At 35.5% G+C, this 144,179-nt stretch overlaps 1 protein-coding gene and 1 non-coding gene across 2 annotated transcripts; both read left to right on the plus strand.

Annotated features, from left to right (window-relative positions):
- Positions 1-22,346: 22,346 nt before the first annotated feature.
- Positions 22,347-108,954, plus strand: LOC131161865 (sugar transport protein 6-like). Its single transcript, XM_058117857.1, has 13 exons — positions 22,347-22,899; positions 24,463-24,552; positions 26,278-26,327; positions 28,332-28,357; positions 30,278-30,337; positions 45,087-45,134; positions 58,611-58,661; positions 60,565-60,612; positions 85,556-85,599; positions 85,720-85,790; positions 106,191-106,510; positions 107,851-108,384; positions 108,568-108,954. The coding sequence occupies exons 1-13, from the start codon at positions 22,874-22,876 to the stop codon at positions 108,901-108,903; spliced, it is 1,704 nt and encodes a 567-aa protein (XP_057973840.1). The 5' UTR covers positions 22,347-22,873; the 3' UTR covers positions 108,904-108,954.
- Positions 39,973-40,079, plus strand: LOC131163271 (small nucleolar RNA R71). Its single transcript, XR_009139042.1, has one exon. It is a non-coding gene; the product is annotated as a small nucleolar RNA R71 (small nucleolar RNA).
- Positions 108,955-144,179: the final 35,225 nt, after the last annotated feature.

The raw sequence follows: 144,179 nt of genomic DNA on the forward strand, positions 1-144,179 counted from the left end.
AGAATATACAGATATGGATATATATATATATATATATATATATATTCACAGAGATTATACAGAGAAATGTACATGCATATACAGTTTTTATACTAATAGTTTCATGAAATAGATATATATATATATATACATATATACATATACATGTATACGATGTTATTCATATCAGTATTTATTTCACAGCTTTATACATGTCATGTTTCCTATTACCATGACATACAGAGTATACAGACAGAGCATATAGATAGAATATACAGACAGAGATATAAAGGTAGCATCAAGATGCTATAGATACAGTATACAGAGATTACAGTATATACAATACAAAAAAATAGAGTTATGGTAATTTTGGAAACATGAAGAAAACAGTAAAAGAGTATATATGTATATAGTATCATATCCCTGTGGAAAGATTACAGACAGATACAGTACAGTTATAAATTATAGAGCACGGTACCGTTGCTATATACAAATAGAGTGCAACCACATATCTTAGATAGTATGTGGGTACCGTTAGCCGTGCTCGGAGAGGTTGCAGCTCCCCAGTTCACAAGGTAGAGGGGGCCGGTTTGACGAGGTAGTAGCCAGTCCCGAGCTTAGGAGAGGATGCAATTTGGCTGGGCTGGGGTAGTGTAAAGTATATTGACTTATTTAGAGGGCCGACCAGATGAAGTCCTGCCTACGGGCCGCACAACCCTGTCATGAGGGGTCAAATCATGACATACAGAGTCCTACAGATAAAGCACAGTTATGTATATGTATACAGTATTTACAGTATATTATGAGTATAGTATGATATTATTAGTATGAAAAGTAGAAAATACAGACTACACAGTATGTTTAAAATTGAGAAAAAGAGATATGCTTTACAAATTATTTATTACATTACAGTTCAGTTGCTCTTTTTAAGTATTCTTAACTTAGTACACACTAGTAATAGCATATTTCCACTTATTGAGCGTCGTCTCACCCTATTATTTATTAACATTTTTCAGGTGAGCTAGTTAGGCGAGCAGATTAGGCTTGCGATTAGAGAGAGTGTTGATTACCCTAGTGATAGGGTGAGTTTTTGGACAAAATTGCATATATTTTTGGGTAAATGATGTTGGAGGGGTATTTTTGTATGGCTATAGTCTGTATACACTTAATTTTGGTATTGTATATACATGTACATGTGGTTATGTGATTTATGTTTTTCCGCTGCGTAGGGATGCCCATTTCATGCAAGTATTGGAGGCTGTTACAACTATGATTCGGAAGCTCTAATAGAACCACTAACGAGAAAGGTAGTGATTAATTTTGTTAGAATCTCCACCTTTTAGGAAACAATCAAGAATTAAAGAATCTCAATGTTTAAATATTCATCATAGGGATAGTGCACACATGCACTCAGGTATACAAACACACACACACACACACACTCATTAAAGAAAAAAAAACCATGCATTCATGCGGCAGACAAGATACACAATAAGTAAACCATCCAAGAAAAATCACTGAAAACTTATCAAAATTAACCAAAAAAAAGAAATCATCTTAGAATTTTTCCAGAATTTTCTTCAATTTTTAGAATATTTTTGCAAGTTTTAAACATTTTAAATATTTTTCTCAATTTTTCATTTTTGTGATTTTTTAATTTTTATTTTGTTGGTCCTCGTCAGTCAAAAAAGGCTCAGACAATTTAACCTAATTTTTTTTAATGCAATTTTTATCATTTTTGATTATTTATGAAAATTTTAAAATAAATTTTTTTATTAAAAAAAATAAGAGAGAAGTGGTCATTTTGGATTGGACTTTTCAAAGGGCATGGACTATAATCTAACTCGTTGATTTCTCTTGATATCAATGGTTAAGATCTTAACAAGTGGCTACATATTTCAAGGAAGCACAACGCACATTTATTATACTAATTCATTAACTAAGAAATAAAAAAAAGCAAGTCAACCTTCTCACCGAATATTCACAAAAGCACGGCCCCACTATCCCTTTTTGTCCCCTAATACATCAATGTTTATTTATTATATTATATTTTCACTATACTTCTTATTTACAACGTGGCATGTTTCTTGCAACCGCGCCACCATCACGCTACTCCACCTTCAGCCATCATCATCACCATTGGCGATTGTCACACCGCTTTCGCCACTAGAAGATCATCCTTTCGATTTCAATATATTTACTTTTGCTTATAAAAAAAAAAAAGAAAGAGTAAAGAATTTTTTTATTTTATTTTTTTATATTTTCTTAAAAATTGTTATCATGATGACGCATAAAAATTACATGTCGCCAGTCTAATTTATGTCCCAAAGAAAATTAAATCCCTTTCGCATTTATTATGATATTTATCTAGTAAATATTGTTCAAGAAGTCATCTCAATTGTTGGTAGGGATACAAACAGATTTAGGTAAGCCAGTAACTTGCTCTGGTCCACTTCTTAGGGCCGAATTTCATTTTCTAAACGGATTGAATGCAGTAGCTAGAATGAATTTTATGGCTCAAGGCAAATTCACGATAATAAGTGGAAAATGTATTTTCTTGCCCCAAATCTGACATGCTCTTAATACCGCTATGCTTAATCAAAATATTGAATTAATCACTCGGTTGACATATAATTTTTTAGACTTGTAAATTTTTAAAATTTTAAGGCAACATCATGTGTTTTTATGAAGTATCATCAATTAAACATCATAAAATATTAAGATTTTAAAAAAAATCGATCTTTTTTTTTTTCCCTCAAAATAAGAATATGTACAAAGACTCCGATTTTTGAAGGACAATAATCATATGCAACTCTAGCTTTCAATTTAATTATGACACATGTGAAGGCAAAAGAAAAAAAGAAAAGAAAACAAACAAGATAGCCAAAAATTCCATTTCATATATATGGCGATGCAAATTGGGTGTACCAATCTAGAGCATCTTTCTCTTTGTTGCTAAAAACAAAATAAACTACATCATGATCCTACCCTATCCCCACCTCTGTATTCATACCATGCACAGACCTAAAATCAAAAAATAAAAGAGAAAGACATAAAACTATATATATATATATATAAAAAGGGAAGACAATGCAAATTCACTAATTGTGTATAATTATATATAATACAAACAACCATCATAATTAATTTTTATTAGTGTAACCTGCAGGGATGGGGAGCTGGGTAGGGTTATTTTTCTCTTTCTTTTTGAACCGTTCCATCGGCATCAGCTGAGTAAATGGCGGCTTTTCTTGGGAAGGAAAGAAAGGCAGAGGCAGAGGCAGAGGCAGAGGCAGAGGCGGAGGGCAGGTTACACTTGGGAGCGATGCATGCCAATTGCCGGTACAGCCACAGCCAGGTTTCCAAAAGTGGAATGATATATTGGGCAAAATGGGATGTGCACGCTATGTGTCACGGTCCGCCTTTTTCACACCGTTGTGAAGGGCCGTGCGGCGCTAGCTAAAGCACTCTTGCTTAACTAGCCAGCCTTTTGTTTACCAACATTCATCCACGAAGCACTTTCATTAACATTCAATCAGATAGCAGCGGAAATTATAATCAATTCATGAAAGCCGTGGCAACCAAGCAGTAAATATTGAAGCAAACGTAATTCATTAACAAATCCTCCGTTGACATGTTGTACTTAGCGAGGGAGGCAAGTAGGCTAAACACGTTGACAATTGCTAGTGAGTTTTACAATGATTGATGAACACTCACCCTCCCCTAAAGAGCTTTCTAGGCCATTCTCACTCTAGCACTAGGAAACATCAAAGTGACCGAGGAGTCATACTGCCTTATTTGGCTTACAATGAAAGAAATACTAGAAAATAACCCTACACTAGTATTTACATGATGGAAACCCATCCCAAACACACGAGATAAGCGGTCCTAGGCAAGCATAATGCCCTGAACAAGCTTAGCCCGTGACATTCTCCCCCACTTATGCGGTCGACGTCCTCGTAGACTTTTGGCGATAGGTACACTTCAACTTTGTCCACGAATGGCTTCAAATCTTCCGCTGAAATCCAGCTGATTTCTTTGTCATCAAGGCGCTTCCACTTCACTAGGAACTTCTGCCGCTTCTTCCTTGAGGATATGAACTTTCTGCCTGCAAGGATCTCTTCAACATCATGTCTGTCAGGTTGCACTGTCTTCAACTCTGCGCTGTTTGACTGACTTCTGCTCAGGTCATTGGTGTTGGCGTTGAATGGCTGGAGGCAATTGACATGAAATTGCGGTTTTCTCTGTTGATCTGCCCACTTCTTCATCTGCTTAGAAGCTTTCTCCAGATAGGCTTGGGCAAAGTCTGCATTCTGTCTCCCTTCACTGGTGAAGATGTATGCCTTAGGACTCTTTCGTCTGTACGGCTCGCCCACTGTGTGAGGTAACAGCGGCAGCTGGTCTATAACAAGCTCAAAAGGGCTCTTTTTGGTTGTTGAGCACCTTTGGGCGTTGCCACAGAATGGAGCCACATCAAGTAGTTGCACGCCATTCTTCTGGTTGTCGTTGACAAAATGGCACAAGTACTCATCTAGTAGCTCTCTGAATCTCTTCATCTGTTCGTCTGTCTGTCGATGATAACTTGAAGAGATGTCAAGGTGTGACCTGAATATCCTGAAAAACTCTATCAAGAAGTTGTCAGTGAACATTAAATCTTGGTCACAAATAATAACTTGGGGAAAACCCCAATGTCTCACAATAGTCACAAGGAACAATTGTGTCGTCCCCTCTGCCGAACAGTACTTTGGTGCGGCCATGAAAGTACCATACTTCTTCCGCTCCCCCTTGTCTTGTTGGCAAGTGAGACAAGTTTTGGTATAATTAACCACATCATCCCGCGTGAGCGGCCAATAATACCTCCCCAGTAGTCCTGTCATTGGAGTCATTCTCCGCGAATACCCCTTAACGAACTTCCTGCAGTAATTAGTAAGGCCAAGAAAGGAACGCAACTCCTTCACTGTTGTGGGGATCTTTCGTTCTTGAATCATCCTTACTTTCTCCATACCCCTCCGGATACGACCTTGTTCAACGACTTGACCAAGGAATTTGTTGCTCCACCGAGCGAAAGAGAAATTCTCCTTCTTCATATTCAGACTGTTTCCCTTCAGCCTGTCGAACACCTTCCGTAGATGCTCTTCATGTTTCCTCTGAAACGACACCGATGCTCCCAACGGTGTTTTGGAAGGGCGAACACATCCCGCTTCCACTTCATCAAGCTGTTTCCCCAACTCTACTATCTCTCTAGGCGCAATCCAACATGGCCTTTTAGCAGGTGGTTTCACTCCTGATAACAACTTGATCTCTTGCTCCACAGTCCGTCGTGAAAGCAAATTTTGAGGCAGCTTATCCGGCAACACCTCCTTATCCTCATCCAACACCGCTTGGATGGTCGTAGGCTCCAGCACTTGGCCTACTTCTTTGTCTACCACCACCGTGGCTAGACGTGTCTGCTCACCCTGACCCAATCCTTCATTGAGTTGTATGGCTGAAAGGGACTTCCTTTCGTCTCCTTTCGTTGCAACGACTTGCACCATGCACGAGTGATCTCCCATCAGACACAGGGAACCAGCCGAAGGCATCAGCACTGCCCTCGTCCCCATTAGGAACTCCGTTCCTAGAATGACTGGATAGTCATCCAATGGCACCGCTGTGAAATTCGCATGACCTTCCCACTGTCCAAGCTTCACAGTAACTTGCTTGGCTACTCCCAGAGTAGGCTGGGCTACAGAATTAACTGCTTTCATGCGTCCTGTATCCTTCTCTAAGGATAAGTTGAGTCTTCCTGCTTCCAACTGCGAAACAAAATTATGAGTAGCTCCCGTATCCACCATAGCGCGAGTACTCTTCCCATTTATCCTCAAGTCCACAAACATTAACCCTTTTGCTCGTGTAACTTTCGGTGTTTTTGCCTGCTTTTCCAATGCGTTCACTAACCGCACTGAACCCACCCTCGGGGCTTCGTCCTCATCCCCATCGTCTTCCACTGCCTGTTCTACAATGGAAGCCTGTAAGGCATTAAGTGATGCTTTGTGAGGGCACTCAAAAACTCTATGAGGACCTCGACACAAGAAACACTCAATTTTACTCTTCCCCTTTCCATTGGGTGTGTTGAACCCTCGAGACGACGAAGCTTCCTGTAAGGTTGATGAATTAGGGTCGGCTCCCCCACTCTTGGGTTTGCCATTCTTGAAAGACTTTCCACCGTTTGCCTCTCCGCCAAACCGTTTGGACGAAGTGGTCTCATCACCAGCGTAGTCTGTCAAGCGTTCTGCAGCCGCTTGTGCAGTTGACAAGTCTTGAACCCTTTGTCTATGAAGTTCAGTTCTTGCCCACGGTTTCATCCCCTCTAGAAAATAGAACAACTTGTCCTTCTCCGACATATCCCGAATATCCAACATTAAAGCAGAAAATTGTTTCACATTCACTGATTGACCCCGTATGCTTGAGATCTCTCAGTTTTCTCCTTGCATTATACTCAACGTTCTCAGGAAAGAATTGGGCCTTGAGCTCTCTCCTCAAGTCTGCCCAACTATCAATCACACAGTTTCCATTTTCAATTTCTCTGTACTTGGTACGCCACCACAGTTTGGCATCACCAACCAAGTACATTGTTGCAGTATCCACCTTTGCCTGTTCTGAGGCCATCCTCACAACACGAAAGTACTGCTCCACATCAAACAAGAAGTTCTCTAACTCCTTGGCATCTCGGGCACCCCCATACGTCCTGGGTTCTGGCACCTTGGTCTTGCTAACTCCCGGAGTGTTGGAGTTCCCCATAGCAAGAACCATCACATTTACCTTTGCATCCAGATCTGCCATCCGGGCTTGCAAAGTTTCCACAGTGTGGCGAAAGTCCTCTGACATGTCGCCTATCAAACCTGCTTGATGTTTTTGTGATCCCCTCACTTCATCAACAAGTTCTCTCATCTGGGCCACCTCCGCGGCCATAGTGTTGGTTGACTCTTCAACCTGTGCTTCCAGCACGCTGATCCTCTCAGCATTGTTTGGTGCCATGGTCACTTACCAAAGCTTTCCAAACCCAACAACGAAGGCAATCGAATTCACGTAGCAACTCAACCTTGGGCTCTCACCAAGTGTCACCGACTTGGGCTCTGATACCAATGTCACGGTCCGCCTTTTTCACACCGTTGTGAAGGGCCGTGCGGCGCTAGCTAAAGCACTCTTGCTTAACTAGCCAGCCTTTTGTTTACCAACATTCATCCACGAAGCACTTTCATTAACATTCAATCAGATAGCAGCGGAAATTATAATCAATTCATGAAAGCCGTGGCAACCAAGCAGTAAATATTGAAGCAAACGTAATTCATTAACAAATCCTCCGTTGACATGTTGTACTTAGCGAGGGAGGCAAGTAGGCTAAGCACGTTGACAATTGCTAGTGAGTTTTACAATGATTGATGAACACTCACCCTCCCCTAAAGAGCTTTCTAGGCCATTCTCACTCTAGCACTAGGAAACATCAAAGTGACCGAGGAGTCATACTGCCTTATTTGGCTTACAATGAAAGAAATACTAGAAAATAACCCTACACTAGTATTTACATGATGGAAACCCATCCCAAACACACGAGATAAGCGGTCATAGGCAAGCATAATGCCCTGAACAAGCTTAGCCCGTGACACTATGCTATGTTCAGGGTGTAGCCAAAGTGGAGACGTGTTTGGAAATCGCGCCTCACATTATGAATCAACGTCTTCCGAGTCCTGGAAGCAAGGCATTGACAGCTGTCACGTTGCCTTCTTTTCTTTCGAATTTTCACCCTAAGTGCACAAACATGCATACAACTTCACGTCAACAGAAAGATGGTGTTCTGTGGTGTTCTGTGGCTTTCGATATTCATAGGTAATTATTAGAAAAAAATATGAAGAAATTCACTTTTTATATTGATGTATGAAGAGAAGTGACAAATAAATAAATAAATAAAATATATAACAAATCAATGGACAAAAATTCAATTTGACACATGATTAATATTTGTTTTTTTTAATTACATTAGAAAAAAAATTCTTTTTAGGTAGCATTTTAATTAAGAATTTATGAAAATATTTAAAGCTATATTAAAATTTTACATAAATTTAAATCTAAATTTCATAAATTGCACTCCTAAACATTATCTTAAAATATCTTATGAAACTTTAAATCTAAGAACTGTTAAAGATTAAACTTGAGAACAGTGGGACGGTGGCAGCAAAAATTTGACTGCAGAAGCTTCATCAACCGGCAGCCCATCTCCATTGAAGTTAAACAAGATTTGACCACCAACCTTACCAAACTAGCCACCATTATTGATTATCTATTTTTTGTAATTGTTATAAATAGGTGAGTGTGTGTGCATTGTAAATGTGTGGTGTGTTGAGAGTTGAAAGCCAGTGAGTGAGCGAGAGATTTTGTTGTTTGAATTCCTCTGTATTATTTTTCAGATTGAAATATACTTGTTTCGTATTTATCCTCACTGAGTTTCAGTCACATCCAGTGATTGAGTGTTCCTCTCCACCCATCAAGAACCAATTTTAGCTTAAAGTTGGAAGTCTTCAAGTCTTACCTCAATGACCCCTAAATCCTTAATAAACAAATTATACTAGTAAACCATAATTGTCCTCGACCTTATGCGGTTTTGCTTTTCAAAGCGGATGGCATGTGTTGAATTAAAATGCTCACCCTTACGGCATTTCCATTTTTGAAAACCATAATATCATATTTTATTAAATCCATATAAATCTAATTTAAAGTGTAAAAAGCATTTATTACTATTATTATTTTTTTCCATAGTTTCAGCTTTTCCCAAGACTAGTGGGTAATGACGGTTGGGATGGGCGGTAGCAAGCAAGCAAGTTATCCAACTTCCCATCAAATTTGCAGTGCACAAAGTAGAAGAAAAAGGTTATTATTATTAAACCTGGAGGGACCCTGCGTTGTATATATATACTAAATCATTTAGAAGAGACAAGTGCATCTATACGTACGTCAATCGTATCAATAGGATGACACAACTTTATATATATATATAAAAAGATTAGTATATAGATAAAAATATTATTAAATTACAAAAATAAATATATAATTAAAATTTCAAAACTCGCATTTTAAAAATAAAATTATAAAATTAATTTTTATTTTTTTATAGCCTAAAATTTTCCTTAAAAATTATATATATATATATATATATATATATGTATGTTTATATGTCATTATTCAGTCCATTAATTAAAATATTTTGAAAACTAGTTAAATTAATTAGTGTGAACATCATATATTTATGTCAACCGTATCAATATGATGACACGATTTTATATGGAAAAAGATTAGTATATGGATAAAAGTACTATTAAATTACAAGAAAATATATAATTAAAATTTCAAAACTCACATCTTAAAAATAAAATTATAAAATTGAATGATAGCGCTCTTGTGCTTAAAATGTAAATCCTAAATTAGAAAAAAATAACTTTGTAGAATGATTAAATAACATAGTTAAAACATCATAATCTAGGTGAAATAAGAAAAAGCAAGTAACTAAACAAATTCAAATTGTATTTAATTAATAAATATAAATTTGAACTGACTAATCAAACTGGTTAGGCCTATTCTGCTATGTAAGTTGAATCAAATTTAATTCAAATTTATTAAACTAAACAACAAGAACGTCAAATTGTTGCTAATCTAATTTAGAATGATGAATTAAATTCTCCTTTTGTATTTTCATGGTTTTCATCTAATAAAAATTAATGTTCAAGAAGCCATCACATGATATAAATTTCGTAAAAAGTATTACAAAAAAATAAAAATGTATGATTATTTTTAAAAATTTATAAAATACTGAGTGGTTGATAATATTAATTCTATGACAATATTTTCATATATATTTGAATGGAAAAAATGAACATATCTTGATTTTTTGTAGAAAAATTTTAATATATAAAATTGAGAAATTTATTTGACCAATTTCTAAAATTAGCCATGCACATGCATGTGTGCATACGCATGCCCCCTGTAGTAAATTTCTTGGAGTTTTTTCTCAGTTAACTTTTTTTTACAAAAATATATATTAAATAATACCATATTTTGGGAAGTATTTCCCATAATGACTATGATGTAATCTCGCTACTCCAAGTAGCGAGATTTACTTTTGATAAATGATGCTGTGGACGTGTGACAAATCTCGCTACTCTAAGTAGCGAGATTTACTTTTGATAAAGGATGCTAGCATGAACCAGCGAGATTTGCTTTGAAAACTTAATGCCCATCCAGTCGGCATTTGATACGTGGCAAATCTCACTGGTTCGTCCCGCGAGATTTGTTTTGAATACTTAATGCTCATCCAGCTGGCATTCAACGCATGGCAAATCTCGCTAGTTTGCCCAGCGAGATTTGCTTTGGCCCTTGTAGAGCCCTTCCTCCTTCCATTGTCTTCGTGAACAGAGAGTACTCCTACACAGGCTTTGTAGAGGGACGGGGAGGAGCAGAGCAGAACAGGTTACGGTTGCTAAGGCAGAGGCCGAACGTGTTGCACAGTGTTGACACCCTAATTTTAACCAGGATTTCCTGAAAGAACCCAGTGCAATAAAAAGTTCACTGCAAATTCCGAAAATTGGAAGACCCTTTTTGAAAAGCCTGATCTCCTAAATTGAGTCCTTGTGTTTCTGTCGAGTCCCAATTTGTTTCCAATGAGTTCCGATTGTTTTTAACAGAATTTCGGTGTTTTAATCGAGTACCGGTGTTTTTTAATTGAGTCCTGATGTCTTTAATTGAGTCTCAGTATTCTTAATTGGAGTCCTATTTTAAGATCGAGTCCCGGTATTTTCAAAAAAATAAGTCTCTTTTTGTTTTAAAATCGAATCTTTCGATTTTAGCATTTTCATTTTTTAAATTGAATTTTTTGAAAATTTTCAAATTTTTAGGAGTTGAGTCGTTTAATTTTTAAAATAAATTTTTACCGAGTCATCTTTCCGAGTCCGGGTTCTTCCAATTTTCGGGAACCAAGTTTTAATTTTCAAATCCGAGTCTTTCTTTTTAGGAAAACCAAAATTTGGCCAACCAAAAATAATGAATACATAATAATAATAATAATAATAATAATAATAATAATAATAATAATAATAATAATAATAATAAGTGGAAAGAGAAAGCACGTGAGAGAGAGAGATTCTCTCAAAAAACCGCCTAACAGTGCGCCGGGGGAAATATTCCCTATAACAAATTCTTGGCGCCAAATAGAGAGAGTCTCGAGGCCTATAAAAGGCTACTCACACAGGCAAACAAAGAGGGGTTCATTTTTTATTTTTATTTTTCTGTTCATGGGCAGGGGGAATCTTCATTTTTCATCATCATCGTCACCCTCACCCTCGATTCTCCCTCGTCTCTTCCCCTCATCCCCATCCTTCTTTCTTCCACACAGCCATAACCACCCACATCGCCAACCACCACCCTTCTTTGCCTCACCATCACTCCACGATAGCTAGGCCAGTCGAACCAGAAGATCACTCCACGGCAACACAGGCAAGCACTAGTGACATCCACACCAGAACTTCCGGCCATAATAATCGTGATTCGAACTACAGTGATGATGTAGTAATGATGTTTTTGATGTCATTAGACATGTAGTGATACTGTGATGATGATGACTAAACTCCCGATGACACATTTATTTTGATTTTTCTAAGGCAAATTGTTGTACATTAATCATGGGTGAACTTATAAAAATATATATATGATTAAAACACAATAATAATAAAATAATAAAAATGGTCATTAAGTTAATATCAATACAGAAGTGTTTTTTTGTAAAATCCTTGATTCCATATTTGATATTTAAGAAAGACCTTATCTTAGCGAGTGCTCAGAGACCATTGTGGTTCAGTCGCTTTCTAGAGGTCGGCCTAGTCAAAATGGAATTTCATAGGATAAACAGGGTAGACACTGTTTATATACGTAAATAAGTACATAAAAAAATATTTTGACTGACATAATTTGTAGAAATATACGATAAAATAATAATAATATAGGTATCCTATGCGGGGCCAATAAGACTGTGTGGGGTCTACATGAGTCTTGAAACTGTGTGGAGGTTTACACGAGTCTTGAAACTGTGTAGGGCTCATAAAATCGTATAAGGATTATTAGAGTTACGTAAGATCCATTTTGGTCTCGAAGTTGTGCGGGGCCCACATAAGTTTTCAAATTTAATTCTTGTTCAAAAATAAATAATAAAATAGATAAATACTAAAAATAGTTTAAAAGTAATAACAATGATAATAATGATTAAGAAAAATAATAAAATAAAAAATAATTAATTAACTAATTAATTAATTAATTAGGTAAGTAATTAATTAAAAATTTATTTAATGGGAGTGGTGGCAAACACTCCCACATGGCCTCCATTCTCATCACATACTCAACTCATACCTTACCCATCCCTTGCCCATTCTTTAATTTTTAAAAAATTATAATTTCACCAATCTCCCCACACTTTTGTAAATTCCATTTCTTTCCCAAAATTTTCCTATAAATAAAAAGCTCTCAACTTTCATTTTTCACAACAATTTTTCCAAGGAAGAGAAGGATTAGTGAGTGAAAGAATTTATTGTGGAGAGAGAATTTTTGAGTAAGTTCTCACTCACCCACTCTTTTTAATCTCATTTTAAAAAAATAATTATTGTATTCGTGGCACAAGATAAAAGAAAAAGGTAAGTAAATTTGATTATATTAGTTTTTTTATTTAAAATTCATATCCGAGTTTATTTTATAAGTAAATTTTAATTATGTTAACTTGTAGAGACTGAAACCTGCACTAGCAGGATTCGTCGACGAAGGTACACATTCGTCGACGAATTCCTTGAAAGCCTCATCGACGATAAAATGCCGAGAGGTTTTGGGGGTTCTCAGGAAATCCTTGTCAACAAAATTCAGGGCCCCGTCAACGAATTTTGTGGTGTTTTCGTCGACGAAGTGGACCGAGTCAAATGTCATATAAATATCCCATGTGAGTTGCCTAAGGGCTAAGTTTCATTCAAAAAGCTCTCTCTCTCTCTCTATCTATCTCTCTCTCTCTATCTCTCTCTCTCTCTCTCTCTCTCTCTCTCTAAGCTTTGAATCTCTCTCTCTCTCTAGGATTCTTTGCCGTTCATCGTCCGTTTTCAAAAACGGAGAGTGCTGCGTGGATCAAAAGAGAAAAATCTACACTTTTAGTGGATTGGATCGTCGTTTCGGAGAGTTTCGGGTTTTCCCAAAAATCGAGGTTGGAATCTGATCCTAGTTTTGATTGGATATTTGGATAGCAATATAAAAGATAGTAAGATTATGTTCTGTGGTTTTAGGTTTTCAAGATCTCGGGTTATAAATTTGGACTGTTTTCATACGAAATTTCATTTCGAGTATAAGGTAAGGGGAACTTGATTACAACAGTTATTTTGGAAAATTAAATTGCTAAAAAGTTAATTTACGTTATTATATATGATCTAACTGCTTATTTGTGAAATTCTACCGAGTAAAAATACCGGTTTGACAATTTTACGATTTTTGGTAAAAACGAGGATTTCGACGTGTAATCTCCAAATTTTACAAACATTGTTTATTTGTGCTTATACTATAGTAGGAGAGGATCGAATCCTTTATTTATTTAGTTAAACTATGTATATTGAATTTCTATCATTTAGCGGGTTTTTGTATCAAACTTATGTGATATATGTTGATATGGGAATGAATGGATTTTCTATACTATTGATATATAATATGGGAACGAAGTTCTAAATTTGTTATATTGATAATGTGATTAAACAGAGGCTGGTGATACACCGAGCCGCATCAGTAAACAAAGAGGGGTAAACTGAGTGGAAAGACACCGGTTTGAACCAAATGCTATTATGTGAATTTGTGAAAAATACTAGAATTGCGCAGGTTATCATATTTGTATAAATTGAATTTATGATACATGGAACCACAGCTTGAGAGTCCCGGGAGGGTTGAAAAATACTTTCTTTGCAGGGTGAAATAAAACCATTGTTATATGATATGGCATGATATTGTAGCTAGATGTACACGTGCAACCACACGTATTAAAAGATGTGGGTACCAAGATGGTCGGCTAGCAGGGTGAAACCATTGATTGATATTAGGCCAATGGAGGCAGTCGGATCGTATGTAGGTACTCTGCAGTGTCTGCATGAACAAGACATTGGACGAGTACCAATGCACAACCCGAGTCACGGGGTAAAACTGGTTATAGGGATATTTTACTGTTGGTTATCTGATAAATCATTAAATGGTCGAAAGACAGATGTGGGAATTTTATAATATGAATAATGATATACCTTATGCATTAGTGTATTGGAAATATTTGATTTATACTTTAAATGTTGAATTAAAATATGCATGTATGCAGTCACACACTGTTGTAACTCCTTCTTCCTTACTGAGAGGTGTCTCACCCTATCTTACAACCTTTGTTTTCAGGTCCGTCCATACGTCGGTCCTAGTAGATAAAGGGACTGGGGAGGTTATTTTGGTTAGCTTACGTAAGCATCTAAATCTTGTATTAAACTTGATGAAAGTCCTTTTTGGAGGGTTGTAATATGACGATTATTCTAAGTCCGAATGTATGTAAATTATGGATGTATTAGTGAACTCTAGTATAAGGCTAGTAGGAATCCCAATGGATGTTTATGTTTTTCCGCGACATTTACATTATGATTATGTATGTTTTACACCCGTATGTCCCTGTTAAGGGCGGGTTGTTACCATATCTTGAACAGGTATAGGTATTATGCACAATAAGTGACATCTGGATCCGTATAAAGGGCAGGATCGTTACATAGTTAGTTCCACAAAATTTCCATGAGTTTATTTTTACACATATTTAATTATACCAATTCTGTCTTTAATATACTTGCATCTATTTTTGGGTTAAGAAATGTTTTAATCTCCTAGGGTAAAATTTCAGCATTTATTTCTATTAAAAAAAATTATATATATTTTTAACACCAAAATTGTGTGGCATGAGTTTATTTTTACGTTACATTTTTCATGAAAATATGAGATGAAAATATGAGTAAAGATGAGATTTTCACGATATTATTTTAAATTGCATAAATTATAATAAGATGATTTTAAAACCCCTTATGGCAACGAAAGTTCAAAATTACAGATGTTTGGTACTGCAACTTAAAATTTATACGGATTAGAGTGCACTTACACTATTTTTATAGTGGTTATTTATGTTAGTGGATTTCTCTTGAGTGCACACCTAGTTTCGGATCAGGATTTAATAAGGAAAATCTCACTTAATGTTTACATACGTTGATTTAGTTTGGTCGGCCAACCAGCTAAGTTTAGTCTTCGGACTGCACAACCTAGTCATGGGGGTAAATATGACTTACGGCTAACAGGCCTAAGGATGATTTTTACAATACATGTTTATACGTATTTAATTACGTGTACAAATTTATTAATGATTTGAAGGAAAAGTGTAAGTTTACATGAAAATGATCATTCTTGTGCTTAAATGACGATCTAAAGAAAACGTATAAGGAAAAGTATATGTATGTCTATCATTAAATATTTTTACGGTTTTAAAGTTAAAAGTTTAATTTAACAGTTATAATATATGATTATAAAATTTTACTGTTATAATTGATGACAAAAGTTTTATGCAGAAATGTTTAAATTTATATTTATTCTAGAAGCAGTTTTGAAGTTATAGTATTAAATATTGTTTTACAAAATTTTTAAAAAACTCATTTTGACCACAGACTAATAATAATCTTATTTACTTACTAAGCGTCGTCTTACTCCAATTATATTTTTATTTCAGATAACTCTGAAGGGCATGTCGGAAATCAAGCTTAGTAAGCATGCGAGTGGGGATAGAAAAAAAAAAGATTGATTAGAAATATTAGTATGATGCCAGATATTTATGCTTGTGTAATTTTTTTTTTTTTGAAATAAATGATTATAATATGGATAATTAGTGCTCTGGTTTATTAATAATTGAGTTTATTTACTTCCGCTGTAAATCAATGGTAAAAAGTAAATATCCCAGACCCTTCGGGGTTGGGGTATTATATGCAAAGTATTGAAATGCTTGTGATGAATATGCTTGTGTGAAATACTGAAATGCTTGTGATGAATATGCTTGTGTGGAATACTGAGATGCTTATATACTGAACTGCCAAGTATAGGATATTAAATTCATGCAGGTTTAAAAACACGAAAAATGTTTTATTTACAGACAGCATGCTGTCGAAAATTCAATTGAGTTTCTTTTCAAAAACTAAAAATGATTATCACGAAGGGCATACATTAAAGGAGAGGAATTGTTAAAATTCAAGCATTTACATATAATGAGGCAACCATGGCGTGTAAGTGTTGGAGTATTAGTGACGAATTTGATCTGAGCTGATGTAGAATTTATAGTGACGGTATTAGAGTTTCAGTGACGGTTATAATTCGTTACTAATACTCCATTACTAGTGATGAATTTTAAATTCATCACTAATAGTTAGTAGAAACGGTAGATATAACAACTATTTTAAAATTGTCATTAATACTTATAAATTCGTCACTAATACTATTAATGACGAATTAAGTATTAGTGACAGATTTGATCCTTCACTAATGCGTTGATTTTTTGTAGTGGCTGAGAGAGAGATAGAAGGAACAAAATGAGAGAAGCACAAAATTTTGGCCTTAAGTATCTTGAGCCCTGGAACCACAGGATTCAACCATGTGGCCTTCCCTTGCCCGTTCGATCAAAAGGGTTATGTGGCCCTCTCACTGTAGTCCGTTTTTGTTACCCGCCAACGGTCTAAATCCCTCTGTGTCAACAATCTAGTTGCTCCTCACCCCAACCGTTTGATCTTCGCAGGCCAGCAACAGTCATGATGTACCTGTTTCAGAAGCCATCATCAAATGCCTGCATGCATCCCTGCTTGGCATTGACACGTGGCATCTTGTCCCTTGGCCATTAATGCTTGAAACGACGTCATCTCATTCGTTGGATCTCCGTCCTCCATGGATGCTCGGGATGGTGCCACCTCAGCAATCTTCACCCACATGAGTTTCCCCACCCGATCGATGACATGCGGCGCCCCTCTTCCGCACGCATAAATGCTTCACATGGCTCATTCCTATCCATTCAATCTTCTTTTACCTACAATGAGCGAGATGTGGCCACATCAGCTATCCTCACTCACCCTGTCCATCCACTTGCATCATGTCATGTGGCACTCTGGTCTTGACCAAGACCTTAAATTGGTTCTCTCTTGAACGGGTTGTGGTTTAACCAGTTTAAACCCCTCCTAAACCGGTTTTTCACCGATTCTTCTTCTTATTTCTCTTATTTATCTGTTTTAAATCCATAAAATTCATTAAAAAAAATCATAAAATTTAGAAAAATACCAGAAAAAGGAGAGAAATTTCTGAAAAAATATTTTAAGATAGTTAAAAATAATTCTATTTGTTTTGTGCACACACTCACATACATGTTCATTCACAAACATTCTCACACATACATTTACACTCACATGTGTGCACATTCATACGCATACACTTTGACACTCACATGCATACATGCACGTACATACCCACACATGGTCAGTTTCATTCATACATGTCCACATCCATGCATTCTAACACTTACACACCCATATATATGCCTGCACATGTACGTACACACCCACACACGTACACTTTCATTTATGCATGACCACACTCATGCATTCTAACGCTCATGCACATACGTGCACACTTGCACATGTACATGTGCACGCATACGCATCCTCCTTCAGGCATACACACTCACACCTATGCATTCCAACAGTACTCACACCACCACCTTTGCACATGCATGCACACTTGCACACGTACACGTGCACGCATAGGCATCCTCCTTTATGCATACTGTAACAACCTGCTTAATTTTCATGTTTTTTTTTTTTACAATAACATTCTACATGCTCTGATACCATGCTGGGAGGTAAACCCAAACATTATCCTAAGCAGCGAGAAGCATAAATCACATAGACATAACCATATGAAAATATATACACAATACAAAACCAATACCAGAGTACTATATGTTTCCCATAATATACACATATATCTGTTCCTCAAATTTCCCTCAACTATGCTGGGATATACAAAAACACTCCCAAAATCTACTCACTCTCTAATGACAGGGCAGTACCATGGCCCCTCTATCTGCGAGCCTGGTCTGCTCATCTACCTGGATCACCTGAAAAATGATTCAGCACTGAAAAAAGTCAACGCTCAGTAAGAAGAAATATGCTATTACTAGTATGTGGCAAATGAGCTACTATACCATGAAAATTTGTTTTCATATAATCATGTATAACTGAATAAGTAAATACAATACAAGTAATAAAATACACCACCCCTTTCCATGTTGCTTAATATAACAGTGTTGTAGGTTACTATTCAAAATAGTTCTAATGTACATAAGTTATTCCCTGTTTTTGTAAATCTGTACATACGTAATAGTAACTGAAAATTTTCCCTGTGGATAACTGTGTGTCATGATTTAACCCCTCATGAAGGGTTGTGCGGTCCGTAGGTGGGATTTACCCTGACTAGCCAACTAGGAATAAATCACTATACTCCATTGGTCTGATCTGCCCACCTTAACTCATATCTGATGGGGAGCCTGTCCACGTCAAGGGCCGAGGTGATCGACCTACTACCACATATTATCTAAATAGGTGGTTGCACTCATAACGTAACACAATATCTGTAGTAATGGTACCGTACTCTGTAACTACATAGTCCAACAAGGTTTGATACTATATAATATATCTCTATATACAATTATCTAGTTTACCATGATTCTGAAATAATCATAATAACCATGATGCTACATAAACTGTATTGTAATTGATACGTCGTAATATTGAGAACTGTATAATCATAACACTGAAACTGCATAATCATAATACTGATATTCGTATAATCATGGTACTAAGATTCATAAAATCATGGTACTGAAATATCGTAAAATCAGGATACTGAAATATCGTAAAACATATCTCCGTACTATATTCATATTCACAAGCCACACGATACTTTAATACATAATTTTCATCATTTAATAAATTATATAATATTTTAAAAATACCTAGCATAACATATTTCTCTTACCTGACTACTGGAAAGCCCCTAAAATATTCTGGCCTAACACCCGTTGGATTTCCTGATCAATACCCCGAAATTGAAAACTCACAGTACTAAACTTGAGTATTTCTACGTGTACATCATTTCTTACAACTACCATAAGATCAAATTTGGCTTAAAAAGTCTTACTTCAACTTAGGGATGATTTCCAACTTCGTTTCACCAACGATCCGCTCCGGCAGACTTGCAGAAAATTTCACCAGGAGCATCGTGGTGGCTTCAGATCATCTATCCGGAGACTGTCGGGGCCAGAATCGAAGAGAAAAAGGAGAGGATCCGTGGGAGAGAGAGAGGAGCGTTAAAATGTGATAAAAATTGGATTTTTAGCTATTTATAAGACCAAATTCGTCGAAGAGACACGCCACTTCATCGATGAATCCTTCATTAAATTCGTCGACGGAATCCTGTATTCGTAGACGAAATTCAGAGCAGCCCATTACTCGCTCAATAGTTTCTCGTCGACGAAATCTTGCCTTCGTCGACGAGGTCCTAAAGGCCTTCGTCGACGAAACCCTGTATTCGTCGACGAAATTCATTATGCACTTGTCAACGAACCCCTGTATTCGTCGACGAAGTCTACGACCTCATTTTGTTCCTGTTTTCATTTCTCTCTCTCATTATTATTTAAATAATATTATTTTTCGGGTCACTACACATACACACTCACACCCATGCATTCCAACATTACTCACACCACCACCTTTGCACATGCATGCACACTTGCACACGTACATGTGCACGCATAGACATCCTCCTTCTAATATGCACACTCACACACGTAAACAGGTTTGCATGCGACACATTCATATGCTCAAGCATGTACTCACATACACAACATTCATGCATTTCATGCATGCACGTACGTGCCCATTCATACAAACTCACACACGGGCTCATGATACATGCATGCATGCATGCTTTCATGCAAAGCTCACACATTCACACTCTTAAAACATGCATGCATGCATTAATGCAAAGTTCACACATTCACACTCTTAATACATGCATGCATGCATTAATGCAAAGTTCACACATTCATACTCATGATACATGCATGCATGCAATCATGCATATGCACACACACCCTCAATGCACTTGCACATTCATGCACACACATCCATGCATGTACCCATTCATGCATGCACTCACATTCATGCACATGTTCACGTATATACTCTAAACCTTATGGTCTCGACCAAGACCTTAAACTAGTTTTTCCCTCGAATCGATCAGTGCTCAACCGACTCCTTCCCTAAACCAGTTCATGTCGATTTTTCTCCATTTCACTTGTTTATTACTATTTAGATACCTAGAAAATTCTCTGAAAATCCTTAAAAATTCAAAAAACTTAGAAAATTTCTAAAAAGATTTTTTGACTTACCTTCATGGTTTTTGTCTTAATTTTATTATGTTATTTTGAGGTTTGGGAAAAATATTAAAAAAATTATAAAAAATATTTTCATACTTAGAAAAATCACGAAAATATTTTTAGGCCCAAAAAATTGTTTTCATCTCGAATAAATTTCAAAAACCTCTCGAAATATTACTTTTCACTTAAAAACTTTTATAAAGATTTCAAAACCCTGAGAGTGTATTTTCGTAAACTATGTTCTCGATTTTCCATCTCGATGATTATGAGAAAGGGTATGGACTCTTCGGAATATTGGATTGCCCCGATTATGAGGGAATACTTATATAATATTTTATTTTGTCCATTTTCTTGGATTTTTGGAAAGGAGTAGTTTTAAAGGCTTATATACACTTAATCAATATTATTATTGTTTGTGTTATCATCGGGTGGTGGCACAATTAAGAAATGGGTGGCTATTTTTTTTTTTTATAATTTACTAATTAGCATTACAATTGTCTTTTTCAAAAAAACAAAAAAAAAGTCGAGAGTGGGAAGTATAATTCAACAGCTAAGAAGCAGAATCCGTTCATCTAAAAAAGATATAAAAATTTAAATATAAATTTTATTTTCATTCCATGCTTTGTTCCGCAAACCAACCCAAATAATTCTTATGATATCGAGAATTACTCCGCAATAATGTTATGATTAGACTTGTCGGCTATGCAGGGGGCAACAGATTAAATGCATCGATGGAAACTGATGAAGAATAAGAAGAAGAATGCTGACAAAAACCAATTTCGGTATCCTCAAAGCACAGACAAACGATCCTAAGAACCATCAATTAATTTCTCTCATTACTTAAAATGAAGAAGAAAGTAATAATGTAATGGGCACGCAATAGTGTTCAGAGGAATGTAATGAATGGGGACTTCCGTTAACCAGAAAATTTCTGAAACCTGTACCATCTGAATTCTATAGGGCCTAGGGATAGGATGTTGTAACCTGCCCCGGCCTTTCTTTCCTTCCATTTACTCCAGCCTTGGAATAAAAGTTCATAAAGTAAGCAAGTTCAAAAAGAATGATAGATAAAGCAACGGTACCCTCATCTCCCCATTCCCGCAGTTAAATAAAAAAATATTTTGTTTTTTCTGAATTTCTCGTGCTTTCGCTATTACTTACAGTCTTTCTCCTCTCCTCCAAAATTACAATGACAGCCATGTCGTTTCGTTTTCATGGCACACCCTTTCTGGGTTCTTCCCATAATTTAGAAATAGTTATCTTAAAATTTTAATTTGTTGAAAAAATAATTATTAATAACTACACACAAATTCAATTATGAGGTTTAAATTAATAATTTTAAATATTTAGTGAGATTTTTTATACCAAGTAAAAGTTAATGGACTGAGTCATACATGTATAAAATTAACTGCTGTTTTCTTTTTAATGTTGAATCAAATTTAGCAGAATGAATTTTTTTGTACCCTGTGGACTTGTTCGAATATATATGGATAAAACACTAACTTATTATTTTTGGTTTTACTTATTTTGTGAAAGTTTATAGTCATTTTAATTTTACATTTGAAATTGAGTGAATTTAACAAAAATTACACCAACTTGGGATCACGGTATATATTTAGTAAATTTTGTATTGATAAATAGTAAATAAATTGGTATTTGCCTAGCTAAATATATATATATCATTATTTACCCCATCTTTTTAAAATAAAATGTGACAAAAATTGCACGGAACTTCACCGTCTTCCATTCCCACTCTCTGATCCCTCACCGTCTCCACGCTCAACCAGCTCCTTTTCACCATAACCGCCTGCAAGTACCTGTGAACTCGATCCTATCTGCAACTCCAGCCGATCCATTGCCATAGTCGCATCAGTTTCCAGGGAGAACCATCTCTCTCCATCCTCTTCCTCAACTTCACCAGCCATCTCCTCGGGATTTCACTCTCTCTCTCAGCTCACTCCTCCACGGCCGAACCATTCTTTTCACCCAGCCACCATCAGCACCACACAACCGCCGAACCTTGGCAGCCCTCACCATCTTTTCACTCTTCCATCATCCTCACTCTCATTCTCTCCCTGTTCTCCCCCTCATCCTCTCTCGTTCTCCCATCGCACCACCGCCCCTCGCCATAACAGCAGCCGCCGTCAACCATCCTCATGCTAACCCAGACCACCCTCGCCTCTCCTTCTCTGGTCTCACGCACCGAACCGCCAGCAGCTGCAACATCCCGCGAGCACGACCAGCAGATCCAGCCACCGCCGCAGTCGGCGTCAAATCGCCATCATCCTCACGACAACCACCAGACCACCTCCCTCGCTCACGGCCATGGTCCTCTTGTCCCCCCCCCCGCGGTGAGCTTCCCGGCCATCCACACACACACACAGAGAGTATAACATTACAAAGTTCAAATTATTTTCAAGATTGAAGATGCAACTCAATTATTTTAGGAAGGTTGATGTTCAAGTGTTTTAAAGATTACTTATACCATGACATTCCTTTCATAAAAACATATATTTAAAATTTTCTAGCCAATTATAACTTGAGATTTAGACACTCAAAATGCATAATCCTCAACTATGAAGGTGCACAAGCTGTGCCTTTTGTGCCAATGTGCGAGTCATAGTTTGTAATGTGTTGGTCTTTTAGGATTTGGAATTTAAGACTGAGCCTTAAGGCATATAAGCATGCCTTAAAGAGCAGGAAACACACATAAAAGGCCAGAAAGATAATTTTTTTAAACTCTTATTTGCTAGAAGACTGAAGTATTAATCCTGAAGTTAACTCTTCAATTGAATTTTTAAACTTTTGACTGTATGTAGTTCACCTTCTTTTGCATGGGTGGCACCCCCTGGTACCCTTTAGTACAATTTTACACTTGCTCTCTGTGCGCGTAGGTCTGATTGTCAATTGTATACGTGTACAGGTTTGAATGTTAATGCACATATATTTACAAACCTCTTTCCTCGATACAGGTATTTTGGGTTGAGTTTGACGGTGTTTTGATGCCATATTTTACTTCTCTTTTTCCCGTTCAACTGTACGAGGCATTTTAGACAACTAAGACTTACAAGATTTTCACATCAGAAGGCGACGTTTATACTAATTTGTTTAATGACATAAAAAAGCTAGTCTCCATTCCTCCTTACTTATTGTGCTAACTTGTTCAGCTGGTGAGGGTTTTCAATTATCCGTGTTTGGGAGCACGAACTTAAGCCTTAAGATTTAGAGTTCAACAAATTTCAACATAAATTTGTGTTGTGTTTTGTCCAAATGAATACAATTTCAAACCTGAGCCTCGAAGTCCATGCCCCCCAAACGAATTTGTTAGATGTAAAGTAACAAGCCATATGGTCTCCCACTTGTACAAAAATGATACTTCTTCAAACACATTAATTAATTGGATCTGCAAATGACTTAATTAGTTGAGCATATTCCCTTCTTATGTGAAAGTCCTTAGCCTCTCACTTTTCCACTCCGCAAGGAGGTTTAGTTTAAAAAGGAAGCCACATTTTTTTGGATATTAATATTCCACGAGTTGTAGGCCATCGTGTTCTTGTTCACCAAGTTTCTGCAATAATAAGTAATGCTTTTATTTGCTCAAGTATTTCCATTTTTAAAGATGGAAATGTTAATTTGCCTTGGAATTCTTTTGTTATCCTTTTCCAGAGTTTTTCCCACACGGGTGTCTTTGCTTTTTGCGTTCTGGGTCCTTTTCTGAAGCTTTTTATATTTGTTCATATTCGCGATTTTGCATTTCTTCTTCTTCTTCTTTTGGTTCTATGGTATTTCCTGCGATTGAAAGGTTGGATACATAATTGTTCACTTGTGATCAGCTCTTTCTTCCTCAACCGTCCATCCTTATTCTTCCACTCTCTCTCTCTCTGATCTCTCTGTTCTCTCTCTCTCTCTCTCAGTTGCCATCTCCTGCAGCCATCTTCATCGCCATTACAGAATATGGAGCGCTTCATCCAAAGATCTCGCGCAGTTCATGATCAACGCAGTGGGTAAGTGTTTCTCATAGATCAAAACCAAGCTAACACATTTTTTTTTATTATAATACGGCAATAAGCACCAATAGTTGATCTCCAGAATAGCCTGTGTGGTGCTTTAGTGTTTCACTCCAGGAGGGGTGCTTTAATAGCAGCAACTCCGGCGAAAATACCAATAATAGCGTATTTTAGGAAGCTCCACTACTTGCTTGGTGCGGCGTCCGGAGGAGGAAGAGGAGGTGAAGAAGGTGGAGGAGGATCAGTGACGAGCGACGATGTAGATGCGATTGGTTCCTTGGAGCAGAAGCGCCGTCGAGTGTTCTTCGCGGCGAAGGAGAGGAGACGAGATCGAGCTATGGATGCAGACATGTTTTTTTTTTTTTTTTTTGGATTTTCCTCTCAGTTTTGATTATGTATGGATTCAAGAAGGGTTTTAAAGAGGAGTTTAGTACAGTGGAGGAGAGAGAGAGAGAGCGTCTGCAGAAGGAGGAGAGAAGCATTTGATAATTTTGATGGGCGAGCCCATTAACATAAGGAAAAACAGATCCTCGTCGAAGCCCATGGGCCATTTGCAATCACTCTGGGTCTTCTTTTTTCTAATTTTGCCCAATGAGCTCCTTCAAAGCTTCTGAATTATGCTCTTAGGACATCTGCGCTGCTACTCTTCTTCAATTTATTCTCTCTGAGTTCTCCTTCTTCTATAAATTTTTATTAAGAATTCTAGAAAATCTCCTAATTTCTCTCTTTTTAACCCTATGTGTGCCCAATTTCCCCTTTCCGAGTTCTTCAACCTCTATTTCTCTCTTTGAATTTTTCCAACATTTTCCCCTATTTTCAATTCCCTTCCCCCCTCTCCTCCAAATCTCAATCCCCTTCAAGGCAAGCTGGTCATGGAGACCAGCTCATAGGAAATGGGAGTAGGTGGCTAGCCATCGGAACCAACCACCTTGAAAAATGATTCATGGGAAATAGGAGAAGGCATGCATGCCTTGTTTGCCATGGGAGCAGTCGTGTGAGGCTGCTGGGGTTGGTCTTAATTGCTACCTCCAGTCGAAGTGGGCTGACTTTGAAAAGTAAAGGCCCAAAATTGGCCTTTTAAACAAAAAAAAAAAAAAAAAGCCCAACCGTTCCCAATTAAAAAAAACTAGCCTAAGGTGGGCCCATATTGAGTTTCGAGTACAAATTTGGCGCAAAATGCACCCAATTGGTTTCATCACGTGAACTAACATTGATAATTGTGTGTGTATGAGATGAAGAAAGCCCATGTGAGCTTTATAGTTCCAAATATGAGAATCCTAATGAATCTCTAATTGTCTTTGTCTTAATTGAACATACTATGATGTTATTAATGAATCCTATAATCAATTTAATCTAACATTTTCAAAGGGAATTTGAACAATTTTTAATGTTATGAACAAAATAGAAATAAAAGATAACACAAAAGCTATGTCAACCCTATTTAATTACAGGTGTATTGCGAGGAAATATTATTTCAGATCATCCAAAATAATACCCACTCTAAAAGCAATATTATTTGATTATGTGAATATTTTTGGACTCTAAATTATTCAAAATGAAAATGATTCTTGAGGGTTGCTAAAAGCTAATTGAATTTATTATTTTCAACCTTTTTTTTTGTAGCATAGTGATCATAAAGTTAGAATCTTGCAAGTATTTTTTCTATTTAATAATTATTTTTAATATTTTTATTTTAATAACTTTTTATTTTGCCAAATGCAGGACTCACCGTAGATCCTACAGTCTTCCTGTTACTCGAGATGAACTACGGAGTATGTTCTTAATTCTTTTCATTTTTTTTTTTTCAAAAAAAAAAGTAGGACTCTAATTCTTAAATATGTTTTAGTTACATCCATCATATTAAAACTTATGAAATATGAAATTTTTTGACAAGAAAAATAAATATGGAAGTAATGTTCAATGAATATATAAACTCTTTGATTTAACTTTTTAGTTCAATAGTACTTCCTCGAGGATTTTGTAATTAATTAAAGAAATTATTGAAAATGTATTAATTAAGATGTACTAAACAATTGGTTTGGTGTTATATATATTAAAGTGACCTGCACAGCTAACCTCATGAGTGAATCCAATGTTTTTCAATTTAAGATATGATTGTGCCTTTTACCTTTTGCCATTGCATTTGTACTATTTAACTTTTTACTTTACCACATGTTAATTCAGTCGTGACATGGCTCAAAAAATAAAACATAACACATTATTACCTTAAGCTAGCCATTCCTTTTAAGCACTTAGTTAATCTCATATCTTTTTGGTCTTAAGAACAGTATAAATTATATAATTATCAAATGACTCAATCTATTTTAAGTTATGATTTTTTTTCCTAATAAAACTTATGATTGTTCATATGCATGTTTGCAATTAATTAATCATAAAACTGGTGATTGAAATTCTTGGGATAGGCTTATTCTAAGAATTATATGTGCTTATTGTGAGATACGATATAAGTTTTACCCTTGAAAAATTGGTTCTGGGCTTATTATGGCAATTTTAAGATCAAGTTGTGCTTTAATTTTGCTTGCAAGGATATGCATTTGGCATTTGCTGGATTAAAAATTTAATTGTATTTTATTGGGACTCACTTTTAAGCTTTTTTTGTGTTTTTTTTTTTGGGGGGGGGGGGGGGAGTGAGGGAGGACGGAGTTTTTGTTTTTGGTCTCATATCATTTTAAATTGTGGCTATGTGTAATAAAATCACGAACTTTGTTTTTAATTAATTATCTTGTATTCATTACAGTTTAAAAATTTTTACAACTTCTTATTAAGACATGAATATTTTTTTTTATACTCATTCGGTGGCCTATAGTGCTTCCGCACAACAAGAGGTAACTCGCATCCCTCTCCATATCTATTCCTATCCCTCTCAATGCAAACTTGACATTTCCAACAATGAAGTTAAGTTCAAGCTCTATCCATTGAGGCCTCTCTTTTAAGAATCATTTAATTTGAAGTAACCTACTTGTTATGTAACAAGGCAATATACAAAATATACAAAATACTTAAAAGAATTTTAATTTTGGAGTAGGCATGCATACAACTTTGACAACAAACAAGTTGATGTTGAAAAATTTTAAAGTTAAGATAAATGAAGCCTTACATTACTACCTTAGGCTAATTTAGTGGTGGCATGACCTCAAGAAATGAAGTCTAATATTGATACCTTAAGCTAGTCGTAATCTTAAAGGTAACTTGCATCTTCCTCTCTATATCCCCTTCTAACTTGTCAATATTAACTTAAATCTTCAACAATGAAGTTAAATTTAAGCTCTATCCATTAAGGTGTCTCTCTTAAGGATTATTCAATTTGAAGTATCCTATTTGTGTAATAAGGCAATATACAAAATTCTTAGGAGATTTAGTTTGGTGTAGGCATGCATATAACTTGGACATCTAAAAATTTGACATTGTAAAATTTTATGGCTAAGAGAAAGATTCAATATATCATAACATTGAAGAGCTGCCTTTGGTTTGTAACTATAATATATATTTCTAAAATTCTAATCTTTTAACATGGTTTTATATTTTCCATGGACCAATATATGACTCTATTGATATGCTTTATCACATTTTTTGCATTCCAATAAAGGCGTAAAATGTCAAATGAAGCCTAGTAAAATACTGATTAATTTCATTTATGACTAACAAAGAGGTTTACAAGTTTCTTGTGAAGTTACTGCTGCGGTCTTCACTTAATTGTTGTTGTTATTGCTATTGCTGCTATTGTTAATTTTTAATTACTCACTTCTTAATTACAGGTGTTATAACAACCTATCGGGATGAGGTATCTCTCTCTCTTTCTCTCTCTCTCGCGTAGAAATACACAGAAATATACGAATTCTTAATTACATGTGTTATTTATGCCTTCTTATAAAGTATTTCTTGTTAATTATATTGGCACTATTTTGGATACATACTACTAGTGCCTAAACTTGAAAACACTTATTTCAGACCTTAGTTTTTTGGGCAAAGACAATTATTTATGTTACATGTTGTATTTTTAAAATTTGGTCACACTGCATTAAATAAATAGGGATGATAAATCATTTACTTGCATTGCTAATTTCATTTATAGTTGTCAACTTTTATTAGTAAACTAGTGAAAACACATTAATATCAAAATGCAACTTTTGTGATGATTAAATATTAATGCATACAAATTAAACAAGATTAAATCTTAAAGTGCACAATTTCCTAATGTATTTTTTTAAAATGATTTGAATAAAAAATAAGGTTAACAAAAACTATCCTTTATATACGTTTATATACCATATGATAATTTAAAAAATAAGGTTAACAAAAACTATCCTTTATATACGTTTATATACCATATGATAATTTTTTAGCAAAAAAAAAAAAAAAAAAGAATTAAAAAAGACAATAATCAAACAAGTTAATTAAAATTAATTTCTATATTGTATTATAATTTCTTTTATTTGTATACACTCCTCATACCCATAATTTAGAGTCGGGTTGGGGGGGGGGGGGGGGTTAACTATCTTATCTTAATATCTTTAGATTTTTATGATTTTTTTGGCGATATTGCACAACTTCTATTAATGTTTTCATATTTTTCACAATTTTAAACCTTTATATACCATAGGATATTCCATGAAACAAAAGTAGTGAATTAAAAGTTTAATAATTAAATAGGTTAATTATAATTACTTTCTATGCACTACTATGATATCTTCTAATATGCATTTACTTGCGTTGTTCTTCAAACTATGAATGCTCTCTTAATTATCACTGCTTGTTATGATTATGTTGGTTTACTTATTTTGTTCAAAATGGTTGGATTACATATTGACATTGTTCCACCACGCTTTCTCCATGCTTTGGATGAGGGAGCAATTATCCTGTTTTACTTCATTTTCATTTTCTTTACGATTTTAGTAATGTGTTGAAAAATTTGTGTAGGTGAGATAGAGAGAAAGACATAGAAGGAGAAAACATTTAAACTGGGATTATAAATTAGGAGAATTTTCTTATTTTCAACCATTATAGTGATAGTCTAATGTCTTGTAGCTTTAAATTTAATTTTTTTAATTATATTTACTAAAAAAAAATTTCAAATAGCTCTTTGAAAAAAATAAATTAGAATATTGTATTTAGATCATGCAAGACTTAAATACCAAAATCAGCTAAAGCGGAGAAAAATTGAACAGTTGCATCGTATTAAGCAGTGCAAGAACTTATTAGTAGCAACTTTTGTTGACATGTTTGTTGTATTTTCCTTTATTTTTAAGTCTCTATTATTAGCTTTCATTTGATACAGAAATTATTAAAAAACCCAAGTAATCTTGTACCGGAGGGCTACTATTGCAAATTAAATCTTAAGATATATAATAATGTTTAGTGGAGAATAAAAAAATTCTTATATATGTATATATGAATTAAAAATAAATTTAATGGAAAATCATGTTTGAATTTTTAAAAAATAAAAATAGAAAAAAAAATCGCCAAAAAATTAATTTACTAGTTTAACCATGAATATACAATTGGATATTTTAATTTGAGTACAAAAAAGGAATAAAAAAATATAATAATTAAACACCATAACTACAATTAATTTCTATTCATAGAATGTATTTACTTTGTATTCACTTGCAAATTTTTTTTTTTTTCCAAACTATGACTCCTTATCATTATTTGATAAAATTATGTTATTTTACTTATTTTTTGTACAACTATTGGATCATAGATTGAATATGGACCTGAGCTTGGACTCGACTCTCCCTCGACACATTCTCCAAATATTGAGGTGATTCTCTTATTCTCCGTTCCTCTTTCAACACTTTGTTGCACAAAATTCTACTAATGTGTCGAAGAATTTGCATGAGAAATAAGGACATACCACAAAGAAAAAATAATATGAACATATATCTTAAGAAATTTTTAGCGGTTTCAATTGTGTGGTGGTCGTCCAATATCTTAGTATATATAATTAGTATGTTAGTTGTAAGAAAATTTAGAGCAATTATTTGATAAAAAAAATTAGAATATTAAATTGGGATAATTAATTCCAATATGTCTTATTTAGATTTTGAATTGCATTAAGGAAATGATCTGTATTAAATTTTTTTAGCCTTACGAATGATTTTTACAATCCTGGTGACACAACTCTCTCAAGAGTCAAGGTTTTAACCTCTGATTTGGTGTATCAATTCGAAGGCTGAAAATTATTTTCTAGATTAAAATATTTCTTTTCCTTTAAAATTAAGAAAAAAACTATTTCTAAAAGAAGATAAATTTGAACAAAATGGAACAAAATTATGTTTAGGTTGACAATGTTTGAGCCTTATGGAAAAAAACTCTATTTGGTTGAAAAAATGAAATAAATTAGAAGTGTGTTGTGCGAGTACATATCATATATGTAAACCTTATTATTTTGCAAGTTACCCAGAACGCCCTTTTGAGAGAGCTAGCCAGCTAGCCAGCTAGGCAGTGGCGCACATGTAGTCACGTGAGAGAGAGAGAGAGTAAAAGAGAAAAGACGGGTAACCTTCACGACGTAAAGAGAAATAAAAGGGTAACTTTTTAAAACAAAAATTTTTTGACGGGACTTGGAAAAGAAGAGGGGTTAGGGTAGATGCTTGGGCAGTGTCAGAGACCATACGAAGGGGAGGGTTCGCAAGGTGGCGTCGTCGAGCAAGGATGGCCGTGACTGGAGGTGGCGGTGCAATGGCGGCGGCGGCTAGGTCCTCATGGCCGTGCGTGAGAGTGAAGAATGGAGAGTGAGGGATGGGAAATAGAGTGACGAGACAGTGAGAAAGGAAGAGAGCGTGTGAGAGAGAAAGAAATGAAGAACGAGGGGCGGCTGCAGACTGGAGAATAATTAATGCATGGTAGCTTATTGATTTTTTTTTTTTATCATGAACCAAGTAAGAGGGTGCAGTTAGGGGTGAGCAAGGTTTGGTTAAATTCGGTTAATTAACCAAATTAACCGAAAATTTCGGTTAAAGAATCATATTAACCGAACCGACCGAACCGTTTGGTCTCACCGAACCGAACCCGACTGAATTTATTTTCGGGTAATTTGGTTAACCGATTTTAACCGTGAAACGAGGAATGGAAGGGGGAAAGGTGTATTGGACTGGTGTATGTGTATGTGTATCTGTCTGAAACAAGGAAAGGTGGGGGAAGGTTGAAGCTTTGAAGTCCCGAGTCACCGAGTGTAGATCCATCGCCATGCCCACGCGAGGGAAGAGCCGATCGAAGAGGGATTCGGGATCGGGACGGGCACGAACTGGGAAGACTGGAAGAGGGGCTCAGGCGAAGCCAGGAAGAGGCGATTCGCGAAGAGGGAGAACCGGAGAACTAAGAAGTGGAGATTGATGTGGAGGAAAGGTGGTTGGTTAGGGTGACGATTGGGCTCGGGTGAGCTTGATGCCAGTGAGGAGGAGCCACCGAGTCGGGGTGGTTCTCAGTGAACTGCTCTGTGCGCGAGACTGTGAGAGAATAAAAATGAGAATGAGAGGGAGCTTGTGTGCTGGTAACGATGGCCAGCGACGACGATGGCAATGGTCGCTGGCGATAACGTCGCGTGAAGATGGTGGTGCGAATTGTGGTGGATTGAGCTTGGGCGAGCGAGAGAGAGGCGGCCTTCTGACTTCTGAGTTTCTGAGAGCACTTCGAGTGAGACGGAGAGTGAGAGCCGAGAGGGAATGGAAATATAGAAGGTAACATGAATTTTTCTAATTTAAATTTAAAATTTAATTAATTTTTAATTCAGTTAATCGGTTAACCGAACTAATGTTTTCTATTCACTGAACTGAAACCCGATTCCTCGAAATATTGGAATTTATAACCGAACCGACCGAACTAGTTTTTTTAACCGAATCGAACCAACCAATTTCGATCGATTAATTCGATTTTTCCCGAATTATGCTCACCCCTATGTGCAGTTGCTTGTGCCCCATTTGAGTGATTGCATTGGCAGTAATGTCCAAGGCAAAGCCAGCTTTAATTGCGTCCCATCACTACTAGTGTTGCGCCCAGCTGCAACTCAAAATATTGGTTTTACATATATAGTTTCTGCACAACTGGGTGGGTGAAATACTGACGACATTGCCACCTGCCAACACAAATGAATGGAGAGCAAAGTATATATATATATATATAAAGGCTTCTGTATATGGGTGGCAAAACGGGTTATTTGTGGGGTGATCTTATCCAAATCCGTCTAACCTGTTTAATAAATGAATCGGGTCCATTTGACTTGTTTATAAATAGGTCAGTTTGTATTAAATTCAAACCTAATATAAATGGACGAATCATGAGTCACCCATCGGATTTCGATCCATTTTGCCACCCCTAATCATTCTTTTGTCATTACATATAGGGGTGGCAAGATGGGTTAGCGGGTCAAGTTCTGACGGATTGTAAATGGGTATGGGCTAAATGGGTTTAAGTTTGAATTAACTAGTTTACTAATGAATGACTAACATAAATTCAAACACACTTGTTTAATAAATGGGTACTCCATAAGAATTTGTTAAAAAATATAATTTATTTACTTTTTTAATTTTTTAAAAATATTTGTATAAGGTAACATTTTTTTTTAAAAAAAAACACTTTTTATTTTATTTATTAATATCTTAACAAAAAAACATAAAATATAAAAAATAGTACATCTCTTTAATTAATATTTGTAATGTAATATATATATATATATATATATATATATATATATATATATATATATACCAAATTAAATGGGTCATTCGGTGGATATCCAACTCAAATTTGCCTAACCTATTTATTAAACGGGTCATCTTCTACTAAACCCGAACCTAGTATATCTGATTATTTGACTGCATCTTACGTCTTTTATAAATTCCTTTAGTGTATTTTAAAATTGTTGTGAGTTGGAACTTCGAAGCATCACTTAAATACATAATAACCTAAGTTTAAAAGATAAATTTTAGAATAAAATTATAAACTTCAAAGTACCCATCTAATAATAATTATTTGAAAAAAAAGAAAAACACATTAGTTGATTATTGTGTAAAAAAATATCAAATACAAATACTTTTATTAGCATATCACAATTTGGATATTAAAGTAAACATTGATGGGTGGAGGGGACACTCAGTCACTGGTTGTGACTGAAACTCAGTGAATCAATTGCACAATAAACACTATCAATTTATTTCAAACTGAATTATAGAGAAGAATTAAAATCACTCTCGCTCACTGGTTATTCACCTTCTCTACACCATATTATACATTATACACACACACATCTATTTATAGTAGAAGAAGTGAAGATTAAAATAAAAAATTGTGGGCTGGTTGGTAAGGTTGGTAGCCAAATCTTGCCCAATTTTAAAAGAGGTGGGCTGCCAATTGATGAAGCAGCTGCCGTCAAATTTTGCTGCCACTGTCCCACTGTTCAAGTTTAATCTTCAACAGACATATTAATATTTTCATTAAAAGAAGTCATATATTAAGAATTTCAAGAAAAAAAAAATGAAAAAATGTGTATGTACGTACTAAATTTTAATATATAGTGTTGTATGAATTATTGAGGTTATTTAATTGAAGAAAATAGTTTTAATTTCTTTTTTAAAAAAAGCTAAATTTTTAAATTTTACAGCATTTGTATGGCATAAATGTACAATAATAGCAATTTTGTCACGATTTGTTTGGGGGAATAGTTCACTTTTTATTTCTAATTTTTCAAATAATTATGAAAATGATACCTTGTTTCAAAATTGTTATAGAAAAACTGGATAACATATTTTTATTATTTTTTTCGTTTCTAACTTCTTACTCTGTGTATTAGACTAAGGAACTTGAATCGGGACTTTAATTTATGTGTATTAGTTTTTACAGTTCTAACTTCCTACTTGTGTTTTAGAGTAAGGAATTGGAATCTTGAAATTTAATTTATGTGTATTATGTATTGAATATCATCTAAATGAACATAAATTCGTACCCTAGCCTCAAAATTCATGACAAAAAAATAATGATTTGGATAATTTTTGAAGTTGTCTTGTTTTATAATTATTTTGAAATCTAGGAATAAAAAAAAGAAAAAATGTCTTGTACAAGTAAACAAACTCTTTATTTTCTATTTTCAGCGCTGTAATATTGAAAAAAATAAATTAAATTTTTTATTGGATTATTCATGTCATATCATATCATATTATATATTTCTTATAATAAAATATGACTACGAAATGGAAGCACCCAAGGACATAAATTTGCTTTGTATCACATCATTCCATCTTATTTCGCCATTTAGACTTCATTAGCTAGTCCGAATAGAGTGCAGTACTACTCATGTGTGTTGATGATGTTAAACAATAATACTAAAAAATATTAATGTCAAACTGTGATGGGTCAAACACTTCACATCCAATAAAGAGACATGCGATAAAAATAAGTTGAAATTTTTACTAGATTATTCATGTCATATCATATCATATTATATATTTCTCACACCAAAATGTGACTATGAGCAAAATGCAAGTACCCAAGCTTTGTATTTTCGCTTTGTATCTCATCATCCTATCTTCTTTCACTCTTGAGGCTATATTAACTAGCCCAAGTAGAGTGCGTTACTATTCATGTATGTTGATGAAGTTAAATAATAACCAGCTATGGGCACGCACTATGTGCGTGCTCCATTGTTCTCTATTTTTTTTTAAAAAAAAAATTTGAAGTCTTTAAAAAATAACAAAGAATTAAATAGTGTAAAAGGACATTTTGGAAACTGTATGAAGAGGTTAAAGGGAGAGGAAAACTATTTTCCAATTTTTTAGGAATAGTTAAATGCAAATTGCAATGTATTCTTTTACATTTATATCCTTCAGTGTTCATTTTTTAGCAAATAAAAAAAATATTTGGCATGATGTTTATTTTGGGTTTTAGAAAGACAACACTAGATGGGTGAATCGCCTTTATAGTAGTATAGATACTAAAAATATTCATGCCAAACTGTCATATGCCAAACACCTCTCATCTTGTAAAGGGATATGCAACACTAGTTATGCACACTAATTGAACTAGTCAGCCTAAAGAATAATGCACTTTCACCACATGAACAAATTCACAACCATCAAATACAAATGAAGTGCAAGCAATAAGAAAGAGTCACATGGTAAATTGCAAAGCAAATAAAATTCATTTTTCACACCTTCATACGAAACATGTGTTTAATGATGTGTTTAATGTGGGAGGAAAATAAACTAAACACGATTACGATAGATGGTGAGCTTTATAATGTTTAATGAACATTTATCCTCCCTCAAACAACTTTCTACACTATTCTATCTCTAGCATTAGGAAATATCAAAATGACCAAGGAGTCATACTCTCATTTTTTACTAAGTCATTATCCTACTAAAAGAATAGAACTTACTTTACTATTTACTTGATGATTACTCATCCCATGCTCGCCAAACAAGATAGTCATAGGAAAGTATAAACCCTGAACAAGCTTGGCTTATGACATTCTCACTTATGTGATCGACGTCCTTGTAGACTTTGACACTAAGCACTCTTCAACTTTTCCCATGAATTAGTCGATGTCTTCCGATGATATCCAATATATTTCTTCATCTCCAAGACCCCTCAACTTCATGAAGACTTATTTCTCTTCTCCCTTGATGTTGTGAATTCTTTGTTAGTAAGAATATCTTTAATTTTTCAATAGTTGTGTTCCAATGTCTTTAGTGGTGCTCTAGTTGAATCATAGACTTGATTCAGTTGAAATGAAACCAAGATGCACCTTTATCCAATATGGAGGATCGGATCAACCTTTTGAGAGGCCTTCAGACCTTTGCCAAAATGGGGTTTGTCCTTTATAACTGAAGTAGCCTCCCACATGATCAACCCAATTCACGCAACTCCGAAGTAAGTCATTCATGCAAATCTCATCATTATATAGCCATTAAGAACAGTAAACTCACGTAAAATTAACTAGCGAGCACAATTCAGAGTTAATGTAGCCATATAAATTCAAGTATAAATAGGTGAAATCTTGAAGCATGTGTAATGTGTGTGACTCGTTACATCCAGGATTTCCGTGGACACTTAAAGAACTGTCGCTTTGACTCGGCCTAACTGGTATACTCTCAAAAACACTCAAAAAGGATGGGTTCACTCATTGTATGTGAGGAGGAGTATCATGATCAAACATCCCACATACTGCAAGGAACAAACGCTAAATGTATGGAGTGGACTAGTCTGAAAAGGATCAAGCCTATTTAGGAGGTGTCAGGTCCTTCACCCTAGCATCTTCTCACCTACTCGCCATGTCCAACCGAGACCACCCTAGATCAACTTATTCACAAACTAGGCGTGAATACATCTGAGGCATTAGGCGGGTGAAGAGTCTTCCAAAGTGGATAACATGCGTCTTGTCCTTGGCTTTTGTTGTAGTTGTGTGGAGCAGGTATTAATCTTTCACCTCTTGTAGGGTATTTCTATTTCTCTTTCTTTCTTCTGCTCATTTTTCAATTTCTTTCTTTTCATGGTCAATTAGGACAATCATAACACTTCTTTTATTGTTTTCATACCACCCATGTGCATTAAGCTTGAACAAGAGTCCATGAAATAAGTCTATTTCTAGGGGTGGTTCGGCCTTCACATCTTGAGTAGGCTACAAGACCTAAGTTTTTATCTCCCCACTAGATGTCACCTCTAGGCTAGCAATTCAAAAACCAAGACTAGTGTACAAAGAGTATCCAGAAAAAAAATAGGGAAAGTTGAGTTTCATGAACTCTGAGTTGACGTCAAAACTCAAAAGAGCGATAAATGGCTCAACAGTATCTCACAAGGTGTCAAAGTCTCCACGGGCGCTCTCTCAGTGTTTACAAGGAACCCTAAGTGTTACAAGTCACGTGAACGTGTATTTTTCTTTTTTTTTTAGCCTCAAGAGATACCATGTAGATACAAGAGTTTATATAGCCAGATTAACACAATTGCACTACCAATCAACTTTCAATGTGTTATGATTCCTAGTTTAGCCATATAAATAAAAACTACACATAAATGACCCAATGTGTACTTCTAGGTTATATGCAAGTATATGAAGGGCATAAGTAGTGTCACGCATGGCCTAATCATCCATATTCACACATTTTTTTTTCAATTTTATTCAAAAATGAGAAAGATTGAAGAAAAGAAAGAAACTTCCCTGACTTATTGGTGAATCCATCGAGGAGTTTAATTTTCAGCTCTGTACTCATGCCAAATAAACCTGCATCGAAAATCTAAATTATTCAAAAGTGCATAGATAAATAAATAAATGATAAAGATAAAGGAAATAAACAAAAGAAAAACTCTTTGGGTTGCCTCCCATAAGCGCTTGTTTTAACGTCTCCAGCCAGACGTTTCAATCTTCATCAACCAGGATCACCAAAAGGAATAAATGCACGGTTCCTCTCCATTTGTTCACCATAATAGTGCTTCAATCTCTGACCATTAACTCTTAATATATTCCCTGGGAAGAGTTTTAATCGTGAGTTGAAGAGTAGAACCTGTTGTCTTGGAGCAAACTCACACCTAAGAATCTGTTTTTCATTCCACTTCTTCGTCTGCTCTTTGTAGATTTGTGCATTTTCATACGCATCACCCGAGAATGCATAGCGAAGATGCTCAAGGAATTCTTTCAAATCTAGAGATATAGGTTGTTGCATCTTTCCTTTAGAGATTACAGAGTCCGTCCTTGCTACCATAGGTTCTAGCCTCCCCACACGCTGCTGTGTTGTAATCTGCTGCAAGGATCGTTCTAGGTGATCAACTTGTACATCTTTTTGAAAGACTTTTTCTACACCTTGCTGAATGACATCTACCCAAAAGCAAGTGCTTGGATCTTCTAGGAATCTCATGTCTTGGTAGATGTTGAACATAACCTCTTCCTTATCCACTCTCAATGTTAACTCACCCTTTTGAACATCAATTAAAGCCCTTCCAGTGGCCAAGAATGGTCGGCCAAGAATTAACGGGACTTCTTGGTCTTCCTCCATATCTAACACCACAAAATCAGCAGGAAAAATAAATTTATCCACTTTTACCAATACATCTTCTATAATTCCACGTGGATACTTGATGGATCGGTCTGCTAGTTGCAACGAAATGGTTGTTTGTTTCATCTCTCCAAGTCCTAATTTCCTGCAAATAGAAAGTGGCATAAGATTAATACTAGCACCAAGATCACATAAAACTTTATCAAAAAATAAATTTCCAATAGTGCAAGGCAAAGTAAAGCTCCCTGGATCTTTTAATTTTTGAGGCAATTTCTTTTGAAGAATAGCACTACACTCCTCGGTAAGCTTCACTGTTTCGAACTCCTCCAACCTTCTTTTCTTTGAAATGATGTCCTTCAGGAATTTGACATAGTTTGGCATTTGTTCCAAGGCATCTGTAAGAGGAATATTTATGTGAATTTTCTTAAAAATATCCAAAAACTTAGAAAATTGCTTATCTAGTTTTTGTTTTTGAAAACGTTGAGGATAAGGAAGTGGAGTAGAGAGAATAGGAGGATTGTCAGGAAATGAAATTGATGGAAGCATGTCCGTCTCTCTTGGTGTATCATCCACAATCTCCTCTTCTTCCCCTTTATTCTTGCTTCGGCCATTCTTTTTAGGTGTAGGTGTGGACATGGTTTCCTTTGCTGGTGATTTATCAATTTCTCTTCCACTCCTAAGTGTGATGACATTGCATTGTTCCTTAGGATTCACTTCTGTGTTGCTAGGAAAAGTTCCTCTCTGTTGGGTATTTATAGTCGTGGCCAGTTGCCCAATTTGTATTTCAAGGTTCTTCATAGTGGCTCCCATATTGTTGCAATGAGTCTCAATGTTGTCTAGCCGTGCATCTGTCTTTTTAAACCTTGCTTTTGTCTCCTCAACAAAAGATATCATGGCATCCTCAAGTGACATCTTCTTCTCACCTTGATGACTTTCAAACCCTGCAGGAGGTTGCAGCACATTCCTTGTATTTCCATAAGACAAATTATCATGATTTCGAAGCCCTAAATGGTAATATTGTGGCAAAGGATCACCACGATAATTGTAGTTCCGATTATTGATGTATTGAACCTGCTCTTGACTCGCTCCAATACTCGAATCTGTCCTACTTGTAGCTGCCACATATTCTGCACCTTGTGGTATCCTTTGGGTTGTCAAAGATGAAATCTGATGAGACAAAGAAGCAACTTGAGCTGAAAGTGCAGCAAACGGCTCCAATTCATGAATTCTAGCAACTTTCTTAGCCATAGTTCTTTCAGTTGGCCATTGATAGTTATTTGAGGCCATTTCTTCCAAAAGAGCACTAGCACCCTCAGGTGTCTTTGACATCAAAGTTCCCCCAGATGCAGCATCAACTAAAGTTCGCGTTTGCCCATTTAATCCATTATAAAACATTTGAATTTGCAACCAATCTGGCAATCCATGTTGTGGGCAGCGTCGAATCAAATCTTTATACCTTTCCCATGCTTCATAAAGTGATTCAAAATCATGCTGCTTGAATTGACCAATCTCACTCCTGAGTTGAGCTGTTTTTACAGGTGGAAAGAATTTAGCTAGAAATTTTTCTGCCATGTCCTACCAACTAGTAATACTCCCAGGTTGTAGCGACTGTAGCCAACCTCTTACTTTGTCCCTCAAAGAGAAAGGGAATAATCTCAGTTTAATGGTGTCTTCAGTAACACCATTGATCTTCACAGTATCACAAATCTCCAAAAACATCGCCAGATGGATATTGGGATCATCAAGTGGCGATCCACTGAATTTGGCCTGCTGCACCATGTTGATTAATGCGGGTTTGAGCTCAAAATTGTTGGCATTAATGGGCTGGCGTCTGATACCCGAATAATTGTCATTCACAACTGGTCGCACATAATCCTTCAAGGCGCGGGGCTGCGCATTATCTTGTCCATTCTCCATGGCTAATACCCTCTTTTTCCTTAGTGCTCTAAGCGTTCTTTCAATCTCTGGATCAAAAGGAATAATGGCACGTATTCTAGCACTGCGCATCCAACATAAAAAAAAAAACACACCAGAAATACAAAAAAAAAAAAAATAATAAAATAAAATAAAATAAAGAAAATAAATAAATAAAAATATAAAAATAAAATTCTAAATTAAAACCAAGATTACTTTGTATCGATATTGGCAAAAATAAGAAAAACTCAATCCCCGGCAATGGCGCCAAAAACTTGATCGGTGCAAACTGCAAGTGCATAGTATCGTAGTTTTATAATATAATGATGTGTAGAGTATCGTCCTCAGGGATTGATGTCTTAATTTTACCAAGTACCGAAATTTTACTAACCTTGATTTTATTTAGAAAAATTAACAATTTTAGACTGCAAAATTTAAACAAAGCTACTTTAAATAAACTATTCAGGAGAATTTAAAACTGGATACCGCGTGTCAAATTGATGATGGTGAAAACTTCTAGGAAACCGATTTCACCTAGTTTCTCACTATGCTTTACTCATTTAGCTAATTTAACTTCGTTTTCTCTGTTTGTTAGCAAATCGCCAATTTTTTCAAAAGCCTCTTTCGATAGTCAATCAGAACCTATTCTTGTTTATTATTTAAGATAAGAGTATGCAAATTAATAACGCAAGAACGCAGTAAGACCCTCGATTTTTTATGCTACGTAGGTTCATACAAGTCTTTCGATCTCTATATTTACCTACGCTGAATTATCCAAGATCTATCCTATAATCCCCCCTTTCGGTAGCAAATCACAAGACTAAAATCATTTAATTAATGGCCAGTTAATTAAAAGCATTAGGCACAGAATAACTCAAACAAACATTAATTAGCATCAAAGAGCAAGCATAGTTCGAAACTGGCTACATCGTTTTCCTAGAATTCAAAAAATTTAGTTCATTCCGAAAATAAAATCCAACATAACAGATTTCACCATATTTTCTTCAATCTGGAGCGTACGGGAAAGATCAACACTCGCCGCACCGCCGTCGCGCGTCACGAACACCGCCGTTGTTCGCCGCCTTCCGATTCTGAAAAGATAGTATTTTTGCGCGCTTCCAACTCTCCTTTGCTGGCTGTGTGTGTATCTCCGCAGCACCACCAAAAGAAAACCACCAGAAAGCTCCCCAAAAAATAATTTTTCCAAGAAACCCTTTGTGGTTTGGCCTCCCTTATGTTTCTCCCCAAGAAAATCCTTTTTTTTCTTTCCTATGGTGCGGCCTCTCTTATGTCTTTCACCAAGAAAAATCTTTTCTTCTCTTTTCTATGGTTCGGCCTCTCCCTTCTTTCCAGCCCTACTGCATGCTGCTCTCCCATGCTGCTCTCCCCAAATCTCTTCTTGCACACAAGGAAACCTCCTTTGACTTTTCCAATTCCTTTCCTTTTTGTCCTTTCTTTCTTTGTTTTTCTTTCCTTTCTTTTTTTCTTTCCATTCTTTTGTCTTTCCTTTGTATGTACCCAGCTTACACTGCCCTTATGAGATGACTCGGCTGCATGGCTGGGTCACATCTCATTTTTTGATTTTTTGATTTTCTTTTTTTTTTCAAAGGTACATGAACTGACCTCCTCTTTCAAGCTCACTTTCGACCCTCTTACAGCTAGTAACTCTCAAAACTTAAAACACAAAAGATGCAGAGCACTTTTTTAGCTTTTCCCAGAATTTTGAATCATCTCGATCGGAGCTTGTATGAGAAAGTTACGCCAAGATTACGAAGAATTGTCAAAAAAATCTATAAAACGGCATATGCTAAATTCACGTCTGATTTCGGCCTTGATGCTGCCAGTATTTTGCAAAACACAAAACACAAAAATTGTAGATTGTTTTCTTATCTTTCTACGGCATCTTGAATCATCTGAATCAAAGGTTGGATGAGAGAGTTACGCACAGATTGCAAAGTACTGTCGGTTTTTTTTAGCTTCCAACAGTTGCTCTGCAATAAAAAACACCAAAATTTCATACATTACTCAATAAAACCCAAATTTTATAAATAGAATACAATGTTAGAATATTGAGAGTAATTAGGCATTTAAATACAAAATATTATTTGCAATGCATGAATTAAAGCACCTAATTACGCAATTTAAGCGCGTAATCAATAACTGAAGTAGCCTCCCACATGATCAATCTTGTAATGATGATATATTTTAAATAAAGCTTAACAAGCACCAAGCTAGTCATCCATGTTGAATTGAAATGATCTTCTCCCTTGATCTTCCCAAATGTTTATCCTATTAGAGGTTTTTTTTTTTTGAGAAAAATCTTAGGTGATCTATGGACGTTGTCCTTATTATTTGGTGAAGATATATGTTCTTAGAATTTTTCCTCTATATAGGCTATCACTATTTGAAGTAATTGCAGTTGTTGGTGTTTTGTAAGCTCAAAAGGACTCTTGTTGGTTGTCCAGCTCTTTTAGGCATTGAAGCCTAATTAAGCTGCGTCAAGTAGTTGGACCCAATTGTTTTAGTTTCCAGTGACAAAATGGAACAAGTACCCCTTTAGTATCCTATTAAATCTCTTTATTTGTCCATTTGTCTAAGGGTGGTTACTGGAAGAAATTTCAAGCTATTAACCAAGGATTTTGAACAGTTTCGTCAGTTTCTTGTGAATCTTGCGTCATGGTCATTGACGATATCTTGGGGGACGTCCCAATACTTAACAATATGCTTATAAAACAAATGTTCTATCTCCTCTTCCAAATAGTACTTCGATGCCGATATGGAAGTACCATACCTTGAAACCCTATCTATAACCATAAGTATAAGTCATGTGTCCCCAACTTTTGGCAAATTGGTGATGAAGTCAAGTGAGACATTCTCCCATGATCTCATTAATACTTGAAAGTAAATTTGCAAATGAGTTGAGCCGAGCACTAGGGAGCTTAAGCTTGGCTTTTTCATTTATAAGTGAGTTCGAGGACTTGAGTTTAAAATTTTCTTTTTCAGCCCCGCTCATTTAGCACATATGTAAATCAAGCTCGGCTCAAGCTTCACTCGATTAAAGCTCATTTCACGTATAAACGAGCCAAGCTTGAGCTCAAACTTGGTTCGATTGAAACTTGTTTCAAACTATTAAATGAACCAAGCAACTAAATGATTAAATTAATTGATAAATAATATATATAATTTGAGAAAAATATATTTTAAAGTAAAAATAAAATAAAATCATGTATTTAATGTGATCGATATTGAGTTTGTTCATGAGCCTAACATTAAGCTAATTCACAAGCTCAATATTGAGTTAGTTTATGAGCTACTACACAAACTGATAAACAAGCTGGATCGCGATTGTTAAACGAGTTGGCTGGCGAGCTATTAAATAAACCAACTCGCGAGCTTAACAAGAAAAGTATGAACCAACTCGAGCTTGGCTCGTTTAACTTAATAAATGAGTTTGAGTAAGATATTATAGAGTGGAGCATTGAGCGACTAACAAGCAGCTCGGCTCATTTGTAGCCCTACGGATCCAACAACCTTACAATCTTCTTCCACTGAACCTTGTCTTGTTAGTAGGAAAGACAAGTTTGGTTATACTTAATCACCTCATCACAGAAGTGTGGCTACTAATACATTCACTTCGAAAATGCAAAAGTCTGGATTCATCGTGGGTGGCTTGCCTGCATGGTGATATGACACTCTCTCAATAGTATTTTCCTCAGTTCATTAGCTCAAGGCATATAGTGATGTTTAACCATGCTTCAGTAGCAACCTATTGTTTATTTAGGGTTGCTTTACTATGCACTCATCTAGTATGTTCTATAATGACTAATGAACACTCCCTCTCGTAAAGAGCTTTTTATGTTATTCTAACTCTATCACTAAGAAAATCAAGTTGATCAATGAGTCATAATCCTATTTTGTCTAAGATATGATTGTACTCAAGGACACGACCATTTACATGATGGTTATCCATCTAATGTGTACAAGAAAGCAATCACAGGTAAGCATAACACCTTGAATGAGCTTAACTCATGACATAAAGACGTATTATTATTTGAAGATGAAGTTAAATAATAATACTGAAAAACATGATGTCAAAGACACATATTATAGTTCAAATTATATTAATTATGAAAATATTAAGGGGTTTATTGGGATAACATATTTATTTATTTATTTTATTTGTTATGATTTAGAGGAAAGATATAGGTGACAATAGCATGTTTTTCTGCATTGTCATTTTTTAGTTTCTATTATTAGTTTCCATTTCTTATGGGAAATTTTGAAATCAAGGTAATTTAACATCAAAATGTTAACATTACATATTAATTTAGTGTATACAATTCTTTAGCAGAGATTTAAAATTGTTTTCATGTGAATATGAATTTTAAATAAAATCTACAAAAAATATCTATGGCTTTTTCAAATCTAAGAAAATTAAAAATTTCCAAAAAAAGAATAAAAATAAAATAACTAAAAAATAATTATAATCATTTTCTTCTTATTGAGTTTTAATTTGTATTGATTTGCATTTAATATTAAATGATCAATGCTTTCCTTATCAATATTTTATAAAACAATATTTTTTTACTTATTTGTTATGTAATGGTGTGATTGTAGATTGTGGTTGTAGAGGACTCTTCGCAGCCCCATGCATTACACGAGGAGGTAAATCTCATATTGTCTCTCTATTAATGCCAAAAGTAGTGAATTAAAATTTTGATAATTAAATGGATAATTATAATTACTTTCTATATACTACAATAGTATCCTCTAACTTGTATTTACTTGCATTGTGTTTCAAACTATGACTGCTCTTTTAATTATCATTGCTTGTTATGATTATGTTAGTTATACTTATTTCATACACAAAAGTTGGATGACTGGTTCACATTGTACCAACACACTCTCCTCAAGCTCGTGCTTTGGATGAGGGAGTAATTATCCTATTTTAATTCATTTCCATTTTCTTAATAATTTTAGTAATGTGCAAAAGAATTTGCATAAGAGAGATATAGTGAAACACATAAAAGGAGAGAACAATTAAAATGGGATTATATATTAGAAGGATTTTCCTATTATCAACCATTATGGTGATAGTCTAATGTTTTGTAGATTTTAATTTATTTATTTTAATCATATAAATGAAATTTTCAAATAACTCTTTGAAAAAATAAATTAGAATATTGTATTTAGATAATTCCGAATTGCATTAAGCAAAGTTGATTTTTTCAATCATACACAAGATATCTGCTATATTGTTAACAAAATACATTCATCGTTCAACTATAAATACGTGCGCACATTCACGCATATACATACATAGATAATTGTGAGGCCTACACCACATATTACATTGCACACACACATCTATTGGTTAGTGAGATTTTGGTGAGGTCGCTGCCAACTCCAACCCAAATTCAACAGAGGCGGGCTGCTAGCCATCTCCAATCAAGTTTAATTTTCAATAACCCCCCTTAAACTTGACTCTCTTGGTTTTGTCGTTCCGAACATTGTCTTCAGTTTTGCAAAAATATCTTGCTTGAGTGGTTTCGTGAAAATGTCAGCAATCTGATCATATGTTCTGCAAGATATCAACTCCACTCCTTTCTTCTTTACATGCTCCTTGATAAAATGATACCGAGTATCAATATATTTGCTTCTTTCATGGTAAACTCGATTTTTCGTAAGTGCAATCACTGATTGGTTGTCGATGTAGACTTATGTAGGGTTATCTTGAAGAAATCCCAAATACTTCAGTACATTCCTAATCCATATACCATGACAAACGGTTGAGCTGGCAGCAACATACTCAACTTCACATGCTGACAACGTTACGATGGGTTGCTTCTTTAATGGCCATGTAAACACTGTATCTCCCACGAAGAATGTGAATCCAGTTGTAATTTTTCTTTCATTCAAATGGGATTGGTTAGGAGTCTCCATGTACCTACTAACAAGTCCAACTCCATAGAGTATGTTTGGTCTAGTGCATGTTAAATACCTCAAGCTTCCAACTAGACTCTTGAAATATATGGGGTCAACATCTCCTTGTTCATTCTTTCTCGACTCCAATCTCGTTTCAACTGGAGTTTTCAAAGGATTGCATTTGTTCATTCCAAATTTCTTCAGTATTTCTTGTGCACGGTGGCTCTGAGAGATGAAGACTCCCTTCTCGTTTTGCATGACTTCTATGCCAAGAAAATGAGTCATCTGGCTAATATGATAGTTTCAAGCTTGGCAACTGGGGCAAAGATTTCTCCATAATCAATCTCTTCTTTCTGCTTGTAGCCCTTGGCGACAAGTTTTGCTTTGTATCTCTAAACTTCTCCTTGAGCGTTCTTCTTGGTCTTGTAAACCCATTTCACACCAATAGTTTTGTAGCCCTTCGGGAGATTTGTTAACTCCCAAGTCTTGTTCTTCTTGATGGATTGAATCTCCTCATCCATCACTTTTCTCTATTTGTCTTCTTCGTTAGCCTTCTCAAAGTTAACCAGATCGCTGATCAACAATAGACAATATAGTGTAATATTCCCTTCTATTGGTTCTTTAGTTTCATACAGTTAAGCTAGATTACAACCTCCTCTAGGCCTCATGTCTGAGATTTCATGCTCAGTTGGTGATGAAGATTCATTCCTCTATGGTGAACTGTGTGGAGGTGTCTGCAGCTTGGGAACTTGTGACTCGATAGCCACTTTTCTTGTTTGTGTGGGTTTTTCTCCTTCAAGCGTCAATTCCGCATCTTTGGAAGATTCAGCCTGGTCCCACTTTCAGGACTCATTTTCTTCAAAAATGAAATCATTGTTGTGAATAACTTTCATGTTGATGGGATTGTATTGTCGATATCCCATGGTGCTGTCGCCGTATCTAATTAGGATACACTTCTCTCCTTTATCTTCCAACTTTGTCCTTGTTGCCTCTGGGATCTTGGCATAAGCTATGGAGCCAAACACTCTAAGATGACTTACACTGTGCTTGTGAACACTTCAAGCTTCATGTGGTGTTTTTGTATCAAGACTCTTCCTAGGAAACTTGTTAAGCATATAAAGTGCACATGACACTGTTTCTGTCCAAAAACTCTTGGGCATATTCTTATCCTTTAACATCCTCCTGGCCATGTTGAGGATCGTGCGGTTCTTCCTCTCAGCTATATCGTTTAACTGGGAGTGTAGGTGTGAACTATTTTTGAATCCCTTGTTGCCTAAGGACTTCCAGGAAAGTTTCGTCCTTGTACTCTCCTCCTTGGTTTGATCGGAGTGACTTGATATGATAGCCACTCAGTTTCTCAACAATAGCTTTGAACTCTTTGAACTTGTCGAACACCTTTGAATTCCTTTTCAAGAAGTAGACCCAAGTATTCCTACTATAATCGTTAATGAAGGTGAGGAAGTATTGATTTTGTCCTTTTGAAAACGGCCTTAATGCACCACACACGTTTGTTTGCACTAGTTGGAGTAGCATGGTAGATCTTCAGTCGGCTTGCTTTCCAAAGCTATTTCTTTGTTGCTTGCTCAGAACACAACTTTCACGTATCATATTTGGGTGGTGGATGTTGGGTAAACCTTTCACCATCTTTTTGCTTCCTAACTGTTTCAAACTTTCAAAGTTCAGATGTCCGAACCTTAGATGCCATAGCCAGTCTTTGTCTTTGATGATAGCGCTCAAACACCTTGGCGTATTATATTGAATGGCGAGTAGAAACATTCAATTTTTTTCCATTTATACTCGAGTAACGAGCTTACCTCGAGCGTCTATTATCACTATCTGCTTATCTTTAAGGCTAATTCAGTAGTCTTTCTCCACAAGTTCTCCGAGACTCAAGATGTTAGCCTTCATGTCTGGCATATAATAGACGTTGGAGATAAAAGCATGTTCTCCATCCTTCCTCTTGATTAGGACATTTCCCCTTCCTCGAATTGGGACTTTAGAGAGATCACCAAATGATATCTCTCCTTGAACTTTCTCATCAAGTTCATTATATAGGTTCTTTCACCAGTCATGTGATTGCTAGCTCTAGAGTCAAGGTTGCATACACTTTGGTCCTAGTGGGTTGAATTGTGTGTCATTGGCATCAACGATTCTATTTCGGCTTTGTCCTTTTCTACAAAGTTAGCATTTTCCTTTACTTTGTGATTTTTGAGATTGCCTCTGCACTCATTACTGTAGTGTGCGTACTTGTGGCAGTTATAATACTGAACGTTTCTCTTGTCTACGTTCGGACGGTTATTGTATGCCCCTCTTCTTCCTTGTCCTTTGTCTCGTGGGACATAGTTCTGTTGATTGTGTCCATCTCCAGTGGAACCTCTTTTGCCGCTGCCGCCTTCTCTAGATTCAAAATTTTCAGAATTTCTTCTTTGAGATCCTTAGCTTCGTTCTCTTCCTCGCTGTGACGTCCCCCCTTTGTCGTATCTATCTGTAGTAAGGGACAACTTCATTTGGAGGGTTTGCTCTAGCGCTTTATCTTCATTCCTTTTGTTGACTTTTTGCTCATGGGCTTGGAGTGAGCCCACAAGTTCTTCTACAGACATGGTTTCTAGATCTTTTGTTTCTTTGATGGTCACAACTATATAATCAAATTTTGGATCTAAAGATAACAAAATTTTCTCACAAATTCTCTCGTCATTAAGAGTCTCCATTTCTTTTCAATTGATTTGATACTACCATAACTCATGTATTGTAATCATAAATAGATTTAGTAGATTTCATTTTTATAGATTCGAAATCACCTCGCAATGTTTAAAGACAAATCTTCTTTACTTTGTCTGCGCCTACCTGTGTTCAATGGAGGGAATCTCAAACTTCTTTGAATTTTTTGGCGGAGGCGATGATTTCAAATGTGGCCTCATCAAGGCTCTGGTAGATTATGGATTTCGCCTTGCAATCCTTCTTTTGATTGGTTCACAAGGTCGTTCTTTGAGCATCAGACATAGATGTTTCGACTTCTTTTGATGGACTTTCTCTGTTCCCATCTTCAACGATGTCCATGAGATCGGGAGCACCTAGAAGGGCTCTCATTTGAATAGACCAATTGTCATAGTTTTTTCATGTCAACTTTGGAGTAACAACTTGTGTAGTACTGTTAGCCATTAGATTTAATATATCAAAAAATAGAGTGATGGGTGTAGATTTTGGCAAATCTGATGCCACCTGTGTTCATAAGGTCGAAAAACTTTAGGAGCCGACTTTTGGGTTGCAAAGAACCGGTTTAAAAATCACTGAATCGGCCAAAAAAAATTCTGAACCAGTTTGACTAGATCGGTTTAACTTAATGGATGATAACAGAGATAAACGGTGTAAGTGATTAACATTAGGACCACGTGGCAGCGTCTGGGCATGCTGTGTTTCGGCGATTGGATGCGGGTCTGTCAGTCGGGTCAGGTCATCCACACGGGTTAGGAGCGGGGTTGCTAGGCCAGGTTGTGGATCGAGTTTCCGTGTATCCGGGTCGGATCTCACCATCTGGGCGAAGAAGACGCGTGTGGGCGTTACAGTGGCAGCTTGTATCCCTGTCGGCCCATGTGAGCACGTGTAGAGGTTCCCAGACTTCGTTTGAGACATGGTTTTCACCTCTGAACTTGTCTCGATGCAAATTTCACAATAGTATGCTCAATTTTAGATTTTAGAGTAACTTCAAATATGGGAAAGAAATCGAATTTCTCCTCTGTTCGCCTCTATTTGGCGAATTTTGGCAAACCTGAATCTCTGATACCACTGATGGGTGGAAGGGACTCACTCAATCATTGGTTGTGACTGAAAACTCAGTGAGGAATTGCGCTCAATTGGAAATCAATTAATTTCAATAATAAACTGGAAATAAATTACAGAGGAAAATCTCAATAGAAATCTCTCACTGGTTATTCACTCTCTATACACCACATATTACACACACACATCAATTTATAGAAAAACATATGACGATAAGTGAAGATTATAATCAACAATGGTGGGCTGGTTGGTGAGGTTGCTGCCGACTCTAGCCCATATTCAATAGAGGTGGGCTACCAGCCATCTCTAGTCAAGTTTAATTTTCAACATAAAGAATGCCACCCTTTCCAAGAAATTGAGGATCATTCACCCCGGTGCATGCAATATTTCAATCCTACACATCCACCAAAAACTACATATCATTGATTAAGAAATTGTTACATAGTATTAAGCAATACAAGAATTTCTTAGTAGCAACTTTTGTTGACATGTTTGTTGTATTGTCCTTTATATCCTCCAAAAATAGCTAAATTTCACCCATGACAATCAATTCTCATATATCTTTCCCATACCTAAATAATGTGTTTCATCTTGGTGTTATAGACTCAATCCATTGCTAAATTAATGACATTTGACTACACAACGTACATGGATGTTTGTTGACATGTACCAATTAAGTTTATTAATAACATGTACCAATTAAGTTCATTTATTAATACCTTCGTACACAGCCTCCTTTGCATCCTTTATATCTCTACCATATATTTTGTAGCTTTGCTTTGTATTACATCATCCTCCCCTATATTCTCTCATCGATTCAACTACATTAACTAGTCTCACTAAGAGTGTCATTACTATGGTTTTTCATGTTGAAGACACATAGGATATGGCTTAAGTTGTCTTCATTTATATAATTAATTTGTTGATGGGGATCCTATTTTTTTTGGTTCTACAGAAAACACACGAGTAACAATAACATGTGTCTACATTGTTATTTTTTAGTTTTTATTAGTAGCTTTCATTTGTTGTGGAAATTATCAAAAAACCAAAGTAATCTAGTATCTGTGGACTATTATTGCAAATTAATTCTTATATATGTATGTATGAATTTAAAATAAATTTAGTGGAAAAACATATTTGAATTTTTAAAAATTAAAAATAAAAAAATTTCCAAAAAAAATAATTTTCAAGTTTCAAACTTAATATACTAGAGGATATTTTTATTCGAGTACTAAAAAGGGCTAAAAACTATAATAATTAAACACCATAACTACAATTAATTTCTTTTCATAGAATGTATTTACTTTGCATTCACTTGCAAATTTTTTTTTTTTTTTCAAACTATGACTGCTTTCCTTATCATTATTTGATAAAATTATGTTATTTTACTTATTTTTTTATACAACGGTTGGATCATAGATTGAGCCTCGACCTGACTCTCCTACACATGCTCTAGAAAGTGAGGTGATTGTCTTATTCTCCGTTCCTTTTTCTTTTTAATTTTTTTTTTCCTTTTTCAACACTTTATTACACAAACTTCTACTAATGTACTGTAAAATTCGTAAAACTGATATCAAGATTGAATTACTGGATCTCTGTAATTGCAAGAGCAGTACCATGTAAAACTGATATTCATCTACAGCATTGCAGTGAATTTCTTCATAAAATTTTCATATTCATACGGGTTTACAAGGATCTATATATATAGAAAAAAAATTACAACTGGAACTAATAACTGATAACAAAATGATACTAACAGCTTAACTGACTTGCTATTATAGACAACAAAAATCAGTTAATTAACTGACATCTGTTGCTGCTATTGAATCTTCTTTTCTGCTGAGATTAATACTCCCCCTCGAGTCACAATCTGTAATCTTTGTGACTTGTATTGAAGAAACTGACTTGCCTTTTCTTGGAGCAAAAATATCCTTCAAACCAAGCCGTTATGATAATCTTGAAAAGGAAGAAAATCCTAAAGCCTTGGTAAAAATATCAACTACCTGGGAATTTGTTGTAACATGAAAGGTTTTTATCATTCCTTCCATAATTTTCTTTCTTACTAAATGACAATCCACTTCAATATGTTTTGTTCTTTCATGAAATACAGGATTTGCAGCTATGTATAAGGCTGCTTGATTATCACAAAATAACATTGCTGGTCTCGAGTGGTCTCGAGTGGTCAATTTTTAACTCCTTAAGCAATTGTAATACCCATGTAATTTCACAAGTTGCACTTGCCATGGCTCTGTATTCAGCTTCAGCTGAAGATCTTGAAACCACTCCTTGTTTCTTTGATTTCCAAGATATCAATGACTCACCTAAGTAAACAGCATAACCTGTCAAAGATTTTCGTGTGTCTGGGCAACCCGCCCAATCTGCATCACAAAAAGACTTAATATGCAGCTCTGAATTACTTGGGAAGAAAATTCCTTTTCCTGGTGAACCTTTAATATACTGAAGTACTCTGTTGGCTGCCAGCTGATGAGGTTCCCTGGGATGAGATACAAATTGACTTAACCTATGCACAGCATAGGTAATATCTGGTCTTGTTAGAGTTAAGTATAACAATCTACCAATTAATCTTCTATATTGAGCAGGATCAGCAAGTGGTTTACCTTCATACTTGGACAATCTCAAGTTTTGTTCCATAGGAAATTTAACTGGTTTGCTGCCAATAAAACCTGTATCATTTAAAATTTCCAGTGCATATTTTCTATGATTTAAACTAATTCCTTCATCAGTTCTTGCTACTTCAAGGCCTAGAAAATATTGTAAAGATCCCAAGTCTTTCAATCCAAATTTAGCATCAAGAACATGCTTCAAATTATCAACACAAGTAGGATTGTTGCCAGTAATCAAAATATCATCTACATAAACAAGTAGCACTGTGAAAGAACAACCAGACATGTGAGTAAATAATGAATAATCAGACTTTGATTGAACAAAACCCATCTGCATAATTGTGGTAGAAAACTTTTCAAACCACTGCCTTGAAGCCTGCTTGAGTCCATAAAGACTCTTATTTAATTTGCATACAAGATGCTCCCCCTTGCTGTGAAATCCTGGTGGAAGAGACATGTATACATCCTCAAGTAACTCCCCATGGAGAAAAGCATTATTAACATCAAGTTGATGTAAATTCCACCCTTTCACAGCAGCTAATGCAAGAACAATCCGTACTGAAACAGACTTGGCAACAGGAGAAAAAGTATCTGAATAATCTAAGCCAAGTTGTTGAGTAAAACCTTTTGCCACCAAATGAGCCTTATACCTTTCAATGGAACCATCAGGATGATATTTAATTCTGTACACCCATTTGCAGCCAATGGGAGATTTATCAGGAGGTAATGGAGTAGGAGTCCATGTATTATTAAGTTCCAAAGCAGCAATATCTTTGTCCATAGCTTCTCTCCATTCAGAAAACTGTACTGCTTGATGGAAAGAAGCAGGTTCTGAAGGTGTAGAATTAACAGCCATGACAAAAGAATGAAAAGAAGAACCAAGGTGAGAGTAGCTTAGACCAGTAGAAATGTCATATGGTAAACCAGGAGCAGGTTTGTTACTGACAAGTTTACAAGAATAATCTGATAAGTAAGAAGGAGGATGATGGGATCTAGCAGATCTTCGTAAAGAAGGAATAGGATTAATAGAAGGAGAGGATGAAGCATCTATAGGATCAAGATTAATAGGAATATTGGCTGAAGAAATAGGATTTTCTGAATTAAGATTAGAAGAATTATGTTCAATGAAAGAACTATGATTTTCAGACTCTGTAATTGAAGTGGAGTAAGAAGAAATGGAAGGAGAAACAAAAACAGAATTAATATCAAAAGATTCAAATGTTGAATGAGGGAAAACAAATTTATCCAAATAAGAGATAGAAGGATTAGCAGTTTCTTTAAAAGGAAAAATATGTTCATAAAATTGAACATCTCTGGATATGAAAACAGAATTAGAGTCAATATCCAAAAGCTTATATCCTTTAATACCATGAGAGTAGCCTAGAAACACACACTTTCGAGCCCTAGGGGCAAACTTGTGCCTATTGTGAGAGAGAGTAGAAGCAAAACATAAACAACCAAAAACATTTTAAATGAGAATAAGAAGGAGACTTGCTGAAAAGAAGCTCAAAAGGACTTTTATTACCTAAAGATTTAGAAGGAATCCTATTGAGTAAATAAACAGCAGTCAATATGCAATCACCCCAGTAACTCAATGGCAATTTGGACTGAAATAACAATGCTCTTGCAATATTGAGTATATGTTGATGCTTCCTTTCAACAATTGCATTCTGTTGAGGAGTATCAACACAGCTCAATTGATGTAAAATTCCATTTTTATGAAAAAAATCTTTAAGAATGAATTCAGTACCATTGTCACTTCTGATGGTTTGAATTGTGGTATTAAATTTTGTTTTAACCAAGGCAGCAAATTGAGGAAGAAGAAACTTAGTATCAGATTTTTGCTTAACAAGATAAACCCAAGTACACCTAGTAAAATCATCCACAATTGATAGAAAGTATTTAAAACCTTCAAGAGTACAAGTAGCAAAAGGACCCCATAGATCACAATGTATTAGCTCAAAAGGTTTATTTGAAGCATTATTACTACAAGCAAAAGGTAATCTTTTCTGTTTAGAAAAATGACAAACATCACAACATTCTGGTTTATTTGAAATATTTACATCAAGATCATTTTTAAGCAAAGAAAACTTAGAAAAAGAAGGATGACCTAGCCTAGTATGCCACAATTCTGAAGAGGAATAACCAGCAAGAGTATGATTGACAGCAAAGGCAGTATGCACAGCAGAGTCTTGCAACAAATACAGCCCATTGTATTCTTTACCCAGTCCAATCGTGCTCCATAGAGCAAGGTCCTGAATGAAACAGCAATTACCAAAAAATATAAGGCAACAATGAAGATGTTTGGTAAGTTTACTAACTGAAATCAAATTAAAACTAAAAGTAGGAATACACAGAACATCGGTAAGAATGAGAGTGGAAGAAATTTGTACTGTGCCTATGTGTGTAACTAAGGCTTTTTCCCCATTTGGCAAATAGACATAAGTTTGTGCAATAGAAGTAACAGAGGTCAACTGAGAAATAGAATGGACCATATGGTCAGTAGCTCCAGTATCAATGATCCAATCATTGGATTTTGAATTATGCATATGAAAAGATGGAACAGAAAATTGAGCAGAAAATATGGAATGAGATAGATTTGGTTGAAACCAAAAAGAGTTACCTGAAAAATTAGACGAATAAGAAGGAGTAGAACTGCTAGAAGCATGAAAAGAAGATTAAGAAGATACAATGGGTGCTGAAACAGAAGTATTCTGATGAGAGACTTGAGTACCAAATCCTGATCCAGTTGTTGAATGACTTTTCAAAAAATTAAGCAACTGCTCACATTGAGCCTGAGTAATTGGACATTGTGTCAAGGAAGGCTGTTGTGTTTGAGGTATGATTTCTGATTGAAGACCAGTTTGAGGCAACGAACCAACCACTTGATTAGCCATAATTTTGTGTCCTCCTTTTAGTTTGTACCCTGGAGGATAACCATGAAGTTTATAGCATTTATCAGCTATATGACCTGTTAAGCCACAATAGGAACAAATTGGTCTTTCTTTCTTAGAATACCCTCCTCCTTTACCACCATTGAAATGATGAAATTGTCCTTTGTTGTGATTAACAAACATTGCAGCAGCATTTGCTTCCACATTATAACCTGTAATGCCATGACCAATGTTTCTCCTCTTTTCTTCTTGTATAACTAAAGAGCAAACTTTGCTTAATGAAGGAAATGGTTCTATTAGCAATATTTGACCAATAAGATTGCTGTAACTATCATTTAAGCCCATCAAGAACCTGAAAACATGTTCCTTATGCTGAACATCCAATTGAGAAGCCTTGGATCCACAAATACAAGCGCAAGAACAAACAGTAAAAGGCTGGTGGCTGACAAACTCATCCCATAAAGTCTTGAATTTTGTAAAGTAAGAACTTATTGAGAGTGATCCTTGTGAAAGATGAGAAATTTCTTTCTCAAGTTCAAACAATCGTGGTGTATTACCTTGTGAAAGTCTATCTTTAAGATCAAACCACAAATCTTTTGCATTATTGATATACATCACACTAGCTTTCAATTCCATACTCAAAGAATTGGTTAGCCAAGAAAGAACCGTAATGTTACAGCGACTCCAAGAATTGAATAAAGGAGAAGAAGCCATTGAAGTGAATGTTGTCTGCGATGAACCAGTAGCGGAAGCCATTGAAAACTTAAAGAAACTCAAATTCAAGAAGACAGAAAAAATTCTTCAATGCTTGAAGAAGCTCTGATACCATGTAAAATTCGTAAAACTGATATCAAGATTGAATTACTGGATCTCTGTAATTGCAAGAGCAGTACCATGTAAAACTGATATTCATCTACAGCATTACAGTGAATTTCTTCATAAAATTTTCATATTCATACTGGTTTACAAGGATCTATATATATAGAAAAAAAAATTACAACTGGAACTAATAACTGATAACAAAATGATACTAACAGCTTAACTGACTTGCTGTTATAGACAACAAAAATCAGTTAATTAACTGACATCTATTGCTGCTGTTGAATCTTCTTTTCTGCTGAGATTAATATGTACTAAGCAATTTGCATAAGAAATAAGAAGGAAGGCATACTACAAAGAAAAAATAACATGAAAATATATCTTAAGAAATTTTTAACGGTTTCAATTGTGTGGTGGTTGTATTTTTAAATTTTGTTGCACTGCCTTAAATAAATAGTGATGATAAATCATTTACATGTATTCCTAATTTCATTTTTAGTTGTCTACTTTTATTGTTACAAGGACTAGTGAAAACACTTTAACATCAAAATGCTACTTTTGTGGAGATTAAATATTAATTAATGCATACAAATAAACAAGATTAATTTTGTGGATTAAATCTTTACGTGCAAAATTTTATAATCTAAATTTTAAAAAAATATTATTTCAATTAAAAATAAGGTTAACAAAAAATATCCTTTATATACCTTTATATTCAATAGGACATTCTTTGTAGGAAAATGATGAATTGAAAAATACAATAATCAAACAAGTTAATTATAATTAATTTCTATATTTTATTATAATTTTTTTTTTAATTGTATTCACTTGTGTTTTCAATCAAATTATAAATGATTTTGTCATAATTTTGTTATTTAACTTATTTCCTAGATAATGATTGGATTATAGGTAAAGATTGTACCACATACTTTTCCCTACCCATGAATTAGATTGGGAGGGAGGGGTTAACTATCTTATCTCACCCCAATTCCACTTAATATCTTTATATTTTTATTATTATTTTTGGCCATATTGCACAACTTCTATTAATGTTTTCATCATTTTTCAAAATTTTAAACCTTTATATACCATAGGATATTCCATGTAGCAAAAGTAGTGAATTAAAAACTTAATAATTAAATAGATTAATTATAATTACTTTTTACATACAACTAAGAATCCTCTATTTTGTATTTACTTGCATTTTTCTTTTCAAACTATGAATGCTCTCTTAATTTTCACTGCTTGTTATGATTATGTTGATTTTACTTATTTCATACAAAATGGTTGGATTATAGGTTGACATTGCACTAGCACGCTCTCCTAGGGCTCGTGCTTTGAATGAGGGAGTAATTATCATATTTTACTCTATTCCCATTTTCTTAATAATTTTAGTAATGCGTTGATGAGTCTGCATAGGAGAGATACAAAGACATAAAAGAGAAAACAATTAGAATGAGATTATATATTAGGAGGATTTTCCTATTTTCAGCCATTGTGGTAACAGTCTAATGTCTTATAGCTTTTACTTTAATATTTTTTAATTATATTTACTACATGAAAATTTCAATCAACCCTTTGAAAAAATAAATTAGAAAATTGTATGTATATCATTCTGAATTGCATTAACCAAAGTTTAATTTTTCAATCATACACAAGATATCCACTATACTGTCAACAAAATACATTCATCCTTCAACTATAAATATGCACGCACATTCGCGTAAATACATACATACGTCATGCAAGACTTCAATACCTTTAACTGAATCCGCGACAATGACAATCAATTCTCATATATCTTTACCATACCTAAATAATGTGTTTCATCTTGGTATTATGGACTTAGTCCATTGCTAAATTGTTGACATATGACTACACAATGTACGTGGATGTTTGTTGACATGTACCAAGTTCACTTATTAAAAAAAGACTTAAAAATAATATAATAATTAAGTACAATAACTGTAACTAAATATTTTTCATAGAATGTATTTACTTTGAATTCACTTGCATTTCTTTTTAAACTATGATTGCTCCTTATCATTGTTTGAAAAAATGGAGTTATTCTACTTACTTGTTATACAATGGTTGGATTGTAGCAGATTGAGCCTCAACATGACTCTCCGTCTGCACATGCTCTGGATACAGAGGTGATTTTCCTATTCTCCTTTCTTTTTAAGAAGGAAGGCATACAATGAGAGAAAAAATATCATGAACATATATCCTAAGAAATTTTTAACATTTTTAATTGTGTGGTGAATGTCAAATATTTAAGTGCTTTTATATTATGTTAATCATAAGAAAATTTAGAGCAACTAATTGAAAATAATTTAGATTATTAAATTTGAATCACTCCAATATACCTTATTTAGATTTTGAATTGCATTAATAAAATTACACGTATTAAATCTTTTTAGCCTTAGGCAAGATTTTTAATATACTTGTTGTATAAAACTCGAATTTGCACATATGTAAATCAAGCTCGGCTCAAACTTGACTCGATTAAAGCTCATTTCACGCATAAACGAGTCGGGCTTGTGCTCAAACTTGGTTCGACTGAAACTTGTTTCAAACTAATAAATGAACCAAGCAACTAAATGATTAAATTAATTGATAAATAATATATATAATTTGAGAAAAATATATTTTAAAGTAAAAAAAAAATTAAAATCATGTATTTAATGTGATCGATATTGAGTTTGTTGATGAGCCCAACATTAAGGTAATTCTCAAGCTGAATATTGAGTTAGTTTATGAGCTACTACACAAACTGATAAACAAGCTGGATCGCGAGTTGTTAAAAGAGTTGGCTCGCGAGCTATTAAATAAACCAACTCGCGAGCTTTACAAGAAAAGTATGAACCAACTCGAGCTTGGCTCGTTTAACTTAATAAAGAGTTTGAGTAAGATATTATAGAGTGGAGCATTGAGTGGCTAACAAGCAGCTCAGCTCATTTGTAGCCCTACGGATCCAACAACCTTACAATCTTCTTCCATTGAACCTTGTCTTGTTGGTAGGAGAGACAAATTTGGTTATACTTAATCACCTCATCACAGAAGTGGCTACTAATACATTCACTTCGAAAATGCAAAAGTCTGGTGTCATCCTGGGTGGCTTGCCTGCATGGTGATATGATACTCTCTCAATAGTATTTTCCTCAGTTCATTAGCTCAAGGCATAGAGTGATGTTTAACCATGCTTTAGTAGCAACCTATTGTTTATTTAGGATTGCTGTACTTTGCACTCATCTAGTATGTTCTACAATGACTAATGAACACTCCCTCTCCTAAAGAGCTTTCTATGTTATTCTAGCTCTAGCACTAAGAAAATCAAGTTGATCAATGAGTCACAATCCTATTTTGTCTATGATATGATTGTACTCAAAGCACTCAACCATTTACATGATGGTTATCCATCTAATGTGCACAAGAAAGCAATCACAGGTAAGCATAACACCTTGAAGACATATTATTGTTTGAAGATGAAGTTAAATAATAATACTGAAAAACATGATGTCAAAGACACAAATTATGGTTCAAATTATCTTAATTATGAAAATATTAAGGGGTTTATTGGGATAACATATTTATTTATTTATTTATTTATTTTATTTGTTATGCTTTAGAGGAAAGATATAGGTGACAATAGCATGTTTATCTGTGTTGTCAATTTTTAGTTTCTATTATTAGTTTCCATTTTTTTATTGGAAATTTTGAAATCAAGGTAATTTAACATCAAAATGTTAACATTACATATTAATTCAGTGTATACAATTTTTTAGCAGAGATTTAAAATTATTTTCATGTGAATCTGAATTTTAAATAAAATTGACAAAAAATATTTATGGCTTTTTCAAATCTAAGAAAATTAAAAATTCCCAAAAAAAAAGAGTAAAAATAAAATAACTAAAAAATAATTATAATTATTTTCTTCTTAATGTGTTTTAATTTGTATTGATTTGCATTTTGTTTCAAATGATCAATGCTTTCCTTATCAATATTTGATAAAACAATGTTTTTTTACTTATTTGTTATGTAATGGTGTGATTGTAGATTGTGGTTGTAGGGGACTCTTCCCAGCCCAATGCATTACACGGGGAGGTAAATCTCATATTGTCTCTCTATTAATGCCAAAAGTAGTGAATTAAAATTTTGATAATTAAATAGATCAATTATAATTACTTTCTATATACTACTATAGTATCCTCTAACTTGTATTTACTTGCATTGTGTTTCAAACTATGAATGCTCTTTTTAATTTTCATTGCTTGTTGTGATTATGTTAGTTTTACTTATTTCATACACAAAAGTTGGATTACTAGTTCACATTGTACCAACACGCTCTCCTCAAGCTCGTGCTTTGGATGAGGGAGTAATTATCCTATTTTAATTAATTTCTTTTTTCTTAATAATTTTAGTAATGTGCAGAAAAATTTGCATAAGAGAGATATAGTGAAAGACATAAAAGGAGAGAACAATTAAAATGGGATTATATATTAGCAGGATTTTTCTATTATCAACCATTATGGTGACAATGTAATGTTTTGTAGATTTTAATTAATTTATTTTAATCATATAAATGAAAATTTCAAATAACTCTTTGAAAAAATAAATTAGAATATTGTATTTAGATAATTCTGAATTGCGTTACACAAAATTGATTTTTTCAATCATACACAAGATATCTACTATATTGTCAACAAAATACGTTCATCCTTCAACTATAAATACGTGCGCACATTCGCACATATACATACATAGATAATGCAAGACTTATATACCTTTAACTGAATCCTTGACTCAAAAATATCGTAACACATTTTAAAGTAGTGGGTGGAGGGGACTCACTCAACCATTGGTTGTGTGATTGAAAACTCCGTGAGAAATTGCACTCAATTGGAAAATAAATAATTTCAATAATAAACTAGAAATAAATGTTGAAGATTAAACTTGAACAGTGGGATGATGGCAGCAAAAATTTCACTGCAGCAGCTACATCAACCGGCAGCCCACCTCCATTGAAGTTGAGCAAGATTCGGCCACCACCCTTACCAAACTAGTCACAATTGTTGAAATCTAATTCCCACCATTGTTAATTATTTGTTTTCTGTAATTGCTATAAATAGGTGAGTGTATGTGCATTGTAAAGGTGTGGTGTGTTGAGAGTTGTAAGCCAGTGAGTGAGCGAGAGATTTTGTTTTTGAATCCCTTTGTATTATTTTTCCAGATTGAAATATACTTGTTTGGTATTTATCCTCACTGAGTTTCAGTCACATCCAGTGATTGAGTGTACCTCTCCACCCATCAGTGGTATCAAAGTGTCCAGGTACGCCGGAATTCGCCAAATAGAGGCGAACAGAGGAGAAATTCAATTTTCTTCTCAGTTTTGAAGTTGCTCCAAATCCCAAATTGAGCCTGCCATTGTGCAATTCGACTCGAGTCGATTCCAACGGTGAAAACCACGTTTCAAACGGACACCTAGAGACTCCGCATGCGCCTCCTACGAAGATAGCATCCTTCCCACGCGCCTTACGCGCCGATGAAGACTCCGACAGATGGCGACACGTGTCTCACGCGCCCGCACGCGTCTTCTTCGCCAGATTGGCGACTCGAGACCCGAATCCGCGACCCGCAATCCGGATCCGTACTCGAGACTTGACCCGCATCCGACCCGCTCCTAGCAGCGGACACGCGGCACGCACAGAGAACACCATTGGCGTAACGGGATCAGTAACGCCGTTAAACGGTCGTTAAGTTAAACTGGTTAGTTTAAAAATTCACCAGAATTTCCTATAGCCAGTTCAGTGATTTTTAGACCGGTTCTTTGCAAGCGAAAACCGGTTCCTAAGGTTTTTCGACCTTCGGAACACATTGGTGGCATCAGATTTTCAAAAATCAACCCTCATCTTTTTGTTTTTATATATTAAATTTGATGGCTAACGGTACTACCCAATCGGTCATTCCAAAATTGACTCGGGAGAATTATGACAACTGGTCAATTCAAATGAGAGCCCTTCTAGGTGCTCAGGATGTCATGGACATCGTTGAAGATGGGTACAGAGAAAGCCCATCAAAAGAAGCCAAAGCAGATATGTCGGATGCTCAAAGAACGACCTTGCGAGCCGATCGAAAGAAAGATTGCAAGGCAAAATCCATAATCTACCAAGGCCTTGATGAGGCCACGTTCGAAATCATCGCCTCCGCGAAGACATCCAAAGAAGTCTAGGACTCTCTCCATTGAACACACAAAGGTGCAGATAAAGTGAAAAGGATTCGTCTTCAGACATTGCGAGGTGAGTTCGAATCTCTCAAAATGAAGTCTACTGAATCCATTGTAGACTACTATACACGAGTAATGGTAGTATCAAATCAAATGAGAAGAAATGGAGAGACTCTCAATGACGAGAGAATTTGTGAGAAAATTTTGCGATCTTTAGATCCAAAATATGATTATATAGCTGTGACCCTAGAAGAAACAAAAGACTTGGAAACAATGTCTGTAGAAGAACTTGTGGGCTCACTCCAAGCCCATGAGCAGAAAGTCAATAGAAGAAGTGATGATAAAGCACTGGAGCAAGCCCTCCAAACGAAGTTGTCCCTCACTGCAGAAGGATACGACAAAGGGGGGACGTCACAGCAAGGAAGAGGACGAGACCGAGGATCTCGTGGAAGAAATTCTGGAAATTTTGATTATAGAGGAGGTAGCAAAGGCAGAAGAGGTACCACTAGAGGAGGACGAAATCAACAGAGCTATGTCCCACGAGGCAGAGGACAAGGAAGAAGAGGAGGATACAATAACCGCTCGAATGTAGACAAAAGAAACATTCAATGCTACAATTGTCATAAGTATGGACACTATAGCGATGAGTGTTGGGGGCGACAACAAGAAAAGGTTAGCGAGGAGGCCAACCTTGCCGAAACTAATCATGCAGATGGAGAGTCGTTGATGCTAATGGCACACAATGCAACTCCTCAGGACCAGAGTGTTTGGTGCCTTGATTCTGGAGCCAGTCCGAGGGAGAGGAGACGTTTTGATCAAACAGAAGTCTAGAGATCATGCTTACATCTCTAATGTCTACTATGTGCTAGCCATGAAGACTAATATACTTAGTCTCGAACAGCTCGTGGAGAGAGGCTATTGAATTAGCCTCAGTGATAAGCAGATGGTGATAATAGATGCTCAAGGAAAGCTTGTTACTCGAGTTCAAATGGCAAAGAATCGAATGTTTCCACTTGCCATCCAACATGATACGCCAAGGTGTTTGGGCGCTATCATCAAAGACAAAGACTGGCTATGACATCTAAGGTATGGGCATCTAAACTTTGAAAGTTTGAAACAATTGGGAAGCAAGAAGATGGTGAAAGGCTTACCAAATATCCATCATCCAAATGTGATATGTGAAAGCTGTATTTTGAGCAAGCAACACAGAAACAGCTTTGGAAAGCAAACCGACTGGAGATCAACCATGCCGCTCCAGCTAATACACACAGATGTGTGTGGTCCATTGAGACCATTTTCGAATGGACAGAATCGATACTTCCTCACCTTCATCAACGACTACAGCAGGAAGACGTGGGTCTACTTCCGGAAAAGGAAGTTAGAGGTATTCGATAAGTTCAAAGAGTTCAAAGCTCTTGTGGAGAAACAAAGTGGCTACCGCATCAAGTCACTCTGGTCAGACCAAGGAGGAGAATACAAAGACGATACTTTCCTGGTATTCCTTAGACAACAAGGGATTCAGAAACAGTTCACACCATCATACACTCCCTAATTGAATGGTGTAGCCGAAAGGAAGAACCGCACAATCCTTAACATGGCTAGAAGTATGTTAAAGGATAAAAATGTGCCAAAGAGTTTTTGGGCAGAAGCAGTGTTATGTGCAGTCTATCTACTCAATAGGTGTCCAACGAAGAGTCTTGATACAAAGACACCATATGAAGCCTGGAGTACTCACAAGCCCAGTGTGAGTCATCTGAGGGTGTTTGGCTTCACAGCCTACACCAAGATCCCAGAAGCAAGAAGGACAAAGTTGGATGATAAAGGAGAGAAGTGTATCCTTGTTGGATACGGCGATAGCACCATGGGATATCGACTCTACAATCCCATCAACAAGAAAATCTTTCACAGTCGAGATGTCATCTTTGAAGAAAATGAATCCTGGAAATGAGATCAGGCTGAATGTTCCAAAGATGCGGAATTGACACTTGAAGGAGAAGAACCTACACAGACAAGAGAAGTGGCTATCGAGCCACAAATTCCTGAGCTGCAGACACCTCCACATGGTTCATCGTAGAGGAATGAAGCTCCATCACCAATAGAGCATGAAATCTCAGACATGAGACCTAGAGGAGCTCAAAATCTAGCCGATCTGTATAAGAATATAGAACCAATGGAAGAATATGTTGCTCTAAACTGCCTGTTGCTAACTAGCGACCCAATTAGCTTTGAGAAAGTTGACGAAGAAAACAAATGGAGAAAAATGATGGATGAGAAGATTCAATCCATCAAGAAGAACAAGACTTGGGAGTTGACAAATCTCCCAAAGAGCCACAAAATTGTTGGTGTAAAATGGGTCTACAGGACCAAGAAGAACACTCAAAGAGAAGTCCAGAGATACAAAGCAAAACATGTCGCCAAGGTTTACAGGAAGAAAGAAGTGGAATTGATATCTTGCAGAACGTATGATCGGATGACTAATATTTTCACAAAGCCACTCAGGCATGATATTTTTTGTAAGACTGAAGACAATGCTCGAAATGACAAAGTTAGGAGAGTCAAATTTAAGGGGGGATGTTGAAGATTAAACTTAAACAGTGGGACGGTGGCAGCAAAAATTTGACTGCAGCAGCTTCATCAACCGGCAGCCCACCTCCATTGAAGTTAAGTAAGATTCGGCCACCAACCTTACCAAACTAGCCACAATTGTTGAAATCTAATTCCCACCATTGTTGATTATATTGTTGTATGTTTTACTATAAATAGGTGTGTGTATGTGTGGTGATAGTGTGGTGTGTTGAGAGTGGAAAGCCAGTGAGCGTGAGAGAAAGAATTGTTTCCTCTGTATTGTTTCTAATTGAAATTTATTGTTCTTGAATTTATCCTCACTGAGTTTCAGTCACATCCAGTGACTGAGTGTACCTCTCCACCCATCAATAAATTATAGAGGAAAATATCAATACAAATCTCTCACTGGTTATTCAGATCACCCTCTTTACACCACATATTACATTACACACATAAGTAGCTTCCCTCTGCCCTAATACATTATACAACCTGGTACGGCTACATCTGATACCTATAAAAGCACTCGCCTTTCTTAGCAAGCCCTTTGGCAGAGAGTTTACCTCGTCCCAAATACATATAATACTACAATATGTAATACACTTATTCGTTACTTTGTATCTGTTATCTCCGTAATACTTGTCTCTTTGTCATCTCAATTCCCACATTTCTCAATATTTCACATCACATAATCTCATTATCATTTCTTAGTTTTTCACATCACATAAACTCATTTCACATTTCTCATTTTGGGTCTTCATATACTCAGTATTCACAGATATTTCACATACATTGATATATAATATTCACTGGTTAAATCAATAATTATGCATTTAGACCTCACTGTCACATGGATAAACACTGTCATGCTTCTCCCCATGACGGGTTGTGAGCCCCGTTGGCTGGACTTAATCCTGGTCGGCCCACCAGAGTTAAATCAATAACAACCTCTTTAGTCTGTAAGTCAGATTAGCTGTTTCCATACTAGTGTAGACTCCAGGGGGACTCTACCCTTCTCAGCCCAATCGACCATCTCATCTCCACACTCTCTCTAAGATGTGTGGGTGCACTAAACTCTCCTGAAACATGCGCAACAGTACTGTGCCTACTATGGTCCACCGGACTTCTCAAACCATAACTTGTAATTTAATATTCACATATAGCTCTGCTTTAAACAATCACACACAATATATATTCTCAACACATTTCAGTATTTCCAACATCTCATAAATGTATATCATAATTCAACACAGTATATTCACTTTATTCATGCCACACGATTTGAATAATACACATAATTATATCATCTAAAATAATAAGCTAACCTATGCTCATCATCTGTTTTACTGAAAATACATGTTAAATTATCTCACAATTTATCTAGAAAATCCATTACTTTAATCATTCTATTTTCGCAAATAGTAACTACTAACACAGCCCTAGGCTCAAAATCACACAAACGGTTGGTTTTTCAAAATCCACATGATAATCATATGTATGTATATATATACACACACACAGACACACATATTTTTCATTTTAACCGTTTGAATTACAAAATTACTGGCTTAATCTATTCACCTTACTTGGTTTTTAGGAACTACGCCAGCAGGGACCCCAAAACGATGCCTGCGGCGCTCATCCGAACCCTGATTCAATAATCCTAGTTTATCAATACCATTTCAAATAAAATACCATTCTTTTCCACATTTCCTAAACTCATAAATTTCAAATAAATAATTAAATTTCCAAAAATTACAAATTTGCTTAATTTCCTAAATCTTACCCTAACCTTGAGATGGTGCTTGGAAAGCCCAATTCCCAATTTTGTTCCAGTCAAATTGACGAGGATCGATGCTAGGCCTTAGAAATGATGTCTAATCGTCAATTAAGCTAAAGATTTGAGAGAAATTGAGGAGAAAGAGTGGGTTTACCTTAACCCAGGAGTGGTGCCTACAATGCTCCTACGAAAAAACCACTCCGGTAGGAATGTCGGTGGCGGAGAATGGAACGCAGCGGTATTTTCCATTTTCCAATCGGTCGAATATTTGCCGACAAAATAAGGAGAGAGTGAGAGTAGAGGCAAGGAGAGAGACAACGATGCTGAGAGAGCGCAAAAGCTCTCTGTAATTTTTTATTTTTTTTTGAATTGCAACCTATAGAAGCTTACAAGTTAAGCTTCTTACACACACACACACACACACACACACACACACACACATATATATATATATATATATATATATATATATATATATATATTTTCTATAATCATTACTTTTATTATACTATATTATATTATATTATTTAATTATTTAATTTTAATTAATTAATTAATTAATTAAATTTTTAATTATTATTATTATTATTATTTACACTTCCATGCTTATTAATTTTCTAGGGCATTATATATATATAGTGATAATTAGGGACTTTGCCTACCCTCGCACCACTTTGGACACTATGGTGCAGTACCAAACCTGGGAGGGGGGGAAGTGAAAGTCGTCGGACGCACCCCTAATAATTCATTGGGCTAAAGTCTCAAGGGGGAATCTAACCCTTGACCTTGGGGCCACCAAAGTCACAAGTCACCTTTACTATTAATATTTTCATTGAATCACAAATATTCATAATTTGATAAATTTTACATGAATAACTTTACATATTCATATTCATGTTGTATCATATCATTTATTTCTAGTGTTTGCCATGTGCCTCATCTATTTGTGCCATAATAGTATCTAATGTTTATTTATATTTATACTTTCATAGTCTTAAAAAAATTTAAATTTTTCGTAAATAACTTTAAATATTCATAATTTGATATTTGCAAATTTTCTTATGGTAATATTATTAATTTCTTTTCTAAATATAAAAACTTTATTGAGAATTATAAAAATATTTTAAACAAGGTTATTGACATTTAATCATGTCCAACACGTGACATATTTACTTGTGTGTGTGTATCAATGTGAAAACGTTTAAATACAATTGCACATGACATGTTCACTAGTGCATGTGTTCATCATTGTGAACTCTTAAAACACCCTCATATAAAAATATAATGATACTAGTTTGTTGTGAATGAACTTGGAATTGCACATCGGAAATTAAATGCATCAACTAATGAAGAACAAATATGGAACACACAAAAAATTTACGTAGTTTGGCAATGCCTACATCCACGGGATCAATCGGCAAAGTTTCACTATCTAAAGTGTCAAAGAACATACAATACAATCACTCTTATAATGATTTTCTTCTCTTTGAATATACCCAGAATGGTATATTTATAAACACTTCGGACGTTTCCCTACAAACACCCAACCAGCTTAACACTCATATTCAAATTTTGAAAATCTGTGCTAAGTTCTTAAGCCAAACCGTCGACTGATTGGGCCAAATCGTTGACTATTTCAGACTGAATCTAAATTGCCTTAATTCTGGAGCTAAACCGTCGATGGTTTCCTCGCTGCTCCTTAGCACATGTGATTTTTTACTATATATTCTTCTTTGTTTATGTAATCCATCAAGCATATGAGCCACAAAAATACAACTATCTCTACCTTGGCGAGTATACGTCCCTTAGGAGAACCTTAAAACATAGCTCGTTGTTCCACCTTGACCTTGGAACATTAGGTTGGATCCGTCTCTCTTCCAGCACTTGGAGATATGAAGTAAATCCAAGCAATGCTTGAACTTTTCAGTAGTAACCAGTTTTGTCAAAATTTTCGTCACGTTTTTAGATGTGTGAACCTTATTGAGTACAAGTTCGCCTGAAGTAATCAATTTTCAGACCCTGTGGAATCTTACATTAATATGCTTGGTTCTCGCATGGTACACTTGATTCTTTGCTAAGTAGATAGCGTTTTGACTGTCACAACGTAGCACAACCCCACTTTGTTGTATACCCAACTCTTTGACCAAACCAATAAGCTACAAGGCTTTTTTTGCAATTTCGCAAACTGCCATGTATTTATATTTAGTTGTAGACAATGCCACCAAGGATTGTACCATGGACCTTCAACATATAGGTCCTCCCACAAGGATAAAGACATAACATGTTGTAAACCTTTTGTCATCCATATCCACCGCATAATCAGCATCAACAAACCGCACAACTGATGGACTATCTTGTTGCTTACCAAACATGATGCCATACAATTTATGCCTTGGTGCATTTTTGCCCTCGTTTACGCCTTTAAAAACACTGCTATTATGCTTTGTCTGACTGATGACGTGATGTATCATGTTATGGATGAGGAATCACCTACGACAGTTTGACTGAAACTGGAATGTCGGTATATATATATATCTCCAAGTCATTGACGAACAAGCTTTATCTTAAGCAGAAATTGTATGGGCTTAAGATGTCATATGGTTTGAATCTAAACCAACACATCAATGTGTTCAATTAGATCATCAGAGATTTGAAGCGAGTTGATGTGAAGTTTGAAAACGAAGACAAGGCGTTGATGCTGCTAAATTCCCTACATGCGTCGCCTACGTATAAAAATTTGGTTACAACTCTGACGTGGGGAAAGGAATCTCTCAAATTGGAGGAGATCACAAGTGCTCTTTTGTGTTTTCATCAGAGGAAGAAAGCTAGCGATGAGAATTCACGAGGCAAAGGGCTTGTGGTGAAGGGTAACCAAGAAGGTGAGAGAAGCAAGTTCCAGAGTGGGCCGAGTAACAATAAGTCTCAATCCAATTCCAGGAAGAGGAAGCATATACGGTGTTTTAAGTGTGGGAAAAATGGGCACATAAAACCAATTTGTTCAGTGAAGAAGAAGGAGAATGTAGAAAATAAAGTGGGTTCATCAAAATATGCGAATATAGTGGAAGGAGACTCAGAGAGTGGTGATGGTGATATTCTTTCAGTTATATCCAATTTAGATCATCTCATGGATTCTTGGATCCTAGATTTAGTGCACTCTTATCATATGACACTCAACAAAGATTGGTTTGACACCTACATGAAATTATGCTTCATCCTAACCATGATGAAGGGGCAGAAATTATTAGGAAATATCTATACACTGCTACATACTAGAGTTGTAGATGGAGCTGCACTTACAGAATCTGTGTCATATAGTATTATCTTGTGGCATATGCGGTTATGGCATATGGGTGAGCATGGGATGATGAGGCTTTATAAGAGAAATCTTTTGAAGGGTGTCAAAACATGCAAGCTGAATTTCTGTAGGTATTGTGCGATTGGGAAACATACTAGGGTGCAGTTCAAGACTGCCACACACAAGATGGAGGGAATTCTTGACTACATTCATTCAGATATTTTGGAGCAAGTAAGGGTAGCATCACGGGGAGGACATATGTACTTCGTGAGTTTTATCGATGATTACTCACGAAAGGTTTGAGTGTACTTTATACGACACAAGTCAAAGACATTTGCCAAGTTCAAATTGTGGAAAACTGAAGTGGAAATCCTGATCGAGAGGAAGATCAAATGCCTTAGGTCTAACAATGGTACTGAGTACACAAATTCAAAGTTCATGGAGTTGTGTGAGTGGCATGGCATTAGGAGATACTTCACAATGCGCAAGACACCATAACAGATTGGTGTGGCGGAAAGGATGAACCAAACAATAGTTGAAAGAGCTCGATGTCTTAGGTTAAATGGAAGGCTTGCAAACAACTCATGGGCAGAGGTAGTAAATATGACGCGTTTCTTGATTAATAGATCACCAAGGGCTGCACTAGATATGGAGTAGTAGAGGAGGCGTGGATAGGTAGCGCAGTAGACTACTCTAGTTTGAGAGTGTTTGGATGTCTAGTCTACGTGCATGTTTATAGTGAGGAGAGATTGAAGCTTGATTCGAAGTCTAGACAATGCATCTTTCTGAAAAAATCAAAAAGGGGTGAAAGGGTTCAAGCTATGGAATCTGAAGGCACACAAAGTGGTTATCAATAGAGATGTGGTTTTTGATGAGAAAATCATGTTGCAGCGTACATAGGAAGAAGAGAAACAAGTGTCAGAAAACTGTAGCAGCAATGAGCATGTGATTCAGATTGAGTTAAAGACTCAAGGTAGAGATGATGTTGGGGATGTGGCTTATATTTGAGTGAAACGCATGCACTAGGAAAAGCATCGTGAAGCGAGGATTAAGAGAGAGGCTTACAGGATGGCAAGATTGACGACAAGCCGTCGATGGTTTGGGTGTAACCGTCGATGGTTTAGGCCAAACCATCAATGGTTACGCTTGCGGACGTCACGAAATTTCGATTTGGAGATCAGTAGATTGGGAGTTTTTGGAGGAATTTTCTCTGGGGGATTGCTATAGATGCATTTTAGATATATACTAGAAGTCTTTTGTACGCATTAGATTAGTATTTAATCATTATTATGTAACCCTAGTTTGATATGTTTGATGTAAACTTCATTGTGATAGTGAAAAACAGTCATTGCTCCTGTGGATATAGGTAAATTGCCGAACCATGTAAATTCTTGTGTCTTTGATTGTTGCTTTTGATTATTCACATTGTTGATTGATTGCTTGATTAGTATTGTTCATCATCGAGTGCTTGCCTTGCTTGTTCTATTGATTGTTTCGTGAGAGTTAGTGTGAGGTATTTAGCTGCGCACACTCAACACCAATAATTGGTATCAGAGCGCTGATTTTTTGACAACATTTGGTATCAGAGCTATTGGTTTGCAATGACTAATTGAGATTTCTTTTGCAAGGTTTGAGGTTGGTAAGTTCGATGGAACGGGGAACTTCAGGCTTTGGCAGAGGAGGGTGAAGGACTTGCTAGTGTAGCAAGGGATAGTCGGAAGGCATGGATGACACAATTTGGAAGGAGGTGGGAGTGTGAGATGTGTCCACTATCAAGTTATGTCTAACCGATGAGGTGTTGTATCACGTCATGGATGAGGAATCGCCGACAGCAGTTTGGTTGAAACTCGAACGCCAGTACATGTCCAAGTCATTGACGAACAAGTTGCATCTTAAGAAAAAATTATATTGGCTTAAGATGCTAGAGGGTTCAGACTTGACTCGGCACACAAACACATTTAATCAGATCATTAGTGATTTGGGGCGAGTTGATGTGAAGTTAGAGGAAGAGGAAAAAACGTTGATACTGCTGAATTCCCTATCTGCGTAGCCTAGATATGAGAATCTGTTTACAAAGCTAACTTGGGGGAAAGAAACATTGGAGTTAAGAGGACATAACGAGTGCATTGCTGAGGTTCCATCGGAGGACATCACTAGGTTTTAAACAACCAAAGCCCTTTTTATAAACAACCCAAAGCTCGTATAACTGAGGCTTGCATCTTAAGTAGACCAAAGCCCATCAAACTAAAGCCCATGTTTTTAGATAAATAAACCTAAAGCCCAATGAATAAAAGCCCACCTTTTTAGATAAATAAACCCAAAACCTAGAACCCTTGGAGCCCAAAAGCCTATGTCATTAACCCATGTTTTTAAAACAAACGAAACCCACTTTTTAATAAAATAGCCAGGCCTATGTTTTTTTAAAAAAAAAAAAAACCCAAATCCCACTTTTTTTTAAAACCTGAAGCCCATATCTTGAAAACAAAGCAAAGCCAAAACATCCAAAGCCTTGAACCCAAATCAAGCCCAACCAAACAAAGTAGGCCAAAGCCCAAATATCCAAACTGGAGCCCAGAGCCCAATGTCGGGTCCCAACCCTAAGTTCAACTTAAACTCACCAGAACCCCATAGTCATTCAGGGCCAATTCAGTGCGAGTCAACCCTAGCCATCATCAGAGTTTACTCACTTGAGTCAAACCCACCGAGTTTGGGGTGAGTCAACTCACCCTAAGCCTATTTCCATCCCTAAATCCAAATGTAATTGAGAAAAAGGGAAGAGGACTTATATGTCATGGTGAAGCTAATCTGGGGTTCCATTTTGAGTCCCTGATCCTTGAATAACCTGCAAGATAGCAACAAATAAATCCAACAGAAGCATTAAACAAGCAAAGGAAAGATAAAAATGAGGAAAAATGAAACAATGTAGATCTTAGGGTGGGTCTGATCAAAGGGTAGCATTGGGAGTCTGAAAACCCTCTTAGATTCGAAAACCCTAGGAGAAAAGGGTAGCTGAGAGCCCTTATATATCTGGGAGGCCACATATCTAAGGGGCCCATGAGAGGAGTTTGAGAACACCACAGAGACGAGAAAACCTTCAAGATATGAGAGGTTTCTGGTTGAAAGGGTAAAACTAAAAGATGAAAGTGGGGAAAGAGGTAGAAGCCTCGCGGGAGAGAGATAGGAACAGGGAGAAACCAGTGAGAAAGAGAGGGGACACAGAGCTAGGGTGAGAGAGAGAGAGAGAGGAGAGAGGAAGGGGATCGGAAAAATGGAAAAGGAAGAAAAAACGGATTTTATATTAAAGGGGCTAGTGGCCATGTGTCACCACTGAATGGGGACATGTGGCATAATTTGGTCCATGCTTCTAGTACATGGCTTTGCTCAATTGGAGCTGTCCATGTTGGGCTTTGTGGAGCCTAGTTGTGTTTTATCCAGATGATGTCCTGACCCAAAATAATGTTGCGTGATTATTTTTTTTTTTATAATGGGAGATTCTTTTTATGAGGCCTAGTCCATGGAGCGGAGGCTTGGCCTGTTTTGTAGCCCATTGTGAATCCTGTGCGTAGGATATAAAAATCAGTGTTTTGGTGATTAGGGTTGATGCATTGAAACTGCGCGACTGCACTCTATATTTACTCCCGGATAATAGTAAAACCCCTGCAACTCCGTGGACGTAAGTAAAAATTGCCAAATTAGGTAAATATTGTCTTATGCGTGTGATTATTTTTCTTTTGGCGTGTGTTTTTCTCTATTTTGTTTCTCACAAGTTTTTGGGAATTTTGTGATAATTTCCCTACAACTGGTATCAAAGCCTAGGGTTAGGTTTGAGTGGCAGCAATGGCATAGGAAGCAGGAAGGCGCTTAGAATGGAAAAGTTCGATGGCACATACTTTGGATTCTGGAGGATGCAAATCGAGGATTATTTATGGGAAGAAGTTACATTTGCCGCTTCTACACGGGAAAAACGTGCGACTATGAAAGATGAGGAATGGACTCTTCTTGATAGATAGGTACTGGGAGTTATCAGGTTAACTCGGTCTAGGTCTGTTGCACACAATGTTGTAAAGGAGAAGACGACAACAGATCTAATGAAAGCTTTGTCTAGTATGTATGAAAAGCCGTCAGCAAACAACAAGGTGCATCTAGTGAAGAAGTTGTTCAATTTGAAGATGGTAGAGAATGCATCAGTAGCACAACATATGAATGAGTTTAACACTATCACAAATCAATTGTCGTCTATAGAAATCTATTTTGATGATGAGATCTGTGCACTGATCATTTTGGCTTCCTTGCCAAATAGTTGGGGGGCAATGAGGACGGCAGTAAGCAATTCTACAAGAAAAGAAAAACTGAAGTACAATGACATACGAGATTTAATTCTGACTGAGGAGATTCGCAAAAAAGATGCAGGTGAAACCTTAGGTTCTGGCTCTGCTCTAAACCTTGAGACAAAAGGCAGAGGTAATGATAGAAATTCAAATCGGGGCAGATCAAAATCTAGAAATTCTAATCGAAACAGAAATAAATATAAATTTGGCTAACAAGTGCAATGCTGGATCTGTGGGAAAACGGGTCACTTTTGGAGACAATGCAAAAGTCTTAAGAAGAAGAATGAAGATGATTCTGCTAATGATGTAAAAAAAGAGGTACAGGATGCATTACTTCTTGTGGTAGACAGTCCACTTGATGATTGGGTTTTGGATTTAGGAGCTTCGTTTCATACCACTTCACACCAAGAAATCATACAGAACTGTGGGTATAGGAAACGTCCGGATGTTGTTGTCTAATGGGTCTATTTGGTAACTGGAGAAGGTACGACATATTCTTAACCTTAGAAGGCCGAATTTGAATTCTGTTGGACAATTTGATGATGAAGGGCATGCAATGTTGTTTGTTGGTGGTACTTGGAAGGTTACAAAGGGAGCTAGAGTATTGGCTCCTGGCATGGTCTTAAATTTCCACAAAATTGTTGAAATTTCTGTTGAAATTTTCGATTTCCGTCACCCTCGAAATCAAAATGGCAGTCGATTTCTGTCTTGCATAATTTTCGTCAAAATCTCAACGAATCATCCGAAATTTATTGAAACCTCGAAATTTTAGCGAAATTTGTCAAAATTTTAACTATGTAATGAAATTTTATCGAAATTCAAATGAGAGATTCAAGAGTGAAGTGAAATTTCTCTTTTAATTTATTTTATTGAAACAAAAGGTTGTCACAAGTGCTTTTGAAATTATATGAAAAAATAAACTTATAGTAATATTTTATTTAACCATTCATATCTAAATTATCAATATTTGTATAATAAATAATTTTTAAATGATTTATGAATTTCATTTTCATTAACTGAATATGTTTAATGTACATTATCTTACAAGCATGTTTGATGCACATACTATTTTATGACTTTTCCACTTCATACAAAACATAGATGTATTTAATTTGTAATATATTAGTCTTAAAACGTATATTATTATGTTTGTTAACCATTTCCAAAGTTTCACAAATAATTTCATGTTTTACTACTTGTTTATGTTATTTTTTCAAATCGAAATCGAAATTGACATCAAAATTGAAATTTCCGTAATTTTGGAGCTTCAAAATTTGAGTTGAAATCGAAATTTAAGACCTTGGCTACTTAAAAGAAGACTGGGACTCTACATATGACCTCAAGTCCAAGAGACACAATTGCAGTTGCTAAAGTAAGTACTGATACAAGCTTATGGTACCGTAGACTTGGTCACATAAGTGAGAAAGTGATGAAGATGTTGCTGTCAAAAGGGAAACTACAAAATTGAAATCCGTTGATTTTGACATGTGTGAAAGGTGCATCTTAGGAAAGCAAAAAAAGGCAAGCGTCTTCTTGAAAACTTGTAGGACACGGAAGGCTGAAAAATTGGAGTTAGTACACACTGATTTGTAGGGGGCTTCTCCAGTTGCATCCCTTGGAGGTTCAAGGTATTGATTTACTTTCATTGATGACTCAACCAAAAAAGTATGGGTTTATTTTCTGAAAAATAAATCTAATCTATTTGAGACTTTTAAGAAGTGGAAGGCTATGGTTGAGACAGAAACACGTTTGAACGTAAAATGTTTGAGGTTAGACAATGGAGGAGAGTATATAGAGGGAGGGATTAGTGAGTACTGTGCTGCACATGAAATTAGGATGGAAAAGACCATTCATGGGATGCCACAGAAAAATGGTGTGGCTGAGTGCATGAACAGAATTCTTAATGAGCAAGCTAGGAGTACGAGGTTGCATGCTGGACTACCAAAAACTTTTTGGGCTAATGCTCTTAGTACTGCAGCTTACTTGATAAATCAGGGACTTTCAGTTCCCATAAAGTTCAGACTTCCTGAAGAGGTTTGGAGCAATAAAGAGGTAAAGTTTTTTCATTTAAAAGTTTTTGCTTGTGTTTTTTATATTCATATTGATTCCAATGCTCATCGCAAACTTAACGCAAAGTCTAAAATATGTTTTAATGAACAGGTTATGTACAAAGACAAGTAAACTATAGTGCTAGATGTCACAGAGATAGAATCATAGGTACATTAGAGTACACCTGTAGATGAAGTCCATAGATCTTCTAGGACCATTAGACCTCCACAGCGTTACTCACTCGCTCTAAATTATCTCCTATTGACTAATAGTGGTGAGCCAAAGTGCTACGATGAAGCCCTGCAGGATGAAAATTCAAGCGAGTGGGAGTTAGCCATGAAGGATGAGATGGATTCTTTGTTGGGGAATTAGACATGGGAACTGATTGAATTGCCAGTAGGGAAGAAGGCATTACACAACAAGTGGGTATACCAAATAAAGAATGAGCATGATGGTAGCAAGTGTTATAAGGCAATTTTAGTTGCCAAAGGGTGGGTTTCAGCAGAAGATGGGCATTAACTACTTAAAAATATTTTCTCCAGGTGTGAAAATGTCAACAATTAGACTGGTACTAGGGATGGTGGCTACAGAAAACCAACATCTTGAGCAGTTAGATGTGAAGATGAAATTTTTTCATCGTGACTTAGAGGAAGACATTTACAAGATTCAGCCATAAGGGTTCATTGCTCAGGGACAAGAGAATCTAGTCTACAAACTGAGAAAGAGATTGTATGGCCTAAAACAAGCTCCAAGACAACGGTACAAGAAATTTGACAGTTTTATGCATACACTACAAAAAAATAGGTTTTTAGTGAAGAAAGTATTAGTGACAAATTCAAATTCGTCACTAAATGTTGGTAATAGTGACGGTTTTTAAGAACCGTCACTAAAAGTCTACGTATTAGTGACGGTTTCTGAAACCGTCACTAATACTTTTGTCACTAAAAAGAGCACGGTAAACAATTTTCGCGCGAAAATTTATCCGGGAAAATATTAGCAACGATTCTATGGTATTAGTGACAATTTTGAAACCGTCACTACTATTGTTTATATTTAAAAAATATTAAAAAAGAAAAGGTTAAGGGTTTTAGTGACGGTTCAAGATAATTGTCACTAATACCATATTATTAGTGACGGTTTTGTAAACTGTTACTACTAGTGTTTTTACTAAAAAATATTTAAAAAAGAAATGGTTGAGGGTATTAGTGACTGTTTGGGATAACCGTCACTAATATTGATTTATTAGTGACGGTTTTAAAACCGTCACTACTAGTTTTTTATTTAGAAAATGTTAAAAGAGAAATCGAAAGGGAATTAGTGACGGTTTGGAACAACCGTCACTAAATGTGGTATTAGTGACGGTGGCTAACCGTCACTAATAGTGTTTTTATTTAAAAAAGATTAAAAAAGAAATCGTTAAGGGTATTAGTGACGGTTTGGAACAACCATCACTAATACCCTAGACCTAGTTAGCCTAGTGAGCCCATTGCCCAAGTTCCCACATGGCCTATACGCCCTGCTCAGCCCTCCCACTCCTAGGTGAACCCTAAATCCCTAATGCCTAATGCCCTAGTCCCTATTTGATTCTTCATTTGAGCATCTCTGTTCAAAGAGCCAGCACGAGAGGAGAGAGTGAGAGATCCTTTAGTTCTGGCCTTCTTCTTCGACCCTTCAAAGCCCTTTGGCCTTCTTCTGACCTTCGTGAGTTAATCGTCAACCCTTCGAACCAGCAGGAGCTTCCTGAGTTAGTCTTCCACATTGTGAACCGGCAGGAGTCCTTCACGAGTTTGTCAGAAGCTTCGTGAGTTCGTCATGGATATTTCGAACCAGAAGGAGCTCGTCGCAAGCTCATCTTTGAGCTTTCGTGAGTTCATCTACGTTGAAGTTCAAATTTGTAAGTATTCTTCTTCTTCTTCTTCTACAGATCTGCTTTTGCTTTCAATGTTGGATTTTTTTTTCCCAATGCTGTAAGCTAACTCAATATGTTTTGAGACATAATGTGCAAATGGTTTATACAAGTTGTATGAAATATTTTACTGGGAACTGCATCTTGTGCTACGCTGTGCTGTGCCTTCAGATTGAGTTAACCTCAGATATCTAAACATACTGTAATTGAGATTAAATTATACTGACCATTAGGCATAATTTACAAAGAACTAATTCACTTCAATATTTTAACATATAATGAATACACTATTTCATCGAATTTCGAGGAATAATTGTTCTGTAAATCAAATATAACTTAGATGTTGAAGTTCTGAAATGAGAAAAATTGACCACCTTTCATTGTGTTTCAAATTTGGTGTGGACTTTTAATTAGTTCACTTAAACAATGCAATTTGAGTACTCTTTTTCATCACTTGCTTCTTTGGAAATCCCATTGGCATCTGCTGGCTCAAGGAATGAATCCATTTCTTCGGCGGCTTCGTCAACCTGCATTTTCATTTTCTTAATCAACAACTAACAATTGTTAAGTACTAAAAAATAGCGAGATAATGTTGACACTTACCCTATGCTTAAAGAGACTTTAAATTTGAAGTTGTATTAAATTTTTATTAGATGCATTATAAATTGAATTAAAAATTTTTAATGTATCCAAATCCATATCTAAGGTCTGAAATTCATATTTTCAAATGTAACATTCAAATATTACTTAAATGCGGATGTTACTTTTGGTTTGCGAAATGAAATAGAATGCAAATTTAAACTCAAAGAATAAGAAAATCAAGTGATACATTTGATTCCATTTCAACATAATTTGTTTCATTTTATCTACTAAACATGCTATAAAATTACGTTTAATTTGTTTGTGGTGGTGGTTTATAAAAAGACATCAACAAACAAAGAACTAATTCACTTAAAAGTTTAAACTCATTAGGCATGCGTTTCGATTGATTATGCGTTCTCAAGGTTGCTAAAGGGTTGTCAGTCAAGCCTGACTCGGCCAGTTATTCTGACATAATAGCACGTCCCTCCAGCGGACTATTAGTCATCCCTTAAATCTGAGAATACTTTCAATTTGCCTATACTATTTATGATGCTTTTGTCCTTTTACTTGACAATTGTTTAAAATCTTTCCTTGTTCTAAGAGTGACGTGGGCGTATCTGGTATCAGAGCCAGTTTTATTCATTACTCTTTCAAAGGTTTGTAATTGAGATTAAATTATACTGACCATTAGGCATAATTTGTAATTACAAATGAACTTAATTTGGAATTATAGTTTGTTCAGATATGCACCTGCCTTTGGTTAAAGAACTAATTCACTTAAAATTTTAAACTCATTATGCATGCGTTTTGATTGATTATGTGTTCTCAAGGTTTCTAAAGGGTTGTCTGTTAAGCCTGGCTCGGCCAGTTATTCTAACATAATAGCACGTCCCTCCAGCGGACTTTTAGTCATCCCTTAAATCTGAGAATATTTTCAATTTACCTATACTATTTATGATGCTTCTGTCCTTTTACTTGACAATTGTTTAAAATCTTTCCTTGTTCTAAGAGTGACCTGGGTGTATCTGGTATCAGAGCTAGTTTTATTCATTGCTCTTTAAAAGGTTTGTAATTGAGATTAAATTACACTGACCATTAGGCATAATTTGTAATTACAAATGAACTTAATTTGGAATTACAGTTTGTTCAAATATGCACTTGCCTTCGGTTAAAGAACTAATTCACTTAAAAGTTTAAACTCATTATGCATGCGTTTCGATTGATTATGTGTTCTCAAGGTTGCTAAAGGGTTGTCTGTCAAGCCTGACTTGGCCAGTTATTCTGACATAATGGCACGTCCCTCCAGTGGACTATTAGTCATCCCTTAATTCTGGGAATACTTTCAATTTGCCTATACTATTTATGATGCTTATGTCTTTTTACTGGGCAATTGTTTAAAATTTTTCCTTGTTCTAAGAGTGACGTGGGCGTATCTGGTATCAGAGCCAGTTTTATTCATTACTCTTTCAAAGGTTTGTAATTGAGATTAAATTATACTGATCATTAGGCATAATTTGAAATTACGAATGAACTAAATTTGGAATTACAGTTTGTTCAGATATGCACTTGCCTTCGGTTAAAGAACTAATTCACTTAAAAGTTTAAACTCATTATGCATGCGTTTCGATTGATTATGTGTTCTCATGGTTGCTAAAGGGTTGTCAGTCAAGTCTGACTAGGCCAGTTATTCTGACATAATAGCACGTCCCTCCAGTGGACTATTAGTCATTACTTAAATCTGAGAATACTTTCAATTTGCCTATACTAGTTATGATGCTTCTGTCCTTTTACTTGACAATTGTTTAAAATCTTTCCTTGTTCTAAGAGTGACCTGGGCGTATCTAGTATCAGAGCCTGTTTTATTCATTGCTCTTTCAAAGGTTTGTAATTGAGATTAAATTATACTGACCATTAGGCATAATTTGAAATTACGAATGAACTAAATTTGGAATTACAGTTTGTTCAGATATGCACTTGCCTTCGGTTAAAGAACTAATTCACTTAAAAGTTTAAACTCATTATGCATGCGTTTCGATTGATTATGTGTTCTCATGGTTGCTAAAGGGTTGTCAGTCAAGCCTGACTCGGCCAATTATTCTGACATAATAGCATGTCCCTCCAGTGGACTATTAGTCATTACTTAAATCTGAGAATACTTTCAATTTGCCTATACTATTTATGATGCTTCTATCCTTTTACTTGACAATTGTTTAAAATCTTTCCTTGTTCTAAGAGTGACCTGGGCGTATCTAGTATCAGAGCCTGTTTTATTCATTGCTCTTTCAAAGGTTTGTAATTGAGATTAAATTATATTGACCAATAGGCATAATTTGAAATTACGAATGAACTAAATTTGGAATTACAGTTTGTTCAGATATGCACTTGCCTTCGGTTAAAGAACTAATTCACTTAAAAGTTTAAACTCATTATGCATGCGTTTCGATTGATTATGTGTTCTCATGGTTGCTAAAGGGTTGTCTGTCAAGCCTGGCTCGGCCAGTTATACTGACATAATAGCACGTCCCTCCAGCGGACTTTTAGTCATCCCTTAAATCTGAGAATATTTTCAATTTGCCTATACTATTTATGATGCTTCTGTCCTTTTACTTGACAATTGTTTAAAATCTTTCCTTGTTCTAAGAGTGACCTGGGTGTATCTGGTATCAGAGCTAGTTTTATTCATTGCTCTTTGAAAGGTTTGTAATTGAGATTAAATTATACTGACCATTAGGCATAATTTGTAATTACAAATGAACTTAATTTGGAATTACAGTTTGTTCAAATATGCACTTGCCTTCGGTTAAAGAACTAATTCACTTAAAAGTTTAAACTCATTATGCATGCGTTTCGATTGATTATGTGTTCTCAAGGTTGCTAAAGGGTTGTCTGTCAAGCCTGGCTTGGCCATTTATTCTGACATAATGGCACGTCCCTCCAGTGGACTATTAGTCATCCCTTAATTCTGGGAATACTTTCAATTTGCCTATACTATTTATGATGCTTATGTCTTTTTACTGGGCAATTGTTTAAAATTTTTCCTTGTTCTAAGAGTGACGTGGGCGTATCTGGTATCAGAGCCAGTTTTATTCATTGCTCTTTTAAAGGTTGGTAATTGAGATTAAATTATACTGACCATTAGGCATAATTTGAAATTACGAATGAACTAAATTTGGAATTACAGTTTGTTCAGATATGCACTTGCCTTCGGTTAAAGAACTAATTCACTTAAAAGTTTAAACTCATTATGCATGCGTTTCGATTGATTATGTGTTCTCATGGTTGCTAAAGGGTTGTCAGTCAAGCCTGACTCGGCCAGTTATTCTGACATAATAGCACGTCCCTCCAGTGGACTATTAGTCATTACTTAAATCTGAGAATACTTTCAATTTGCCTATACTATTTATGATGCTTCTGTCCTTTTACTTGACAATTGTTTAAAATCTTTCCTTGTTCTAAGAGTGACCTGGGCGTATCTAGTATCAGAGCCTGTTTTATTCATTGCTCTTTCAAAGGTTTGTAATTGAGATTAAATTATACTGACCATTAGGCATAATTTGAAATTACGAATGAACTAAATTTGGAATTACAGTTTGTTCAGATATGCACTTGCCTTCGGTTAAAGAACTAATTCACTTAAAAGTTTAAACTCATTATGCATGCGTTTGGATTGATTATGTGTTCTCATGGTTGCTAAAGGGTTGTCAGTCAAGCCTGACTCGGCCAGTTATTCTGACATAATAGCACGTTCCTCCAGCGGACTATTAGTCATCCCTTAAATCTGAGAATACTTTCAATTTGCCTATACTATTAATGATGCTTATGTCCTTTTACTTGACAATTGTTTAAAATCTTTCCTTGTTCTAAGAGTGACTGAAATTCATATTTTCAAATGTAACATTTAAATATTACTTAAACGCCGATGTTACTTTCGGTTTGTGAAATGAAATAGAATGCAAATTTAAACACAAAGAATAAGAAAATCAAGTGATACATTTGATTCCATTTCAGCATACTTCATTTCATTTTATCTACTAAACATGCTATAAAATTACATTTAATTTGTTTGTGGTGGTGGTTTATAAAAAATATCAGCAAAAAAAGAACTAATTCACTTAAAAGTTTAAACTCATTTGGCATGCGTTTCGATTGATTATGTGTTCTCAAGGTTGCTAAAGGGTTGTCAGTCAAGCCTGGCTCGGCTAGTTATTCTGACATAATAGCACGTCCCTCCAGCGGACTATTAGTCATCCCTTAAATCTGAGAATACTTTCAATTTGCCTATACTATTTATGATGCTTCTGTCCTTTTACTTGACAATTGTTTAAAATTTTTCCTTGTTCTAAGAGTGACCTGGGCGTATCTGGTATCAGAGCCAGTTTTATTCATTACTCTTTCAAAGGTTTGTAATTGAGATTAAATTATAATGACCATTAGGTATAATTTGTAATTACAAATGAACTTAATATGGAATTACCGTTTGTTCAGATATGCACTTGCCTTTGGTTAAAGAACTAATTCACTTAAAAGTTTAAACTCATTATGCATGCGTTTCGATTGATTATGTGTTCTCAAGGTTGCTAAAGGGTTGTCAGTCAAGCGTTGCTCGGCCAATTATTCTGACATAATAGCACGTCCCTCCAGCGGACTATTAGTCATCCCTTAAATCTGAGAATATTTTCAATTTGCCTATACTATTTATGATGTTTCTGTTTTTTAACTTGACAATTGTTTAAAATATTTCCTTGTTGCAACTACTAAAAACCAAAGTGCATAATTGATGATTAGTTTTGTAAACTAAATCTTAGTGTACATAATTTTTTGTTGAAAATTTAGAAAGATTGTCATATGAGTTTAAAATAAAATTAGCAATATATATATATATATATATATATATATATATATATTTTAAAAAATTTAAAAATGATGAAAATTGTTAGGAAATATTTATTACCATTTTCAATTTTCATATACAATATTATATTTCTTAGAGCACAACAAAGCGAGAAAATATTATAATTAATTCCGCTTTATATTTTTTTTTGTTATGATTTTTTGTTATGATGTCTGCTAATATGTATTCATTTGTAATTTTTTTCAAACTATTAAGCATTTTTGCTATCATTTGTTATAGTATGTTTCTTATAGAAAATGGTTGGATTGCGAGTTGAGATTGTACCCCACTCCTCTATAAACCATGGTGTAGACAACAACAACAACCAAGATTGCTAGTTCATAGTGGTTATTATTGAGTTTTCTTATGGCTTTAATTGAACATAGCACCTTGGAAACATCTTCAAGATATAGGAGGGACTTCTCAAAAATTCAAATGTAGGATAAAAGCATAAAAGCATCACCACCTTATGTTCTTTATTCTTCACTTCTTGTTTGAGGAAATTGACAAGATTTTGTTAAATTGTTTGATCTGTTGATTTAGGCATCCACCATTATAAATAGAGAGAATCATCTATATCTTCTTTAAGAGCAATTTATTAGGTAGCTGCACTATTTTGATCTAGTGGTCATCATTCATCTCTAATTCCTTCTTGCCAACAGCTTGGTTCATATTCCATAGGTTAAAGTTTCCTTTTATCAAGATCAAACATGTCAAACTTTGTGTTAACCTTGCTTAGCCTTGTTGTGACTTAGATGCCAAAACCTATAAAGCCCTAGCATGAACATAGTGCGTTGATACCAATTGTTGTAAATATGCCCTAAGATTTTACATACATTCAATTAGTGGAAAGAAAAGGAAAAAAGAAACAAAGAAAAAAAGAAAGTAGAAGAAAGAAAAGACAAGAAAAGAATAAAACACATGCTGCACAACATTTTATATGGTTTCGATGTATGCCTATGTCCACAAGCCACTACAAACAGAAAGCCAAAGAAACTATCAAAATAGCACAATTCTATTTTGGGAGGTTGACTTCTCCTTGCTGACAACTTGTAAACCCCCTAAAGAGATCTCCTAATTAATTGCAGTTTAAAAGTCTACTAGGCTTCAACATACTCTAACACCAATTCATTCAAGTCACATTGGTTTATAAATTTTTTAAAGTTCTTAAAAGTCTACAATCTCTCTTTTAAAATGTTAAAAAATTGGTTTACTAAACATATTATAACCAAGTTTTATTTTCAAGAAAAATGTCGAATTCACCTTTAGAATAGCCCAATGATGTTTAACTACTTCCTTCACTTTGCTGAAAAAAGAAAAAAACATAACCTTGCACCAACAACTTTTATTTGTTGATTTTTGTTTGAAATTTTTTTGTTCTCTTGCCTATTAACGATAATGCTATTGTGTGATGAGATTGTCTCTCTACAGTTATCTACGCATGATGCTCGTGGCTCAAATGGTAGACATTGCAGGTACTATTTATGTCTCTTTAACTTGTAAATTGTTAGAATTTTTATTTTTTTCAATATCTTTCTATAGTTGAATGTGAGTCCTAAAAATCTTTTTTCCCTTTATTTTATTTTTAAACCTAGGGTTGAGGTACTATGGGGTCTTGTATTTTTCATCAGTGGGTTGTTACTTGGTTACTCCCTTACTGTTCCAGGTACTTAGTCTAACTTTCATTATTAAAAACATGTATATACACATATACATATGCAGATATCTAAGTATTATATTTTGATGAGCAAGTTGATTACTTATTTATCACACTTTTACCAATGTTATTTCTTTTATGATGATGATACATGAAGTACAATGATGAATTATACTTTGTGAATTCTTAATTTTAAATACTATTCTATTTTTTCTTACATTCTCTTAGTTAGAGAACATGTAATGTTATGTAGAGCATAAAGTGTTGACAAGTTTTCCATTTTCCGTAGGTAAAACAACTATTTGTTCATAATTTTGTTGAGAAGCATATCATTTCTTGTGTGTAGTTTTCTATGCTAGGTACATCAAAATGAAAAAAATATTTTGCCTAAAAAGTTATAAAATTAATTTCTAAGAAATTTGGAGAATAGATCAAATTAACGAAAAATGCAAAACTTGAAAGACAGGAATATTATCAAATAAATTCAAAAACTAAGGAGGGATGCAAAAATTATTTATTAAAACACATTTTTTTTGGTTGAAAATGAAAAATGCCAAATTAAATCCTAGAAAAAAATAGGATTTATATGAAATAAACATTAAAATTTAGGAAGAAGTTCTAGTGGCAACAAAAGAGATAGTGTAATGGCATTAACGCGAACTCTAGATTATGTGATAAAAAAATAAGAAAAAAAAGAAGGGAAGAATGCATGTTATAGTAAGCACAATATGCATGCAAAGAGGGTTTTTTTTTTTCGACGCCTGATCTGAGTCTGCGCATACCTCTATTCAATTTGAACGAACCACTTTGATCTTGAGCACTCGCACGGAAAAACATCAGATCCAAAAAATTTCTTTTGATCTGATCTAATTTATTAGATCTGCACCCAATCAAAATCTTGGTCTGATACCACTTGTTGACACCTTGCAATTTTAATCTTACGATCAACAAAATAAATAACACAAAGAACATTCATAGAAAAATGGAGATGAGAGATTTTACGTGGTTTAGCAAGCTTGCCTACGTCCATGGAGTGTGCACCTGGAGAAAAATCCACTATGAAACGATGGCAGTACAAGATCTGATTAGTCTCTCTCCGATCCCAAATCCCTTGTACACTTCACCTTCAACTCGTTCAAGAAAAGTTCTTCCTAAAGAGAACCTCACTCTAGCTCTCCTTGCGCAAAATGACAAGCAATACCTATATTTTCTCATGACTTACAAACATATATATGACATCACACAACCGTTGGATTTAGAGATGATCCAACGGTTGTGATAAAAGCCACAATAAATAAATAAAAAATAAATATTTTTGAACATCAGGGAACCATTTAGAATGATGTTTCAATATGCTTAATTCACAATATATAATATTCATTTAAACACAACTTTCATATTATCATTATATTCAATATATTTAATCAATATACTCAATATACTCAAATTCACAGCAAGCTCAATAATCATAATAAATTTCCAGTTAAATTCAATCTGCTAAACTCATCATAATATTCAATCAAGCTCAAACATTCATATCAAGATACCATTTAAACTTAATATCCACAACAAAATATCCAATGTGCTTAAGATGATCATCATTCAAGTATTATCCATATCAACAAAATATCGATATTGTCAACAAGAAGAAATTTTCAATACTTTCAATCAAGTCAAGATATTCATTTAAGAATATTTTTTACATCATTAATATATTCAATATTCCCAACTTATTAAACTCAATTTTCTAAATGATCAACAATTTATTCATATTTTAAAACGATCATCAATAAAGAAATCAAAATGTTCAAAGAGATGATATTCAATTTGAGCACAAATAAAGTATTTATATCACAGTATTATATGCTCCCCTTAAATCAATGCATATAACTCAACATTTAATTATGGGGTTTCACAATGAGCAATTTAACCGTAAAAGAATTTAAAATAACATGCTTATCAACAAAATAATTTTCTTCAGAAATCAAAACAAATCAATATATCACAAATTTTTGCATCATATTTCAAAATGTAGGAAAAGACTTGTGGAAAACATCATATAATCAAATATATCAAACATTTTGAGGGAAACACAAAAACGCAAGTTCTAGAACAATTTAATCACTTATCTAAGATGAAACCTTGGGTAAACAAAAAAAAAAAAAATTTAAAAATGTAACAATTTTGAAAAAAGGCCCAAGTTTCACATTTTCAAAGAGAACCATTTTCCATTAAGCTCCAAATTTAAGGATACTATCATCTGAAATTAACCTAGACCCCTTTGATACCCAAATCTTCTCAACTGAAGAATTTTTTTTGCACGAGTATTGCCTCTTTTTCAGGTTTGTCAAAAAATGACCTTTTGATTAGCTAATACTTTATCAAAATTCTACTTTGCTTGAATAATTTTTGAAACAACATGGTTCAGATTTTCAACTTTCCTTTCCAAAAAATCATTTTTTAATCTCAACTCTTTTATAAGAGAGTGGCATAATCTTAGGTATCAATTTTTTATTTTCCTATTTGACCTAATTGTTGCGATGTCCCGGGTGCGAGGGTGCCCCACGGTCGGCGAATGAAAAATGATTTGATTATTTTCGAGAAAAATGATGGGATGAAATCGTCACTCTAACATTTTAGTGTGGTTAGAATACTTGATTACTACCAAATTAAGGGTAGAATTGGTCCGTGTTACCAAACCAGGGATTGGGAGTTCGATTACGCGAGGGGAAGGTACAAGCACACCCTACACGCCCATTCTTGCGAACGGTACTTAATTAATTATAAAATTATCCCAAAGTAAATTCGAAAAACCTTTTATGTTACTCCTTTTGTGAATTTACAATATGCAAATGTACATGAATGAATCACACAAATATTTACATTATATATATATGAACCGGGGTACACGATTTGAAAAACTCATACCCTTTTGTTACAATCATTCAAGAAAATATGTTACAAAGTATACTCCCGACATTTTGAAATTTCGTTGGGTTTTCTAAGTATGAAAAATACTATTTCGAGAGGTTTTGGATCTAATTCGGGATGAAAGGTTACCAAAAATGATTTCTGGTTCTCAAAAATATTTTTCTTTATTTTTTCTATTTTCCTATTTTTTTATATCTCCCGAACTTTGTGCAATTAAATAATGAAAATAAAATTAAAGAAAATAGTGAAAGTCAAGTCAAAAATATTTTTAGAATTTTCTCCTAATTTTCTATTTTTTTAATGATTTTTCTGTATTTTACTGAAATTTCAAATAGCTAATAAAAAAAATAACATAATACTAATATCATATATCTTAACATGTAAATAATAATATACATCCTAATAGTCAAAACCTCAATAATAAAGCCCTAATATCAACAATAAAGGGAACTTCCAATAACATGACAATCAATCAAACCTTAATAATACCCTAGTATGGAAATAATTAAACCCAAGAAATTATATACAAATTATAAACATGAAAAGAAAAAGAACGAGCTTATGGAAAATAATTCACATCATGAGTCTAATATGAAATATACACAAACTCTAAAAAAATTAATATACCATAAGATGGGAACCCTAAAAATAAATACGGAAAAAAATTGAGTTTTATCAAGCAATATTCAATAATATGGAACCTAAAAATTAATTTACATTATATGGAAACCCTCGAGGTCAATATACAATAATATGGAATCCCTAAAATTAAAACACACTATATGGAAGTAATTAAACCCCAAACATGCAAACCAATTAAAACCTAAATATAATACACATAAATATACGCATGAAATGATTACACTCCTAAATAATAAATAATAATAAATAATAATAAAAAACCCTAAATACTATATAAACAATAAACATGAAAAAAAAAAAACTTTGAATGAGTCAAAAACCCTAAATAATATGCGACAACTATGAATAATATAAAATAATGAGAGTTTAAATAATACAACAAATGAAAATATAAACATGTATACTAGGTATTAAAGGATACCAAAAGTTAGCACATATATAAAACATGATTACAATAATGAAGTTAGTTTATAACAGTAAATCATAAACACTATATAAGAAAAAAAAAAAAACAAGACAATAATAATAATACATATATAATATGAAAAACACCTTAACGATAAATACTTTACAAAAACAAAAGAAACACGTACATGTGTGTGCATAGTTGGAGGCAGGGAACTCACCTGGATGCTGCCAGAGCTGGGTCATCGGAGCTACGACGACGAAGACAGAGGCGGAGAGAGGCTACCGGAGGCGCTGCAGAAGAGCTATGTGCGAGTGAGAGAGAGGGAATACTTCTAGCCGTGAGCTGGGTAAGGGAGATAGACGGTGCATAGGGGAGTAATGAATCTGCTAGTATGAGCTATATGATTGGATGAATTTCAATATGAAAATGGAATAAATGGAATGAATGATTGAATGGAGATTTCCTGAATACAATAAAAATGAAAATGAAGCTATAGGTTGGCTGGTCGAGAGAGCCACTCTCCCAAGAAACAAAGAAACAAACATATTCCTGCCCCCAGGGCGTAGCTCAGGTGGTTGAGCGAACTACGGGTGTGCCTCTCACGAGGTCAGCAATGAGCCTCCCGGGTTCGATTCAGCCCCTGGGCTCCTGGTTTACCCTCCTCGTGGTGATGTGGGGCCGGATCCACGGGGCGTGGGATTAGTCGCTGGCCGGTGCAGTGGACAGTAAAACTGACACTGTTGACGGTAGGCGGATACCCGGGTCGTACCCAAAAAAAAAAAAAAAAAAGAAACAAACATATTCCTAATTTTCTGCCACCCTATTTCCGCTGGTCACCCCCTCAATACCTAACAACCTATAACAAAAGCAACAATAAAGAAACTAACTAGTACAAGGACTCAAATGGGCTTTGGCCTAGCGCCCAACCCCAGTTATCTGCCGCTCACACGTGCTCGCGCGGACGCAAGCTTCCATTCAATCTGATTCACCCCCTGCGGACGCCAGAGTTTCCTTCAATTTGCCTCACTTCCCTGATTATGAAGAGTCATCTCAGTCTACCCCCTACAACACTGCCGTTTCGGATTTCGAAGGGCCACCCCAGTCTTCCTCCCTGCTTTATTCTGGCTCCGCCCATAGCAATACCCTCCCTTTTAGAGCACCTTGCCCATAAGGTGAGCTCCCTTCATGCACTCTATATAGCCTTCTCCATTTTCTGCTTAGCAACATACCCTGCAACCCAAATTCCCCAATTGTTGGGAATTGGAGTTTTCCCTTTATCAACTATTTCTCTAAGCTTTGCTTCAACTTTATCAACTACTCCCTTCCAAGAATACCCAATAAGGAGTATATTCGGCATTCGGAAATTATATAAGTGGCAAGATGACTCCCACTCCTTAAGGAATCCCTGAGCTTCTTCAAGTTCACCAAGCTTCACCAATGAACCCGTAATATTCATATGGTCCCTGTTTATTTGTTTCTTTAGAGCAGCTTTTTTCAAGACCCCATAGTCGAATTACCTCTGACTTATTCCCTAGACTCGCATAGAAAGAAATCAAATTATTGTATCCAAGCACATCTTTATCCATCTTCTCCTCAGTTTTCTTCAAGGTTGCAATTGCTTTCACATTGATACTTGCTTTAATGTAGAAATTGGCCACCATGGTAGTGTTCAAACCCATAGAGTTGTGAGGTTCACTCCCCATTTCTTCTAGAAGCTTCTCCATATTTTCAATATCAGATCTTGCCCCATACGAGTTAATGCAAATTCTGTCGCTAAAATTATTAGGAGAGAATCCATTCTCCTTCATCTTTTGCACATGAGCGAGGGATTTATCAGCGAGGCCTTCCCTGACATTATATAACATAGAAGAGCACCATATGTTTTGTCACATTTATCTTGGTCACTCATGTTATTGAAGTAGCTCTCTGCAGCATTCAACCCATAGACACTACCAATCGAATCCAACTACACAACACGATCACCAACAACACCAACACAATCTTCCTGTACTTTCTTGTTGCCATTGATTTCTAGATCATTTATGCCTTCATGAATCTCTTCATCCCCAAGCTTTTGCAAATCAGAATGGGTTTGCTCATATAAGTCATGACGGTCATATCATTACCAACTCTGCTAGAATCACAAACTCGATCCACATACATTGACTCAGTTTCTTTTTTTAAGTTCATAGAATCGTCCCTTCCATCATCCATACGTTGCGGTTCAGCCGAATAACTTGCACATTTAGGGGCCATTGTCGAGTTCATTTTTCTATGTCCCTTTGTTGCCCCTATTATGCTCTCATATCCAGCGAACACACTATTTACATCTTTAATTGTTTGATCATTAGTATCATCAACTCCAAGTAAGCTGGTAAAACAATGTACATCATTTTCAGAGAGAGTATTAGCAGATTCAGGGGGTTGTTCGCTTTGAACCTTTCAATATCGATCCACTGTTTCTCAGTATTCTCATGAGCACTCTTTAGTAAACCATCGATAATTTTTTAACTACTTTTTCTTTAGATAGATCTCCACTGGAGGGTATCTTTCACGAATGTCATTCATGACATTTTTAAATTCCTTTAAATTTAGATTACCAGAGTTGTTCTCATCTGCCTTCCTAAATATAGCCCAAATATCTTCCGTAAATTTGCGTTGATTTATCGTGGCAAAATCACCTAAGGCATATGTGTTTACACAGCCTTCCACTCTCAGCCATTCATCAGTTGCCAAAGCACGCCTGTTAGTCTGGCCATGTTGCTTCAAGAAATCCATTATTACTGGGTGAGTCCCAATGCCAGTTGACCAGACTACCATTCCATATGGTACGGATAAAGTTTCACCAGTTCCTCTTTCTTTAGTAGAAATTTCTTTGTCAGCGACTTTCACCACCATGGATCGTGTATTCAAATGGATATGATCTCTCTGAAATTTTTCTTCAGCAAAAGCAGTGATTCTTTTGTCAAATATGTTCAAGATATGGCCGCCTTCTTCAAGAAGTGTTATTTTCACAAGATCCTTAAGCGCAGGATACAACTCAGCTAGATCTTTAGTTACAAAGTCATGAAGCTCTTTTACGAACTCCACACCTATTGGGCCACCACCAACAATTATGAAATGCAGAATTCTTTTCCTCTCTTCTTCAGTTGCATTAGGAAGGTTTGCTCTTTCAAAACAATCGATGATAGTCCTGCAGATCCTTAGGGCATCCTTTACTCCCTTCAGGAAGTGGGCATTATCTCTATGATCCTCCGGACCCATGAACAAGTACTGCAGAATGCATGGGAAACAAAAAATATGCTTGCATGAGGTTATCTGGGGACACACAGAATATTCCAAGCATGTTGGACACTGTATGGGATGTGGCTTTGAATACTTTACACACATAGTATCCTCCCACCCCAACATATTATCTGTATTCATCGATATAGGTGTATAGTCTCCAGGGTCGAACATAACAAATTTGTAGTTTGCTTGAAGGCATAAATCTTTGTTGTAAGGCTTAATTTTCTGCAGCCTTTTCCGAGGACGAGAAATAGGGTCATAATGAAAATTCAGCAGGCGATTACTATTAAACACCTAGGTTTTCCTACCTGAAGAATGTGTAGCATTTCCATGTGCATGCATGTGCGCTCTTAGACTGGCGTCCCGCTTAAACCCCTTTCCGCAGATCCCACAGAAGTGAATGTGCTCGACAAGCGACTCCATAGCGTCGAGCACCACAATCTCACACTGATCGTCACCGTCCATCTCATCAACTGCCTCCTCGTCAACCGCCCTACTTTTCATCAGAATCTTTGCATCAGGAGCGTTGTTTCCAGCGACCAACTGTTGATTAGCAGGTGCCTTAACCGGATCCGACGGGCTTGGTGCTCCCAGATTCTGAGTGTAGGTGAGTAAAGCTGCGTCGTTGATGATGATTTGGTGAATGGCATAGACAAGCTCTGAGGACACTATTTGTCTCTGATCGTTGACGGGCAGGGTGTTGCTGTTGGAATTGTTGGTGGTGAGACTAAGGGGCTGGTTGATCTCCTGCTTGCCAAGCAGCTTCATACTCTCAGAAAGAGCTCCTAACTGTTGAGTGATATTGATAAGCATCTTTTGTTGATCTGCTTGAGTAATCTGGATCACCTGTTGAAATCTTTGATGTTCTTCTTGTGACTTTTTCAGGGCAACAATGGACTCCAGAATTTGGTTCATGTGAGCTCCCTCTCCCATGGTGGTAGGAGTTTGGCTCTGATACCAATTGTAATGAATTTGCTAGTGTAAGCTGTATGATTGGATGAATTTCAACAGGATTGTATGGAGATTTACTGAATGCAATAAAAATGGAAATGAAGCTAAGGTTGGATGGTTCGAGAGAGCCACTCCCCAAAGAAACAAAGAAATAAATAGATTCCCAATTTTCTGCCCCCCCTGTTCCCCACTGGTCGCTCCCTTAATACCTAACTACGTGTAACAAAAGCAACAATAAAAAAACCAGCTAGTACAAGGACTCAAATGGGCTTTCGCCCAGGGCCCAGCCCTAGTTATCCTCCACTCACACGTGCTCGCATAGACGCAAGCTTCCATTCAATCTGATTCACCCCCTGCGGACGCAAGAGTTTCCTTAATGTGCCTTACTTCCCAGATTACGAAGAGTCATCTCGGTCTCCCCCTAGCAGCACTGCCGTTCCGGACTTCGAAGGGCCACCCCAATCTTCCTCCTTGCTTTTTTTTTTTGGCTCCGCCCCATAGCAAGGGGAGAGAGAGGCTAGGGTTGTAGGTGCTAGAGATAGATCATGCGGCTGTTTCTGGTGTGCCCGTGAGAGGAGAGAAAAATATTGTGCGTCGATGCTTTCCCCCCCAGTAGCCGTGTCCTTTTTTTCTTGTTAAACTTCCTATTTATTAAAAAAAAAAAAAAAACCCTAAATATCTAAAACCCTAAGCTCCCCCTTTTTTTCTTTTTTATTATTTTTATTTATTTTATTTTCATTTTCTTGCCAACGTAAAGCCCAAAAATAAAAATAAAATCAAAAACTCGATCTAAAAATTTCAGGACTCAATTAAAATTTTGAAAGACTCAATCTAAAATGTCTGGACTCAATTTAAAAAGATAGGGATCCTAAAAATAAAATAATCAAATTTTAAAAATGTTGGGATTCAATTTAAAGTACCTAGGACTCGATTTAAGGACTGAGACTCAATTTAAAATGTTGGGACTCATTTTAATACATCCAAAATACAAGTCAGCTTTTAAGTACACCGAGTTTTCTCACAAAGGCCTGGTTAAAATTGGGGTGTCTACAATATTCTTAACTTTAAAATTTTTATTTTCCTTTTTGAAGAACTCATTCTCATCTGCCAAAAAATTTAACTTCTTTTTGAACTCTTTATTAATACCAATGCTTTCAAGATCATTACGCATTACAAAGAAATAATTGTATTAGTCATTTTTAGAAAGGTTCCACATCTAGAAAAAAATTTACCTCATTTTTTTCTTTTTCCTCTTCTTTGTCTTCAATAGCTACGAGTCAATGTGTTCATGTTTCATTTTCTTTCTTGTCCTTTGTCTCCTCATTCTCGCTTGCCTCTTCTTTATCTTCAAGGTCAATGAGGCAATGTTGTTCTTTAATTTCGCCATGTTCATTGTATCTTTCCTCCATTTATCCATATTACAATAATGAGCGAAAACTTTAACAATTTCATCATGTTTATCATCATATAACATTTCAAGAGCATTCCAAATATCCTTAGTTGTATCATATGTAGAAATTTTGTTAAAAACATCAAGGTCTAATGTACTATATAGAATGTGTATAGAATGTGAATAGCTCTTGCATTAATGGTATGCAAATGTCTGTCATTTGTGTTCCACCTATTTCTAGGTTAAGGTATGGATTCCATATTTCAAAATAAAGAGATTGAAGGTATATACTAATTGTAGACTTCCAAAGAGAAATTATTTCCATCAAAGAATGGTATTCTAATGATAGAAGACCCCTCAAATCCAAATGAAAAAGCATGGGTTGCCATGGATCCGCTCTAAGATTATTAAGTTAGAAATTTAAAAGAAGTACACTAACTCTGAGACCAATTGCCACCAATCATAAGTCATGGCCAACATATTTCGCTCGTGAACGACATCTATAAAAATTAGAAGTTTCTTAAGATTGGCTGAGTACTACTGCAGATTTTGTTGATGGTTTTTCTAAATTATCAGGTCCATTGCAGAGGTTGATCAGGAAAAGGGTGAAGTTTGAATGGTTTGATGAATGTGAGTAGAGCTTCCAGGAAATGAAACAGTGGCTCATCACTGCACCAGTGTTGACGATTCCTTCAGATGAAGAGGTTTTTGTGATTTATAATGATGCATCAAATAAAGGACTTGGCTATGTTCTGATGCAGCAGAGGAGAGTGATAGCATATGCCTCCCGACAGTTGAAAGAATATAAGAAGAATTACCCTACCCATGATCGAGAGTTAGCAGCGGTGGTCCAGGCATTGAAAATTTGGAGATATTATCTTTATGGGGGTAGGTGTGAAATTTTCACTGATAATAAGAGTTTAAAATAATTTTTCACGCAGAAAGAATTGAACACAAGGCAGAGGAGATGGTTGGAGTTGATTAAAGATTACGACTGCACCATCAGTTACCTCCTGGGGAAGGCTAATGCGGCGGCTCATACCTTAAGGTAGAAATAAGTGGGTGCATCACTACCTGCAGAGGCGACACAGCATCTGGTTCACATGGATTTGAAGAGACTTGGGATAGAACTCATAAAGGGTGATCATCAAGCATTTATTGTCAATCTGGTGTTGCAACTGACGCTACAAGAAAGAATTAAAGCAGCTTAGAAGAGTGATGCAGAGTTGGTAAAGCTTATAGAGAAAGTACATGATGGTCATGAAGCAGATTTTAGTATCTCAGATGATGAAGCCTTGAGGTTTCGTTCCAAGCTGTGTGTACCTGTTAACCCTAAGAATAAGAAAGTGATTCTGGGGGAAGCGCACCGATCTCTGTATACGGTACATCCTAGTAGCACTAAAATTTATAGGGATCTTTGGGAGTTTTTTTGGTGGAGTGGTATGAAAAGAAAGATCGCTTATTTTGTAGCGCAGTGTTTGACATGTCAGACGGTTAAAGCTGAGCATCAAAGACTGAAGGTGTCATTGCAGTCACAATATATTCCTGAGTGAAAGTGGGAGCATATAACAATGGATTTTGTCACTAGGTTACCGTTGGCATTGCATGGATAGGATGCCATTTCGGTAGTCGTAAACCGACTAACGAAGACTGCTCATTTTCTACCTATCAAAGTTAATTACTCCTTAAAAAGATTGACAAAGTTGTGTATACAGCAGATAGTTAGAATGCATGACATGCTAGTGTCCATAGTTTTAGACTGAGACCTATGATTCACATCCCATTTTTGGAGCAGTTTGCAAGGAGCCATGGGTTCTCAGTTATCATTCAACACAACATTTCATCCTCAGTCAGATGGGCAGACGGAGAGAACGATACATATATTGGAGGATATGCTACGTGCTTGTGTGCTAGACTTCGGAGGCAGTTGGATACGATTTATGCCACTAGTCGAGTTTGCGTATAATAACAGTTATTAGGCCAGCATTGGGATGACTCCATTTGATGCATTATATGGTAGGAGGTGTTGATCCCTGTTGTATTGGAATAAAATTGGGGAAAGACAGATTTTAGGGCCAGAATTGATACAACATACTCAGGATAAATTCAAACTTATCAGAGACAAGATCAAAACAGCACAAAGTCGGTAGAAGAGTTATACAGATACTCCCCGACGAGAGTTAGAGTTTGACACTGGGGATCATGTGTTCTTGGGGGTGGCATCATTGAAATGAGTTATGATATTTGGGAGGAAGGGTAAACTAAGCCCTAAGTATATTGGACCATTCTAGATTCTTGAAAGAGTGGGTCCAGTTGCCTACAAGTTGGCTTTACAATCAGTTTTCACTAGAATTCATGATGTATTTTACATTTCATATTGAGGAAATACATCCTAGATCCTTACCATGTGATCAGATATGAGGCATTGGAGCTTAGTGATGCCTTGTCTTTTGAGGAAGTTTTAGTGCAAATTTTGGATCAGAAAGAATAGAAGCTGCGTATGAAAAGCATACCATTGGTAAGAGTTTTATGGCACAACCATGCAGTAGAGGAAGCTTCCTACTAATTAGAGGAGCAGATGCGCCAGAAATACCCACATTTATTCAGTGGGAACGAGAATTAGGGTATGTATTTTAATTTGTATAATATAGGATATGGAGTTTTGATTTTGATAAGAATAGTTTTGGGAGAGTTTTGTTTGGATTATTGTAATCTCCCGGGACCATAAATGTAACCATGGTATTCCTCCACCATAAGTGAGGGTAATTAATAAAATGGTTGTATTTATTCTTGAGAATGAGAAATGTAAGAGATGACAAATTTTGAGGATGAAATTTTATAAAGATGGGAGAATGTAGAGACCCAGAAAATAAAAAAATAAAAGAAATTGGAAAAAAGAAGTTTTTGGCTAAAAGAGGAGAAAACTAGTAATAGTTTTCTAGAGTGGAAAGAAAATCTTTGATGGTTATGGGATTTTAATGTGGACCGGTAACAGGTAAATGGTAAAACGGGCCGATTAAATAGAAAATCGGCGATGATTTTCTAAGGGTCAAAGAAAATCGTCACCAGTTTTTTCTACAGTGGGCGAGATAAGAGGATCCTGCGAGTCATTTTCTTATATCAAAACAAATTCTCTCTCTTTTTCCCAAACCCACGACTCTCTCTCCATTCTCTCTACAATTCCACTCTGATCGTAGTTTGAATCAATGATCAAGAACCACCATGAGGCTCTTGGGAAGATTCTCTATAACTTAGGAGGAGTAGATTTTTAGTTTGGGGTTCTGGGGCACCATCACAAAACTAGGGTAAGTGGGATATTTTAGAGTTTTAAAGTTAATTTAGAGTATATAGAGCTTAGGGATTATTAAATATCAATATATTGGGGAGTTTGTGTTGAATAATTTGGGGAAAAATAAATTTTAGGCTTTTGAGCTACGAACGCCGAGGAGCGTATGATTTAGGGTGTTAGTGGACTTATCAATAAGTCAGGTATGGGGAATAAATTATCGCAGTCTTTTCTGAAAATTATTGGTTGAGAAATATGAGAAATGGAATATGATATTTTACCTGAAATATATTATGATATGAATATCATATGAAAATTATGTGGCATTTGATTTATACTGATATGTATTTGAAACTGGGTTAAACGATTTACATTTAGAATTATGAGATTATGAAATGTATTGAAATATGAAATACTAAAATGTGGAAAATGATGAAAAGTGATATGTACTTAAAAGTACCTTCTGAGAAATGGTGAAATATGAAATGTGAAAATGTTCTATTGAGAAATTTTGAATAACATGAAATGAGATATGTATATGTTATTATGAGATGAAATGAATATCAAATTAATGAAATATCATTGAAATGATGAAATGAGTTGTGAATGTAGGAAATGAAAATACTGTAATGTGAAATCTACAATGTAAATCTTGAGATGTGATTACTGAAAATGTAAATATTGCGATGTTAATGCTGCAATAAAGGTGATGAAATGTGAACACTAGAATGAGAATATGAGAATGTGAATATTGCAATGTGAATACTGCAATATGGATGCTGAAATGTGAATATCAAAATGTGAATATTACAACGTGAATACTTCAATATGATTGTGAAATGAGAATGCTAGAAATGTGAAAAATTGCATTGTGAATACTGCAATTGTGAACATTGAAATGTGGAAGTGAAACCCAAATGGATGGATGTGTTATTGAATTGAGCACGGTATCGTTGCTAGTGGTGGTTAGTGCAACCATGTAGACTCGTGGAGCATGTGGCATGACAGTTCAAATGAGCGAATGTGAAGGGTTGTTTTGCCCCTTGAGTCCGAATCAGGGTATATGGCAGGCTATTCACACTATAAACGAGTATATGGTATAATTATTTTGATCTAACCGGGTAGGCCAACCGCGGTTAGGTCTAGCCTTTGGGCCGCACAACCTCGACCATGGGGGTAAGCATGGCGTAGAGTATGGAGAGTGATCTCGACCATAGGGTGAAGCATGGCGTAGAAAATATCCTCGAGATAGCCATGAGTTACAAACGCAGATGTGTTGGTTACCAAGGATACTCATAAGTTAGGTGTGAAGTGGAATTGGAATGGAAATGAAATGAAAATGAAAATGATTATGGAAATGAGAAATGAAATAGCGTGAAAGCAGAGTAAAACACTCCACCTAAGAGCTTACTGAGTAAGGTGAGTGTCTTGATAAATATCAATTTAGTCGAACCTAAGTTAATCGGGTAAGTTTACAGATGGTATTGGGGCAGAGGGAAGCTACTTGTATGGGTGGGTAATCTTCCTTATTCTCGAGAACTTCGTTGGTAACCGTATTGTTTCTGTGACATAGTTAAAAGCAAGAGTTCCCATCGATGCTCTACCCTAGTTAATAGTGTGACATGGCCTCATTCTCGTTTGCCTCTTCTTTATCTTCAAGGTCAATGAGGCAATGTTGTTCTTTAATTTCGCCATGTTCATTGTATCTTTCCTCCATTTATCCATATTACAATAATGAGCGAAAACTTTAACAATTTCATCATGTTTATCATCATATAACATTTCAAGAGCATTCCAAATATCCTTAGTTGTATCATATGTAGAAATTTTGTTAAAAACATCAAGGTCTAATGTACTATATAGAATGTGTATAGAATGTGAATAGCTCTTGCATTAATGGTATGCAAATGTCTGTCATTTGTGTTCCACCTATTTCTAGGTTAAGGTATGAATTCCATATTTCAAAATAAAGAGATTGAAGGTATATACTAATTGTAGACTTCCAAAGAGAAATTATTTCCATCAAAGAATGGTATTCTAATGATAGAAGACCCCTCAAATCCAAATGAAAAAGCATGGGTTGCCATGGATCCGCTCTAAGATTATTAAGTTAGAAATTTAAAAGAAGTACACTAACTCTGAGACCAATTGCCACCAATCATAAGTCATGGCCAACATATTTCGCTCGTGAACGACATCTATAAGGATCATCAACCATCATCTCCACCGATATACCCCCACCGATGAGTGGAAAGTATTGTTTCTGTGACATAGTCACAAGCAAGAGTTCCCATCGATGCTCTACCCTAGCCTTTGTTTATGGCTGGTTGACTACCCCCTAGGGCCGGTGGACCGCCCCGGCCTGGCGCAAAAGTCGGCCCTGGTTTACTTTTGTTCCCCTCTCTCTAATATTAGCTCATCTATGTTATGCCTTATATTTTCTCATTATTTTACTAGTAGAAGTACAATACAAATGAGAGAATAAAAGTACAAATAAATAAAATTAAGTCTTCAAACTTCTCTCAATCGTTTAAATTTACTTTAATTTCAATAAATTAATCTTGTAAAACAATTTAAGCATGGTCCTTAATGTAGTTTGTTATCATTAAAACTAGGCTAATGAAACCTTGAGGCTAATCGATTGTCTTTCAACACTTCGCCCCACTTGTTTGTGATGGTTATGGGAGTCCTTTCAATCCTTTAGAGAAATCCTAATATTGTAGTGAATTCAAATTTCAAATTCAAACATTCACGAGTCTCCCTTTTCCTCTGCGTATAAGTTGCACAAAAGACTTATGGATTTGCGAAAATAAAATAGGTTCCCAACACCTTACACTTGGAAAAACATCGAGACAGCACACATGACAATAAACACACTTATGCACTCTAATATATCTCGCCATGTCAAGATGACACTTAGCACTTTCACTTACGAAGCACTTCCTTGTTGCCAAAACACAACACACTCACAATTCTTTCTTCTACACAGAGCACACATAATTCCTTCTATTTGTGCACTCACAATTCTTTCTTGCACACAACGCATACAATTTCCTTGTGCTTATCCAACATTAGAGCCCCTAACTCCTTATCTAGGTGCTGAAAGTGGGATGCCAACTACGTATAACTTTCTAGAATTCTCCAGCTGGTGTTTATGAATAGAAATGGAGTGAATTTGAGAGAAGAAAGTTCTAGAAAGGGGTAGAGATTTATCTAAACTCTAAAAAAAGGAGAATTTTCCTGCAAAGAGAGAAGGAGAATCTTCCAGGAAGGAGAGGAAGAAATAAAATTCTAGAGAGTGAGAGATAGAATTCTAGAGAGAGAGAATTTTCTAAAAGATTTTAGAAAGAGAGAGATAATTTTATAGAAACAGAGAGAGAGAGAGAGAGAGAGAGAGAGAGAGAGAGAGAGAGAGAGAGAGAGAGAGAGAGAGAGAGAGAGAGAGAGAGAGTCGGTTCTCTCTCAACATGGCTTGCAGTTAGGATAAAGTTTTTACACTAGACAGGCTAATGAAATGGGTTTGAGAAGTTTGTCTATTTGCATAATGTGGTTGAGAAACACTATTATATATGGAAGAACAACCAAATAGAATCAAGAGCACTTGACACATTAAGGCTAATCCCAAATTTCAGTTGCATAAGTGATAAATTAGAGTTCCAATCCATCCAATTCCTATAGGAAATGCAAGACAGAGATAGAGAAATATGATTCATTTGAGAGATAAGGAGGATTTCGTTTAGTACCTACTCAATGGTGAAGATACGCAAACTTTATTGGACCTCCAATATGGGTTCATATGGAAAGAAAGAGATTTGGAGAGAGAGTAGAAGAAAAAGAAAAAAGAAGAAAAAAGAGAGACAAAAGGGAGATTGGCAGAGAGATGAAGGTTTTTCACATGGTAGAAGTGGAGGGCATGGATGAGGAAAAGGGAAAGAGGTTGAAGACGAGGGGTGTCAAGGTTTGGCAAGGTATCGTGATAGAGAAAGAAGGAAACCCACATGGATTTAAATTAGTCAAATCTAACCTTGCTCTTGTATTTAATTTTGGGAATTTGGGCCTTAAAGAATTTCATTTGGAATTGAAATCGAAACTCAAATTGTGCTTCCAAACAATGGATTGGGAATTGGGGACCCCAAATCCAAATTCAAGCCTCTGATTATAGGGATCAAAATAGTCCCTAAACCTATAGTTTTACAAAAGAATCTCATCAACTAAAGATCTTTCACATGTTCTAAATTAAAATAATAGTGGACTTCCTTGCTGTAACCATTCCATTGGATAAGATAAAGAATTATTTTCTTGAAAAAATTTGGTGGAGCGTATGACTAGAAGGTTCCTTCTTAGTTTAATACTTTGACATCATCTGTTCAGGAAGGTCATTCTTCTCCCCAAGAGCCATTTTTTAGTTAGCAAGTGACACCAATAAACATTTCAATAATGAAAATTTACAAAGGAAAAGGCAAGTGACATATATCAAACAATTTTTTCCATCATTTCAAGGAAGTTGCAAAACGGATCAACTTTTTATCTACATTTATTTTACATCAACATCTTTATTTTTATTTTTTTTGACAAATCTTTTGATGATTTGGGTTGTAATGGCTAATATTTAAGCCATTTCAGCACCTAGAATACTAAGGAATCAAAGACAAAAATAAAGTTTCATGTGCTCTCATCTTATCTACAATTGTTTGGAATTTTTTGGGAACAACATAAAAAAAATTACAAAATTCAAACAAAAGACTAACTTATCACTGATGCGATACTGAAGCTTCTTTTCTAAGGTCTTTAATCAGAAAATTTTGTAATCATCCCCTCCCCCACACCGCTCCCCAAAAAAAGGTTTGTGGCTGAAGATCTTTCATCATATGCCTACAGTAAAACTACCATACCATTAAGAAAAACAAAAGATATGATGTTGTGTCTTTTGCATTTTATTAAAAAAAGAATCCAAAAATTAGACCTTGGATTTTAATCCATAAGGCCTCTTTATGTACCAACCTCTTTTGCTTTATGACAATACGTTTACTTGTTAGAACCATTAAAAGAACCAAACTACCATACCATTAAGAAAAACAAAAGATATTTTGTTGTCTCCCATTTTACTAAAAAAAGGATCCAAAAATTAGAACAGAGATTTTAAACCAGAAGGTGTCTTTGTATACCGACCTATTTTACTTTATTAGAATATGTTCACTTGTTATGACCATTAAAAGTACCACCAACCCAAAAGCTTAAGGAGTTGTAAGGGGAGGGGAGGGCTAAAGAGTTTTATCATCAAATACAACACTTTCATAAAAGCTTTTTAGCTTGAAAGCATGAACAGTGAAGAAGGACCTTGCTCATATCTTTTGCTGAAAGTTAATATGGGAATAAGATTGCAAGGATTTGAACTCCCAGCCCTTTCGATCAAAGATGCTTGGGTAATATATTTAGAGAATGCTCAATATAAAAGCTTAGCCTAGTGGGCAAGAGTTTTAGTATATATGAACAATTATATTCTGTTCTACGAGAAGTTGCGTTGACATTTCCAATAAATTAAGACTCAAATTTTATTGTCTTCAACTCCAATAAATGAAGACTCAAAACCTTACTGTATTTGATGATTAATATATATAGACATATATTTTAAATACCATTTCATCTAATTATAAATTATAAACTAGTTATAGTTTTTATATAACTGATTTTCTCTCACATAACAACTAATACGAAAAACTTCTATATCATAAAAGCAAGTTACATTTTCTCCTAAAATAAGCAAACAATTACAATGTGAAAAAGAAAAAAAAAAAAAAAGATGATGAAGTTAGTATGACATAATGCATTTTCATATTGGCAAAAAAATCCATAGCTATGTTAACCTTTCTAGCTTCCCCCTCATTTTTATCCTTGGGAATCCATGCTTTAACTATGTTGTATGTTTTTATTTCTGTCTTTTATGAGATAAATAACTCCTTGCGATTGGTTCTTAATCTTGGGGAGAAATTATGAAGAAGTGGTTACAAGATAATTTGGAATTTGCCACCCATGGTGTAAATGATTGATGATGCACAACGAATAGGTGACACAGTAAAATCTAATAAAATGATGCAAAAGGAATTCCATTCCAAATGAGATATAGGCCTCTGTAGTGATCTCTAGATTTCCAGCTCGTAACACATTGATGATTGAGAAAGCGTCGCCCATTTGGTGGGGAAATCTAAGGAAACCAGATAATATGATTTTTTTTTTTTAAAAAGACACTGGAGAAGCAAGTAGTCTGTAGTCTTTTTACTCTCTTGACTCAAGAAACACATGATTGCAAAGGCCCAACCTCTTCTCTTCAAGTTATCGATTGTAGATAATAAAAAAAAACAATTTCCAACAAAATTGTCCGTGTAAAGAAGCTATCTTGGTTGGAACAAACAATTGCCAAATTAGTTTTTGAGGAAACTTCTCAATGATCCCAGCATTGCTGGCAGCACATTGCGATCTTTCAAGTTATTGATTTATAAACACCCTTAGCACTCTCTCTCCACCATACACTGCCTGAAGCTGATCTTAGACTAGAGCTTTGAGAGTGGACAGAAGATGCTTCTAAGTGTAAACCATCTAGTCATTGAATGTCTATTAGCAGATGTCCAGAATAGTGGCCTATATAAATAGATTTTCTTCAACATAAAGTTTCTCACGCACTGATCCTTCCAGAATTAAATAGATTTTCTTCCAAAATGAGAATTTTTTTCTTAAAATAACTCTCAAAAGGCTGCGACAAGGGGAGCGTTTGCAAGGGGTGGGAACAAATGTTAAGGTGATGTATCCATATTTATAGCAGATCATCCTTTCTGCATGCTGTTTCTTTCAAAAAAAAAAAAAAAATCACAAAAGCCATTTAGCTAATGATGCTTCATTCATCAGGTTCAATGCTTTACGGTAGCAGATTATCCCATTTAATCAAATGGATTCCTCGCCACAATAACTGTTATTGTATTCTTTCAAATCTCTCCTTAGCTGAAATCAGGATGGGAAGAGGACATGGAGCAGAGGGGCGAGACTTGGAAGTGTGCTCCATAAACATTCCATATATCAGAACATCATATGTATTATTTTTAAAATCTAAAGAAGTATTAAGAAAATTATGGAGTTATCTTTCCTTGGTTTGTTGAAAGTTCAAAATTTTGATGAATCAATTTTTTAAATGGTAGCCTATTAACACTTGGAAGTGTGCTCCATAGACATTCCATATATCAGAACATCATATGTATTATTTTTAAAATCTAAAGAAGTATTAAGAAAATTATGGAGTTATCTTTCCTTGGTTTGTTGAAAGTTCAAAATTTTGATGAATCTATTTTTGATCTTGTAGCCTATTAACATTTGGTTCCTTAAATTGGTAGCTGATGTGGACTATTTATCATTAATACACTGTCATGCTTTTTTCCAATTATGTTTAATATATCCTAGTTGAATTAATAAACTAAATTACTTCTTTTGATGCATTTCTAATTATGAATTTTTAATTTATTTCAGTTGGACTTCTCAGCATGGACAAATTCATGCACATTTTTTTCCCCAGAATATTTTACACGCTGATACATGCGAAAGAAGATAATTTCTGTTCATATGGCAACCAAATTTTGAGTTTTTCAATTTCATCCTTATATTTGGCAGCGATAGTCATGATGCCCGCAGCACCGATGGTACATCAGAGGCTTGGACGACGCTGGGCGATTTTTAGTGCCACATTGGTAGTGGCCATTGGAGACAGCATCACTCTAATTTTACCCCACACTTCTGCCCTATTCGGTGGTAAAATTCTGATGGGTTTAGGAATTGGACTCCTATATCAGGTTTGAATACTGTCACTATTACCTTTTTCTTTAATAAGAAAAGAATACTAACCTCCATCATGTGTACAAAATGATAGATAAGGTCACCTAATAATGTTAGTTTAATCAAAAGGCAATATCTATCCATCCACAACATACAAAAATCACCCAAAAGATCATCAAAGAGCCTCAATTTTTTGAATGCTTGATAACAATACTAAAAAAACGCAAGGCACTGATTTGAAATACATAAAAAAGAGAAGGAAGTAGGAATATGATGTGTCTAGTAGGAGTAAAACACCTAAAATGATGGACTCAAACTACGAATTCAACAGATAAGATCTAAAGACTCCCAACTTTGCAAATGATCTAATCTGTTTGTGCATGACTGATTACAATGTCCTCTAACCAATTCTGACAGAAGCTATTTGAAATCTCCATGGTCTTCAAGTACTCCCATCCTTATTATCTTCTCATGCAACTTTGCCCCTAGTTTGCCAACTATGGATGCATTTACATTAATTATTTTAACTTGTAGTAGCATAAGACAAAGTTGACATGTTCTTTGATAGGTTTTTTGATTAATGGTGAATAACTGCTAAATGTAATATCATTTGCACAAATAATGATCACATTGCCACCAATTTTTTTCCCATTTAATGTAATTTCATTTGCACGTGTAATTATCACATAGGTAGAAAATTTTATTTCCATATGGTTTAATTTTTCTACTTTCCTTAGAATGATACAACAAACACTAATAAACACTTGTAAATGAAGCTGAAGAAACTCAAGAAGAGAAAAAAAGTTGGATGAACATGTAAAGAATAAAATATTTTAGATACATATGCATGCACATATAATACGCAAATGTTTCATATTGCTAAACATTGCGAAATTCTTTTACAAGTTGATGTTTTTTTTGTAATTAAAACAAAACATGAGTATGCTTTTATGCATAAAAAAATCTACTGCCACTTATTTATTTTTTACTCCTACTATAGACCAAAAGGTTCTAAAAATTGTCACTGTTTAGAGTATTGCTCAAACACTTGAATTTATTTTTTAAAAAATTATTTTTCAAATATCACATGCTTAGAGAGTTAGGGTTGCTAGTAGTAAAACTTCTTTGTTCGACACTCATTTTTTAATGTTTTGCTGTAAATCACCGTTTCGTCACCAAGCGATTAAATTTGATAATAAATTCTCACATTGAGTCTTGTGCATGAGTTCTCTTTCCACATGATTGCATATTTTATCGAATAACATAATATTTTTAGAATTAGTCTACAAGCATAAGTTCTTATTTATCTGTTTTATTGTTGACTTACTAATTTTAGAATCTTAAATTTTTATGCCAGTTGATTCCAATAAACCTCTCTGAGATTGAGTTGGATGAAGTGAAGAAAATGTTAGAACTAATTAGCCAATTCAGTATGATCAGTGGAGGCTTGCTAGCTTGTGTAGTAAACTACTACACATCGCTATATCCGGACTGGGGCTGGATGGTTTCGTTGGCTGTCATTGAGCCTCTGTGTGTTTTATTGCTGAACTTGTTTGGACTCATTCCGGTAGCTTCCCCAATTTTCAGAGAACAGATAAATCAAGGAGGAAGGTTTAAGGAAGCACTTCGTCACCTTAGCTGGCAGAAGATTATTCAATATTTAGCTGCACAAGTACTGCCGCGAGCGATTGGGGTGGATACTTTAGGAAATTATATGCCAATCATGTTGGAGGGCATTGGCATTTCATCCCAAACTTCGTATCGTGCAGCTATAGTTATTAGTAGCATTACTTTGGGATGCTCATTCATGACAACAATGCTGCTGAAAAAATATAGGGTGCAACGAAGGTTTCTATTCTCCTTTACACTTCTGCTTGTCGTCCTTCTACAGGTTAGCTTTCATAAAATATCATTAATTTATTACATAGAATATCAACAACTATATGGGTGGGATTAGAGATAATCTCTCAGTTAAGGCATCTTAAAAGTATATCTATTTTCCTTTGATTGAGAATCCATGTCATTTAATTATATTTGTCAATAATTGCATATTAATCTTTTGTTTATGTGGCAGGTGGCCATCATGATCGTTCTTATTTCCAAATTGAATAAGTACCAAGTTCCAGATCTAAATACATCAGGTCTCCTGTCCGCATTTATGCTTCTTCTTACGTCTGGAGTAGCGATCATAACAGCACCAGAAGGATGCCTTGTCATATCTTTCTCTGAAGAAACCAATACTGTGGCTTCAATTTTGTCAAATGTTACTTACTTCTTTTTTTCTGTTTTAGTTTCCCATTTATTTTTTTTGATGTTGTGCTCCTGGCGAGCACTTGTATTTCTATTTTTTGCCTTTTTGACTACTATTGTAGGCTTTATTTTTTGGTATTTTCAAGACTGGCCAATGTAAATAAATTGCTATGTAATTAATAGAAAGAGTTGTTTGCATCTATCTCACAAATATTGTAACATAGAAAAAGGTTGTATGCTAAAGTGTTTTCCTTTAAAACACAAAAAATTGAGTTTATGGAAAGCCTTGTTACTTTTAGATCAGTTTCTCTCTAAATCTGTTTTCACATTTATTTTCTTTAGCCAGGGACAATCTAGCATTCTTGCAACAATGGCTCCTCAGGTTCCCCCAGTAGAGGCACAGGGATCTGTTTATGAAGGCACAGGGGTCTGTTTATGAAGGCAAAGTAAGTACCTCCATTGGAGGCTGCAAAAACATTTACCCGGTCAAAGTAAGTTTTCTGGAGCACTTGGAATTCTTTATCATCATATATCCATATATTGCATTGATGCCATCCCTCTGGAGATTAAGCTTAATTCTATTAGTTGAGTTGGACCATAGCACCACTTGCATGGATACGGCCCTTTGTGCATGGGGCTGGCATTACTCTTTCTGTAATCCATGGCCTTTGTCATTTCAATTTCCATACTTCTTGAGCTGTAAAATTTGTAACTGTGTGTGACCCTATATGATACAGATTCTACAAGCTAGACATAGAAGTTGAGCTTGTAGTTGCTAGTCACCAATATCCCTGTTCCAATTGGTGGTAGTAACATAGCTCTTTGTTTTGCAAGTGTTATCATACTATTGATTTGGAAATTCTTAATGTCGAGAAAAAAAAAAAAGATTTTGAAATTCTTTAGTTTATTTTGTTTGTTAACACACTTGTACGGGAAATTCATTGCAGCAATGGGTAGTGATGTGTGCTTTCTCCGGTACAGGAGAAACTTACGAATAAGTGGAAGTCTGTTTTCACATTTATTTTCTTTAGCCAGGGACAATCTAGCATTCTTGCAACAATGGCTCTTCAGGTGCCCCCAGGGCTGAGCTCAGTTGGCAGGGCGGATTTCAGGGGTTGCCTTTCACGAGGTCAGGTTAACAGCCACCCCGGGTTCGATTCCTGCTGCTGGGCGCCTGACTTTACCTCTCTGTGGTATGTGGGGCAGTACTACAGGGCGTGGGATTAGTCATCAGGCCGGTGCGACGGACCGTAAAACGGACGTCGTTGACGGCGGGTGGACACCCGAGACGTACCCAAAAAAAAAAAAAAAAAAAACAATGGCTCTTCAGGTTCCCCCAGTAGAGGCACAGGGATCTGTTTATGAAGGCAAAGTAAGTACCTCCATTGGAGGCTGCAAAAACATTTACCCGGGCCTCTTCCCTCCAGCCAAACATGTTGAGTCCTGCCCGACACGTGCATCCTAAGCTACTGGACTACGATGATTTGGCTGCACGCTTTGCAGCTATGAAGGCAAAGTAAGTATTCTGGAGCACTTGGGATTCTTTATCATCATATATCCATATATTGCATTGATGCCATCCCTTTGGAGGTTAAGCTTAATTCTATTAGTTGAGTTGGACCATAGCACCACTTGCATGGATACGGCCCTTTGTGCAGGGGGCTGGCATTATGGATACGGCCCTTTGTGCATGGGGCTGGCATTACTCTTTCTGTAATCCATAGCCTTTGTAGGCACTATGATTAGTTTCATTTCAATTTCCATGCTTCTTGAGCTGTAAAATTTGTAACTGTGTGTGACCCTATATGATACAGATTCTACGAGCTAGACATAGAAGTTGAGCTTGTCGTTGCTAGTCACCAATATCCCTGTTCCAATTGGTGGTAGTAACATAGCTCTCTGTTTTGCAAGTGTTATCATACTATTGATTTGGAAATTCTTAATGTCGAGAAAAAAAGAAAAAGATTTTGAAATTCTTTAATTTATTTTGTTTGTTAACACACTTGTACGGGAAATTCATTGCAGCAATGGGTACAGGAGAAACTTACGATAAGTGGAAGTCTGTCATCGTGCGTTCTTTTCATGCTAAGATTAATGTTGTACTTGGAACATAGATTTAGAAGTCTCGAATTGAATGTGTGGATAAAATTCGGTAAAAAATTTTATAATGTGATGTATTTAAATCCTCAAAACTGAATTCAAGAGCCCCGTTCCTAGCTCCGAAACATGGGATAAGAGTGAGTAGGGCCTAGTTTAATTGAATTACTTTAGCTCATGTTTTGCATCAGCAAAATACAGTATAGGAAGAAGGCACTTCTTCGGCTACGCACGAGTTGGCTGGGTTTTCCATTGGCACAGGCCAGCTGAGACCAAATACTTGGTCTCCTTAACCTATGCTCAAATATGGGATTTAATTATCCGATAAACAGACAACGGGCTTGGGGTGAGGTCGGTGGGAAAACGACAACGTTTTGCATTCTTCTAAGTGGGGAAGAAATTGGTGGCCGGCTGGCACTCTGCTGGGCCTGGGGTGCCTTATTCCTCGCTGCTTGAAAGTATTTTTGGCGTCGGTTTTGGCTTTTCAGAGCGCCCACCGAAGAAAAGAAAAGAACAAAAAATGTTAATAGTGAAATTACGAGTATGACCCAGAATGTCGGACAACTCTCCACGCTCCGCGACAAATCTTTTTTGTCGATAACCCCAAACCAATCAATCGAATGTTGATTAATACGTAATGGATCAAACACTACTTGAAAGCGACTCTCCTGCTCAGAAACGAAATGTTCCTGGAAATTCTTACTCCCATTGGACCATTTGTATCTATATGCATTAGGACTGTGCATTCATACACTGATTTTCTTTCAATTTGCAAATGGTGAACTATTTATGCTCACTTGGATTTACTCTAAAAAGGTCAGTTTTGATAGATTTTGGACACCAAACTTGTCCCAAAATCATGATTTTTTTTTTTAACTGCACTCTCTATTCAACACTATATCTAGTTTGCCTTGGGCATGGCAGTTCCAAGCTTTTGCCATAAAATTTCGATGTTCTTGAAGGTCCTTCCTGCTAAGATTGTGAGATGTCCTAGATGTTTGATGGCTGTTGCAGTTGCACCACCCCAACATGGGATTCAGGCAGGCTCCAGACTTCAAAATATTCGTGGTGCTTAGTCAGTACTAGGTAGACAGGGGATTGGTGCTGCCAGAAATTAACAGATTGAGTTCAGCAGTAACTTAGTTCTTTTCCACTTATCATTGAGCAATCATAGTGAATTTAAATATTGAGACATGGGTGATTTTTAGATGTATGGCTTTCAATTTTTTCTACTCTCTTAAAATGTTTGTATCTTCATGGGCTATCCTGCAGTAATATGATTTACAGCAAAAACTGACTATTAGGTTTTCAGATTCTTTAGGACTTGGCTTAATATTCTTGAATTGAGTATGCCACATTCTTTGCGACTTAAATCGAAAGCTGACTCAAAGTTTTTCAGAATTTGGAGGATGTGGACTAGATTATTAAACTGATAGCTGCATTCTTTGACATAGTCCCATGTTAAGCCTAAGTCATTTTGTGTTGAGCCATGGTCTCCTTTGATCTTTGAGATTAGTATGGCTTAATAATGCGGACATGCCAATTTTTTAATGTGCAGATAGTGCCTTGTCCCAAGTGTTGCTACCAGTATGAGCTTGTTTCTGGAGACAGTTATTATCAAGTCACAAGAAATCAGGTCGGTTCACTTCCATCCAGTTTGCTTTTATATTGTAGCCAATTTTCACAAACCATTTTTGGCTGGTTCATGTTGGGGGTACTGTATTCTGGTTTGTTCATAATTGTTAATGTTTGCATCAAGTGCATGGCAGAGAACATTTGCAGCAACAAGTTACTTGTGGACAAACATAATTTTAATAGTTTTAATCATTCCTCTCCAATTTAGTTCATTTTCACTCGTGTGCAAATGCATTTGTACAATGTTGATCCTGAGATATTCACTTTTTCTAAGGATCTCCTCCTGCTGAACGCAGCATGGATGTTCCGGCATGGGAAAGAACCCTAAACTTCCTGCAGATGATGAAAGAAAGCAGTGCAGCTGCCGTTCACTTCATTGTGGTACAGATTTTTTTACTATGTTTTGGGTGAAGATTATCTTTTTCTGCATTTATCATATCTTGTTCAGCCTTGATATTATAATATTTCAGAAAGCTCTTTCCACTTATTGCTGGCTAATTATATATATCGGCTCAGAGTGTGTGCATATTATTGTTTACCCCTTGGCTTGATGTTATACAAAGCAGATAAGTTTTTCACAACCATAAACTTTTGCCCATCTTTGTTTCTTAACCCATGTACGTAGTCACAATCATTCAATACAATGTCTTTTGTCTTTCATAGTGTTACTTCACCAGTTTATCCAAAGGTTTATGTTGTACACAGAATGGAGTGTGAATTAGGAATACTAGAACTTTTATTTGATTTAGCATGGTTCTGAGCACTGGTGGGGGTTAGTATTTGCCAAGACAAAGATTAGTTCATGTCCAGAAGAGTTGTCCCCTTCAAGCCTTGTATTGTAAGGGGATCAAATGTCACATGGATGCATGCGAGGGCTAGGGGATTTATCTGAGGAAGTTGTAGGAAGGTGTCCCCACAAAATGGTGCAATATTTTTAGCCAACAAATAGTATCATTATATTTTTATATGAGGGTGTTTTAAGAGTTCACGATGATGCACACATGCACTAGTGAACATGTCATGTGCAATCGTATTTAAAAGTTTTCACATTGATGCACATACACACACACAAACAAAAGTAAATATGTCATGCGTTGGACATGATTAAATGTCAATAACCTTGTTTGCAGTATTTTTATAATTCTCAATAAAGTTTTTATATTTTGAAAATAGATTAATAATATTATCATAAAAAAATTTACAAATATCAAATTATGAATATTTGAAGTCATTTATGTAAAATATAAATATTTTTAAGACTATGAAAATATAAACATAAATAGACATGATATATTATTATGGCACAATTAGATAAGGCAAATATTAGAAATAAATGATATGATGCAACATGAATGCCCTAATTAGAACTATGCAAAAGACTTTATATTTACATAGCAGTCTATATAAAAAAAAAAAAAAAAAAACTAATAAATATGTATATATTTTTCTTTCTTTTTTATTTTTTTAGAAAAATCTTATTACATGACTTCTTTAAATGAAAGTATAGATATGCTTTTTTTTACAGTTTCTAAGTTTTGATTTGATAAACACGCACACACACACTAGTAAAATATGTTACATGTGTGGGACAAGATTCAATGTAAAGACCCGGAAATTTAAAAGAATTAAAATAATTTGGAAAAAAAATAAATAAAATAACAGATAAATAAATAAAAGAAATGACGTGGGAATAATAATAATAATAATAATAATAATAATAATAATAATAATAATAATTACAGAAATTAAATTAAATTAAGATAAATTGAATAATTAAATAATTAGTTATTAAATTAAATATTTTTACATTGGATTTAAAAAAAAAAAACTAATTAGAATGATATATATAAGTAAGTTATTATAATATATATATATATATATATATATATATATATATATATATATAAAGTAAAGTAAAAGAAAAGGGAGAAAGAAGAAAGAATAAGAAGTCTAAAGAAGTGTCAGACGCCCCCCCCCCCCCCCCTCTACAAATCTCCAGTGCACTCCTGTGCACCTCTACGTCTCTCTCCTCTCTCTCTTCAATTTCTTGGTGGATTTCTGATGGATTGAGAAACGGAAGATGCCGTTGGAATCCTGGTTCCGCTGCCGACATTTCTTCTGGAGCAGATTTTTCATGGGAACGGCTTAGGCATTGCTCCTGGGGAAAGGTAATTTTTTCCCATTTTCTCAATTTTGCTATTAATATGAGGTTAAATCGACGATCGGACACCACCACGGGGTCCTAGTCATCGTCGTCGTTATTTTGAAGTAGGTAATTTTCCAATTAAGATTTTTTAGGTCCTACTCTAAAGTAAGAGTGAGTTTTGGGAATTTGGCTAAATTCAAGGAGATAATTATTTATTAGGTGTTTAAAGGCTTATGAAGTATTAAATTAATATTTTATTCAAGAATAATTTATTAGAATTAGGAATTTAATTTCAGGGTCTAGGTGAGTGCCGCAGGCATCTTTCGGGATCCCTGTTGGCGTAGTTCAAGAAATAAGGTAAGAGGGAAATTCATATATTAAATCAGGTTTTTCATGAATTAAAAATGAACATGTGTTACTTATGTATATATGTTTTTTATGTGCGTTTAAAATGCCAGCCATGAAATTTATGTTTTTTGAACCTAAAATTGTCGATATAGTTATGTATGTGTGAAAGTAAACGAATGAAAGTGAAAGGAATTTTCTAAGGAATTATGTGAGAAATGAAGTGTATTTTGAGCATGTAAATGTTAAATGTGGGTTGACTTATTTTAGGAGAAATATGTATGAATTTTACTGCTAAATTGTGTGGCATGAGAATTTGTACAAATTATATGTTAAATGTATGACATGTAGGCTAAGTAAGTAAAGTAATGAAAATAAAATATGACATAGACAATGTTATCCGTGTATGTAAATGCAACCATGTAAAGATATGATAGCGGAAAACCGGGTTAGCAGATTCTAGCGCATTTCTATGTGGACTAACTGATGACAGCTAAAAGGAGCTGTGTTAGCAGATTCTAGCGCATTTTTATGTGGACTAACAAATGACGGCTAAAGAGCGGCTGTTGTACAAATGAATAAAATGAAAATGTTATGAAATGAAATGACAAGGAATGACAATGCAATGAAATAAAATGTGAAATGTGAATGATACAAATGGAAAAGAGCTACTTAAAGTGAAACACAAGAAAATGTTAAGTTATGAACATGAAAGAATTTGAATGATTGAATAACGATGGAAAGAATGATGTATTATGATATTAGAAGTATCTATGTACGTAGAACATGTTCAATTGGGTGAGACATACTCTTCGCCTGAGGGCTTGCTGAGTAAGACGAGTGCACTAATAGTTTCAGATGTGGCAGTAGCTGCATAATGCACTAGGGCAGAGGGAACCTACTTGTATGGGTTGGTAGATTTCCCTATCCTTAGGGCTTTTGCCTGTAAACTTTTGTATGAATTGTGTGAGTACGAGATCAATTTATCACTTGATGGCTTGCTAAGTAAAGTAAGTGTCCTGGTATGCTTTAGTTGTGACTTTTGGGTTGTCAAATGTATCAGAGCATAGGGGTGCTACTTGTATGGGCGGCCGGGTAATCACCCCTATCCTCGGGTAATCTCGTGGGTTAAACATTTGCATGTGTTTGATTAGGATCAGGGAATGATTTTGAAAATCATGTTAAGGATTTTCAAATGTTAAATATTATGTTATATATAAACTCATGTTGGCCACACACTGTTTCAATATATGGTTTCTTCCCTTACTGAGATGTGTCTCACCCAAATATGAATTTATCTTTTTTTTTTTTCAGGATTTCCTCGAGATCGAGCTTTGAGAGCTCAAGGTTTTTATAGCATTATTGGGAAATAGAAAAAGAAAATGGTATATTTCTATGTTAATTTTGGAGAATGTAAATATTTATGTTTTATGCCTTTATGTTTTAAGGCTATTGAGTAAGGAATGATTGTGAAAATACTGAATTGTTTGGGGAGTTACGTATTTATGGAAATGCAGGTGATTGATAATTTATTATGGATTATGAATAGATTTTAGTAAACTCTGGTATTGTATTATATGGAAATTATGATTATGTTTTCCGTTGCGTATGTTATGGATTATGATTTATTAGGATATGATTAGGTATAACGCACCGGACCCAAGTTTAAGGGTTCGGGGCATTACATTAAATGTCAATAACCTTGTTTAAAATATTTTTATAATTCTAAATAAAGTTTTTATATTTTGAAAAGAGATTAATAATATTATCATAAGGAAATTTACAAATATCAAGTTATGAATATTTAAAGTTATTCACGTAAAATTAATCAACTTATGAATATTTGTCATTAAATGAAAATATAACATATTCACAAAGATGGAATAAAGAGGAGGAATAATAATTTGTATAGGTACGATCTTAAATATTTGGTTGTTGTTCCAAGGCGCAACAGAAATCAAGCATTTTCTCTCAATTGGAAGAATCTATTTATAGAAGAAACTAATGAGGAAGAATTGAGATATTATAAACTGCATAATATTGATGAAAAAGTTCTTTTCAAGTTGATCCTACTGTAGAAGTTTTTCTGCATAGTTGAAAAAAGTGGAATGTTAGTCTTATTGGATAATTTCTAGGTAAATCTCCTTCACACACCTATGCTCGAAATGTTATATAGAAAATTTGGAAGAAGATTGGAAAAGTAGAAACTCTCTCCATTTACTGGGGACTTCTTGTTTAAATTTGATCACAATGAGGATAAACGGAGAAATCTTAACTACTGATATGGGGTATGTAGGGACTTCTGTGAAATGGACCAACTGCAATGTGTTCGGAGATGCCATAAAAATCTGTAGGACTCGAAAAATATGGGTTGTTAAGGGCCTATTTGCTTGCACTGATCATCCTTTTAATAGACCATTTCATTGAATAGGATTTAAAATTAAGAGATTTTTGTTGTTTGGGTGTATTTCATTACCATTTTGTTGTTATTAATTATGCTTAATGACATTCAGCAACTTGTTCTGTGCCCCCCCCTTCTCCTCTTCCAATGAGAGATCGGACTGTCGTCTCTTGCTGCAGCTCCCCCTTACCCTCTCACAACGTTATACTAGCTTTGTCCACCATTACAACAAAAGATCAACCCACCATATTTCAACACAACAGAACAATTTCAAGCTACCATATTTCTACGCATAAGAACAATGCAAACAATATAGAAGCAAGTTCTCTCTCTCTAGCCATGGGAGTGCATAATTGTGTTTAGATTGTTAGGATTAAACAATCTGGTTTTATGTTTTTTTCCCTTGGTAGATTTTTTCTGTGTTAATAAGGATTTTTTAGTTTTTTGTGATGATCTTTATGGTTGTTAAGAAAATAAATTTTCATAATTTAATTTTTATGTTTATGTAATTCTTCTATTTTATGGTTTTTTAAAAGCATATTCAAACGTTGATCAAACAACTTAAATTTTTAGTGTTCAGGGATTCAATCAAGTTCAAAATTTTGGTGTACAGAATGATAACTAAATATAGCATTCAATTCTTAATGCTTAATTTTATCAAACATCCCCGAAGTCTATTGAGGAAAATGAGATTTTACGAATGGAACATATGTGAATAAGGAGATTTTGATAGCAAATTTAAAATTTAGTTCTGTGTCAAAGACTGATTAAAGTAGCAGGAAAGCAAAAGAACATATTGTTATTTGCAATGACAATACTTATGAAATTCTCAATCAAGTTGAAGAATCTGAACTAAATATTGTGAATGAATCTATTTTTTCCTAATGACTTTACTTCTTCTTGTAATGGGAAAAACAGTAATGCAAACTCTTGTGCCAAGACCCCATCAGAGGGCAAAAAACCAATAATGCAAATCTATAATACTATTTTTAACGCTGCCTTGGAAATTTGTCATAAACATGATAAAAATCATTCTGCTAGAGTAACAGATGGAAAGGGAGGTGAAATGCAGATCAAGGATGGTAAAGGAAGGAAGAAAGGAAGACTCCCAAACAAGCAGGTTGATCTAGGGTCATGAAATTCCTTAAAACAATAGAAATGATAATTGTAGGTTGTTGAAATATAAGGGGTTTAAACTCCTGTTAAACAAAAAGAGGTTAGCAGGATTTGTCAGCAATGAGAAAATTAATTTGATTGGTTTATATGTTACAAAGATTAGATCTTAGAATTTTAGCAAAGTTTGCAAGGTAATTTTAAAGGATCGGATATTTTCGTACAATTTTCGGAATGACAAAGCTACAAGTAGAGTATTGGTGGGCTATAATCATGCTATTTTCAATGAATTGACATTGAAAAAGCATAAATAGACCATATCATAGCAATGCAAGATCGGTGATAAAGGTTTTTGGATATCATCATTATATGCTTCAAATGATATGATAGAAAGGAGAATTTTCGGGGTTGATTTACAACATTTGTATAGTTCAAATGAAGATGTTGCTTGGATTGTAATGGGATGTGTTAGTAATATTAAGGAGACTTCTGAAAGTAGTAATGATATCTCATTGAGAAGCTCGCTGGAATAAATGATTTTAAAGAATTTCTATTCAACATTTTTTTGGATGAATATGCTTATACATGGCCAACTCTGACTTGGTGTAATAAGATATGGAAAAATCATATTGCAAGAACTAGGAGTATTAAATTCTCAAATTTCAATTGTGTGTTTTAGAATTTGGTGGTTGAAATTCAAATGCCTGGTTTTTTTATATTATTGTCCAACTTTGGTAGATTTTAAGTTCGATAAATCCTAAGCCCCAGAAAATCTCCATTTAGGCTTTTGAATTGTTGGGTTAAAAATAAGGAATTTGTTAGAATAGTAATGGAATCTTTGAGTGTTGTTGTTAATGGAACTCTACATTTTTAAGGCAGAAGTGGTTGGATTCTAGGGATGGAGGAGATATGAGAAGCTGTCCTTTCTTCTTCAAAAGACACAAAGCTACTTAAACATGTGAACTGTACTTTATTTCATATTGGTACACAAAACAATGAGTACTTCACATCCTAAAGAGTTTAGACCTATTGCTTCGTGTAATATAGTGCAAAAATGCATAACTGAAATCAAGAAAAAGAGGTTGTAACTTTAAAATGGATATCATTTAAATGTTAATCCTCCTAGATTTGATTTGAAGATTGATTTTATGATTGCATTTGATTATGTTCGTTAGGACTTTCTGCTTCAACTTTTTGAGTGCATTGAGACTCCTCTAAACTTTATAGGATGGTAAAGGAATGTATTTCTACTCCTACTTATTCTATTATGGTTAATGGACTCATGGAGGATTTTTTCAAAGGGCTGAGAGGTATAAGACAAAGAACTAATTTAACCTTATCTCTTTGCTATATTAATGGAATTATTTTGAAATTCTTTATAATTCATGGAAGCCTAGCACACCATTACATATCTAAGAAGATTAATTATCTCAATCTTTGGTTTGCAGATTGTTAATTTTAGCTCATGTAGAAATTGATATGCTAAGAGTATAAAGTTTTGCATGTGTTCTATAAAATGACTAGTTTGGGAAGCAACCCTACTAAATTTGGGTCGATTTACTCTGGAATGACTGATAATAAGGCTAAGAAGATAGATACTCTGCCAAATGTCTAATTGAATAGCTTCTTGTGAAGTATATGGGTTTGCCACTGATTACTAAAATAATTAATAGAATGGAGTCAATGGATTATGAAATGTTGGTTGAAAGAATTGCTTGCAGAATTCATTCTTGGACTCATCAAGTGCTTACTATATGTTGGTAGATTACATCTAATAAAGTTTATCTTACCGAGTATTTTTGGGTACTAGATTGTATTCTACTATCTCTCTTCCCCAATTTGTAATTGATGACTTAGAAAAAAGTTTAAAGCTTTCTTACGGAGAGGTAATGAACGGAATACTCATGGATGTTGGGAAATTGAAAGTGGTGAACCACAACAACAAATTATCTCTTATTAATTGGAGGAAGCAAAAATAGATGTCCAACATCTTACACATGGATAGACAATGCAACACTTACACTGAAACTATTATTAGGACCTTGTGAGCAACCACAAAGATGTGACATCAAAAATTTAACATGGTTCAATCAATATCGACCTATGTCCACGAAGCACACACCACAAATTCACTATTCGCCGAAAAATTACAACTCTCACACTCTCCCTCTCTCTCTATCCCTCTCTTCCTCCTCTCTTTCTCCTCTATGCTTTCTGAGCTTCTTAGTTGTATATTCTTACAACTCTCCACAGCTCTATTTATAGGGTTGATAATCAATCACAATTAAATACAATGAATTGCATATTTGGGAGGTTATAATCATGGAGATAAATGGTGGATAAATGGAAACCGCGTTTCCAACTCAGCTCCAGCTCCTAGCTGTCTTGTGGCTCCAGCTACAACAATCTCCCACTTGGAGACAAAGACGCCTCCACAACCAGTATCATGAATAAATGATGTGCTCAAAATATGTCTTCAAGCATAAAGACCAACTGAACTTGAATACAACTTCAGTTTCTCTGTAGTCACCACCTTCCTATGTGCTTGATTCCTGTGGACTAATCTGATGGTTGTCAGCTTCACAACTGGTGCAAAAATGTCAGTGTAGTTAATCCCTTTCTTCTGTTCAAAGCTTTTGACTACCAACCAAGGCTTGTACCTTCTGGAGCCATCATGCTCCTCTTTGATTCTGTACACCCACTTGTTGTAAAGAACCTTCTTACCTTTGGGCAAATCAGCTAATTCCCACGTTTTGTTGAAGGTGAGGGACTTTATCTCCCCCTTCATCATAAACTCCCACTTGCTCGTATCTGCCACTTGACATGCTTCATCATAGCATTCAGGCTCTCCTCCATCTGTAAGAAGTAAATAATTTATATACCTTCCGTACATGAGGCCGAGTATATCTCCTAAGCTCCGGAACTGGAGTACGAGGCGGTGGTGCGACGATCTGCTCCATTGGTTCCTCCACCTGAGGATTCTTGGCATTTTGTTGTTGTGTCCCGACATATTCTGAGTGGACTAGTTCTAGTCTCTTCTTCTTTGGGGTACGAGTGTTTTTCTAGAAACTGACCCTCTTCTGTTTCCCGACTATGCAATCCTCACATATGTCAATTTGCATTGACTGTAGACCACTCAATTTTTCCTTTGAGTGCATCATCCTGAGTCCCTTCTCGCTCATGTGACCGAGTCATTGGTGCGAGATGTTGCTGTCGTCATTTCCTGCAGCAACTAAAATAGACATGGAGGCATTGGAGGTTAGAAAAATATGGGTTGTTAAGTGTTGAAAACTAAACTTGACTAAATCTGGAGATGGCCGACAACCCACCGCAATTGAATTTTCTGGAGTCGGCAGGCAATCTACTCCACCTAATAGACACATCCATTAATCACCAACCTCACCTACCAGCTGCATTTGTTGATTTTTTTTAGTTTTGTATCTGCTATAAATAGGTGTGTGAATGTAAAGTATTATGTGGTGTGTTGAGAGAGTAATAGCCAGTGAGCGAGTGTTTTGATTCCTCTGTAATTCATTTTTAAAATAAATTGAATGTGTTTGTTGTTTAGTATTGATTCTCACTGAGTTTCAGTTACAACCAGTAACTGAGTGTCCCTCTCCACCCATCAGTGGTATCAGAGCGTCCAGGTACGCCGACATTTGCCAAACAGAGGCGAACAAAGGAGAAATTCAATTTTCTTCCCAGTTTTGAAGTTACTCAAAATCTAAAATTGAGCCTACCATTGTGAAATTCGATTCGAGAATATTCTAACGGTGGAAATCACATCTCAAAAGGAATTCGGGAGGCTCCGCACGCACTCACACGCGCCTCAGACGGTTTCAGCGCCTTTCACACGCGCTGTACGTGCCGATGAAGACTCCAGCAGCTGGAGACATGAGCCCACGTACTCTGCACGTGTCTTCCTCGCCCGTTTGCCGAGATTCGGCTCGGCTAGCAACCCGCGACCCAGATTCGCCACCCGCAAATAGGATCTGTACTCGAGACTCGACCTGCATCCGATCCTCCTCCCAGCAGCCGACACGCGGCATGCGCAGACACTGCCATGTGTCCTAATGGTAAGCATAACTTCGTTAAACAGCCGTTAAGTTGAACCGGCTAGTTTAAAAGCCACCAAAAAATCCCTGTAGCTAGTTTAGTGACTTTTGGACCGGTTCTTTGCAACCCAAAACCGATTCCTAAGGTTTTTCGACCTTTTGAACACATTGGTGGCATCAGATTTGCCAAACTCTATCCCCATTTCTTTGTTTTTATATATTAAATTCGATGGCTAATGGTACTACCTAAGCGGTCATTCCAAAATTGACCCAGGAGAATTACGACAACTAGTCTATTCAAATGAGACCCCTACTAGGTGCTCAGGATGTCATGGACATAGTTGAAGATGGGTACAGAGAAAACCCATCAAAAGAAGTCGAAGCAGCTATGTCGGATGCTCACAGAACGACCCTGCGAGCCGATCGAAAGAAAGATTGTAAGGCAAAATCCATAATCTATCAAGGCCTTGATGAGGCCACGTTCGAAATCATCGCCTCCATCAAGACATCCAAAGAAGTTTGGGACTCTCTCCATCGAACACACAAAGGTGCAGACAAAGTGAAGAAGATTCATCTTCAAACATTGCGAGGTGAGTTCGAATCTCTAAAAATGAAATCTATTGAATCTATTGTTGACTACTATACACGAGTTATGGTAGTATCAAATCAATTGAGAAGAAGTGGAGAGAATCTCAATGACGAGAGAATTTGTGAGAAAATTTTGCGATCTCTGGATCCAAAATATGATTATATAGCTGTGACCCTGGAAGAAACAAAAGAATTGGAAACAATGTCTGTAGAAGAACTTGTGGGCTCACTCCAAGCCCATGAGCAGAAAGTCAACAGAAAAGTGAGGATAAAGCACTGGAGCAAGCCCTCCAAAAAAATTTGTCCCTCACTATAGATAGATACGACAAAGGGGGGACGTCACAACAAGGAAGAGGACGAGGCCGAGGATCTCGTGGAAGAAATTCTGGAAACTTTGACTTCAGCGGAGGTAGCAGAGGCGGAAGAGGTCCTATTAGAGGAGGACGAAATCAACAGATCTATGTCCTACAATGCAGAGGACAAGGAAGAAGAGAAGGATACAATAACCACTCGAATGTAGACAAAGGAAACATTCAATGCTACAACTGTCATAAGTACAGACACTATAGCAATGAGTGTTGGGGGCGACAACAAGAAAAGGTTAGCAAGGAGGCTAACCTTGCTGAAACTGAACATGCAGATGGAGAGTCGTTGATGCTGATGGCACACAATTCAACTCCCCAAGACCAAAGCGTTTGGTACCTTGATTCTGGAGCCAGCAACCATATGACTGGCAAAAAGAACTTATTCTTTGAACTTGATGAGAAAGTTTAGGGGGAGATCTCTTTTGTTGATAATTCTAAAATCCCAGTCCGAGGGAGAGGAGATGTTTTGATCAAACAGAAGTCTGGAGATCATGTTTACATCTCCAACGTCTACTATCTGCCAGCCCTGAAGACTAATATACTTAATCTCGGATAGCTCGTGGAGAGAGGCTGCCAAATTAGCCTTAGTGATAAGCAAATGGTGATAATAGATGCTCGAGGAAACCTTGTTACTCGAGCACAATAGGCAAAGAATTGAATGTTTTCGCTCGCCATCCAACATGATACGCCAAAGTGTTTAAGCACTATCATCAAAGACAAAGATTGGCTATGACATTTAAGGTATGGGCATCTAAATTTTGAAAGTTTAAAAAATTGGGAAGCAAGAAGATTGTGAAAGGCTTACCCAATATCCATCATCCAAATGTGATAGGTGAAAGCTGTATTCTGAGCAAGCAACATAGAAACAACTTTGGAAAACAAGCCAACTAGAGATCTACCATGCTGCTCCAGCTAATACACATAGACGTGTGTGGTCCACTAAGACGATTTTTGAATGGACAAAATCAATACTTCCTAACCTTCATCGATGACTACAGTAGGAAAACTTATCTACTTCCTGAAAAGGAAGTTAGAGGTGTTCGACAAGTACAAAGAGTTCAAAGCTCTTGTGGAGAAACAGAGTGGCTACCGCATAAAGTCACTCGCATAAAGTCACTTTGGTCAGATCAAGGAGGAGAATACAGAGACGAAGCTTTCCTGGAATTCCTTAGGCAGCAAGGGATTCAAACACAATTCACACTGACCTACACTCCCCAGTTGAATGGTGTAGTTGAAAGGAAGAACTGCACAATCCTTAACATGGCCAGAAGCATGTTAAAGGATAAGAATGTGCCCAAGAGTTTTTGGGCAGAAGTAGTGTTATGTGTAGTCTATCTGCTCAATCGGTGTCCTACGAAGAGTCTTGATACAAAGACACCATATGAAGCCTGGAGTACTCACAAGCCCAGTGTGAGTCATCTTAGGGTGTTTGGCTCCATAGCCTACGCCAAGATCCTAGAAGCAAGAAGGACAAAGCTAGATGATAAAGGAGAGAAGTCTATCCTTGTTGGATACGATGATAGCACCATGGGATATCGACTCTACAATCCCATCAACAAGAAAGTCTTTCACAGCTGGGATGTCTTCTTTGACGAAAATGAATCCTGGAAATGGGACTAGGCTGAATGTTCAAAAGATGCAGAATTGACACTTGAATGAGAAGAACCTGCACAGACAAGAGAAGTGGCTATCGAACCACAAGTTCCCGAGCTACAGACACCTCCACATGGTTCATCACAGAGGAATGAAGGTCCATCACCAATAGAGCATGAAATCTCATACATGAGACCTAGAGGAGCTCAAAATCTGGCTGACCTGTATAAAACTACAGAACCAATAGAAGAGTATATTACTTTATATTTTTTGTTGTTGACCAGCGACCCGGTTAGATTTTAGAAAGCTAACGAAGAAGAAAAATGGAGAAAAGTAATGGATGAGGAGATTCAATGATGGAGAAAGTAAAGGACGGTCTGGAGGAAGATTTTAGTATCTCAGATGATGGAGCTTTGAGGTTCCATACTAGGTTATGTGTACTTGCCGATCCTGATATTAAGAAAGTGATTTTGGAGGAAGCACACCGATCCTTGTATATGGTACATCATGGTAGCACTAAAATGTACATGGATCTTCGGGATTCATTTTGGTGGAGTGGAATGAAAAAAGAAATTGTCGAGTTTGTAGCATAGTGTTTGACATGCCAGTAGGTGAAAGCTGAGCATCAGAGATCGGTGGGGTCATTGTAATCGCTGTATATTCCTAAGTGGAAGTGGGAGCATATAGCGATGAATTTTGTCATTGGGTTACCCTCGGCACTTCATAGACAGGATGCCATTTGGGTAGTGGTGGATCGACTTACGTAGACTACCCATTTTCTGCCTATTAGAGTTAACTACTCCTTAAACTAACTAGCAGAGTTGTATGTTCAAGAGATAGTAAGAATGGATGGCGTGCCTGTGTCCATAGTGTCAAACTGAGAGCCATGGTTCACATCCCATTTCTGGAGGAGTTTGGAAGGAGACATGGGTTCTCAATTGTCATTTAGCACTGTATTTCATTCTCAAACAGATGGACAGATGGAGAGGATGATACCGATATTGGAGGATATGCTACGTGTGTGCATGCGTGCTGGACTTTGGGGGCAGTTGGTTACAGTTTATATTGTTAGTCGAGTTTGCGTATAATAACAATTATCAGGCCATCATAGGAATGGCACCATTTGAGGCATTGTATGGTAGGAAATGTCGATCCTCATTGTACTAGGATGAGATTGGGGAAAGACAAATATTGGGGCCAGAGCTGATACAATAGACTCAAGAAAAAGTTAGACTCATCAGAAAGAGAATCAGTGTAGCGCAGAGCCGACAGAAGAGTTGCGCTAATACTTGCTGGTGAGAGTTGGAGTTTGAAATAGGGGATCATGTGTTCTTAAAAGTGGTACCGTTGAAAGGTGTTATGAGATTCGAGAGGAAAAGTAAATTGAACCCTAGGTATATTGGGTCATTTGAGATTCTGGAGAGAGTGGGTCCAGTTGCTTACAAGTTGGCTCTACCACCTACTTTGTCTAGAATTCATTATGTATTTCACATTTCGATGTTGCAAAAATACATCTTGGACCCCTCCCAAGTGATCAGATATGAGGCACTGGAACTCAGTGATGTTTTGTCTTATGAAGAAGTGCTAGTGCAGATTTTGGACTGGAAAAAACAGAAGTTGCGTATGAAAAGTATACCATTGGTAAAAGTTCTATGGCGCAACCATGCAATAGAGGAGGCTTCTTGGGAGTTAGAGAAGCATATGCACCAGAGATATCCACACCTGTTTGGCAGAAATTTGGGTTAAGGTATGTAATTTAATTTGTATAGTGTATGTTAGTTAGTGTTTAGATTTTAATGGTTTTGCGGAGAATTTTATTTCAATGGTTGTAATCTTCCAAAACCCCTTTGTAACCACGGTATTTCTCCACTATAAGTGAGGGTAAGTAATAAAATAAGTAGCCAATTTTCCTTTAGGGGATGGTGTATATTACAGATAGTAAATTTCGAGGACGAATTTTTTATAAGTAAGGGAGAATGTAGAGACCTGAAGAATTATAGAAAATAAATAATAAAGGAAAAGGAGAGAAAAGGATTTTTAAAAGGGACTCAACAGGGTCTCGTTGACGAATGCTGAGTGCTCGTCAATGAGTAGCCTTCATGGACTCGTCGAAGAGGTGACATGTCCCGTCAACGAATCCGCACCTTATAAAAGCACCATCCTCGGGATTTCAGCGAAAATTTCATGCAGCTCGTTTTTTTCTCTCTCTAAAACTCGTCCCTCTCCCCTTCTCTCTAGAATTTCGGCTTCGTTAAAGTCCAGATCGATGATCAAAAGATACCACGCTACTCTTGGCAAGATTCTCTTCAAGTCTGCTGGAGTAGTTCGTTGGTTAGGCCAACTTGGGTGCTATCCCAAAATCAAGGTAAGTAGGAGATTTAAGGGTATTATGAGTTTTTTGGAGTATTTGAAATGTAGGTAGTATTATACTGAAATTGTTGTGGGAAATGAGGTGATTAATTTGGTAAAAATATGGTTTTTAGGCTTTTGAGTTGGGAATGCCGAGGAGTGCCAAATTGGGTGTTGTTGTGAGCATCTCAGCAAACCAGGTAAGGGGAATAAATTATAGCAGGTATTTTTGTGAAATACTAGGTGAATTATATGTGAAATGAATTATAGTATTTTCCTTGAAAATTATTATGATATGATTAACAAATGAAATATGTGTGGTATATGATTATATGAAAATATATGATTATATGAAAATGATGAAATATTAATTGTGATTTTTGGATAATAAGGAAATGGGATAAAGGATGTATAGAAATGATTTTTTTTGTGAAAACAGTGATAGTATGAAATGTTGATACTTGTGAATATAGAGAAATATGGAAATATGTGAAATATGAAAAGAGTTTTATGAAATGGGGAAAATATGAAATATTGATGTGTATACTGAAAATGAGGAAAAATGTGATATATAATATATTTTCATATATACATATATACATATTGTTATGAAATGAAACTGGTTTTGAAATACTGCGAATTTATTGGTAGACAAATGTGAATTTACTGGGAATATTGATTAGTAAATACTGAATTGTGAATTGAAATTGTGAATATTGCAACTGACAACTGCAATGAATATTGAATTTGGAAATGCTGATATGAGGAAATTGAAATTGTGGAAAAGAAAACCCTGATGGAATGGATATGTAAACCCCAGCAATGGGTTTTGATATCGAGCACAGTACCGATGCTAGCGGATGAAAAGTGCAACCACACGGACTCGCGGAGCGTGTGGCGAGGCAGTACGAATGTGCCAGAGAAGGGTTGTATATTGCCTCTGGATTCCGGACCAGGGTATTTGGCAGGCCATTCGTTACTACAAACAAGTATATAGTATTATTTGATCTAATAGGGTCGGCCAATCGCGGTTAGATCCAGCCTTCGGGCTACACAACCTTGACTATGGGGGAAAGCATGGTGTGGAGAAAAATCCTCAGGGCAGCCATGAGTTACAGACATGGCAGTATGGGTTACCGAGGATACTCATGTGCTAGAAAAGGAAATGGAAAATGGAAAAGAAATGGAAATGGAAAATGGAAAAGGAATGGAAATGAGAAATGAAATTACGTGAGTTAATAAATAATTAAAGCGAAGTAAAACACACCGTCTGAGGGCTTACTGAGTAAGGTGAGTGCTCCGATAAGTATCAGTTGTAGCTGAACCCGAGTAAATCGGGTTAGGCTACAAACGATTTCAGGGCAGAGGGAAGCTGCTTGTATGGGCGGGTAATTTTTCCTATTCTCAGGAACTTTGCAAGTAATCTTGGATTATAAATGAATTATTTTGGAAATGGAAGTAAATGCTTATAAAAGCTTGTGTCATATATCTATATGATTATAGTTGAGGAAATGTTATATTTTCTCAAAAAATACTATCACTGATATGCTGTATGAAATGAAACAATGAATCTCATATTGCCACACACTGTAAATAATTTATTTCGTCCTACCGAGATGTGTCTCACCCAATCATTTAAATATTTTAGGAAACTGAGATCGAGCTGGTGATAGAGTTCCTAGATAGGGTGGAGCTAGTACCCTGACATATAGGGTGAGTGTGTAAACTAGGGATGGATGATTCCCCTAGGGTTTTGTTATTTTGGGATGTATGTTGATGTATATATTGTTGACCTAATTGGTCGCACCCAGTTTTGATTATGACAAATACTCTTGGTACTGATGATTGTACTAAGACTTGCATGCAGATTCACCTTGTGTGCACTTTCGAACTAAAAGACATACTATTATGGTGTGCGGTGTTCGTGTTGATGAATAAAGAAGTTTTGGGTTGTATTTGCATTTTTTATTCATCTTCTTCATTCTGGGATGTAATATTATTTTGGACTGTACACTCATATGACTTGTAATAATTTGCATCATGCATGATAGGTAGGTATGCTCAGAAATGCCGTAAATTGACCTTAGGGACTGAATGACCTTAGGGCACCCTTCGGTCGACCGCCGCTAGGTTTTTGGGTGTACTTGAAAAGACCTTAGGTCCTAAGACATATGCACTAATCAGTCCCCATATCACTTACATAATCAGGGGAATCAATTCAAGAAAAAATGGACTTAAATTTAAAAGGTTGAGAGGATTTGGGGGACCAAACCCAAGTCGTGTAAAACGGCTTAAGCGATCGAACAAGTCAAAAATATTGACTTTGTGTTCGGGCACCCGAACCTGATTTGAGTGTATCTTCCTCGGGCACCTGAACCTGTGTCAAAGCACTTTTCCGCTACCCGGGCAACCAAATGATCACGTTCAAATTGGGCTTGGGCGACCAAAGTGGTTGGTTTGGTTAACCGAACTTGGCCTCGGGCACCCAAACCTACAAACATTTGGCTACTAACTTTTATTCAGCCATCCGAGCATAATTTTAGGTAACCAAACCATTAAAAATTAGATTTTTGACTGAATCTATTCAGGAACCTGAACCTAAGATCGAGCACCCGAACCTCGTGGGTTAAATTATTTTTTATTGATTTTTAAATGGGGTAAACTGGGTTAATTTTCTTAATGACATTTGAAATAAATTTAATTATACCCATTGTGTCCCCAACGGTCAAAAAATCTTCCTTTCCTATAAATACCTATTCATTTGTCACAATTAGTAAGGATTAGCAATTTGATTAAGGCCAAAATTCTCTCAATTTCAAAAATCTTATTTTAGCCTATACTACTCTCATACACTCAAAAGCTTCATTTTTCTTGATTATCCAAGAGTTGTGAGTGTATTTAGATTGCTTGTGCTTCATTCTCTATTTGCTTAAATACTCTCATTCGCTTGATTGATTTTAACATTGAGAGTAAAGCTAAAGTTCTTCCACCGATTTCATTTGATAAATCTTGTGTGGGAAGATCTTAAGGGTTGTGGTTCTTGCACTGCCATTGCAAATTACCTAAATCAATATTTTGGTGTGCAAAAATTGTTTTTGAAAAACAAGTTTCTCAAACAACTCCATTGTGCTTTGTATATTGAAATATCTTATTGAGTTTGTTTGAATCAACTTGCTTAGCATATTTGAAACCCTGATCTGATCTTGTATCATTAACGTATTGTGTTTTAAATCTTGCTTGGATATACACTCTAGATATGGACTAATAATCTATACTTGATTGAGTGTTTAGCACACATTAGAGCACTGAACATATTTACATATCATTCGTGCTTGCAATATTGATTGAGATGTATTGGTGCACATATCTGCTTGTGTAGAAGCATATTTTTGTGTACAAATTTTATACATATTGGTTGTACTCCAAGCGTAGGCCTGAAGAAGGAGACTAGCCCTGTGGAATAGTCCCAGACTGGCTTAAACCCAGTTAGGAAATTTAGGTGCGCCATCATGTTAAGGCGTGTTGGTTGAGGTCAGCCCCTTGAATTGACTTGGTTGTTTAGGTGCCACTCCACTCATTTAAGTGAGCACTTTAGTGGAATCCTTGTGTTGATGTAGCCAAGGCGGGGACGTAAGCAATTTGGCCGAACCTCGATAATATATTGCGTGTACTTTTTACTTTTCCGCACTTTACTTTATTGCACGTGTATGTTTTTTTGTTAATTGCATGAATTAACCCTAGGCTATATTACACTGTTGATAAAACCAGTTACCCGAGGCGATAAATTTTAAATACCCAATTCACCCCCCCCCCCCTCTTGGGGTTGCACCAAAGCTAACAATTGGTATCAAAGCCTCGTAACTTAGACTTAGACATCATTTTGTAAAAGATCATGATGGCTCATGTTAGTGCATCCCCTTCATGTGAGGGAAAATTGATCACAAACCCACCTATATTCTGTGGTAATAACTATGCTGTATGGAAATTCAGAATGACTATGTATGTGAAAGCCTTAAATTGAAAATTTTGGAAAGTCATTGATCAAGGTGATTGTGTGCCTATGAAATTTATTGGGTGTACTGATGTTCCTAAATTTGAGTGTGAAATGAATGATCATGATAGGAACTTAGTACAGGTAAATCTTGATGCCATGAATACCTTACTGCATGTTTTAGATTCTAATATTTTATGTGAGGTTATGGCGTGTAGTAATGCTAAGCAGATTTGGGATGAACTTGAGAGGAGATATGGTGCGTCCACACAAAAGGAAGTCATCTCTCCGTGCGACTCAGGCTTCACTGATTTCGAGGGAGGTAACTAGTGTTTTGTTGCTTTAACTGATAATGAGGTTATCTCGGTTCCTTCTACTTTAGTAGATAATTATGAAAATGATTCATGTGCTAATTTGAATGATGTGTCTAATTGTGAATCATATAATAGTAGTGATAATGAAAGCATGCCAACTTATGATGAATTGCAACGGCAATATGTTAGGCTTCATAAGTTACTTGTCAAATCAAATAAGAAATATTTTGTGCTGAAAAACAAGTATGATGCATGTATTAGAGAATGTGAATCAAAAGTTCTTGCTGAAAGAGAAAATAATTTGAAAATTAAAAGATTAGAAGGCAATAATGAATCATTAGAAAAGGAATTGACTGTTCTAAAATCTCAAGTTTCTAATGATAATAAAAAGGACCATTTGATTGCAGAACTTGAACACAAGGCAAACAATATGTCCAAGGAATTCATTAAGCTACAAGATGTTTACAAGAGTCTTAAAAATTTAAAAGTGAACGAGCTTGAAAAGAAAATAGATGACCAGTCTAAGATCATCTATATATTCACTAGAGGTAAAGAAAATTTTGACAAACTCTTAGGTTCACAAAAGATGACCTTAGATAAAAAAGGTATAAGTTTTAATGGAGTTGAAAATAAGAAAAAGAAGAACCTATACATGGGGTACTTTGTAAAAGAATCGAAACATTATTCTAGTACCTCTTCCAGTCCATACACTCACACCTCATGTGTCTTATGTAAAAAGAAGGGGCATGTAAAATTTGATTGTCCGTTTTTAAAAGAAAAGGTGTGAAACCCAAATGAGTATGGAAAGTCAAAGAATCACCGACTCCCAACCCATAAAGAATAAAAGATAGAAAAATGTTATGGGTTATAAAGAAAACAAACCCCTTGAAATTCAAGGAAGAATTTACTCAAACAGGAATTACATGATCACATAATTCTTCTTTAGCATTTAGGATTAGCCCTAAGGGATCGTGTTGACTAAAGGCTTAGGAAGTGGTTCGGGCTGAAAATGTAAAATCTTAGTATTTATTCACTATTCAAAATTTTACATACTAAGGATCTTGAAAAGTTAAGCCAATAGGGAAATTCAAGCAAAATAACCAATCTGAACTTAATGCATATATTCCTTGATTAAAATATGAAATCATTAGCTATAGCTTAATTAAAATCCACTTCCAAATGGACAAAAGCATCCTTGCTGGGTATAAAATTTTTAACGCTTAATTTGTGCTTGAATTTACAAATCTTATGTTAAGCATACTTTGTCCATTGCACAAGTTTTGAGTTGTAGGAAATGAATTCTTCTAGTTTAACATCTTATCCTAAACTCATATTGAAAGTCTTAAATGCCTAATAAATTTATTTTGTCATCACTCTAGGCTTAAGTACTTTTGATCATAACTCCTCATTTATTTGGTACTTATTAATAGACATTCCTCTTGAAATCAAAATTAGAGGCATTCACTAAAGAATTCAGGTTCTATTGACAAATCAAGATATCTTCTTTGAATGTTAAATGTAAAAATCCTCTAATTTTAGTTCATCTCCTCCATAGGAAATCTTTACCTTGCCACGATCACATCAGGTAAAGATCCATCCTCTCATTGGTTTGTATCCTTGCTCCAAATTTGTGATCATATATAAAGGATACATTCCAACCACCAAAGAACGTCAGTTAAGAGTTATTCATATCCTCCACAATGCTCTTTACCAGAATAAGTTAGGACATATTCTTAGTATGCTTATCTTGTACAACGTCCTGCTACTACCAAAATACTCTTCCGAACATAACAGATACTAAAACTTTAAGAGTATTTATTTTAATTTGCTTCATAAGCTCTCAAACATTAAATAAAATCCATTAGAGCTTCATCCTCATGAGTTAAGTTGAATGGCTAAATTGGTTGCCTAGGTCTCAATCTAGATGAATGTATCAAAATTCAAGTAGACCTATGCACATGAAGTTTAAATCTAAAGTCATTCCAACTTGGTGTCTCTCACACACATTAAAATTCATATCAATAGAGGCAATATAGGCTTAGAACTCTTAAAGAAATAATCATTGTGACTTTTTGGTCCGTTAAGCCTAAGAACTCAAAGCCAAGCTATAATCATTGAAAATATTATAACTCTTGGTTATTGAACTTGAGATGAAAGAAAAGGCATAAAAAGAGTTGAGAGCATAACTCAGGGGGAGCATATATTCTTTCATGATTATATACATTAAAATGCTCTTAATTTTTTTATTTATGCTTATATGTCTGCATGCTCTTGTGAGAACAACTCTCCACTAATCTCATAACTATCCATTGTTAGTTACTAGTCATGTCATATGTTGGATAGTTCATTTCTTTTATGAGTTGTTGATTGAACTACTGGAAAGCATGCTTGTGTTGAAAGCCTCATGCATGGCGGATGCAGTGATATAATTTGCATGTTAGTTGTGGATATTAGGTTGTTGCTTGCTTTATATGATTTATATGTTGAAAACAACCTATTATTAGATACAAGTTTTATGGGAAAACGTTAAATTTACAGATGGAATGTTGACAAAATTTCTATAGATTTCTCCCAAAATGAAACTTTGTACAAAGATGATTATAATAATAAAAATGTTAAAATGTTTTTGAAAGGATGAGTGAAAATCAATTAAACAAACTAAACTTCATCCTTACATAATCATCAAATATTTAGAAAGGTTAAGATTCATCCCTAGAAAAGGAGCATAAAGAACTTATTTACATCATGCTTTGAATTTTGAATATTGAGACTATTCTAAGAATCTTCAACATCATATCCAGCTCTTAAAGCTATATATTTTGATATGGATTGTTCTCGGTTATATGCTTTATTTCATGCCTTAATGTATATTCTCTGATGCATTTTGAAGGATCTAGGGAGACCATACTGGTTGCCATGTTTGAAATAAGTCAGCTAATATCCAATGTAGTTATGTTAAAAGTTTTAAAATGATGACTTATACAACTAGGTATAATGAGATAACTCTCTATTTAGTATATGCAGCTTATTGCATCTAAGCTATAATTCAAATTGATAGGGGGAGCTTCTAAAATCAAAATGCCTATCTTGTTGTTCTCACTAGCATTTTTAGCTTGGATCTATTGTGAACTCATTGTGACATGTGATTAAATGAAATGTTTTTTTTTATTGAAAATCATAATTTGAAGCATGTTTATTGACCTAACAGGGCATTTCATTCTTATTTTGATGATAACAAAATGAAGGATGCTTTAACATGTGGTGTTGAGTGATTTGATTTAAATAAAAGGACACTCACGGTTGATAAGCTGAAGATCAATGTCAATCTAGTGGAAGCTCCTCAGAATATTGAAGCAATGAAGGACAAATGAAGAGGTTAAAGGTCAAGCAAATCTTAAAGTCAAAAGTGAACCTCGAGAGGCTGAAGAAGGATGAAGGACTTAGTGATTAAGGAGACCTTGATTAGAAGGATTGTTGTAAGTACTGCAAAGACAATTACTATTTAGATATGTGAAGCTCTTATAAATCAAAAGAAACTAAGAAACACATTTTTTGAAAGACTTTAAAATATGTTTTTGAACAAAGGTCTCAAAGGAAGAAAGTTTTCAAAGTGAAAAAAGAAAAAGGAAAGACTGAGAGCCAGACGACTGCCCAATATAGGCAGTAGACTGCCAAATTTTAGAAGAAATAATTTAAGAGGCAGTACGGTGTCAGAAGACTACCTGAGCACTGATAGGAGCCTGGGTGGTCAAGCTAGGCAACTGTCTGTGTCTTGGAAGGCAACTGTCAACCTCTAGTTGTCTAGTTTTCACTATGGCAGGCGACTGCCAGGTCTTAGCAGGTGACTGCCACTCAGAACATATTTTTAGATCTCAACAGGAAGTTTTTCAAAATTTTGAATTTCAAAATTAATTCAATAATTTAATGCTTTTTTAAAAGTTACTTAATTAAATGAGGAATTTTTTCTTTGAAAAAGTCTATAAATACCTCCTTTGGCAATGAAAAAAAACAAGCATACACAAGCAAGACAAGCCAAAAAGATCAAACGGTCAATACGCCGAAGCTATCCCTGCGCTGAAATTCTCCTTAAGTTGCTTTTGCTCACATCATTTTGTTGGAGAAAAACTCTACGATTTTGGTGAATTGAAAAAAAAAACCAAAAGCTTGGTTCCGAATTGCATTCAAATTTTTTTTAAGAACCATTGGTGACTTCTAAACCTTTAAAGCTTCACATGTTCTATTTACTTTGGGTTTTTACGATTTAGAACTTAATTTGTACAACCTACTCTGAATTTTGAGAGTGTTTTTTGTACGCATATCTACTTCTATCTTTTTGTTCTTTGAACGGTTCAAAGGTTTGTTGGATCGTTGGACCAAGAACAAGCTGGTGCTTGGAGAGGTTTCTCTTCCTAAAAAAGAGGGTAATTTGTGTAAGGTTTTTGTTTCACCCAGAAGGAACAAGATATAGTAAATTCCTTAGGTGGTTGACCTAAGGCGATGACGTAGGTTGGGGTAAGCCGAACCTCATAAAAGTGGTGGTGTCACTTTCTTTCCCTTACTCTCTTTTTCATTTCAGCAAAGATATAACCTACGTGGATGTTTTAATATTTTTAATCATAAAGTAACACATATTGGAAATTAAGTAAATCCTAAGTCTAATTTTTTTTTTGGGCTTGCAAAAACCGAAAGGGAGTACGATGGTGAATTGATCTTTTGGGGAAATCGAAAGGAAGTACATTGATTGGTTAACATCCCAAAATATATTAGCTGAAGGTTTATCTGAATTCTAATATTGTAAAAGTGTTTGAATGTCATTTTAATATTCAAATTCAAAAGACAACTACAGGAACTTCACGTTTATATACAGGGTCGCTAAATATTCAAAATTGATTTCTTGGTGTATGGTTGTTTTGCTTGAACAGTTGATTGAATGATTGTGGTTGTTGCAAATATGGATTGATTAGAGGAAATAGGAATTTGTGTGGATCGCCCGGTTAACAAGATTTCAAGAAAGCCTTAAAAGATTGTAAAAAGGAACAAAAATGATCTAAGGAATTTTTAAAAGACCCATTTCACGCCCCTCTTGGGACTGCACCTTAGGTTTCAATGTTGATTTGCCATAATCATTGTATTTGCCATATGATCTTACATGTGATTGTTAAATTTTTAGGATCATTATGGTTGTGGTTTTCTAGTTATATTTTAGTATGTGCTTCATTGACAAACTAGAAAATTTGTGCTTGCTTGTTTTAAATTAAATCTTTTTCAGCAAGCCCCCACACCCCCCCCCCCCAGTTTTTTTTTTTTTTTTTGGCAAACATCGTAAGGGGATATATATATATACATATATATTTATTGTAATACTTTATGGCATATATATATATATATATATATATATATTGTAATACTTTATGGCAGGAACTAATTTCAAAACTAATTTTTTTTCTTTCTCTTGCCTTATTATTATTATTATTTTTATTATTATTATTATTATTATTATTATTATTATTATTATATAGATATATGGTTTTAAAGTCGTATAACTGGTTCTGTAACTACACAAAAAAAATGCATGCAAACTAATTAGACTATGTTTATGCTCAAACCTTTTTTTTGGTATCATATGAAGTGTACCTTTAACTCAAATCTTCCACGGGTCTTATGGTATGTTTCAATTGTAATGGTTTGTGTATGTTTATGATCTAACCTTTTTTTTTTTTATGTCATTTAAATCATTTAAATGACCAGTTATATAGTTTGTGTGATCAAGTTGTTATACTTCATACTTTGTCATTCATTATGCATTGTATGATTATATTATCATTTTGGATGTTAAAAGTAATAATTCTTGATCATACTAGACTGTTTGAGTTGATTGATTGAAATGTGTTATATATTTTTTGATTTAAACTCAAATTAGGTCACTTAGATACAAAATTATGATTGGGAATGGTCTACTTTCAAATGACATGCTGCCAATTTTATTTTTTTTAAAATCCTCCCAATATACCTTTTGTATCTAAATGACTTCTTTTGCCTTCATGCTATATTTCTTAGCCCTTTTTTGTTGTTGCCAAATGGGGGAGAAGAGGAAAAAGTGGGTAAAATAATGCCTAATCATGCTTAATCTATAATTATCCATTACTTTAATTATCCTTATGAATAAAATCAGGAGGAGCCTTTCTTAGTTGTACCCACTTTTGCATAAGTATTTGTCATCATCAAAAAGGGGGAGAATATTGACCTAATTGGTCACACCTAGTTTTGATTATGAAAAATACTCTTGGTACTGATGATTGTGCTAAGACTTGCATGTAGGTTCACCTTGTGCGTGCTTTCGAACTAAAAGACATACCATTATGGCGTGCGGTGCTCGTGCCGATGAATGAAGAAGTTTTGTGTTGTATTTGCATTTTCTATTCATCTTCTTCATTCTGGGATGTAATATTATTATGGACTATACACTCATATTACTTGTAATAATCTGCATCATGCATGATAGGTAGGTATGCTCATAAATGCCGTAGATTGACCTTAGGGACCGAATGACCTTAGGGTACCATTCGGTCGACCGCCACCAGGTTTTTGGGCGTACTTGAAAAGACCTTAGGTCCCAAGACATATGCACTAATCAGTCCCCATATCACTTATATAATCAGGAGAATCAATTCAAGCAAAAATGGACTTAAATTGAAAAGGTTGAGAGGGTTCGGGCGACCGAACCTAAGCCATGTAAAACAACTCAGGCGACCAAACAAGTTAAAAATATTGACTTTGTGTTCAAGCACCCAAACCTGATTTGAGCATATCTTCCTCGAGCACCCAAACCCATGTCAGAGCACTTTTTAACTACTCGGGGCACTGAATGATCATGTTTAAATTGGGCTCGGGCGATTGAAGTGGTTGGTTCGGTTAACCGAACTTGGCCTCGGGCACCTGAACCTACGAACATGTGACTACTGACTTTTATTCATCCACCCGAGCATAATTTTAGGTGACTGAACCATTAAAAATTAGATTTTTGATTGAGTCTATTCGGGCACCCGAACCTAAGACCGGGCACCCGAACCTCACGGGTTAAAATATTTTTTACTGATTTTTAAATGGGGTAAACTGGGTTAATTTTCTTAATGGCATTCGAAACAAATTTAATTATACCCATTGTGTCCTCAATGGTCAAAAAATTCTCCTTGCCTATAAATACCTATTCATTTGTCATAATTAGCAAGGATTAGCATTTTGATTAAGGCTAAAATTCTCTCAATTTCAAAAATCTTATTTTAACCTATACTACTCCCATGCACTCAAAAGTTTCATTTTTCTTGATTATCCAAGAGTTATGAGTGTATTTAGATTGCTTGTGTTTCATTCTCTATTTGCTTAAATACTCTCATTTGCTTGATTGTTGATTGATTTTAACATTGAGAGTAAAGCTAAAGTTCTTCCGTCGATTTCATTTGATAAATCTTGTGTGGGAAGATCTTAAGGGTTGTGGTTCTTGTATTATCATTGCAAGTTACCTAAATCTATATTTTGGTGTGCAAAAATTATTTTTGAAAAGCTAATTTTTCAAACAATTCCATTGTGCTTTGTATGTTGAAATATCTTATTGAGTTTGTTTGAATCAACTTGCTCAGCATTTTTGAAACCTTGATCTGATGTTGTATCATTAACATATTTTGTTTCAAATCTTACTTGGATATACACTCTAGATCTGGACTGATAATCTATACTTGATTGAGTGTTTAGCACACATAAGAGCATTGAGCATATTTACAAATCATTCGTGCTTGCAATATTGATTGAGATGTATTGGTGCACATATCTGCTTGTGTAGAAGCATATTTTCGTGTACAAATTTTATACATATTAGTTGTATTCCAAGTACGGGCCTGAAGAAGGAGACTAGCCCTGTGGAATAGTCCCAGACTGGCTTAAACCCGGTTAAGAAAGCTAGGTGCGCCATCCTGTTAAGGCGTGTTGGTTGAGGTCAGCCCCTTGAATTGACCTGGTTGTTTAGGTGCCGCTCCACCCATTTAAGTGAGCACTTTAGTGGAATCCTTATGCTAGTGTAACCAAGGCGGGGACATAGGCAATTTGGCCAAATTTCGATAGCATATTGCGTGTACTGTTTACTTTTCCACACTTTACTTTATTGCACGTATATGTTTATTTGTTAATCGCACGGATTGACCCTAGGTCGTATTACACTATTGATAAAACCAATTACCTTAAGCGATAAATTTTAAATACCCAATTCACCCCCTCCCCTCCTGGGGTTGCACCAATGCTAACATAAACTTCTGCTTAGTTGACACTCTGGTATGTGTATTCACTATGATGTATGTATATATTTTGTGACCTCCGCTAATAGGAATACTAATATGACCGTTTTACTCGGTATCCACCTCGAGCCGGGTCGTGTTTAAATGGTATTAGGGTGGTGACGTGGTCGATATGTTATGTTTGCTAATATGTGGAAAAATAAAAATTTGGTATGAAAAATTGGGGCATCACAGTTGCGGCTGGAAGTTGTTGTGCTCAAGCTCTTTATATGAAACAACAACTTATGGATTTTTAATTGCACTATGATACAATTCCAATTAAATGTGATAATACTAGTGCAATTAACATTTCTAGAAATCCTATCTCACATTCACAAATCAAACATATTGAGATTAGACATCATTTTCTTCGTGATCATGTGCAGAAAGGGGATGTGACACTTGAGTTTGTGTGCATAAATGAGCAGTGGACTAATATTTTCACTAAACCACTTCCAGAAGATAGATTTATACAGATTAGATATGAGTTAGGTCTAATGCATAGTAGAGATGCCTCCTAAATATTTGATAGATTGCACAAACTTAGGGGGAGCTTTCTAACAATTTTAAGTCTAACAATTGGTTTATACTTTATGAATTTGGTTGTGCTTTGAGTTGATAGTTATCTTTATGTTTTATGTCTTGATCATACTGGACTGTTTGAGTTAAGTAATTGTGGATAAACTGTTAATTTAAAACTTAAATCAGGTCATTTCTATATAGGTATTTTTGGGAATATATTTTATTTTCAAATGGCATGCCGCCGAAATTTCTAAAAGCTTTCCGAAACCTATCTTGTATCTAAATGAATCATACTCAATGCCTATGACTTTATATATATCATAACCCTTTTTGTTGTTGCCAAAAAGGGGAGAAGAGGCAAAATTGGGTAGTATTTGAAAAATGTTTGCACTGTTAAATCTTTAACATTATGCATATTGTTAGGGGGAGCCTTTCAAGGTTGTACCCACTTTTGCATGGTGTATTTATCATCATCAAAAAGGGGGAGAATGTTGACCTTATAGGTCATACCCGGTTTTGATAATGACAAATATTCAGATATTTAATGTCTATCAAGTCTATGTGCAGGCATTTGAAGACTCAAAGTCTAAAGACCTAGAAGATTTCTTTTTATTGTAATTTATACTATTGCTTAATTCGAGTATGTAATAGTAACATAGGTAAAGGTCTGTAATAATCTGCATATCTTGTATGTAAGTTCTAATAAGCGTAAAAGACCTTAGGTCCATGCACAAACACATAAGATAGTCGCCAAAATCACATATATTTATCAGGGGAATTTATTGAAGTAAAACTGGGCTTATATAGTAAAATTGTGAGGTTTCAGGCGATCGAACCCTTAGTGTTCAAAACACCTCGGGTGACCGAACCCTGACCAGTCAGAAGGTAGACTTGGTTTCGGGTGACCAAAACAGTTTGACCATAGCGTCCTTAGGCGACCAAACCGCTATTTTGACTTTTCCCACCAACTCGGCAGCCCAAACATAACGTTCAAATCTGCCTCGGGCTACCATTGTTCAAGTTCGGGCTATCGAACTTGATACCAAGCGACCAAACCACGGTCTTTTGGAAAATCACCTAGGTTTAGCAAACCGTCCTCTTTCACAGGAACCCAAACTTCAAAGACGTACTTTTTCTCATGTGTCTGTTCGAGCGACCGAACCTCAGGTCAGCCACCCAAAACTCTCGGGTTGGCAAATAATTACCATAGGTAATTAGGGGTAAAAAGAGGGTTATTTCTTTAAACTCTTTTAAAACGAATTTAAAAATTCCCTTTGCGTCCCCAACGGTCATAATTTGCCCCTTCTCTATATATATGCCTTCATTTGTCAAGATTAGAGGTAATTTACATTGTGATTAAGAAAAATATTCTCTCAAATTTTCCAAGCCTATTTTTTACATACTACTTCCATACACTCTCTTACTCCAAATTTCTTGATTAACCAAGCTTTATGAGAGTGCCTAGAGTGTCTATACTCAATCCAATATTACTCAAACACTCTTATTGTATTTCTTGTTAATTGATTTTGTTGATTGAGTGTTTGAGTTAAAGTTCTCCACTGATTTAATTTAATAAATCCGGTGTGTGGAGAAATTTGTGGCTTGTGGATTTTTGCACCAATATTGCAAGATACCTTAGTCTATAATTTTTGTGTGTGCAAAATTATTTTTTACAAGCTTACATTCAAACATCTCTTGAGCTAAGTATATTGAGAAAACATTTTTGAAATTGTTTGATTATTCTTGCTTGCATCTTTGAAACCCTAAACTGATATTGAGATTTTTCACACTTTGTTTCAAAGAGAAGTTTGTTTAAACACTCTAGTGCTTGCTTGAGAATAATCATTAGACACAGTGTTGATTACACACATTCACACCATTGAGCTTATTGTTCTTATATGTTTGGTGTGCTCTGATTATTACTGGTACATATCTGCTTGATTAAGAAGCATTATATTTGTACGCACCTTGTATTGTGAAATCTATTGTATTCTAGGCATGGCTTGAGGTGGCGGTAATCCAACCCGGAAAGATTATTTGTAAAGGTTGAGGTTAGCCCTGTGCTAATTGACCTAGTTGTATTTAGGTTCCGCTCCACCCGTTAAGTGAGCCCATAGTGTAATCCTTTTGCTGATAAGCCAAGGCGAGGACATAGGCAGTTTGCCGAACCTCGGAACATTTTTGGTGTCATCTATATTTACTGTTTTATCGTGCATGTTTAGTTAAATCATTAGTACAATTTAATTTCTACTGAATACTTATCTTGATTTATCTTACACACACACTAGATTGACCTTAGGCTTGTGTAATACTGATGTTAGTGGATTGACCTTAGGGATTAAAATTTTAAAATACCAATTCACCCCCCCCCCTCCTCTTTTGGGATTACAGTAAAGCTAACATAGACTTGTAGCTAAAGGGTATAACCAAGAAGAATGGATAGATTATGATGAAACTTTTGCCCCCGTAGCTATAATGGAAGCTATTAGAATGCTATTAGCTTATGCATCCCATAAAGAATTTAAATTATATCAAATGGATGTTAAAAGTGCTTTCTTAAATGGTTATATTAATGAAGAGGTATATGTTGAATAACAACCCCCCCCCCCCCCAATTCGAAGATATAAAAAATCCTGATTATGTGTTTAAACTAACTAAGGCTTTATATAGGTTCAAACAAGCCTCTAGGGCTTGTTATGAAAGACTTAGTGGATTTTTAATAGAAAATGGGTTTTCAAGAGGAAAAGTTGATAGTACATTGTTCATAAAAACAAAGAAAGATGATATGCTATTAATTCAAATCTATGTAGATGATATAATATTGGTGCTACTAATGAAAATTTATATAAAAAATTTGCAAAATGTATGCAAGAAGAATTCAAAATGAGTATGATGGGGGAGTTAAACTATTTTCTTGGACTACAAATCAAATAAGAAAAAAATGGGACTTTTATAAGTCAATCAAAATACATAAAAGATATGATTAAAAAAATTCGATATGGAAAATAGTAAACCCATAGGAATCCCCATGAGCACTTCCATTAGCCTTGATAAAGATGAGAAAGGAAAACCGATAGATATGAAGTATTATAGAGGAATGATTGGAAGTTTACTATATCTAAAAACTAGTAGGCTTGACATAATGTTTAGTGTGTGTATGTGTGCACGCTTTCAATCAGCACCCAAAGAATCACACCAAATAGCTGTTAAGAGAATTTTGAGATACTTGATAGGCACTATGGACTTAGGTCTTTGGTATCCTAAGGACACCGAGTTTGAAATGGTTAGCTACTCAGATGCGTACTATGCCGGATGTAAAATAGATAGAAAGAGCACTAGTGGCACTTGTCACTTTCTAGGAAACTCACTAGTCTCTTGGTTTTCTAAAAAGCAAAACTCCATAGCCTTATCCACAGCCGAAGCTAAATATGTAGCTGCTGGGAGTTGTTGTGTACAAACATTATATATGAAACAACAATTAAAAGACTATAATTTGGAATATACAAAAATCCCAATTAAGTGTGATAATACAAGTGTTATAAATATATATAAAAAAAAAAAATCTAGTATCTCACTCAAGAACAAAACACATTGACAT

This window comes from Malania oleifera, chromosome 8 (assembly GCF_029873635.1).
Source record: "Malania oleifera isolate guangnan ecotype guangnan chromosome 8, ASM2987363v1, whole genome shotgun sequence".
Classification (NCBI taxonomy): Eukaryota; Viridiplantae; Streptophyta; class Magnoliopsida; order Santalales; family Ximeniaceae; genus Malania; species Malania oleifera.

Coding starts and splice junctions, on each gene's coding strand:
- LOC131161865 (XM_058117857.1), top strand. CDS start 22,874: ATGGTCCTCTTGTCCCCCCCCCCGCG. Junction 22,900..24,462: donor CTCTTGTCCCCCCCCCCGCG/GTGAGCTTCCCG, acceptor TCTCTCTCTCAG/TTGCCATCTCCTGCAGCCAT. Junction 108,385..108,567: donor TGCTTGTCGTCCTTCTACAG/GTTAGCTTTCAT, acceptor TTTATGTGGCAG/GTGGCCATCATGATCGTTCT.